This window comes from Channa argus, chromosome 20 (genome assembly GCF_033026475.1).
Source record: "Channa argus isolate prfri chromosome 20, Channa argus male v1.0, whole genome shotgun sequence".
In the NCBI taxonomy this organism is placed as follows: Eukaryota; Metazoa; Chordata; class Actinopteri; order Anabantiformes; family Channidae; genus Channa; species Channa argus.
Window position 1 is genome coordinate 599,950 of NC_090216.1, and position 102,696 is coordinate 702,645.

Consider the following 102,696-nt stretch of genomic DNA (forward strand, 5'->3'; position numbering starts at 1 on the left):
AAGGAAAATCTGAACCCAGACTTTTAGTCTCTAACCAACAAAGGACAAGTCTGAAAAGTTCCATTGTTGAATGCAGTAAATGTTGAGACTAATGATTATTAGTGACGTCAGACTCTTCTGTGAATCACACAGACATCAAACAGGAGCATTAATTCATCAGCCCTGCATGTCCACGTAAAGTACATTACTGTCATACATGCACAGGGATTAATGTTAATAGCAGCAGTAAACACGCACGCATTGCCCTGCGTTTTTCCTGACAGGCACAGAGTGTGAGGGGTGTATGGCAGAGGGAAAACTTAGTTCCCAAATCACAGGAGCAGATTAGTGTTATGGTGAAGGGTTGGTTCAGATTAATGTAAAAGGAAACAAATTGTAACGCTGACTAGACAGGCAGCCTGGCAGGGAGCCTGCAGACCTCACTCAGGGCTTAAAAAGAGTGTGCCTGCAGTCAGAGCTTCATCATGTCTCTTGTGTTGTTGTTTATGAGTCACATTAAAGGCAGAACATAAGCAGCAGAAGAGGACAGATCCTGGCTTTAGGACAGGCTGAGAAATGAGGCAGGCAGTGGAACAGACAGGTCAGAAAGAGGCAAAAACACAACACCAGGGGTACAGACCTAAAACATAGTCCAAAAACGGGACCAGAGGGCCAGAACCAGGCAGGTAGAACAAGTCCAGGTTCAAAGGGATCAGCGAAAAGAGACTGTAGCAAACACAGAGGAGCTGATGAGGGAAACCGAAGAAGGTGTTGAGACCGTAGGAGTCGGGGCCTAAGACTTGTGGCTCCTAAAAACACTGAGCAGAGACAGAGTTGATCAGATAATTTCATGGAGCTTTAAATGCAGCTCTTCAGGTTTTTTTTTTGATGAGTCACTTTTATTTAATACCAGAAGCTGATAGAGGAACAGCTGCCTCGTTTTCCTGAGTGTGTGCTGGCAGGTGACGAGACCTCTGCAGAGCTCCCTCATACAGATAGTGGCTGACGGTCAAAGGCCTTCTGACACACACATGCAAATACACAGTGACCCAGCAGCTCTGTGTGTGTGTGTGTGTGTGTCCACAGATAGCAGCAGGTTAAACATTAACATCCGCTGGCTCGTAAAGCTAACACCAAGACAGTGAACCTTTGGAGTTTGATATGATGTGATCACACACACACACACACACATACACACACACACACACACACACACACGCTTTCTGTGTTCAGAATGACACAGCTCTGATCGGAGGGAGGTGATCTCTGAAATTGCTCAGGTGAGTTTGTCTGTTTTTCATTCATAGAAACAAAGTTTTAGGGAGATTATTATTCTAAAGACACAAAGAGACAAAGACAGAGAGAAAGTATGTAAAGTAGGTGTCATTTGACGGCTCTTCTTCGCTGGAGTGTGATGAACAGTTAGAAAAGGTTCAACGTGGCTCAATGAACAAACAGGCCGGGCAGGATTCATGTAGACAGAATGAGAGAATGTAAAGTAAGTGTCACTCGACAAAAAATGTCCATAAAACTGATGCTGATGTTTAAATTCTGTTTTACTTTAAAGACAACAATAACAGTTGTTTCAGAAATATTCAGTACTTAAGGAAAATACCTGTAATCCTGCATTTGTAGTGTTACTGTAGTAAAAGATTCACTATCTAAAAGGGTTTTCAGCCCAGTTTAAGGGATTTTACTGTTTCAAATTAATTAATCAAACACTGGAAAGTAGTTTTTAATTTGTTTACCTTAAAATTATGGTTTTAAAATATATCTGTGATGAACCACTTTCATTTTTTCTCTACTTAGAAACTCATTAGGTGTTTTAAGTGTAACTGAGATGGGTACGTGGATTTAAGTAACATTGTAAAAAAAACTCCATTAAATATAAAAGTATTGCATTGCTAATGTTACTTTATTTTAGTTTTATGTCAAATATGTAAATGTGGTGACATCTTTGACGTCACCTGCTAAATTTGTATTTAAACAACCATTTACTAACATGTAACTTTGTCTAATGAAACAAGTCAAAAAAAGTACAGGACACTGTAAAATTTACCTACTACGAATAACAAAACTGCAGTAATGTTACCTAAGCAAATAATGCAGAAATGTACCCACACACACATGGTTCAGTACTGGCATAGTGAAAGCAGAGTGGCCCTCTCAGTGTGATGATGTTTACATTACTGATTCATGTACACAGACTATTGGAGTATTTTTAACTTACATGTTTTGGGCTGTTTATTTGGTCAGAAATTATGAGATGTTTTGTCTGTAAAATCAGTCAAGTAACTTGAGATTTTTCCACTCAAACAGGAAATAGAGTGTTTATGGAGCATAAAGAGGCCAGAGACACGAAAAGCAGTGTGTCTCTCTGAATACTTTTGTTCATTGTGTCTGTATACAGTTTAGCAATTGGTGCTGTCAGACAGTGACAGTAAAGAGTGAAAGCAGAACATCATGTGTGACTTCATTCATTGGAGTACGTGTATCTAGTTGGTGAACTCTGACCTCTGACTCCTGGTTCTGCTGCCGTCACTGAAGTCAGAGCCTTGTGGTCCAACACCTCCAACCCAATTCATAGATGCAAACGAGCTTGTTGGAACCTGTGAGGTGAAAAGCTGCAGTGTTTTTAGAAGGATGGCAGTCTGCTGTTGTGTGTTACTGATGAATGCTTACGATCATGACGACGACTGAGATTAATGGGAGAGCTGAAAAGGCTGATAAGGCAGATTTGCTGAAAGGCTTACTGGGAGTCATAAGAGACTGTACTGTCAGAGTGAATGCAGGTCACTGATTGGACGAAAGATCTAAATATATGTGATGAGTGCAACATCGATGAACTGACAGCACTGACAGTTCGGTTAAACCTTTTGATCTGCTGTCAGACGCACTTTTCTCTTCATTGTGGAATTGCTCTGTTCTCTCAGTCTGTGGCCAACTGCACCTTAAACCTGAACACAAGTTCCTATTCTTGTTTATTATATAATCTTTTTTTTTAATTATTCTTTAATATTATGATTGACTTTGGACCCAGATCAGGACTGATTTAAAGCCCTTCGTCAAAATGATGAGACTGAATAGACAAGATGTAAATGTTGTTGTTTGACTGTGAAAGTCACGGTTTTATGCTGTTTTTCTTTAGATTAAAAAAAGTACTACAAGGTCCCAGTGAAAACATTTCTCTCTTGTTCTTTGTATTTCTGGGGCAGTTTTGTGTCTCTGTGATTGTTGTCACATTATTGATTTTAAATCTATTTCAGCTTTGCATTTCTTTTTTGTGGTTTTGTGTCTCCTGGGACCTCTGGGTCCCATTCATTAATTCATTCAAGTTTTTTGAATAAGCAGACAAAAACTGAAAAAAAGGGATTTTTCTGGTTTCTTGGAAGGAAACCTGTTGATTGATTTAACTGATTGATCACCAAAGAACGACTGAGCGTTAAACTAGTAGTTTACCAAATCTACGTCTGACTTGTTTGAAGGCTTGTAACTACTTTTCAGGGGCAACATAGGTACAAAAGAAAGAGAGGCAGAAATGAAGAAAGGAGCAAATTTAGCAGAAAATAAGATTTAACACAATTGGATTGTGTGTTTTTAGCTGTTAGTATTATCATCATCATCATCATCTCGTGAGCTTCTTTTGTCTCTCGCTGGTCTCTGATGTGAAGAGCTTCTCTCTTATTTCCAACGTTTGGGTTTCTCTTTGAAATGAAACAGGAAGAAAAGTGTGTGTGCGTGTGTGTGTGTGTGTGTGTGATCAGCATACTAATGGATGCAGTGAAGATGCAGCAGCAGTCTGTTTAGCATTAAGAGGATTACATCAACCTTTCTTTAAGGTTCAAAGGGTTCACTTTAAGTGGCCACTTCACTGTGTGTGTGTGTGTGTGTGTGTGTGTGTGTGTGTGTGTTAGAAAAGCAATTGTATGTTGAAAACACTAGAATGAAGTTATTGGGTGACACACAGGTTGACGATCATGTTTGTACCACAGTATTATGTATTACAGACAAAAGTATTATGTATTCCTACAGGGAGATACACAGTACTCCGTCATGGGCATCTAAATAATGGCTGCACATAAAGTTAACGTGGGAGTGAATTTAAAGCATGAGCTGGTTTTACTGTCAGCAGACATCACGTTTTGTCTGCAACAATGCAACTAATGCAAATAACAAAAACAAGTCTATATGTTTCCTGATTAAAAACACATTTCCCCTAACTGGCCTGAAGTTCTTGATAACTTCATTACAAAGAAAAATCCACTTTCAGCTTCACAAACAGCTGTAAACAGCTCAAAAATATATAGTTTCCTTTGGAGAATGAAAAAATCCCTAAAACAGCCAGTCAAATGTAAAAGTGCACTTTTTGTGGACTATTTTCAGCAGGGGATTAATCCATGGTCGGTCTGCGGTGAGTATTTATGGCAGTAGGACAGCGAATATATGACTGGGTCAACTGCAGTGTGTAAAGACGCAGCAGAAACCAGTGTGAACATGATCAGGATCAGTTCACTGATGTTTTCTGCATGTTTGCTTTACAAAGCGGTACATGAATTTTTGATAAGATAAAGTCAATTTAAATATTACACAACAAGCACAATCTTACCAAATGTTGATTCTATGAGAATATATGGACATTTTGTCTCATCCACATTTCCTCAAAGAGTTTAGTTAGGCTTATAGGCCTGTCACTGTGGGTCCAGAGCTCTCAGTGTTTCCATTCGGCCAGTGAGATGAACAGCAGGTCCAGAGTCTCTGTCAATGATTAGTGAACAGACCTTGACCTCCCTGCTGCTCAGATACAACTCATATCTGTTGTTGAGAGCCAGAAAACAGGCCGGAGGATCAGCAGAGTTCAGCTCTAAAAGGACACAAAGTTTCAGTGTGGAAACAAAAACTGTACTTTACATTCTAATCTCAGCAGGTCTGAACAGCTTTTCATGCACAATCACTGGGATCTAATGGAACGTGAAAAGTGATGAGGAACATTTTACCGACATTTTTTGAAAAGTTAGGATGGATCAAGTCCTCAAAACAGGCCTTTTTAAAAAATCATGAAAGTGATGGACATTTGAGGCTAGTTAGGATGTTTTCAGTTGTCAAGAGCACAAGACTGGACCAGAGGGCTGAAGAGGCCTGAAGAGGCCTGAAGAGGCCTGCTGGAATGAGTTCCATCTGCATCGCTCTCATGTTTCAAGACATTTTCTAAAGTTGCATCACAGTTACAGCAGAAGAGGAAATCTCAGCTTCATACAGATCAGCCTGTGGTGTGTGTGTCATTGTGACACATTTTCTTAATTACTGCATCAAAATGCAAAAATAATCCCTGTGTTGTTCTTCGTCTGTTTTCCAGTGAGCACCCCTAATTTCCCTGATTTACATTTTGCTGTCAATCACACCCAATGGAATCCAATCAGAAAACAAGCGGGGATGGACTGACGGGGACCCAGAAGGAAGCGGCGCTTCGCACGCTAATGCAACGCACAGGATACCAGCTGCGGCAGGTAGAGTTGGACACCTGGATCTCTGAAACTCACATCCATCTGAGGACAGACTCTCTGAAACATAAAGCGCTTTTTAACAAACGTCACTGCACCTTTATGGACTGTGCATGTTGCTAGACAGGCAGAGAAGACGTTTCATTAGCATTATGGACCATTTTCTGCCTTTTGCCCACTGGTTTGTTTTAGGAGAACGGTCAGCGGCGGTACGGAGGCCCACCACCAGGCTGGGACGGCCCCCAACCAGAGAGAGGCAGCGAGATCTTTGTGGGGAAGCTACCCCGAGATCTGTTTGAAGATGAACTAGTGCCACTGTGTGAGAAGGTGAGAGACAGAGGGTTGGAAATCCTGACTGGTCCCACCGTGTTCCTGCACAGGGTTCTTTAATTTCCATGTTACTTTCTCCAGTTTGGGAAGATCTATGAGGTGAGGATGATGATGGACTTTAACGGGAACAACCGAGGTTACGCCTTTGTCACCTTTGGCAACAAGCAGGAGGCCAGAACAGCCATGAAGCAGCTCAACAACTATGAGATCAGGTAAGCTTTGCTTCTCTGTTATCTTTAATTAAAGTTGTAAAGGAAAATATTGTCCTGTTACTGTTCACTTTAGATTGTAAAAAAAAAAAACATATCCAAACAGCCAATGATGATTTTTATAGATTTATCACCAGTTTATTTATTTATTTGTTTTTATTTCTACTAACTAATTGGTCCATTATGGAATAGAAGAAATGCATTGTGATGCGTTTTCACAGTAACAAGTCAGAAATCAGGATTTTGAAGTAGTTTTCTCCCCTTTTACATGTATACAAATTAAAAATAATAAGACCTGAATATTTCTGATTTCTCCAGAAACTTTACTTAAGAGACACGTGGAACAAATCTAGACCAGACTTGTGCATTCATGTTACCAACAGCCTTGAGTTTAATAGTCATTAAATATTGTTTCGCTATTAACTCAGAGAAACCACTTTTTTTAACTGCTGTTTTGCCACTTTAAGACTTTAATGTGCATTTTACACCAAGCACTTAAACACGAGGAAAAAAGGAGTGGTACTTCTACTTGTAATGAAGTTTTTTTAAGACAAGTACTTTTTTACAGGAGTACTGAAATTGTTTACATGTACCACTTCAGACAAGGACCTAAATAAAACCAGCTTCATGACCTAATCTCATTGTTCCACATTTCATTGTAAACTACCTTTTTTGATTCGACGGTAACTTCATTTTTGTTCTCCCCACAGGAATGGTCGTCTCCTCGGTGTTTGTGCCAGTGTCGACAACTGCCGTCTGTTTGTGGGGGGGATTCCCAAAACCAAGAAGCGTGAGGAGATCCTGGCCGAGATGAGAAAGGTCACAGATGGCGTCGTAGATGTCATCGTCTATCCCAGCGCCGCAGACAAGACCAAAAACAGAGGTTTCGCCTTCGTCGAGTATGAGAGCCACCGATCAGCTGCCATGGCTCGCCGCAAATTGCTGCCAGGTAGAGAAAATCGAAGAATATTGACTTAAAGTAAATTTTCTTTGACTAACAATGCGGATGAGATTAGGAGCTGTCTGGAAAGACCTCCCTGTTGGTGGAGGTCTGAGGGCATTTGCCTTGACTAATTGAATTGTACAGGATCAAATGCAAATGCAAGCCAGGTTGCAGGCAAGGTCAGAGACCTAGACATGGTGGTCCCGGGCTTCATAAGCTAGTCCTAGGGATGTGAAATGTCACCTCCCGGGTGGTAAGAGATAAACTCTGGAAGCAAACACCTAGAGAGGGGTTAAACTCTTTTCTTTTTGAAGTTACCCATAGTAAGAGGTGTTGATGTGGGGGGGCTTGCAAGTCCCTAGCTGAGCACCACCGTGTTGTAGTTCTCCAGAGGGAATGTGGGCCTCCTCTATGCAACCTAACATCACTGAGAGAAAGTCTCTAGCTGTTGTTTGCCCTTTTGAAAATGTTTGGTAAACCCAAATACTGTATGTAGTGAGTATGTGCTGGGAAAGCCTGGATGAGGCCCCAGTCCATGAGATCTTTAACTCCCACCTCTGGGAATTTATTATGCATTCTGAGGGAGGCTGGGTACATGGAATCAGAGTGGACCATGTTTAAACTCTCCATTAGGTGCAGCAGCTATGGTGGTTTAGAATGAAAAAACTCAATTGTGGGAGGAGTTCAGAAAGGCTATGGAGAAGGACTTTCAGGTGGCCTAAAGGAAGTTCTGGGAAACCTCAGAAAGGGAAAGCGGGGCTTGGCCTAGGCTGTATTCAGCCAGAGGTGCTGTAGGATGGTGAACACTTTGTAAAACTCCTGAACCAGAACAACCTGGGTTGGCTCAAGCAACTCTCATATCTTTAATATCAGGGTTCTTAAACCTGCCAGCAGGTTTTCCCAGTGGATCCAAAGTTTCTACACAACACAACAACCCTTTACTAAGACAAAGTTGAACACTGAGTGTGATAACATGTCCATCTAATTTAAAAGTCACTGCAACTATATTATCATGTTGTGAATCATCCAGTCACACAGCATAGCATTTTTTTAGCAGCCTATATTTAGAAAGTGGCCAAACTACCATCATTAGGCTTAATGGGTTAACGGCTCGTAAAAGTAAACACCACACCATAAAAAATGTCAAAGTCTCCTTTATCCTGACTCTTAAGACTACCTCACCAGCCAATCCCAGCCTGAGTCTCTGCATCAGTGTCCAATAGAGGAAGAGCTCTGATGAGTGTGATGATAAATGACACATCAGGATCACAGCCCTCAGAAATAACCATAAAGCTCCTGTTGCTGTCAGTGGTATTAACCTCAGGCTCTTTCAACAAGTGGATTAGAAAACACTTTAGACAAATGAGTCTGAAAAGTGTGTCTCTGAGCAGAGCAGCTTCACCTTGGGGCTGCAGCTCAAAGCCTCAGTGATAAGACAGAGATACAGGTTTATTGCTTCTGCACAGGAAGATCATTTGTTTAACACTGTTTGTGCAGCACTGAACACAGAACAAACTGTGGTTCTGTTGAGTACAGTGTCCTATTCTTACACAATAAATACTACAGGACAAGTAATGGTAAATGTGCAGGTGACCTGTCCCCTCACCTGTCCCCTCTCTCAGGTCATATTGAGTTGTCCTCAGCACTTCTCTCTCCATCATGGTATTTACCTGTCCCCACCTGTCCTCTCCATCAGGTCGTATTCAGTTGTGGGGGCATGCCATTGCAGTGGACTGGGCAGAGCCTGAGGTGGAAGTGGACGAGGATACTATGGCAACTGTCAAGATCTTGTACGTCAGGAACCTGATGCTGCAGACCACAGAGGAGACCATTGAGAAGGAGTTCAACAGCCTCAAACCAGGTACCAGAACACAACAGACAGCTGTCAAAAATCCAATTGTCTTTGAATGCACCACCAGAGATGATAATGTAAAATAGACAAATAAGCACTTATATATATGCAAATATGCAAGGGATGCACGTAGTTAATGAGAGCCAAATAAAGACTGATAGACTGGTCCTTTTAACTAACCACTTACACTGAACCTTTTGTATCTGGGGGGAAACAAATTTCTAAACGTTTTATTTTTTTAAATCAAAAGGTGCAGTGGAGCGAGTGAAGAAGATCAGAGATTACGCCTTTGTCCATTTCAGCCAGAGAGAAGACGCTATCAGTGCTATGAACACTCTCAATGGAAAGGTCAGGACATGGCATCTGCAGATCAACTTTACAAGACAGAGCAATAGATTTGGATTTTGTCTTTCTTCACTTGTACTGTAGTTCGATTAGGGAGGAATTGTCAGCGTAGGGTTGTTTTTCCCTCCTCCCCTGCAGGTTGTAGATGGGTCTCCAATCGAGGTGACTCTGGCTAAGCCAGTTGACAAGGACAGTTACGTGCGTTACACCAGAGGGACTGGAGGACGGGGAGGATCTCTGCTGCAGCCTGACTACACTGCCTACACTTTGGGACAGGTACGACCACCGGGGGCTGGGGGGGTACTGGATTCTTTCCCAGCCGTCATTGGGTGAGAGGCAGGGTACTCAGTGGACAGGCTGTCAGTCTATTTAAATGATAGAGAAATCCAGAGACGGACATCTATTCATGCAAGTCACAAGTTAACCTGTGTGGCCTTTGGACTGTTATTGAAAATGGTTTAATGGAGATAAAGACGTATTGGATTCTTTTAGTCTCATAGATGTTTTGCAGATCAACCATCAGTTTTTAAGGATGGCCTGTGTTCTTTGTGAAACCTACTAAACAGATGCAGCAGGAAGCTTATCCTCCACATAAACACAGAGTGAGCTAGGGAATTTGTAATGTCTTGTCATTTGTAATTTGGAATGTCACTGTGGTAAACAGCTCCATCTAGTGGATGCTTTCAATCATTACAATGTAAAATGCACAAGAGCATGAAATACCACTAAAATGACATGTTAATATGATTGTTAATTATTACTACTGTTTTCTCCACCACTGTCCTCAGGTGTACGACCCCTCAGCTGCGTATCTCGGTGCACCTGTGTTTTATGCCCCCCAGGCCTACGCTGCCATACCAGGTCAGTTCCGCTTCCCAGCAGCCAAAGTTCACGTTGGGGGCCGAGGTCTGATCAGGACGCCGTCTGTTCGAGGTGAGGACAGATACACGTTGCCTATGTTATAATCTTTAACCAATGGCTGGATGCTGCCAGGTGAGCTCACATTCACACACAGAAAAAAAATCTAATTTACAAGTTTTAGAAAAACACCAGGTCTGAAAACTGAATTGAAAACAGTGTCGGGCTAATGTGATCATTTTTATTTCTGCAGAATGCACATATACAGACTGAAGTTATCTGATATTATCTGCACTTTATAAAGAGGAAATTCACATTTTTTACTTGTTCTACTGTATGAAAATTTAAACCGGACCTGAACCTTTTTTTCTGGACACTTTGCTGTCCTCTTGCACTTAGTAAAGTCAAACTGTTAAGTTAAAATAAATACTGTGTGTGATATGAGCTCCCTTTGCAGTTGTTTTTTACTTTGTTACTTTTACGTTCTGTACTGTTGAAACCCCAAATGTCCAATTCCTCCAGTTTGACATGGGGTTTTCCCAGCAGAGCAGTGACGCTCTTGCATGATCACATTTCTGATGGTGAATTGATTGTCTGCTAAACTCCTCTCCAAACATCAACTGTTTAATATTGAGCCCAGAATGTATGGAGCATCTCCTCTTCATTGAAACCAAAAAAACTAGAAGCTCGGATCAACTCCAACCTATCGGAATGATTTCTACTACTGTGAAACAGCATATGTACAAATAAGATTAGGTAGATTTTCATTATTATTATTATTATTTCACCCAACAGCCCATCCCCATCCACAGCTGTGCAGTGCCGGTCCCAAGCCTGTTAGAAAATGGGGAGGGTTGTGTCAGGAAGGGCACTGAGCCAAATCAACACGCAGACAAAAAAATCCGCTGTGGTGACCCTGAACTCACGGGATAAGCCAAAAGGAAAAAAAATATTATTTCACAGCTCTGAAAAACTGCATATGTAGCAACAGTAACAAAGAGGCCTGGAGTTTATGGATGGTCAGTTCACCAATAATGGTTTTCACAGTTTGCTTACAGTCTTTTAAAAGTCAAATCAAAAAGATCTTGATTTGATACTGTACTGTATCAAATCAGGATCATCCACATATGAAGTTAACCAGGAATCAAACATGATCCACTGAATCAAAAGTGAATTAAGCATAAATTGTAAGAATGGTGTAAAGAAGAGGAATCAGCAGGGAGATGATGTATCGTTACCATGACTACCGCTGTGCCTGTTCACTCTGCTCAGATAATTGTCTGACTGTGTGATCCTTCCTCCCGGTTGATTTCCGGTGATTTGATTGATTTCACTGCCTTCTTGGTTTCCTGTAGAAATTTACATGACTGTACCTGTAGGGGCAGCGGGGGTTCGGGGGCTGGGAGGGCGGGGATACCTGGCCTACGCTGCCGGGGGTGGAGTCGTTGGTCGAGGTGGGAGTGGAGGCGCCTCCTATTGCCTGAAGGAGGACAAGCAGGCAGAGGAGAAGCTGTACGACCTGTTACCGGGGATGGAGCTGACGCCCATGAGCCCTGCTGCCATGAGCCTGAAGGCTGCCGCCATCAAACCTGCAACACAGGTAACCACACACACAGTTTTATTACAACGTAGTCTTGCCCACCATGTAACAGTTTGCTCCTAAAAACTGGCTGAGATCTTGGGACCCCTTTCTTAAAGGGCCATAGTTTCTCTAAATCGTCCAGTGACCGTCTCTTTCAGGGAATCTGGACTCTGGGGGACTGGGTAGATTCTCTTACTTCACAAAGAACCACTAGCAGCAGTGCAAAGAAGATTTCTAAAGGTTTTGAAGGAGGGTATCCCTACTGACCAATTAGAGAAAATCGAACCCTGTGTCACATACTGGCAAGAAAATGTACCTGAATGAATTAATGTCACCACAAGCTTTGACACAGCCTCAGTATTCGACACCACAGGTGGACTGATTTAGAGTTTATCCTACAGCAGCTTGTTTCCTAAAAGTTTTACACTGTAGATTTAGGAACAAATGAGCAGTGTATTCAGTCAGGCAAGTTATCCATGGGCACTGGTTTGGTTTGTGATTTTTAAGGAGAGAAAAAATGACTGATAGACGGCAGAAACATGGTGACATGACTAAAACAAAGTCTGACAGACCCCAGAAACTCAAGATGATCAGACAAGTCAGGAGCAAACATCTGTGTCTTCTTTGCATATCCCGCTTGACCTGTTGGACAGAAACAGACCCCTGGATGTCTGAATACCAGATAAATGTGCCGTTTTGTCATGAATGGATCCCAAGTGGTCTGAACTCAGTGTTCATGTCTCCCAGGTTTTGGAGGAGCTGTGTCAGAAGAATAACTGGGGTCAGCCGGTCTATCAGCTCCACTCTGCCATTGGTCCAGACCAGAGACAACTCTTTCTCTACAAAATCACCATTCCAGCTCTGGCTACGCAGTACCCCAACGTGTAACAAACCACTTCTACTACTATTACTGCTACTGTTGCTTTACTTGCCTACACTACTAGTCCCTCTGTTCGTCCTCCTACTAATATTAATAATATTTAATAGGCATGTTCTACTGTCAATTATTGAATACTATATAAAAGTGTAATTTAGAAATAGAAAGGAATAGAAAGACCAGTCACCAGCATTGCAGGGTTTCTTCTGGGAATTCCAGTTGGGCTGTGGGGTACCAGGGGGATGCCCTTGTAGCTACTGAATTAATTTATTATGTACAAAACTGAATAATGACTCCTACAACTTTTCCACAACGGCATTCTGAGGACCAGGTCAGAGCCAGTACCTAATCTCCTGCCAGTTCTTTATGTAACAACAGCCAAAAACCAGCTCTCAGCCAGGAAAACTAGTTTAAGAGTGGCACCAACTCCTGATCCAGAACCATGAACCACTTATCTCAGGAGCTGAGGGGAGGATCATCATACTTAATGTTACCATGATGACACTGTGATGGATCTCTAGAAAAGCAATGTAGTTCTCGGAAGATATGCAAGTTAAAGTGACTTGAATGTCACCATCTCAGAACTAGCATCTAGTTTGTGGAAACTGCATATAAGAAACTTAAAGAATGTTTGTGAAATTTAAGTGAGTGAACTCCATTAAATAATGTTAACCTGACGGCTCAACTGTAAATAACTGTTAAATTCTTACCCTTGTGTGTAGCTTGTATAAAGGTTGTATTAGACTAAAAACAATAAGTTGCATTTGAACAGTGACCATTTCCCTTAAGAAAACATGAACAAACCACACAGCGCAACTTACAAATCTATAATTAAAATAATTTGAATCGTGATTTAGTAAATGCTATTTGCTTGCTGTTTAAACAAAGAAAAAGCAGTATTTGCCATCTTAAACAGTGAGCCAAGTATCTACTCTGCTCCAAATCCACTGCTTGTTGCTCCGGCCTATCGCTCTGCCCTCTGCCCTATAAGTTACCTTCCTGCTAACTCTTAGCAAAATCCAACAGATACAGCAGTCTTTGGATTTCACAAACTTATGTCAGACTTTTAATGTGAACACTAAAAAATGAGTTTTTGTCCAAATTTGAACATTTATTTTAATGTCAATAAATGATTGAACCATACTGTCAGGGCTTGTAAGCCTTATTATGCACCTATGTGAGATTTGGACTCTGTGTATCTGTAGCCACCCCTTCACCCCTGCTAAGCTGTGTGCCTCTGTGGAAGAAGCTAAAATCCATGCAGCTGAACACACACTGCAGACGCTTGGTCTGCAGACCGAAGGCGTCGCGGACACCAGCTGTGCTACTGCTGCCACTGTGGCCTCAGTAGCCTTCCCAGGTATGTGAAGGTCCGTACCCAAAGCCAACTAACTCTTCACTCAACAAGCCACTAACACACCCTCACCTCATACTATTAACACCTGACAACAGGAAGTTACATGACATTTTCATGCTGCTGGTTTTGGATGCTTTCCTCTATTAAAATTACCCTTGCTCTCAGTAATTGAGATTGCTAGTGTTTTTTTGTTTTTTTTATGGAACATCAGTAACTTTCCTGTGCAGCTTTGAGAAATGTTTAGATTAGTGTGTGATAGTGATGCTTCATTTTACTCTTGTATTTCAATTAAACCTAATATACCGCCACCTGTTTCAGAACTCATTCTGATCTTGATTTTCTGTATTTTTCCAAAGTTAAATTTAAAGGGTTCTGACTTTGTTGTTATTCAGGAGCAACACGCCAGCAGCTGTTACTGCAGGCTGATACTGTTAGTTTAGCACTGCAAAAAACACAACTTTTTACTTCATTAATGTGCAGACCAGTCAGCCAATCACAACTGACAGTTTTTGGTAGCCATGGTACAAACGAGGGGTAGCAACTCCAGTCCTGAAGAGAAGTGGGTTTCAAACCTGTTACTCAAGGACCAATGTTCTCCACCAACTTACCCTGTAATACCCATTGCTAAGTACCTGGGTCAGGTGTGTTCAGCCAATGGGAAACTGGAAGATACCATCCTAGATGAGGGTAGAGATTGGTAAGATAAGGTGAAATAGCATCATCAAGCTTCTGATTGACCTGCTCCTGGTAAACAGCAGTAGGTAGGTCAGAGTTCATTGGAAAACAAGCAGAGCAGGGATCCTTGATGACCAGGAGTGAGAACCATTGCTCAATATCCCCAGTCCTCGAAGACCAAGGTTGACTATCCCTGGTATAGTTCAGACTGTGTTGGGACCAGCTTGTTGGGGAGTTGTTGCCCCCAAGTGGCCAAAAACAAAGCACACACAATTATCGATGACCAGCAGAAATGTATAACCACAAGCCCAGCAAAACACTGACGTCTTCCTGTTTTGTCTCTCTCCAGGTTACACTCTGGCGAGCCCAGCATCATCAGCGGTCACCTCTCAGCTGAAGCAGGCCGTATCTCTGGGTCAGGACCTGACCACCTACACCACATATGAGGGCTACCCTGCCTTTGCTGTGGCAACACGCCACACTGATGGATACGGTGTTTTCTAGAGCAGCAGTTTCCAAAGTGGAAAATAACTACAATAACATTCATGCTATACAGTTTTTTTCGGGACCTTTACTAAATTACAAAACTGAGGGTTTGAGGTGAAGGAAATCCAAGAATAAAAGGGGATCAACCTTTTTCCACGTTTTGGGACACTTATGGCTGTGTTTTGCTTTTCATCTTTTGGGTTTGTCAGGACACAGAGTAAGGCAGGATTATTAATACTGTTGTGAGTGGGAATGCTGTTCCTTCTTCATGCTGGGCGCATGATGGCTGCTGTCCACCCACCTGCAGCTTTTACTAAGTTAAAACTGGTTCAAAACCTGCAGAACACTGGGTTCTGCTTGGAAAACTGCTGCTGGAAAATGTTTGGGACTCGTCAGTCACCCTGAAACAATTTCTTCACTTTTTTCCCTTCATATCATCTCTGCTCTTTTTCCTTTACAAGATCTGAATTATGTGTAGGTGCATATCTTTAATTAGTTTATGATTGATGATGCTTTTGGGACATGCCTGCGATTTGCTGAAGGTTTTAATTATCTTTTTTAAAGATCTTTTTATTGTTTAATTTGTTTCCAATATGTTTAATTTGTTTCCAGTATGTTTCCCATATTTAAAAAAGACAAAGTATGAATTACCAACTTATTCCTCTTTCTAACCCTGACTAATTAGATCTACATTAACTCTAGTTCTTTTAAATATTTGTAGCATCTGCAGAATGTACTTTTGTGTTGTGCTGTACCTTTGACCATTTCAGTGGTTTTCCTGACACTGTTATCATAGGTAGGGTTAGCTGAATCGAATTGAATCTAATTGAATAGATAATAATCGGAAAATACGTTAGAAACTGGCTGAGTCACTGAGGCATTCTGGACATTTGAGTTCTACAAACTGTGACTCTAAACCGTGCATCTGACAGGAACTTTGTGTCATTAACAGATGAGGCCAGTGCTTTATTAGTTATTTGTTCAGTTTTTCCACAGATTCTATCTTTATGTGCTCTGCTTTACTTTAACTCATTTTTCCAGTTGAAAAGCTTTATTTTTACTGCATGTATGTGTCATTTAATGATAGAGGAGTCTGCGATACTGTTGTACTGCCAGATCAATGTACTTATTTGCTGAATGCAAACCTCATAAGTTAAATAGAATCCAGACCTCACTATTGTGTAGGAAGTTTTCCCCTTAACAGATTTTTCTTCTAATTTCAGTATTTTCATGTTCACGTTTTGTGTTGTTTCCTGAACCTTCACTCCCTTAATGTACAAAGGAGAACACTAAGCTGCAATCTGGATCAGCTGTGTTCAGTAAAGATCATTTTCCATCTTCTGATTGACTGAACACACCTGATCCAGGGAATCAGTGTTTGGGTGAGGTCAGTGGGTAGAACATCACAATGCGATGTGGAAGTGTTCAGACTCAAATCCCAGCCCATGCACCAGGTGTGTCCTTAAGCGAGACACTGAGCGCTAGATTGAGCTTAAATTCAGGGGATGATTATATTGTAACATGTATATGTACTCAATAATAAACAACTTCTATAGTTGGAGCGCTCAAGGCAAACCTTGAAGCTTGGGTTTCATACGTAACATCAGTACAAAGAGCACAGTAAGCATCGGTGAGAGCCCCTGGTCCAGACTAATGGCTTTTCTACGCTTAACCATCTTCTGCTGAAATTAACCACTTCCAGCTAATATTTGCCACTTCCTGCTGGGGTTGGTAGTCCACCATCTGTCTGCAAACAAGTACTCCTGATATGTGATGTAGTACTTGACTTTTTTAACAGAAAAATCTCCTACATTGTGTTGTGTATGAACAGGACAATGTATTAAAAGCTGATAGTACCTGGTCAGAAGCACAGAAGACTCAGTCTGACCTGATGTTTGCTTCTTGTATTTGAATCCTTACATGTTTCTGGCACATGGTTATATCTGAGCTGTGAACATGCCCAAACAGAGACAGTATTAAAGTGTGTGAAGCACTTAGAACTTATTTTTATACCAGGAAAAAGAAGAAATATCCAGACACTATTTGTGTAAAGAGTTATTTAGCATATTTTTTAATCCATAATTGACCTGAAATCAGAAACTGAATCAGTACTAATCTGTGAACAGACAGAATTGTGAGAATTGTAGGGATTCTGAGGGGTTTGAAACCCCTCAGAATCTTTGCTTTGTAGATTGATTGTAACATTAATGATCAATAATGTTCCCAAAATAAAGCAACTAACATGAATCTGTAGAAACAGAGGCTCTGCTGTGTGTGTGTTCTTTCAAAATGACTGTTTATATGAAGACATGATGTTGAACATTTAAAATGGATAGAAGCTCCATATGTTCAAGCTGTGTTGGTAAAAGACAAATGCTACTGCACTTTTATCCTTGTTACATGGACATTTTGTCATTTTATTTTGTTATGTTTTCTTGCTCATCAATTAAAATCTGAATTTGTGCTTTCCTTTGTCTACACTACAGAAACTGTTCAGGTTCAAAGTTTATGATACAATGAATTATTGCACATATGGTACTATAGCACACTGTAAAATCCTTATGGAGCACCATATGGAAAGCCTGAATATTGATTACAAGATTTACTCTGAGATATTTACACATAAATGTTTCACTCTACTTCTTGTTCAGAGTGAATTACTTCATCCTGAGACATAGCTTTGCTTAAAGCCAGGAGTCATAAATATTCAGATAATTTCACTGGGTGTATCTGTCAATTAATCAGATAACAAGTTATAAGTAACAGCTGTGTTGAAATTAAAGTGTTTGTTTTAGACTAAACTCACACTGGAAGTGTCAGTGTGTGTTAAAAAAAATGTGCTTTATTATCTGTGTGACCTGCTGTGACGTCTCAGTGTCTCCTGCAGATATAAGTAGTGAAACTGTGAGAGTTGGACAGACTGAAGGAGAAGCAGCAGTTTGGTGAAGACACAAAGTCCTCTGTTCCAGCTGCAGGTGAGTTCACACACGTAAGAGTCCAACCTGGAGACATCACACATGGCTGAGAGATCGACTTTATCCTCAGCTGCTCTTTTCTGCAATTTTCCAAACTTACACTCAGATGTTGAGTCAAACATTGGCTCATGTTTGAGTGAAGCTATACTGCATGTTTATTTTTTGTTGTCATTGATTGTTTTCATGTTTTCAGCTTCATGTCTATTTACACAGGCCGTAGTTTGTGCTTTTGTTGAAATGTGTTTCCACTAAGACTGTTTTCCTAAATTACTGAAAACCCCAGTAAATTTTAAATAATCCTATTTTATTTAATGCAGTTTTGTGGATAGTTTCACTCGCTCCACAATCTGCTGAGCTTAAAGTGTTTTTAAAGAGAGTGACAAGGCCGTTCCATTAACAGTTTAAACTCTACTTATTTTCTATTCACATATTTAATTTTTATTTTTCAGATCATCAGACTGTCAGCAAAAACCTGACAATGAAGGTGAGTTATAAACTAAATTTACAAACCTGAATACACAGACTGACTGGGTAGAGGGAGGTTTTTAAGTATTCTTTGTCCACATTACCAAAACTAAACAGAGCCACTCTACAGTTAGGTTTCACAGACCATAATGTGCCAATGAGTTTGAGGTTCGGCAGCTTAAAGGCTAAATCCATAACACTCACATCTCCAATGTTCCAGCCAGTATCAGTCCTCCTCCTCCTCCTGGGTCCACTGGTGGCTCACTGTGTTCCCCTCGTCCTCCCAGTGGACTGCAGTGACATCTATCACCATGACAAGAGCCGCCCCAGTGGAGTCTACACGATCTTTCCCATTGGAGCCACGTCTGCAGTCCAGGTACCCGTCACCTGTCTAAGACACAGGTTGATGTTACAACCTAATACTACAACACAGGCAGCTAGAGTAGGACTGAATAATGTGTCAGGGATTTCCCGGGTTATCCACAGCTCGATAAGACCCCCATTGTGGGGCCAAACTCTGGTGTCTAGAGTAGAAAACTGGGAACTAAACTATGAGTCATCCATTATTGAGTACTGGAGGCTGCAAATGCAGACTACAAAGCAGAGTGGCTTTAACTGATTTCCTTCAATCAAAATCAGGGTGAGAAATGTAAAGAGTTCAGCGCTGCATCAAATGTTCTCAGGAAATCCACCATGTACTACAGGATCAGGGAAACAGTTAGAAATACCAATACAAGTCTTCACAAGCCAAATCAAAATAGGATGAAGAGCTTAGAGTTACAGAGACTGATTAGCAAATACGTATGCAAGTCCACAATGAAACACAGGCAAAGCAACTCTACAGATACAAGTTGGACACAGGTGAGAAACAGCAGCTAAATCAAGGCACAGATTACCACTCATCCGGTGGTGAGGAAGTATCCATGCACAAGACCAAGTCCTGAAGTCCTGACAGTGTGTTGTACTGGTTATGTTTTTCTGTAGGTGTACTGTGACATGAATACAGAAGGAGGACGATGGACGGTGAGTATTTGAATCTCTTTTCTTGGAGGTTGGAGGTTAATTAAGAAATCTATAACCCTCATGTTGAGTTAACATAACCTATTCAGATTCCTCGTCCCTGCATGTGAACAGTGGGTTAGACCAGATGTTCTCATGTTTGGGTTTACCAAGTCTGTCCAGTGATTTCCCTCATCTAACATTCACAACTCACCACCAGGCGGTGATTATTTGTGTTTGTGTTTTCAGGTCTCGAGAACCTCTTCCACCTGACTCTGAGGAAAAAGTATGAGCTGCTGATCGACATGGAGGACTTCAGTGGAAACAAGGAGTTTGCACGTTACACTTCATTTTCCATCGACCCAGAGACCTACGGATACAGACTGCATGTTTCCGGATTCATTAATGGAGGAGCAGGTCAGTTAGTTCCTCTTGTTTGCTTTTACTTCTCATTTCCACCAGCAGTTGTAGTAACAGTAGAAACACTGATAGGAGAGTAGCCATAGCAGTATCACTAGTAGTCAGTGTCAACCGTTTTAAAATATTACATGATGCGGTATTTTTCTACACATCTTTTCTGTAGGAGACTCCTTGAATCATCACAATGGACAGAAATTCACCACCTTTGATAGAGACCAAGACCTCTGGCCTGGCAACTGTGCCAGAACCTTCATGGGGGCGTTCTGGTACAATGCCTGTCACAATGCAAATCCCAACGGTGCTTATCGTTGGGGGGCCGATGGCAGTATCTTTGCTGTGGGAGTGGCCTGGTACCATTGGAAGGGTCATGACTACTCCATGAAGAGCTTCAGTATGAAGATCCGTCCTGTGCAGTAAATCTCCAGCACAAACATACAACAGAATATCAGATGATTTTTTCCTCTCTTTCATAATCATATAATCTCATATTGAGACCAATTTTCCTGAAACACGCCACAAACGCAAAAAAGCAGCAAGTTCTGTTGCAGCAGCTCGATGCAGTGGCAGTGTGGTGGAATGTTGATAAGAAGCTAAATGTATTAATAGCAGGAGGAATCAGCGGGTGGTGTCAGGGGAAACTCAGCCAACTTGTATATGAGAAAACATTTCAAATTAAAAGAATATCACTGCAAATGTTAACATATTCTAAACAAACAAGAAGGATTTGATCCAACACTGAGTACTATAAGGACACTGCTCAGCTGATCTGTGTAAACAGCTGCAGCTGCATCTTTGTGTGGAGCTGGGAAACTGCCTAAAAGATGTGGTCATAAAAAACAGATCACCACCAGTGGAACACTGTGTTCAGTGGAGTTCAGTTGTGCTTCGTTTGTCCCTGCAGGGAATTAGTGCTTAAAATCTTTCCATTGAATGAAATACAGAATGTGATCATGTGTAAAATTTTTCATTAGGTGAAATTAAAATAAGTACTAATAAAATGTAATCACATATTTCTAAAATAACAAAGTTTGAGCCTGTGTTTTCTTTCAGTTTAACAAAAGTGCTTTTGATGCTGAGCTCTAACATCACAAGAGACTCAGAATGTGACAGATTGAAAGTACTTTGTAAACCACTACAACGTTTGAGCCAAGTCCTGCAGGATGGGCAAGAACCTCATACTTTCACAATAAAATATAATGTTGAAAATAAATGCTCCTTGTATATGTGTTTGGGACAAGCAACTGTCACAGACAGCAGCAAAAAAAGTTAGTGTCCTAAAATATGATCACATCTTCGAGGCACACCATCAAGTTTAACCCAATAGTTCTTGTCCACATTAAACACATTCCCAGTGCAGGTTGGAACAGCAAGTGAACCCCTCAGATGCTGGCAACAATCGCCAGCAGGAGTCAGGAGTCAAACCTGGAGCCCAGTTAATAAAACCAGAGATTCACTAAATCTGCTAAAGTCAATGGTGAAACAAGAGAAAGAGCTCCCAGAACTATTGTTGATTTGCATAACACTCAAAATTGTCTTTTCCTTCAATTCAATAAAATTTTTTGGATAGAAATTTAGTTAACATGTTGGTGAAGGCAACAAAGGTGATGCAAAGGTGATGGGGAGGTTTGGTCTTCAAGGACAGGAACACAGAATGATGGAAATGGCTGTAGTAAATACTTTCTTCCAGAAGAGGCAGGAACATGGGGTGACATAAGAGCAGAGGTAGAAGAACTCAGGAATACTACATCTTGTGTCGATGTCGTAATCTGAAAGAGATCAGTGACTGGGAGCAGAAGGTCATTTGTGATATTGATGACAGTAGTTTTAGTCCTTTGTAGATGTCAGTTTACAAAAGTTATTAAATGTCAGGAGGCTTTTAAGCTGGGTTGCAACAACGTGGTCCAGAAGTTTAGACTGCTTAAGATGCTGTACGCTTAATAGACATATATCTATTATTCCATTCCATTACATATTAGATTTGACCAATCTGTTTTTATTAACAGGTTACATATCAAAGGCCTGTAAGATGTCTGTACTCAAACCCCTACTGAAATAAACTTTCACTTGACCAAGGAGTTTTAGCCAATTACAGGCCAATCTCATCTGTATTTTGAAAATCCTTGAAAAAGTAGTAGCAAAACAATAGTGTAACTACCTATACAGGAAGACCTTTTTTGAACATTTTCAGTCAGGATTTGGTAGCACAACAACAGAGCTGGTGAAAGTCATCAGCGATGTTCTCTTTCGATAATAGACTTGTCTTTATACTTCTTTTGTTAGAACTTAGTGCTGCATTTAACACCATAGACGACAATATTTTATCACTGAGACTGAAACATGTCATTGGGATTAAAGGAATTGCATTAAGTTGATTTAAATTTTATCAGATAGATTCCATTGATGAATTTCCTACATATACACACAATTTACTTATAGAGTTCCACAGGGCTCTATACTCTATGCTAGGACTGATATTTTTCAATTTACACACACACACACACACACACACACACACACACACACACACACATATATATATATATATATATATATATATATATATGTTGCCTTTAGGCGGTAGTATTACAAAGCACACATTTCCATTGCTAAGCAGCTACCTGAAACCTGTTCGAGGCAACTGTGGCTCAAGAGGTAGAGCAGTCCACCAATACCAGGGTTGTAGGTTCAATTCCTGTCTCCTGTCACATTTTAAAGTGTCATTGAGCAAGGCATCAAACCTCAATTTGGTTTCTCCTGATAAGTTCGGGCCAGCTCTATAGCAGCTACCCCAGCGGTGTGTGATTGTGAGAGTGAAGGGTTTCAATGATTGGGAAGAGAGCACAGACTGGTCGTGTCCATGTAGATTTTGTTGTGATGTTGCAATGAGAAGATGATGGAATATATTCTGGAACGTCTTTGGGTGAGACACGGCCTGCAAAGTCTCCCGAATGTACATACAGTCAAGTTGTGAGCTGTTTAAGTTTTAGCAGCAGAGTAACAAAATGCTATGTCAGGCAAGTGAAGCATGAGCATCAAATTATTCTAGCTTGGAAGTCAGAGCCTTAGGACAGCCCACAATGAACAGAGGCTGGATGGTAGTTGACAGACTATAGATTTTATCCAAAAATTTCAGATCAGCTTCCTAAGGCCAGAGATACATGTCCAAATGGAAATGAGTATCCTCAGTTTGTCTACAACTACTGCATCTACATACCTACTATTTACCTCACTCTTCATTTTCCACGTATTTGAGTGTTGACACAGCTTTTGTTTCTTTGTACAAATGTGGAAGTTCATGAAGAAGAAAAGCTTCAGTTACTGTCTGAGTTAGATCATTATAATCATCATCATTATAACCTGATTCATATTGGAATATTGTGGCTGATATGGCCATGATAATTTAGAATATTTATTAAAACATGTAACAATATATCAACTGACATGAAGCAAAACAATCTTCATATGTATGCATTTGTTTATCACTGTTTTTGTGACTATGTTACTGTATGTACTGAGCAGGACATTTAACATAGGCTTATAGTATTAGTAATACTCACTTCTCAAGTAATAAATATTATACAATATAGTATCATTAGCAGTAGCATTCTACATTCTTTATATTTCTTCAGGAGACGGCCTGACTTATTTCAATGAACAAAAGTTCTCCTCTCACGACCACTACCTTCATCATGCATTTGTATCCTTGTTACATCCACATTTTTTCCATTTTATTTTGTCCTATTTTCTTGCTCGTAAATTAAAATATGATTATGAGCTTAATTATGTTTAAGCTAAAGACTGTTCAGGTTCACACCCTCAGTTACAGCAGATTAATAAACATATATTACTACAGCATGCTGTAAAATCATTATGAGACACCATATGGAAAGCCTGAATATTGATTGCAAGATTTACTCTGACATATTTACAGAACACATCTCAGTGTTTAACTCTCACTTCTAAAGTACTTCAGTGAATTACTTCATCCTGTAACATTAAACTTAGTGATCCTGTTCAATAAGATGTGATGATTTTCACTTTAACTAAAAGTTAAAAGCACAAGATTTTTCTGCCCTTCAATTTACCTTTTTTTTAATACTGTTTGCATGTTAGATAAACAGGTTGATAACTGAAGGATAAGTAAATGATCACTGTGCTGCAGATTACACAGTGGAATGATGAGTTCAGTGAGTCAGTTCTAAATTCTGTTGAAAAGAGCTAAAAACTAATAGAGCTGTTGCAGTTTGTCTCCTGCTGCAGATGGTAAACGGTTGTAGCCCATATCACTGCAGCCCAGTCTTAACAGAGAGCATGATGATTGTTGACGTGTGTTCACAGGCAAAGAAGGAAGAAGTGCTGCATGTAGCACCACCAGCCATGTTGCAAGGAGGTGGCTGAGATGAATGTTAGCATCGTATTGTTCATATAAAGTCAGATGTTTTAGAATCAAAACTTTTATAGATGTATCAACATATTTGGAACATGACAATTATTTAAAAATTGCTCCTCAATGTATTTAAAAAAAAAAGTCATCCATTTGCTGTCATGTTCCCTACAAAACGTATTTGTGCTTGGCATTTAGTTGTGTATAAATTTACAGGATATAGAGGGTTTGACTCAACACAGTGACTGTAACAAGTGACTGGGCTGCTCTTGCAGCAGGAGAAAAATACTGTAGCTTAAAGCCAGGAGTCATAAACATTCGGATAATTTCACTGGGTATATCTGTCAATTAATCAGATAACAAGTTATAAGTAACAGCTGTGTTGAAATTAAAGTGTTTGTTTTAGACTGAACACACACTGGAAGTGTCAGTGTGTGTTAAAAAAAATGTGGTTTATTATCTGTGTGACCTGCTGTGACGTCTCAGTGTCTCCTGCAGATATAAGTAGTGAAACTGTGAGAGTTGGACAGACTGAAGGAGAAGCAGCAGTTTGGTGAAGACACAGTCTTTTCTGTTCCAGCTGCAGGTGAGTTCACACAGGTGAGAGTCCAACCTGGAGACATCACACATGGCTGAGAGATCGAATTTATCCTGAGCTGCTCCAGATTCTTTAACTGGGAGTTTATGATTGTTTTTTTCAAAAATGTCTGAGATGTTTGAAACAAAAAATATACTGCAATTTTCCAAACTTACACTGAGATGTTGAGTCAAACATTGGGTCATGTTTGAGTGAAGCTATACTGCATTTGTATTTTTTGTTCATGTCATTTGATTGTTTTCATATTTCATCAGCTTCATGTCTATTTACACAGGCTGTAGTTTGTGGTTTTGTTAAAACGTGTTTCCACTAAGACTGTTTTCCTAAATGACTGAAAACCCCAGTAAATTTTATATAATCCTATTTTATATAATGCAGTTTTATGGATAGTTTCACTCGCTCCAAGATCTCTGCTGAGCTTAAAGTGTTTTTAAAGAGAGTGACAAGGCCGTTCCATTAACAGTTTAAACTCTACTTAGTTTCTATTCACATATTTAATCTTTATTTTTCAGATCATCAGACTGTCAGCAAAAACCTGACAATGAAGGTGAGTTATAAACTAAATTTACAAACCTGAATACACAGACTGACTGGGTAGAGGGAGGTTTTTAAGTATTCTTTGTCCACATTACCAAAACTAAACAGAGCCACTCTACAGTTAGGTTTCACAGACCATAATGTGCCAATGAGTTTGAGGTTCGGCAGCTTAAAGGCTAAATCCATAACACTCACATCTCCAATGTTCCAGCCAGTATCAGTCCTCCTCCTCCTCCTGGGTCCACTGGTGGCTCACTGTGTTCCCCTCGTCCTCCCAGTGGACTCCCAGTGACATCTATCACCATGACAAGAGCCGCCCCAGTGGAGTCTACACGATCTTTCCCATTGGAGCCACGTCTGCAGTCCAGGTACCCGTCACCTGTCTAAGACACAGGTTGATGTTACAACCTAATACTACAACACAGGCAGCTAGAGTAGGACTGAATAATGTGTCAGGGATTTCCCGGGTTATCCACAGCTCGATAAGACCCCCATTGTGGGGCCAAACTCTGGTGTCTAGAGTAGAAAACTGGGAACTAAACTATGAGTCATCCATTATTGAGTACTGGAGGCTGCAAATGCAGACTACAAAGCAGAGTGGCTTTAACTGATTTCCTTCAATCAAAATCAGGGTGAGAAATGTAAAGAGTTCAGCGCTGCATCAAATGTTCTCAGGAAATCCACCATGTACTACAGGATCAGGGAAACAGTTAGAAATACCAATACAAGTCTTCACAAGCCAAATCAAAATAGGATGAAGAGCTTAGAGTTACAGAGACTGATTAGCAAATACGTATGCAAGTCCACAATGAAACACAGGCAAAGCAACTCTACAGATACAAGTTGGACACAGGTGAGAAACAGCAGCTAAATCAAGGCACAGATTACCACTCATCCGGTGGTGAGGAAGTATCCATGCACAAGACCAAGTCCTGAAGTCCTGACAGTGTGTTGTACTGGTTATGTTTTTCTGTAGGTGTACTGTGACATGAATACAGAAGGAGGACGATGGACGGTGAGTATTTGAATCTCTTTTCTTGGAAACACGAGCTTTCAGACACCATGTGTATTCAGCTCATTAACCCCCCTTCATCCTGACTCCCCCAGGTGTTCCAGAGAAGGGTGGACGGCTCAGTGAACTTCTATAGACCTTGGGATCAGTACAAGTTGGGCTTTGGTAACGCTGCTACAGAGTACTGGCTCGGTGAGGAACTTATCTACAACTTAAGATTTGGTGCAGAGGTGCAAACAGTTAGCTGGATCAGGAACATGATGGTTTACAAACAACATTAGATTGTTAGATCAGAACATGGATTTTAATTGAGAAATCTCTAACCCTCATGTTGAGTTAACATAACCTATTCAGATTCCACATCCCTGCATGTGAACAGTGGGTTAGACCAGATGTTCTCATGTTTGGGTTTACCAAGTCTGTCCAGTGATTTCCCTCATCTAACTTTCACAACTCACCACCAGGCGGTGATTATTTGACAGACATGTGGAGCCACTCTTTGTGTTTGTGTTTTCAGGTCTCGAGAATATCTTCCACCTGACTCTGAGGAAAAAGTACGAGCTGCTGGTGGACATGGAGGACTTCAGTGGAAACAAAGCATTTGCTCGTTACACCTCGTTCTCCATCGACCCAGAGACCTACGGATACAAACTGCACGTGTCCGGATTCATTAATGGAGGAGCAGGTGAGTTAGTTCCTCCTTAGTTTTTATAAACACCTATAAAATATTGTTTATAAGGCCCATCAGGTTTAAAGCTTCAGTTATTGTCTGCATTAGATCAGTATAATCATTGTCATTAAAACCTACTCATCATTTTGGGAATTTTCTTAAAAACTGTGAAAATATATCCACTGACATTAATCAAAACAATCAATTTTCATATGGATGTTGTTGTTCAGCTGTGTTGTTGTGACAATGTTACAGTATCTGTTAAGCAGGACATTTAACAAAGTTTTCATGTGGACAAATGGAGCAGAAGCTGTAGTAACAGTTGTACCACTTGTAACTGTAGAAGTAGTAGCAGGCGCAGCATTTATATTTGTAATACTCAATCTTTAGTAATAAAATATTACACAGTAGAGTATCATTAGCTGTAGTGCTTACTTTCTTTATGTCTCTGTAGGAGATGCCCTGACTTATCACAACGGACAGAAGTTCTCCACCTTTGACTCATCAGGCAACTGTGCCAAAAGACACATGGGGGGGTTCTGGTTCAACAGCTGTCATCATGCAAACCCCAATGGGGTTTATCGCTGGGGGGCTGACGGTACTATTTCTTATGTTGGAGTGGAGTGGTACCAGTGGAAGGGCTACAACTACTCCCTGAAGAAAATCAGCATGAAGATCCGTCCGGTGCAGTAAATATCCAGGACAAATATACAACAGAATATCAGATGGTGTTTTTTTTTCTCTTTTCCTTCTCTCTTTCCTGTAATCTCATGAAATCTTTAAAATGGATAATAATAATTTCTATTGTAGATAAAGTCCGATATAGACTGTGTGTGTGTGTGTGTGTTTGTGTGTGTGTGTGTGTGAAGTCTGGTGTTAAACAGCTGCAGTTGGTGTAAAGGAATGATGGGACTGATAGGAACTTAGTGGAGGATCCAGAGGAACAAATCCAAATTAGTTCCCATCAGAATCATCCAATTCAATGAGGGAAGTGACATTTGGTGGTGACCAGATGTCTCTGCTGTCTGGATAAAGATGGTCCCTTCAGTCTGCTGCTGCAGCTAAAAACACACAGCTTTAAACTCAGATTTACTGGTTTTGGTGGAGCTTTGAATCTTCATCTGTCTTATACTGACAATAAATTCCAAACTGAGCATAAACTCTCTCTTTATGTTTGGAGTCACTTGATAGACGATGGGCTTTTATGTCAAACAGAAACATTTGTTAGTTTGAGGTTGGAGAAACAGTAACACTTCAAAACATTAAAACTAGGTTTTGAAAGGTTGGAAGCAAGCATTGAAATTGTGAACAGATTTTAAAACTAAAAAAATGCTTTAATGTAAAAACATTAACCAATCTTTAAAGCAACTTTCAAATGAAGTAAAAAGCAGCATTAAAGCAAAGTTCTATGAGAAGACCACAAGGAAAAAATGCAGTTATATGTTCAAATTGAAACTAATGCGAAAAGATGTTTGATAGAGGCACCAGACTGCAGACAACGATCAAATACCTGACGATGGTTGAATTTTAGCCTCAGAGATGTTCAACCTTTTCCAGAAATGTGTCTTTTTAGACTAGATTAGACCAGGGCCTTTCAACCCTGGTCCTCAAGGCCCACTGCCCCGTTTGTATTCCAGCTTACATTGCTCAAGGACACTTCAACATGTGACCGAAGGAGTCTGGATCAAACCAGCAACCAGGATTGGTGGACAGCTGCTCAACCTCCTGCGCCAAAGTTGCCCCATTATGTCAAACAGATATATTGGAAACCACTAAGCTAGTCAAAGCTACTTGACAGTGTTAGCTAGTTACAGTAGCAAAATAATTCAACAGCAGCTACACATGGTAGCTTAACCAGGCGTAACTTAGTTCAGTACCTTACAAACCAAATTAAAGGAGGGTGAAAACACAGCTGGTCATTTAACACAAGCAGCTCTGTGTTGGTCACTGACACAATACAGCTGAACCTTAGCTTATGTGAGCTGCTTCCTGAGACAATTCCTGCTTTTTTTAGCAGCCTTAGTTAGTGTTGTCAAATTGGTGAAATTGTTTGTGTCTATGTGCATTTGTTTTCTCAAATTGCAGTGCTTTGAGATCTCGGGGCCACCGTAGTTTTGACTTTTTCATGCTGCAGTGTAGGAATGTCACAGAGGGTCTGTGGCCCCACAGGGTCTGTAGCCCCACAGGGCATGCAGTACCTCCTGGGTGGTCCCTCCTGTTCCTTCAAAGACACTGAACTCCAAGTTGCTCCCGGTGGTTCAGGTGAGCACTTTCCTTGGCGGCCATGGCCGTCGGTATGTGGGCATGGGTGTGAACGAGTGAGTGTGAAGCCCTTTGGTTAAAAGCGCTATATAAGCGGCCATTTACCATGTTTATCCATTTAATTTGTTGATTAGGAGTGTCAGGATACTTGTTGAGCATGTCTGAATGATCTGAACAGTGGTTGGACATGAGTGGCCTTGTTGGCTGATCAAAAATTAGATGCACTGCTGCATTTTGGATCATTTGGAGGGGTTTGATTATACAGCCAGTGGTCCCATCAGCAGGGCATCGCTAACACGTTCTCATCCTACAGAGTCAGATATTGACATTTTCTAAGGCATCAAATTTGACCCATTTGTATGTCCTTTGTCGTATCATAGTGGCAACACAGGTACCCTTTGGTGTAACTATTGTATGCTACTATTTCATGCCCTGAGAACAACTGCGTCCAGTATTGATGCAGCAGGTGAACTTTGCCGTCTGTATTGGACGCTCCAGTAGCTTCAACTTTCAACGTTACAGGAAGGACTTTATATGCACAACAACACTACATTATTGTTAGGGAATAAAACTTCAGGGTAATGTCACATTAAGACATAACAGTGGTTAGGGTGAGCCACAAAAAACTTCTGGGTAAGGTTCAGTTAGAAAACAATTACATAAAAACAAGACAGGATGTCATCAGCAAAGCAATTATAGGAAAAGCCATGTGTGTGAATGATAGAACCCAGGCATGTGGAAAAAAGAAGATGACCAAGGAGTGAGCCCTGCAGCACACTGGTAGAGTTGCTATGAGAGTTAGCGACATGCCCCTGCCAGAATATCTTACAGGTTCATCAATATAAGTAGAACTGAAGCTAGGCCAGAGCTGTTCCAGAGATCCCCAAGTCAGAGAACGTGGACAGGAGGATCTGATGGCTTAGTGTCAAAGGCTGCAGATAGATCAAGAAGGATTAAGACAGAAGACTGAGCCCAGCTTTTGCAGCCTGCGGGGATTCCACAACCATTTTTTTCTGTGGCGAGACCACTCTTGACGCCAGACTGGTTGATATTGAGGAGGTTGCTCTGGGAGAGAAAGTCTGAGAGTTGACTGAAGGGATCCAAGAATCCAGAGAAGTGACTGAGATGTTGTCCATGGTTCAGTTCCAGGTGAGTTTGGGGGAATATTTGATCAATTTCAGGTCCAATATTTGCAAGGATGTCAACCACCTGTGGTTTGTCTAGGTGGATATTCAGTTCTTCCAAGATAAGAGGTTTGCCATCTTCAGGGAAGTGGGACAGCAGAATGTTAAGCTCATCACAGAAGTTACCCACCTGGGCCCTTGGTCGATAAAGTAAAAGTACTGCACTACGAAAACAATGTATTGTAAATAATACTGAATATGGTTCTGAGAGTGATTGGCCACTTATGGAGCGATTTTACCTAAAACACTTTACAATGTTGTTTCTCGTTCACCCATTCACATACACGGTGGCGGCTGCCATCCAAGGTGCTCACTTGACACACAGGGAGTAACTTGGGGTTGGGTGTCTTGCCCACTTAGCCAGGAGGGACTGGGAATCGAACCACTGTGTTTCGTGGACAACTGCCTTAGCAACTGAGCTACAGCTGCCCTGTGTGAGTTTCATTAGTAAAAGAACAAATTGACTATTATTAGAACAGAAATGCAATAGTTATATCTTCAAGGGTGGTATTTTGTTTCAGGCCAGTTGAGAGTGTGGCAGAGATTCATTGAGGTGTATCATCAGGTGTGTCCTCCTTGGTGGATGTGTCAAGGTCTTAATTTTATCCAAAGTGCAGAAATTTAACGAACACATCGGTAGCTTGTGTACTAGAGTCCTTGAATTACTAATTATTCAATTCATTTTCTTATGTAATAAATACTGCTGACTATCAAAACCTCACTGACCTCACTAACAAAGTAATACCACTGTGAATAGTTGTACACAATGTCCGTGTGTGTCACTGGTACCTGGAAATGTGCAGCAGCTAGACTGGACCAATGCACATTAAAGAGGAACAGGAGGAACTCTGGACCAGTCAGGAGGAGGGAGAGCAGTTTAAACAGCTGGAGAGGGTTGATATCACCAGGTTCACATTCACTGCTGGAGACCAAGCCACCTTGCCAGGTAAATGCAGGATGCATCTAGGTGATGTGGGACATAACACTGCAAAAAAAAACTTTAGGTGTTTCAAGTGGAATTGTTTCGATACAGTGCCTTCAGAAACATGTGATGTTGTTCTGGTAAAAGATGTTCCAGCAGATTGGTTAACAACAAATGTCTTAGACAGAAGTGAATAGATTAACTAATGAGGGTCTAGACTCGGAGAGAAACCGTTTGACTTTTTTTGACATTTTAAATAATCTTCGCCATTCAGTTGCTGAGATAAAAAAGTAAAAATACAAATTTAAAAACTAAAGGTAAAAAATGAATAACATGAACTCACCTCTTTTGACTTGCTCCAGAAAAAAAAAGTTCTAAAAATTGAAAATGTACCGTTTCTGTCAACATAAATGCTATAAAGAATTAAATAGATTTTACCACAGCTCCAGTTTATCAGCCAAGAGAGATGCTTCATGTTTTATTCAGACTGTTGGCTCGAATTCCCTGACAAAGGGAGGAAGCGAAGCCGTGGACGGACGGTGTAGGAGAACGGAACGTTATTGCGTGGTTGGAGCGATGGGGGTCGGGAAATTAGTGCTGCACAAGATGGAAGTAAGCAGTATTCATGGCAGCAGACGGAGAAGGAGCCCCGCACAACGAGCAGCGCAAAGGTAAGACCTGTGTTTTGGATGAAGTGATGACAGACATCGTGGCCTCAGAGAAAAGACATAGCTATGAGGATTTACGAGCGAGAAGACAACCAGCGCTATTTTCCCGTCGCGTCCCTGATAGTTCTCGTGTGTAGCGTCCGGAATCACGTCCCACACCAACGTAGAGTCCGGTCTGGAAGCGTGAAAGGTTCCGGTAGAAGAAACTTCTGAGTTTCTGATTAATTCAGTAAGAGAATGGTGGTTAATAAAATAAAATAATAAATAATAAACAGCACATGAACACAGGTTACCCTCTACTCTATTGACTAGTCCAGTAGAACATTATATCTGCATAAACCAAGTAAGCAGGCTATTTCAATAAAAACAGGATTTAACTAAAGAAGCAGAGCAGAAATTAAAAAAAGTACAAGAACAACTGTATAATTGTTTAACCAGCCAATATAAAAAGCAAAACTAATAGTCACTTTTTTTAAAAAGTAATTTTATTCTTGACTTGAGCTGAGAAAACAATTGAATGGACACTTAAGGATCAGTTCTACTGAGAACTTTAAAACAAGTCTTTAATGGTTGATTCTGTCCCATATGGTAGGAGGAGGATATTAAAACCAGTCAGGAATGAAAAGCTACAAACCACAAGAAATGAGAGACACAAAACCAGAAACAGTAAATACAACCGCAAACATTACAGTTACTGATGAAAAGGAAGAGAGAATCATACAATCTGGAAAATAAACTTGGGGTGGGGGGTTGGAAACATGAGTTGGACACAGTTAAAAAGAACTGCAGATGTTAACAGAAGGGGAAAAAATACAACTTGCATGAAAAACAACTGCTAGAAACCTTAAGAACAGTTGTACATATTGTGCATGTGTGTGTCTGTGGTCTCTGCAGATGTCCCACAGCTGTTGGAAAATAAAGATGAGGTTCCCTCTGATGGGAGCTCCAGACTCGACCAGGATATGGGAGCAGTGCACATAAAAGAGGAACAGGAGGAACTCTGGACCAATCAGGAAGGAGAGCCATTTAATGGGCTGGAGGAGGCCAGATTCACATTAACTGTTGTTCCTGTGAAGAATGAAGGTGATGAAGAGAAACCTCAGGCCTCACAGCTTCATCCAAACCAAACTGAATGCAGCAGAAAGTCAGAGTCTCCAACCAGCAGCTCCGCCAAGCACATTCAAAGAGAAATTGATGGACAGAACTGTGGAGGATCAGAGGCAGCCAGGTACCTGGATCCAGATAATCATTTACCACAGAACACTGACAAGGCTTCAGACTCTTCTGAGACTGAAGTCAGTGATGACAATGATGACTGGAAGAAACCAATGTCAGATTCCGGAACTGATACTGAAGACAGTGACAGTGTAAGTGATGTAGGATGTAACACTGCCACAAGTAGCTTGAGCTGCTTCGAGTGTGATAAACTGTGTCTTCAGAAACATGTGACATGTCATTCAGGAAAAAGATCTTCCAGCGAATTTGTTAATGATAAATGTTCTAGAGTAAAGCAAATGGTAGATTCAGAGATGAAAGTCCACATAGGGGAGAAATCATTTGATTGTAACGTATGTAGTACAAGATTTAGGAAAAAGTCTAATCTTAAGAGACATATGAGAGTCCACACAGGAGAGAAACCATTTTTTTGTGATGTTTGTAGTAAACGTTTTACACAAAAAGGGCATTTGAAGGAACACATGAGAATCCATGCAGGACAGAAACCATTTGGTTGTGATTTTTGTAGTAAAACTTTTACCAAAAAAGGGGATTTGAAGACACACACAAGAGTCCACACAGGAAAGAAATCATTTGGCTGTGATTTTTGTGGCAAAATATTCAACCACAAGTCTCATTTTAAGGCACACACAAGAGTCCACACAGGAGAGAAACCATTTGGTTGTGATGTTTGTGGAATAAGATTTGCAGAAAAGGGGAGTTTGAAGAAACACATGAGCATTCACGCAGGGGAGAAACCATTTGATTGTAATGTATGCAGTACAAGATTTAACAAAAAGTCTAATCTTGAGAGACACATGAGAGTCCACACGGGAGAGAAACCACATAACTGTAATGATTGCACTAAGAGATTTACAAACAGAGGGGATTTGAAAAGACACATGAGAGTCCACACGGGAGAGAAACCATTTAGTTGTGATGTTTGTGGTACGAGATTTAAACAAAAGTCTCAAATTAAGAGACACATGAGAGTCCACAAAGGAGAGAAACCATTCGGTTGTAATGTATGTAATAAAACATTTAACCAAAGGTCTCATCTTAAGAGACATATGAAAGTCCATGGGGGAGAGAAACAATTTGACTTTTTATAATTTATTGATTTCTTTTGTAAATATAAATGATTTAGAATGTTAGGTTATGTACAAATACAAATTCAAACCCTTTTCTAGTTTTGGAAATCAGTTCCCATGATGGTCAGAAAATCCATTTATACAGTCTAAATGGAATATGTACTGAGTCTGTCAAGATATAATCTGCAAAGAATAAAATAAGTTTACCAGATCACTTCTTCTGCCTGCTCCTGTTTGATTATTAGCTGACAGTAATTCACTGTCTACACAAACTACACATTATATTATTGTCTGCATTTTTAGCTTTGGAACCAAGTACATTTCCTCAAGTACTAAACTTAACTACAGTTTTTGATGTAGTTATAGCTGTAGCTGATGTAGCTGTTTCCATTTTATAATACTTAAAATATAATACTTAAAATAATTTGGTGTATTTAAAATTATTATATATTATCAGTATATATTGTAATTTAAATGAGATCCACCTTTTACAGCCACAACAGTGACGTTTACACATGAATGCATCAATTATTATAATACAGTCTCATTCTGAAATGGACTGTTCTAAAAATAATTAAAGTTGGGTACGTTAAGAATAATTTGATGCCAATACTATTTTTCTACACTGTGGTAACTTAATGATACTTTTACTTAGAAGACCTACTTACTTCTCCTAGTACTTCTACCTAGTACTTCTCCATCCACTGGTGTTGTGGTTTAAATCTGTGGTTTTTGAATAATGTAGTCGTACGTCTTACTATACATTTTCGGATCCGTATCTTATATTCTTTACACTCCTAGTTTGCGGCTTTAACCAATTGGGCATGTGCATTACAAACTACTGAAAAACTAAGAAGTGGCTGTTCTGTGTGTGGTATTCTGTTATTATCAAGTAAATCTTAAGTTGGCTGCAAAATTCAAGGCAGTTGTGTCTGTCATGGCAGCAATCTGAGAACCTGACACAGCAGTAAAGAGAGTTAATCTAGCATTAAAGGCCAGATGATCTCCTGATGCAGCAGAATCTAATCTTAGAGGAACTCAGGTGTAGTTGAAATTCATCTTGAGATGCTGAAGGCTCTAAACAACATTTGTCTCTGCTGCGAAGCCTCTTTATGGCCACATGGAGGAAAGTGAAAATGGCAATAGGCTGGCAGACTGGTGTGGTGGTTCTGGAGAGAGAGCTGTAGTACCCCAGGTGCCCAAGGTAGTCTGCTGCTCCTCCTACTTTAGACTCAGGACAACATTCTACGTGGATAAACCTATGTCAGCTGTCACAAATTGGCTCAACAGTATGCGACAAAGAGACCACACAAGATTCTCAAGTAACTTAAAATATTTTAATTGAGTACATAAAGATTTGAGTCATGTTTGTGTTAAAGAAGTGCACAAATCAAAAGAGAACTCAGCAAGCAGGCCCAGGGGAAGAGACTGAGCCGATATTTAAGGTCTCCTTTATAGGAACCTCAACCCAATTGACACAGGTGTACAGCATGCCTAAATCTCAGCTCCACCCACTGGCTTCCTGGAAAACAAGGAAGAACACAGCCAACCACACATGGACAAAGCCAGAACACAGGTCTGGCTTAGGCCATCACACAGCTGATGGTCAAGACTCAAAGTGAGGGGGGAAACAGCTGGAGCTGCTACACATAGTCATAGTGAGACAAGAGGTGAAGTTGAAGCTGTTCATATGCATAATAAGACCAACTCATTGCAGCCCCCTCACAAGAGCATGACAGTGGTAGTATATAGAAAGCTGTCCACCAAAACTGATGCTTACCTGCTGAAAAATCCAACCCATTAGCTATGGGTTTGCCTCTTGGTGTGGTTGGCAACAATGCAAAGTTCCTGATTTGCTTTCACAAGAGGGCTGTACATATACAAAAAACAATTATAATAAATAGTCGCTTATATAGCGCTTTTATCCAAGCGCTTTACAATGTTGATTCCCATTCACCCATTCATACACACACACTCACAAACACCGATGGCGGTGGCTGCCATGTAAGGTGCTCACCTGACCCACAGGGAGCAACTTGGGGTTCAGTGTCCTACCCAAGGACACTTTGACATGTAGTTGGGAGCGGGAATTGAACCCTGTGGTACATGGTCAACTGCCTCACCAACTGTGTTACAGCCACCCCATACAAGCATACAAGTGGCGTGCTTTTAAATGGTGGTGCCTATATGTCTGATGGTTGAGCTCCAAAGCTTGTGTCCTCCAACCTTGTGATCGCAGCAGCAGAGGAAATTGACCTCACTGTGTCCTTTGCATGCTTACATGGATTGGACCAAGTCCATTTTTCTGTTAAAGAGCAGAGCGCTGTGTAAACAGCATCCCTCCCACTGGATTGTGGAGACGATCTCCTTGGTTTATGACAGTAAGGGTGTGACTGTAACTAACTGTATAAAAAGGAACATTCAACCAGGACTATGAAACCATCAAGGGTGTTCTTATTTTAAGGGCACAGTTATCCCAGATGATCAATTACAGCTTTTTAAAAATCCTGTTTTCAGGTAATGCACAATAACCATTTAGTGATTTGCAGGAATAAAACATACAGCAACGCTCATTTGAACTTAGACCTGGTTAGTGAAACAAAGAATGAGATAAAAAACACAGCAAAGACAAACTGAGAGAACTGTGACACTTGACGTATAGGTGTAAAATATAGGAGTCTGTATCCTGAGCTTATGTAAGAGCTCATTTAATTCACTAGTCAGTCCGGCCTGTGATCCTCCTCCTGACTTTAACCCACAAATGATGTCACTCTGATGTGAATATCATGTTATTGTTTTATGGCAGAAAATTCTGAAACTGGAACTAAAAACACCACAGCCCCCACCCAGGATGCACAATCCTCAAATAATAATCTTAATTATATCCTTAGATAAAAGCAATGAGAAAAAGAACTGTATACAGTTATATAAAGTGACTACTTTGGTCTGCACTGAAAATATTGGATATATTGTAAAAGTTGGTTCCGAATTAATCCTGACAACTTTAATGATGTTTGATTTTTTCCTAAAGCGCAACTAACATGTCAAAATATCCACATGTAAATATTAAAGTTATGACCGGATGCTTCGGAGCAGAGTCAGGTGGTAAAAATGGAGGAAAAAGTGGTTCGAAAGAGGGGCAGATACGCATAACCATGTTCTTGTGTCCTATATGTAAAGAAAAAAGATTGGAAGCTGGATACCAATTCATTTTGTACGGTGCAAACATTGTGTGTAAATAGAGTTTAATGATTGGCTAGTGGACTGGTCTAATGTTCTCTAAAACCTCAGCTACAGAGTAAATTCACGAAGCAGCAACAACAATCCATAACTGTACTACTGCTTCAGACTGGCTTGGGAAGACAACGTTACTCCAAGTGTGTTTTCCAGGTACAGAGTCTACAGACGTGGATGACCTGGCAGTTCCTCAGCACATCTGAATCAGCAGAGGCCAAGAGAGAGTCACACACTACTTAATTAACCTCAACCAGAAGGAGAAGAAGGAGAACTAGTTCCAACAGAAGGTTCGTCTGACTAAATATCTATGCAGCTTCTGGTCTGGTATTTTTAGCCACATTCAACGAATGAAGATTACTGGATTCTGTCCAGTAGTAAAGCCTTGCACTAACTTTAGCTGTGGTCAACTTTGAGGTCTGTTTACTGACAGTCAAAAATTAATCAGACAGTAACTGAAAACCCATCCCTTCTTCCATCCTCACATCATGTGTCTTTCAAGACTTGCCAACTAAGCTGGTTGCGAAGGCGGTTCCCCTGCTGATAATGGTGAGAGGTCATTGCTTCCTGAGTCCTCGGACAGGCTACACTGTTGTTGTCCAGACAGCAGTTTAACAGCCGGATGAGGCGCTACACATAGTCATAGTGAGACAAGAGGTGAAGTTGAAGCTGTTCATATGCATAATCAGACCAACTCTGTTAAATAAAATAAAAGTTCTGTACAGCGACTTCATTTGACCAGGCTCCTACATGGAGCAATCATCTAACATCTGCTCAGCAAGACCCCTGGCCGACTGAGGAAAGCAGCGACATCACTGACTGCTCAAAGGTCACTTAGAGAAAATAAAATAATAAAATAAAATGCTTACTCAAAAATTATATATATAATGCACAAAGACAAACACATACTAAAATAAAACATCAATCAAAAGAAATTGGTGGATTTCTGGTAGAAATAAAAATCTGTTGCATTGATACACATGCTACACAAGATCATCAAGTTCTGCACCTCAGGTTTGACAGAAACTCAGGCCATGATCCTATCTCTTCATTTCCGTGTCTTACTACACACTTAACCCTGCCTCACCTTTCTGTAAATGACAGCTGCAAGTTTATGTTTCCTTTAATACAGTCCAAACAAACCTTTAGCAACTTTTCCTTGATTGGATGTTTATTAAAAGAAAATTCTATCCACCAATTTTCTGTTTTCTGGGTCATGGAGGATGGAGCATGTCCTCTATTTTTGAAAAGCAGAAAAGCAAGAAAAACACAGCAGATAATTAAAAGGAAAAGCACATTGCACATGAATTAGTTTCTGGGCCCCAGTAGAGTTTGTTACCTGTTCGCTCAGTTTCAGGAAGGAGCGGGCCAAGGACAGACCCCATAAATCAGAAAGGGGAATCTAAGAACGAGAGCGGGCGAAGCTATTGAAGCTAATGTGAGAGACTGGCTTGTTAATGGAGACACCTAAGGTGCTTCCCACTTTAGGTATCAAAATTTGGTGCACAATGACAAGGTATATGTGATCTGGTATCAATTGTATCTAAGCAATGTGGTTCGTACTATAAATGTTCTGAAGGTTCCTACCCAGAACTGAACCCAATGATAAATCTGTCACCTAATGGCAGTTAGTGTCAGTCAAAGTGAAAAACACCTAACACAGTTCTGACGTGTCTCCCGATTGTTCCAGCATCCACCTGAACCAGCTGCTGTACAAAGCACAGGCGAAACAAAACTCTTTTTTTAAACAACAGCACTTTGTTTCCTAAATGTACTATTAGTTCATAGAACACAGATTCTCTTTCTAACATGACGTGTACAGATGTTTATTCACAATGATGATATATCTAAGAAGTCATGTCTAAAGATGTCTTTATCCTGTGTCCTCTAAGGACGACTGTGATTTTATACACAAATTGCATCTTCAGCCAATTTAAGTATCTTAATTTCCTTCCTGTTCATTATTATACTCAAATGTGTAAATTTAGCATTTGGAATGAATAAATTCACAAAATCCTGTTAACAGGACGAGGCAACGTGGGTTACATGGTTAAATTCAGTTTTCGTTTTTGCTGTTATTGTCATTTAACATAACACAAATAAATTTTCCCATTGTGTAATGGTACTGAGTTGTTTCCAGCTCATTTCAGTTTTTTCCTAACACATTTAACTAACACATAATGAGAATAAGGCAGACAGGACCCTACAATTAGGTTTTAAAACACAAACACTCAAAGCACAACAATAAATATCTGAAGAACTGGTAAAACAGTTTGGACCATTGTGGGTTTAACTTGGTAGTTTGACTGTCCATGGACGAGTCAAGAGGCTGCATTTTTGTTCCTCCCCCATGCCTTCTTTAATATCTGTCTTCATCTAGTTTTATATCTTCATTGCGTGTATGTGCTGTTGTGCGCTCAGTGTGTGTAAAAACAGCTTCACGTGTCAGTCTGACAACACTTAGTGCTGTTTGTAACGCTGAGCTTGTCGAATAAAACTACATTAAAACAGGCGTCAAACAGTGGACAAAAGGAAATAAATAATGAGCTCTATGTCCTCTTTCAATACTACGACATGTTCATGGGAAGAAAATGGGGGCCAACTGTCCCTACCAATCTGGGAGTTACATAAATGTCTACTCTGTGCTGCCCCCAAACGCAGTGGACTTCTCCACTGACTCTATAAGGCCTCTAACTGGAACTAGCAGCTGTTGCTGTTTAGTTGTGTTTTTAAAAAAATTCTAACGTAAAAAGTTGAAATCAGACATGATTATGACATTATGACATATAATTTTGACATAGAAACTAATACACACACCCATCCAGCAAATCAGCATTAACAGATTAAAGGACGTAACTAGTTTACACCTACACAAACTAGTTGTTTGCTGCTAAATCCTGCTTTTTTCAATAGAAACCATTAGATATGAATCATCCTTGTGGACCTATTCGAAGCTGCATGAGTGACATGACTTTCAACCATTTTTGACCCTTGATTTTGAAACTCTTTTACATGCAGGAACCAGCAGGATGGTGGTGGTGGTGTGGCATGATGTGACCTTGACAAGCCTCGACAGATGTTTGTGTCCCATCTCAGAGTGATGTAGTTAAGATAAAGAAGTTCCTTTTTGTGTGTAAACACAATTGTAACCATGATGATTATCAGTCAGGCTCCAAACCCGAAACTCATATGTTTGGCCCTGATTGGATCTAAACCAGTATATAAATGTTCACCACTAACACACTTCCACAGAAACTCACTCACGTCTCCCTCTGTTTTATCAGATCTCATGTTTCCTTTCCTTTAAATCTGCTCATCAGTTTATCGTGTTCTCTCTCTGAACAGCTTCACAATGTGACTGACAGCTAATGTGGTCTGTCCGTCAAACTGACTCTGATCGGGTGGACAAACATCCTGAAGAAACAGCAGGATGTGAAATCGGAACTGATCAGGTCTGAGTTTATTTCAGTGTGGGAGAAAATTAAGCTGTGGTTGTATGTGAATGGACAGACATCGCCTGTTACCATGGAAACTATAGAGTAGGTACTGTGACGGCCTGTATACCAGAGACTGACCAGAGATTCTAAAGAGATAATGATGCTTGAGACACTTGTTGCTTGTTTTCTTACACATAAACTTAAACTTCTCTAAACATTCTGTGTCCAATGATCACTTTAGTCCAAACTAATGTTTCCAAATGATTTTTCACAGACGTTCCTTATACTCAGGAGATACATCCTGCAGATGTTTCTCTCTTTTGCAACACGACCCTAACATCAGCAGGGGGCTGTGTTTGGACTCTACATCTTAGCCAAAGGACTGGAGGAGGTGGAACCTGCTACACCACAGGTCTCACAGATTTGCAAGAGATCCATAACATCACAAACCTAAAAACTTCAACATGCATGAATAAGAATGAAATGAATAAAACGAAGAATGAAATAAACAGTGCAATTACGATGGCATACGTAAAAACAAGATTTGAATGTATAGCACATAATTTTATGCATATTACTTTAATCTACTGTGTTTATATATATTTCTGTGGATCAGGAAAAACACAAACAAGTGGTTAAGAATCTGATCCACTTTTGGTGACCTCAGTTCTGAGAAGCTGCTTATCAGTTCACTGGTGAGGAGCTGAAGAAAGAGGAAGCTCAATACTTAACAAGCAGAGCAGAGCTGCTGAGTCCAACAGAGAGAGAAGAGACAGACTCGAAGGCAGACGTCTATCTGGACATGGATCACCTGCTGATGGTGCTGGTGCTGCTGTGGAGCTCAGGTACGACTGATCTTTAAAGATGGACATGTGAAAGGTTCAGGAGAGGATGTGGTTAAATACAGGGCCACAAGAAAACAACAACCTCCTATATTTTATAACACCTGCAGTTTCCAAGTAGAAGTATGTGACTTTACATCAAATTGGTAAGAGAGAAATATGCAGAGTACATGTCTGCATATCATCAGTGAGAGAACAAGAAAGTCCACGACTTATTTCCACTGTAATTCCTGGTGTAAGAATATTTAGCTTTATGTGGCGTATGATTACTTTAGTTATATACGAGCTGAGCTCACATCTGCTGGCTGAGAGTGTTTGGGTTCACAGCTCAGCTCTTTCCTAATCTTTCTTTTCTGATTTTCTTCTCAGTCCTCCAGGCTGAAGGAGACCACATCTCAGCAGGTAAACTGAGGTGTATGCATGAGTCAATACAGCGTCCGACCTTTAAAGTGCATTTACTTACGATATTTGCAATAAATACACATCTGATGTAGTTTTTACTGGAGTATTTCTGTTTTGTGTGAATGTGTAGTGGAGTTAAAGTAAACACAATTATGGGGGAAACACACCTTTTTATGACAGTAACTTTAGAAGCTAATGAACTAACACTGATGCAGTATTCTGGATGAAGTATCTGTCAGTAAATAAAGACAGTGATCTTTGTTCTCACATTTCATTCAGCACTATAAATGTCAATTTATGTAACAGCAGCATCAAATTCTATTTAGTTTGAAATACTCATTTTACTTGTTTTATTAGTGGAATATTGAACAATGGTGAGGGAGCTGTCAGGAAGGACAGACTGTACTTGGTTTGGTAGCTACTTTTTATATGGAATTAGAATCTCCATTGGTCATTTTTATCACTATTATGTTCCAATGAAATTCATCCTGTGCATTTGACCCACCCCCTCAGTGGGAGCAGTGGGCAGGCACGAGCACCTGGGGAGGTAGCTCAGAGTGTCTCGCTCAGGGACACACCAGGTGCATGGCCTGGGATTTGATCCTGCAGACTTCTGCCTCCCAGCCTGATGCTCTATGATGCAGAATTCTGTCACAAAAGTTTAGCCACAGTGGATTGTTACACCCCTAGAACATACAGTACTAACAAAGTAACTATTAATGTAGTACAATGCTTCACATTTTGTTAATCTCTTATATGGTTTGTACACAAAATTGTGATTGTTTTGTAAAGCAAATAAACTAAAGCTGTCTAATAAATGCAGCTGTCTGCATTGTTCCGTCTAAAAGATGTAGCCAGCTACAGGTCATCAGGTGGGTACTGACTCAAATGTGTACTACATACACTGTAACCGTGAATGTATTTAGAATGTACACTGTGCCAGTTTCTTCCAGGTAAAAAACTAAGCCTGTTCTTTAGGCTGAATCAGTTTAGAATTGTACCAGACACCCTGACCCCCACTGAGGTCAACGGGTACCAAAACATTATACTGAACCATCTAATAATCCATCACCATTGTCGGGGTTGGGGGGACAAGGTACAGCCTGGATGGGCAGGTCTTTAGTGTACCTCAGGACCACAAATAAAGACAGATTATCAACACTCACACAGCAATTTAGAATCACCAATGAACCTAACATGCGTGTCTTTGGACTGCGGGAGGAAACCGGAGGAAACCCACACAAACACAGAGAGAACATGCAAACTCCACATGGAAGCCTGCAGCCACCCAGGGGGAGTTAAAACAGGGATCCTCTGTCTTTAAGGGGGTCTCTCCAACCACTCCATCCCAGTGCTCCTCTACTAAAAACATAACAATTGAAATTACCGTCTTTATTAATGAACATCAGAAGGACTTGAGTAAGTAGTTTAGCATGTTTATGTTTGTATCCCACAACCCTCTGGTTCTCTGCAGGACATCAGTGTGAAACCACAGACAAGATTGACATTGTGCTGTTGGTGGACAGCTCTGGCAGCATCAGCCCCGAAGACTTTCATGACATCAAGTCTTTTGTCGCTGACTTGGTCAACACCTTTGACATCGGGCCAGACAGAGTCCAGATTGGTAATATTTTTACTATCGTAATACTTTCTTGCTGCTTTACACCTAGTGCTTTTTTAAAAAGTAAAGATTGTAGTAATACTTACTAGTTTTTTACATCAGCCACAGAATCTGTGGACTATGAGAACATAAAGGGCCACTAAAAGTTCTCATTGGCCCTCAGACTGTTTCTCGCTGCATGTCCAACAAGTCCTCCAACCACAGAGGTTGTGCTTTAGGGTTGGTGTAGGCAGTAAATAGTAAAAAGTGGTCATTTTCCTTAAGAATCCCTGCTTAACTGAGTGTCCTATGACATGTTACAACAGCTATAGCACTAATTTAATATGACAGTGTCATGTTCACTACAGCCAACAGATGTCTTCAAACACGACCACACTTTTGCAGGTCCTAGAACAGCTGGTCTGGATTCTCTGGGTACAACAGCAGTTGTAAGATGAATTCCTTCACACATTGAACAGTGGCCCTGATAACATAGCTCCTCTCAGGGGCTACAGTGGCCCCCTTGATAGTTACCTTAAAGCTTTTCATGGTTTTTTTTTTATCTAGTGTAGACTCAGTTGTCTCTTCACAAAGTAAAAGCTGCATCCATGGTCACTTTGTGCTACACAAAACTAAACGTGTACATTTATTTTCATGCTACACACATTATTTGAACCAACTCACAAAAGCTGAAGCTTTAAACACTGTTCCAACTTTCACATCTTTTAAATCCTATTTTTAAATCCAATTTAAATATTTTCATAAAAATCTGTGCCAAATCAACATGCGGACAAAATGATCCGCTGTGGCGACCCTGAACTCACGGGATAAGCCGAAAGGACAAAAAGAAAAAGTGGTTTAAAATAATCTTATAAGCTAACATGAAGCACTATGTACATGAGATGTAAATCATCACATTTTTAAAATACATTTATGTGTTTTCCTCAGGCCTGACACAGTTCAGTACCCGCCCAAGAACTGAGTGGAATCTGAACACCCACACCACCAAAGAGTCCCTGCTGGAGGCCATAGACAGGGTGCAGCAAATAGGTGGAGACACAAAGACAGGTGACTGAATGCTACATGAAAAAAATGTACCTTCTGTGTTCATCATCTTTGGAAGGACTGAAACTGTTAGTGATAAGCATTTTGTTCAAAATATGATTTTTATGTTTTTATTGTATGAGTTATTACAAAAATGTGTGAATAAAATGTAGCCCCTCACTATTTAAACATGATTACAGTATCTTCAGAAAAAAGGTGTGAATGGTCATTTATTGTGGAAATCTACTGACTGTAGCAATTACAGGATTTTGACAAAAACAATATGTTCAAAAATTACAAAGTAGGCTTCTAAAAAATAATGAATAATATTTACAATGGTGTAATAACAATGTTGAGAAACTAAGACTAAGACAGATATTGGAGTTGTAAAGGCACAGAATGACTTTACAACAATCAGCATAAAATGACTAAAATAACACTTTAGATGCTACAATACTACAAACATTTGCTTCTCAGGCCGCCAGTGGCTCTCACATCCACATCGACCGCTACATCTCCTCTGTATTGAATTACATCAGCTCCACCATAAACAATGTCACAACTCAGAAGCAGATCACCACATACCCAAATCAGAAGCCGGGGATGAACAATGAGATGCGCCTCCTGTTGAAGCCACACAACACTGCCTTCAGATCAGGGGATGCACAGGCCTACAGCACATCCAGAGCAAACCTAAAGAGGGGCATCAAAAAGGCCAAGCACTGCTACAAGCTAAAGATAGAGGAGCACTTTTCCAACTCCGACCCTCAACGCATGTGGCAGAGCTTCCAGGCCATCAGTGACTACAAAACCACCCACTTAACCCCCGCAGCCACTGATGTCCTCTTCTTAAACAAGCTTAATGACTTTGAGAGAGACAACACAGTAACTGCTATCAAGCTCAAACCCTCACCTGACCACCCACCAATCAAACTCTCCACCACAGACGTCTGCAGCACACTGAGCCGGATTGGTGCGCACAAAGCCGCTGGACCAGACAACATCCCAGGTCGCGTACTCAAGGCATGTGCTGAGCAGCTCGCTGTGGTTTTTACAGACATTTTCAACCTGTCTCTTGCTCAAGCAGCTGTGCCGACATGCTTCAAAAGCACCTCCATCATGCCTGTGCCAAAACACTCCACCCCAAAGTGTCTGAATGACTACCGCCCTGTAGCTCTGACACCTATTGTCATGAAGTGCTTTGAGCGGCTGGTCCTGGCGAACCTGAAGGACTCTCTGCCATCCACACTGGACTCTCACCAGTTTGCCTACCGCAACAATAGGAGCACAGATGCCGTTTCCATGGCACTGCACTCTGTGCTAACACATCTGGACAATAAGAACACTTACGCACGTATGCTGTTTGTTGATTTCAGCTCAGCTTTCAACACGGTCATCCCATCCCATGCAACTGGATAATGGACTTTTTGACCAATAGACCGCAGCAAGTCCGATCCGGCTCCATCTGCACCAACACCACCACAATCAACACTGGTGTACCACAGGGCTGTGTACTGAGCCCCTTCCTCTACTCCCTATTCACCTCTGACTGCAAGCCTGTGAACGGATCTAACACCATCATCAAGTTCGCGGATGACACTACAGTGATTGGTCTCATCAGCAACAATGATGAGACTACCTACAGAGAGGAGATTCAGCACCTGGCCACATGGTGCAATGACAATAACCTGCTCCTTAACACCTCCAACACAAAGGAGCTCATTGTGGACTTCAGGAAAGAGTCAAGAAATACACATGACACCATCCACATTAATGGAACGGCTGTTGAGCGTGTATCCAGTTACAAGTTCCTAGGGATCCACATATCTGAGGACCTGTCCTGGACTATAAACACCTCCAGTCTAGTTAAGAAGGCCCACCAGCGCCTCTTCTTCTTGAGGACACTAAAGAAGAATCGGCTGTCCTCGGATATTCTGGTGAACTTCTATCGCTGTGCAATAGAAAGTATCCTGACCAACTGTGTCACAGTCTGGTATGGGAGCTGCACTGTTGCAGAGCGCAATGCACTGCAGCGGGTGGTGAAAACCGCCCAGCGCATCACAGGGACTACTCTTCCAGCCATGGAGGACGTCCAGAGGAAACGCTGCCTGCGTCGAGCTCACAACATCTATAAGGACTCCTCTCATCCCGCCCATAGACTGATCACTCTCTTGCCCTCCGGCAGGCGCTTCAGGTGCCTCAAAACCAGGACTAGCAGACTGAAGAACAGCTTTTTCCCTCTGCCCCTCATGTACTGCCCCCCCTTATAACCCCCCCCCCCCCCCCCCCCCCCCCCCCCCCCCCTTCCCAATGTCATTTGCACTATTGGACTATTTACACATAACGTTTATGTTATGTTACCACAAACTGCTCATTTGCACTGCAAACTGTTCATTTACAGTCACTGTAAAAAAAAAGAAAGAAAAAAAAACACTTACACTGCACTACTATCACTTTATAGCGTCTGTTCATGATTTACTTATATACTTACTTTACTATATACATTGCACTACTGCCCACCATAGCCTTATTTATTATTATTGTTATATTCTTACTTCTGTTTATTGCTCACCACAGTATATATCCATTTTCCTTAAATTTCTACTTATGTACATATCCGCTTACAATACTAACTTATTTATTTATACAATAACTGGATATCCTGCTTTTGCTGCTATTGCACTCTTGGTTAGACCTAAACTGCATTTCATTACTTTGTACTTGTACATGTGTAATGACAATAAAGTTGAATCTAATCTAATCTAATACTAAAGTTTCTTTTAGTGTAAACACTATATTTTGCCAAGGTGTTGCCTTTGTTTCCTTCTGTTTTTCTTCACTATAGCCACCTTAGGTGTTTAACTCTTACTCTGCACATATACTAAATAATTAATACTAATAATAATTCATTTTATTTATAAAGCACTTTACATTTGTTAACAAATGTCAAAGTGCTACACAAGCAGATTAAAACCAAGAATAAAACATAATAAACATGTTAAGCATAGAAACATATAATTTTACCCAGTTAACCAACTGTGAAAATGTACGTTGCTCACAACAGAATTTGAAGCTCTGGTTAAATTAATGATTTGTATGGAACTGCATCTTGGGAATTGTAGTGAACATGTTTTGGTTTTTTTACCTTAAACTTTTCTTCAGAGAACCATATTTTTTCCTAACCCTGTAGAAACTCCCAGATATTCCATCAATGCTTTGTTTTGTTTGTTTTCATTTACAGGGCGTGCTCTGGAATACATCCTCCGTAAAAACTTTAATCCCAGAGTGGGAATGCGAGCAGACTCTCACAAAATTGCTGTGCTGATCACTGATGGATCGTCCATGGACAAAGTCAGCAGACCATCGCAGAGCCTGAAAGATGCTGGCATTGAGATCTACACTATTGGTGAATGACTTCAGAAATGTCATATTTAAGTTACATTACTATGAACTGAACATGCTACTTCGTGTTTGTCCCAGTGACAAGCTATAGATGACACAGTCAGTCAAGCACGTTTTAAGTTGATTTCATAGTGGACCATGCTGAAACCAATAACTGACTAGCAGGAACATGGTACGTCAAACCTTTTAGAGACATGGTCTTGCATGGCAGACTTTGTAGGGACAATGCTCAGTTTTATGGACACTTCCTAGTGTCTATAGAGTTCTACACCCCTAGGTCTGAGCCCAACTCCACCCACTGTATCATTTTCAAAAATTGCAATAAAGTGGGCTTGGAATTGACATAGGGAGGGTCTCAGATGGGTTCAGGGTTTGGAGGTGTGAGGAAGAAGTTGGTGTGACAACCACAGAAAAAATGTGGAGGATAACTTACAGTATCAGTTGAGATCTTTTGTGGACCACAATCCCCTGAAGGTTGGAGTGACAAGCACGCTGTAACCCACATTAAATGGGAGGAGGTCACACATGTTGACTGCCCAGATAGAAGGCTAATGTTGGCCACTGTTCGAAGTTGTAAATCTATGCAACGAAACTAATCTAATCTAATCTACAAAGCTTTAACTCCTGACTGTTCAGTCTGCATCGGTGGGAGACACTGATTCTATAGGATGGGGTGAGGAAGTTATGGAAAGATTGCACAAATATGTCAACATCCAACTGCCAATTCATCTGCAGTTTTAACCAGCAGAGATCAGTCCATATCATATTTATAAGACAACTGAGAACACTTTGCTCCAAAATGTAAAAATTTGCACCTCAATTACCAAGACTTATAAATACCCCTGTAAATTGTTTTTCAGCTGATAAACGTGGTTTGGGGGTTAAGTTACTTTAACAGTAGTATTTTGTCCTGACAGTGTGAGAGAAGGCAGACACAAGCTTTCAGTCAGACCAGATCAGGTCTTAAACTTGTCCCACAGCACTGAGCATGGTGCACTGTTCACAGATCAGTTCAGCGTGCCAAAAATAAGGGGGTGAGGGACAGGCAGGTCTGGAAGATGAGGAAAAGACTGTCCAGACAGGTGGAGCAGGTGCTGCGGAGGCTGCAGTAGTTTTGTCATTGTCAAGCTTGGAGAGGACACACGATGAGGTAGATCTGCGGAGACCAAAGAGGGAAGCTGATCAGGATTGAGCATTTTAGTACATAACCCAGCTCAACAATTAAGGTAGCAGTGAAAAGTAACAACCGAGGCTGCTCCAGGTTTCAGGTAACTACCAGTGTCTAAACAGCTGCTCCAGCTTGTTGACTGCAGATTAACAGGTCCACAGGCCAAGCAACAATGAAGAGGATTCCTATTACTAGTAACTATTAACTATTAACAGAAAAGCAAACTTTACCAGCTTGGTGTAGCTACCTACACTATAAAAACAGGAATGTCAAACTTGGACAGATATAAAATGTGACAAAGTGAAGGGAGAGAAACAATATTATCACCATGTTATCATGAGACCATGTAATTTTTTTCTTCATTTTAAATCTTTTTACAGAGTCAGTATTAACACATGTTTTACTTTTAGGTGTGGGACGTGCTGATGAAAGCCAGCTGATGGTAATTGCCTCTGATCCTATAGAAGTTCACATGCTCTTCGTCAGGGACTTTACGTTGCTCCAGACATTTCTCAGTAACTTCAACATCAAACCTTTTAAAGACAAAATAGGTAGGAGCTTCTCTTCACCGTACAGTAACACACCCTGTCACTGGTTCTTCTTTTACTTCCCAACAGCTGTTACATGTGTGTTTCAACATATGTTCATAAGCTTCCTGATGCTCTTGTACCCTCAGCCTTCTATAGGTTAAATTACACAAATTAGAGAGATAAAAAAAAACTCTTAGGGGCGGCTATAGCTCAGTTGGTAAAGGCAGTTGCTTACGGACCACAGGGTGAGTGGTTCGATCCCCGGCCCTGGCTATATGTCAAAGTGTCCCTGGGCAAGACCCTGAACCCCTAACAGCTCATTCCCCCTCCCCAGCGATGCAGTGCCGGTCCAAGCCCGGTAGAAGTTGGGGAGGGTTGCGTCAGGAAGGGCATCTGGCGTAAAAACTGTGCCAAATCAACATGCAGACAAATGTTCCACTGTGGGAACCCTGAACTCACAGGATAAGCCAAAAGTGACAATAAGGTCAGAGGTCACCGGTTCAACAATCTGACTGCTTGTGGTAGGAAGCTGTTGAGAAAGTCTGCTTGTCCTGCTTTTAATACTATGATACCTTTTCGCTGATGGCATCAGTTCAAAATGTTTGTTGAGAGGATGTGAGAAGTCTTTGATAATGTTCAGTGCCCTGTCCCTGCACCGGTTCTGGAAGAGTTCCTGTACAGAGGGCAGGGAGACAACTATTACCTTCACTGCTTCCTGCACCACCCTCTGCTGGGCCCTCTTCACCATCGCAGTGGTGTTTTTCACCCCGGTGGGGTCATCAAACATCTGTACTCCAAGGAGCTTGATATTGTCCACCCTCCCCACTGGATATGAAGTATATGAATGTTCACCACTGAAACACTTCTTCAGAATGTCAGTCACGTCTCCCTCTGTTTTGTCAGATCTCATGTTTCCTTTCCTTTTTATCTGCTCATCGGTTTCTCGTGTTCTCTGTCTGAGCGGCTTCACAATGTGACTGACAGCTAATGTGGTCTGTCCGTCAAACTGTCTCTGATCAGGTGGACAAACATCCTGAAGAAACAGTAGAATGTGACCAGAAAATTGGAACTGATCAGGTCTGAGTTTATTTCATTGTGGAAAAAAATTAAGCTGTGGTTGTATGTGAAAGGACAGACATCGTCTGTTACCATGGAAACTATAGAGTAGGTACTGTGACGGCCTGTATACCAGAGACTGACCAGAGATTCTGAAAAGATAATGATGTTTGAGACAGTTGTTGCTTATTTTTCTTACACATAAACTTAAACTTCTCTAAACATTCTGTGTCCACTGATCAATTCAGTCCAAACTAACGTCTCCAAATGATTTATCATAGACGATTTAATATAGATACATCCTGCCGATGTTTCTCCCTTTTGCAACATGATGCTAACTTTTGTTTAAGCATCAGCAGTGTTTGGACCGTACATCCTCTGCCAAAGGACTGGAGGAGGTGAAAAGAAGACTGGAGGCTCCGGGAAAAACTTCAATATTCATGAATATGAATGAAATGTTAAAAAGGAAATGAATAAAACGAAGTGTCGTGTATGTATCTCACAATCCTCTGGTTCTCTGCAGGACGTCAGTGTGAAACCACAGACAAGATTGACATTGTGCTGTTGCTGGATGACTCCGGCAGCATCAGCCCCGAAGACTTTCACTACATCAAGTCTTTTGTCGCTAACTTGGTCAAGACCTTTGACATCGGGCCAGACAGAGTCCAGATTGGTAATGTTTTTTCTATTGTAATACTTTCTTGCTGCTTTACACCTAGTGCTTTTTTAAAAAGTAAAGATTGTAGTAATACTTTCTAGTTTTTTACTTCAGCCACAGAATCTGTGGACTAATCTGCCACTAAAAGTTCTCATTGGCCCTGAGACTGTGTCTCGCTGCATGTCCAACAAGTCCTCCAACCACAGAGGTTGTGCTTTAGGGTTCGGTGTAGGCAGTAAATAGTAAAAAGTGGTCATTTTCCTTAAGAATCCCTGCTTAACTGAGTGTCCTATGACATGTTACAACAGCTATAGCACTAATTTAATATGACAGTGTCATGTTCACTACAGCCAACAGATGTCTTCAAACACGACCACACTTTTGCAGGTCCTAGAACAGCTGGTCTGGATTCTCTGGGTACAACAGCAGTTGTAAGATGAATTCCTTCACACATTGAACAGTGGCCCTGATAACATAGCTCCTCTCAGGGGCTACAGTGGGCCCCTTGATAGTTACCTTAAAGCTTTTCATGGTTTATTTTTATCTACTGTAGACTCAGTTGTCTCTTCACAAAGTTAAACCTGCAGCCATGGTCACTTTGTCCTACACAAAACTAAACGTGTTGATTTATTTACATGCTACACACATTATTTGAACCAACTCACAAAAACTGAAGTTTTAAACACTGTTCAAACTTTCACATCTTTAAATCCAATTTAAATATTTTCATCACATAGTGGTTTAAAATAGTCTTATAATCCAACGTGAAGCACCATGTACATGAGATGAGACTCGTCACATTTTTAAAATAATCTTGTGTCACCTGTGTGTTTTCCTCAGCCCTGACACAGTTCAGTACCCGCCCAAGAACTGAGTGGAATCTGAACACCCACACCACCAAAGAGTCCCTGCTGGAGGCCATAGACAGGGTGCAGCAAATAGGTGGAGACACAAAGACAGGTGACTGAATGCTACATGACAAAAATGTACCTTCTGTGTTCGTCTTCATCATCTTTGGAAGGACTGAAGCTGTTAAATCGCCATATTGTTCAAAATATGATTTTTAGGTATTTATTGTATAAGTTATTACAAAAATGTGTGAATAAAATGTAGCCCCTTAATATTTAAACATGATTACAAAGTATCTTGAGAAAAAAAGGTGTGAATGGTCAGTTATTGTGGAAATCTACTGACTGTAGCAATTACAGGATTATGACAAAGACAAAATTTTACAAAAATGACAAACTAGGCTTCTAATAAATAATGACTGCAATATTTACAATGGTGCAACATTGTGCAACAACGTTTAGAAATGTTTAGAATACTTTGAATACTACTAAAGTATACAGAGGAGGGAATAAAAGGGAAAAAGGGAACAAGAAATGAAGTTACTACATTGTATATAGAAGGAACCAATGGGCTAAAATCTCACAGTGAATGTGACATAATATTTGATCATTTTAAAAAATGTGATATTGGAGTTGTAAAGGCACAGCATGATTTTTTTAATGATTTAAAATTTAAAAAGCTAAAAGTATTACAATTTTAATTAAAAAGCGCTGACACCTTTAACAGTTTTTCTTAAATATTATGTTTATACCATATTTTTTCCTTTGTTCTTGTTCCCTTCCCCTAAAATACAGGCACCAATAAGAATTGTTTTGTTTCTTTGCATACGTAGTCAATTATGTTCTCTGTTTTTACCCAATGTTAACTTTAATGGTGCAGGCAGGTCACAATGGGATTAGAAGCTTTGATGTTTTTTACTGAAATACATCTTTGTTGCATCAACTCCCTAAACTTCACTTCACTAATACTTTTTGGTTTTTTTAAAGCACGTGCTCTGAAACACGTCCTCCATAAGAATTTTAAACCCAACGTTGGAATGCGTGCACACTCTCAAAAAATTGCTGTGCTGATCACTGACGGAGAGTCCACTGATGCTGCTGTCCTCGCCCCACAGGACCTAAAAGACACTGGCATTGAAGTCTACACTATTGGTGATTCATTTTTTCGGTTTGAAAAGTGAGAAAACAAAAGTGTAGCCAGGAAAGTTATAGCAGTACCAGTAGATCTGTGTGATCTAGGCTTTAAGTAATGAGTCTTTTGTTGAAGCATTTGTGTCTAAAACCTACTGCTTTAAGAAAGACTCGTTAGGCCATCACAATTGAGTTATTTTAAATTAAACAAACCTGCTGCTGAGTGGGAGGAAGGAAGTGCTGACTACCATGAAAGGGCTGCACTCAAACCCACAGCAGTGAACAGTATTTACCACAACATTTTACAACAACAGAAATAAAGTGATATTAATATCAACTGAACATGCTACTGTTTATCCCACTGAAAATGTTAGCCAGTAGGTATCAAAAGTATCATTTATCTTACTTTATGTCATATAAATGAATTAAAAAATGTTTTTCAGGTCTTTTGGAAAGTTAGTTTTCATAGTAGACTGAATTGAACAACAACCAACTGGTGCCCAGCAAGAAGAAAGTAAAACTAAAATCATCAGTATGGCCTATCAATTATTGTTTAGTTCAGTTATCAAGTAAATATTATTAGGGAACCAAAGTGTTATCTTTGCTTTGGGATTTTTAAAAAGAGTAATAAGGCAGTTTTTTTCTTTCAGGTGTGGGTGACGCTAACAAAGATGAACTGGAGCTCATTGCCTCTGATCCCAAAGAAATTCACGTGTACTATGTTACGGATTTCCGCCTGCCCCTAAGGCTCATACAAAGTTTCATCAGCAACCTCTGTAGGAGCACTAATAGCTTAGGTAGGTACCGTTCATCAGCATACATGTCAGAAACCTACTGATCCACCACTTTCAGAACCAGTCTCAGGAGGTCAGGTTTTTAAATGTTGTCTACATTTTAATTCCTATGGACAGACCTTCCATGTTGACACTTTTTCTTGATGGGTACTTTAGTTTCTGGCTTGAGCAAGGGGAAAATACAATGTCCAGTTATTCAATACTATGATAAGACATTAAGATAAGACATTACTGCAAAAATTACTGGAAATAATTTGCTGAGGATCCAGGAAAAACCCCCTTTAACAGAAGAAACCTTCAACAGAACAAGGGTCAGGGTGGGCGGCCATCTGGCTTGACCGGTTGGGGTGAGTGGAAATTGGACCTTGTACTTTGTTCATAGTCACCTTTCTGATCTCACCATTTTACCTAGATTGTTACAGATTGTTATGAACAAACTGAAAAAGACCCTAATTTTATGTTTACTTTTAGTTTACCATATAAGATTTTTTGTTTTTTTTATTATTTTTCAAAATGTTTTGGGATGATGACAAAAGAGCTCATATTTTGGAGAAGAAAACAAAGGTGATTTGGGGTGGAATTGCCTTTATTCAGAACGGCACTACCTCACCTTTATTGCCTTTATTGCTCTTATTTATTTTTATTTTTTGCTCTTATTTTTTATTGTATTTTTTTCTATTTTTATTTTACTTTACTGTATGACATTTATTGCGGACAGCAAAGTAAGAATTTCTGTCTGTGCATATGACAATAAACACCTTGAATCTTGATTCTAAAGTCATGGCGGGGAACTTGCAATGCCATCACTTAACTGTACTCTAACCCTTTGGTGTTTTGAAGTTATTTAAAACATTGAATTTCACACTTCAAAAGTTGGAAGTTGGTTTCTTAAATATCATGTAAATAGTAACGCTGGATTCTGAAAATGGGATGGGAGATTAGGAAACCTGATTTTCTCAGTTAGACTTCTCCAGGAGAATACAGATTTCGCTGCCATGAATACGCATAACCAGGTTTCTAACAGTTTTTGTATCTTAAGTTACATGATGTTATTGATCAGCTGCAGACTTAAACAGAAATTCATTCACGGTTCAGCCTTTGTGGTCTACATGCTGTAGGGCAGCAAAATGCCTACAAAGACTGCACAGATCTTGTCCTTTGAAGAATGCAGCACCAGAATTAAGTACATGACATGATAGGCAGCCTGATGCTCATGGGCATAATCAACTGAAGCCCACACACTTTGAGGTTCACAGCAAACAAAATCTTAGAAAAATTTAATTGATTACATTTTATTTTATTAGCAAATGACAACATATATTTTATCAGCAGTTTAATTTTAAACATTTTTAATATAACATGAGCTGAATTAAATATTGAAATTAATTTTAACGTAACACTTTTATACTGGTTTTAAATTAATCTTATTCACTTATTCATTGCCATCTATGACTGAAATCTGGATTTATCCACCTGTAAGCCTCAGGAAATCATATTGATTGTTGGTGACTGCAAATAAAAAGTTTATGTCTCTCCAGATTCTGTCAGGCTGGTGAATGGTACTAGTCTGTGTTCAGGCAGACTGGAGGTGAAGTCTAACCAGTCATGGTCCTTAGTGTGTGAAGCTGACTTTGATCAGCCGGATGCAGAGGTGGTGTGTAGGGAGCTCGGCTGTGAGGCTCCTTCAATCCACCAGGGGGAGCTCTATAGAGAAGTGGACACTCCAATGTGGACCAGAGAGTTCGACTGCAGAGGCAATGAGTCTGCTCTGCTGGAATGTAGAAGTCCAGACTCAGCTAGAACCTGCTCAGCTGGGAAAGCTGTTGGACTCACCTGCTCAGGTAGAAGAGGAGCTGCAGCTTTAGTTGATTTCTATTGTAATGTGCCTCACTGTAGTCTTTTACTGATGACTCTGCTTCCTGTTCAGAACCTGTCATATTGGTGGGAGACACCAGCCGCTGTGCAGGGAGACTGGAGGTGAAACACATGGGAAAGTGGAGACCAGTGGATGGATCTGACTGGACCCTGAAGGAAGCAGCTGTGGCCTGTAGAGAACTGGACTGTGGCTCTGCTGTTTCAACTAGAAGCAGAAATGAGTCCTCAGTCAGATCTGTATGGGTGATCAGTTCAGACTGTGTTCACGCTGGATATGTCCTGAGGGAGTGTGCTTCATCTGGTTCCTCTTCCTCTACCTTGGAAATCACCTGTTCAGGTAATCACTGATATCTATAATATTAATGGTTCATGTTTCTTCTTTCTTCTGTCACAATGAAGGTTGTGGTTTACAGTGACATGTTCTATGTTAACAAGCTTATTTAGTTAAATGTGTTGAGACACAGCCTTCTGCTAATGTTCAAGCTTCTTCTGTATGTGACTTTCTCAAACCTAATGACACTGAAAGTTTGAGTACTATTTTATCATTTAGTGCACCAAAGAATACAGTTGTAAACACAATGTTAAACTGGGTCAGTTCTTTAGAACGAAGAGTAGAAGAGGTGACTGGTGTGGAGCAGGAAGTAGCAAAGATTAGTAAGAGTGAAGTGAGGAGGACGTTGAAGAGGATGAAGAGCGGAAAGGCAGTTGGTCCTGATGACAAACCTGTGGAGGTATGGAAGTGTCTAGGAGAGGTGGCAGTAGAGTTTCTGACTAGTTTGTTTAACAAGATCTTGGAGAGTGAGAGGATGCTGAGGACTGGAGGAGAAGTGTACTGGTGCCCATTTTTAAGAACAAGGGAGATGAGCAGAGCTGTGGCAACTACAGAGGAATAAAGCTGATGAGCCAAACAATGAAGTTGTGGGAAACAGTAGTGGAAGCTCAGCTAAGAGCAGAGGTGAACATTTGTGAGCAGCAATATGGTTTCATGCCTAGAAAGACAACAACAGATGCAGTATTAAGTCCACACATTTTTTGTTACAGTTAGCTTTTACATGTTTTATTTTAGTGAAAGACTCTAAATTTATACACACTGAGGTATTACCTTCTGAACATGTTGGTAAACTCTGCATCCACCATAGTAATGGACATATTTACTTTCTAGAAACTTCTATGACTTAAAAATTGCTTGTTCTCTTGTTGGTCTGAATCTCCAGTCTCCTTTACATCCCGCCCCTTCACTTTTCTAATGCTGAAGATCTGTCTCCTGACACCACAGAGTCATTGTACAGACTAATGGCTGATGGCTGAAATGACCTCTTCTACAGTTGTTTGTCACAGCGGATTTGAAGAAGCCTCTTGCTAAAGCTGCTCCGCTGTTTGACTAGCAGTTCGTGTAGAGGATGTGAGCTGCTCTCCATGATGTTTAACAGTTTGTGCAGCATCCTTCTCTCCACTACCAACATTTTACAGAGGTCTCCAGGACAGAGCAAACTTTCCAGTCAGTTTGTTAGTGTCACTGGCTTTGATGCTGCTGCCCCAGCAGATACCAGCAAAAAGACTTCACTGGCCACAAAAGCTTCCTCAGGACGTAGTCTGCTCTGAGCCTTTCTGTAGACAGCTGCAATGCTGCACGTCCAGTCCAGTCTGTTGTTGAGGTCAACTCCAAGATATTTGTATCCCTCCACCACCTCACCCAGAATGGAGACGGCGTTGGCTCTGTTCCAAGTCCTCCTAAAGCCCATGAGCATCTCTTTGGTTTTAGCCACCTTCAAGATGTACTCTGCCTCCTCACCACCACTGATCCACCCCACCACTGCAGTCATCAGAGAAATTCTGCAGGTGACAGGAGTCAGAGTTGTACAGGAAATCAGAAGTGTACAGGGTGAAGAGGAAGGGTCAGAAGACTGTCCCCTGAGGTGCCTACGTTACTAACCACCTGGTCTGACACACATCACTGCAGGCACATCAAATTGTGGTCTGTTGGTCAAGTAGTTAGCAACCCTTGAGGTAATGGAGCGGTCGACCTGCATCTTCAGCAGCTTTTCTCTCCGCAGACAGGCTGGATTGTACTAAAGACACTGGAGAAATCATGTGTCAAGAATATGATCCTCAGGTGTCCAGGTGAGAGAGAGCCCGCTGCAGCAGGTAGATAATAGCTTCATCCACTCCAACCTGGGGGTAATAAGATAGCTGCAATGGGTCCAAAGAATGTCTCGGCTGAGGCCTCAAATGTGACAGTACCAGTCCCTAGAACTTTCATGATGTGTGATGTGAGAGCTACTGGACTGCAATCACTGAGGGCAGATGCAGAAGATTTCTGTGGTAATGGAATCAGGCAAAATGTCTTCCACAGAATTGGCACCTTCTCCTGACTCAGTCTCAGGTTAAAGTGGTGTTGTAGATGGTGTTGTCATGGTGGAGTACTATTGTCAACCTTAGTGTCCATCTGTAGTGAGAGAAGCTGTGGAGACTGTGGGGGAACGATGAAGGTGGTGTCTTTGGGTGCTGTTTTATGTGGGAGACTATGAAATACAGAGAGGCACATTTGGATGCTTTAAATCCTCTTGGATGCAGTGATGTGCTGCGCTGACCAACATCCAACAAATCTTTAAAAAACATTTTACCACCTCAAAACAATACAATAAATGTTTTATTTTATTTTCCATTTCCATTTAATCGTTTACCAGACCCTTTTATCCAAATTGACTTACAAGTGAGGTACAAGGAAGAAAAAAAATCGAAGTCCAGAAGAAAACATCCAAGAAAAGTTTTATCAGAAAAGTGTTCACATTTCAAGTTTTTTTTTTTGTTTGTTTAGATAAAATAGATTTAAGTGCATAGGAAGATGTGGAAGAGTTATGTTTTCAGCATTTTTTTGAATATTGGGAGTGAGTTTGCGGGGCATGCAGAGTTTGGTAGCACCATCGTGGGATCATTGCACTGAAGAGTTTTGCTTGGTGTCTTGGCGTCGTTCATTGGCAGACCCCAGCAGACGAGAAGGATTGTAGACCTGAATGGGGGAGTTGAGGTTAACAGGAGCTGTTGAGGTTATCACCCTGTGAGCGAGAGACAGAGCTTTAAACCTGATGCGAGCAGCTACATGAAGCCAGTGTAGAGATCTGAAGAGTGGTGTGACATGAATCCTTTTTGGCTGATTAAAAATGTATCATCATCTTTAGAATGTAATGCACATCTGCACATATGTAATCAACCATCATAGTGTTTACGTGGTTGATGTCTTGATGAATTGCTGCAAAACTTGAGCTAGATTCAACTTTGTTGCCACACAACCCTCAATCATTCTGCAGACCCCACCCACCCACTCCTTCCAATATTCAAATGAATGACAATGGCTGCAATTCTTCCTACAGAGTAAATGTCAGTCTTATCATTTCTCAGCCTTTTCTCTCTCTGTTTACAGACCTGCTTTTTCAGCCAGGTATCTCCGTGTCCTCCATGGACGGGCTGCAGCAGCAGAGATATGCAAGTGTGCTCAGGGGCTTCTACTTCACCATTAGCTGCACCACCCAGCCACAATACCCAGGAGGCTCCTTCCAGCTCACCTACACCTCCTCCAACACAACACACAAGTACTTCCTGCCAGCTGTCAATCACTCTGCTGACTTCCTGTTTCCTGCTGCAGAGCCCGCCCACCAAGGAAACTACACCTGCGTTTATAACGTCTACGTTTTTTCTCATAACTTCTCCTCAGAGAGCCGCCTGCTGTCTCTCACTGTCTCAGGTAAACTGAGGTAGTAAGTCAAACTGAAATGTCACTGACTTTGTTTACTTGCTTTTAAGTCACTTTGGATAAAGTCAACTGCTAAATCACAGTTTGTAATTATTTATGCACAGGTTTGAAAAACATGATTAAAAAGGCAACAGGTCCAACTCCAGGACTGTTTGGACCGTACGAGAACTAGATCAAAATGCCACATGTTAAACTTTTAGGGGATTTACAGTAACATCATTACATTTTCTGCTGCTTATTGAGGTCGTGTGATTTATGACCCCTGCCAATGTTTCATCAGATCCAACGGTTTTTATCATCAGAGTGGTGATGTTGCTCCTGAGTCTGCTGTCCTTCATTACTGCCATCTGTTACACACATCAGGTATTATACACATCTTTGTTGCCTGTATGACCCTATGGGTGTAGAAAAGTAGCACAATTATTTGTATGCGTACAGGGATTTGTGTGTGCGTACTCAGTCTTGTGTCTGTGCACAAATCTGTGACTGTAAATAATATTTGTGTGTATGTATGTAAAATAATGTGCAAATGTATTCACTCAAAAAACTAACTGTAAATGTCTAATAATCTGAGAAAGATTATGAAAATGCTGGAAAGCCTCACAGTGTTCTTTTTTTTTACGGGTGGAATTTTGCTACTATTCTGAAATGAAGGAATCTGTGTGTCTATTAAACTGAAGAGTGGAGTGACATCATAACCATGTGCTTCCATGTCTCTCCAGACTATCAGAGGGCAGAAGCCAGACTCAAAGCAGAACGCTCAGGTTGCACTCTAAAACCCGTCCAGCATGGTGTGGTTTCCATCAGTACAGCCAAATAGACCCTCCACTGCTGGGATTCAAGAAAAGGACGAGATTGGAAATGAGGAAATATGTCTTTAGAGACAGGATCATCTGCAGCAACGTCTGTTTCTGATGACACAAGCTCAGCTGAATTGGATGTCAGTCGGACTTCAGAGTTGTTGTGGTCAATTTTCAATTAATCAATCAGTAATGTTTTTATATAGCAGCTTTTGTACAGATGAATGCAATGTGTTTATTCAATAAACATTCAATATAATAATTCAATAAACATATTTGCATGTACATTTATTGGCTTTCAGTTCATAAATAAACAGAGGGGTGTGTCACTCCAGTAAAAGACTGTGAGAGGTGCTCCTTTGTATCCTTAATTAAAAAAATTTCAAACATCACTCCTCAATTCTCAGAGCTAAACTGAGACCTTGGGACGTACTTAAATCCACATCTGGAATAAGTGAGCGTTGAGGATGGAGGACTGATCGATTAAGGGAATTTGGATCAATTGTATAACCTGTGTTATACTGTTTGTAGAGCTAAAGAATCTGGAGGGGAAGAAGTCGAGGCTTTGTGCCTCACTTGCGAGTCGCTTTGGATAAAAGTATCTGCCAAATAACTGGAAATGTAGTGGATCTGTTTATCTGGATCCTCCATTAGGTTCCCACCTGTCTCATCATTCCTCGACACCAGCAGGTGTTTGACAGCACACCACCTTTTCCCACAGCTGGAAATATTCAGATGAATGTGTGAATGTTTATTTGCTAGTCTTGAACTGAACAAAGATTTAATAATTTCAATGTTTCCTTTTTTTAAATTTAAATATTATATTTAAACAAGAAATGTATATTTGAGTTTAATTATGACTACTATTAATATATTTAATATTATTTCTTAACAAAATGTTTAACTTGTGACACAAACTGGTTTGTTGTTGATTTAGGAAAGAAAGGTCCATTGGGAGATGATACGATTAATGAATGAGAAAGAAATCACCATCTGATATTCTCCGGCATGTTTGTCCTGGAGATTTACTGCACAGGACAGATCTTCATGCTGATGCTCTTCAGAGAGTAATCGTGGCCCTTCCACGGGTTCCAAGACACTCCAACAGCAAAGATAGTGCCATCAGCCCCCCATCGATAAACCGCATTGGGGTTTGCCTGGTGACAGTCACTGTACCAGAAGGCCCCCAGGTAGCTTTTGGCACAGTTGGCTGATGAGGAGTCCTGGTCTTTGTCAAAGGTGGAGAACTTTTGTCCATTATGAGCCGTCAGGGAGTCTCCTACAGAAACAAGGCTGTAAATTCACTGCTGCTAGTGACAGTACAGTATTTAACTATTAATGAGCAGTAGCACCATGGTTACTCTGCTACAGTTCCTCTGTAACAAACGCTGCAGCTGCTGCCACTAACTGACCTGCTTCTCCGTTAATGAATCCAGAAACATGCAGTCTGTATCCGTAGGTCTCTGGGTCGATGGAGAACGAGGTGTAACGAGCAAACGCCTTGTTTCCACTGAAGTCCTCCATGTCCACTAGCAGCTCGTACCTTTTCCTCAGAGTCAGGTGGAAGAGGTTCTCAAGACCTGAACACGAACATACACATCAGAGTTGCTGGTTCATAAAGACTGTTTCAAACAAAAGGGGTTTTAATTTACCAACTCTACATTATATTTGTGAAGATTGTCAAAGAGATAAAATTTGACTAGTTGTAATAAGTTGAACACCATATATAAAAGTTTTTTATATCAGAAATGTAAAGTGTGCAGAGGGAGATACAGTACCCCATTCATTTTAAATATGGTGGCCAAAACTTTAGAACCACCTTTTCTTTTAACATGCTCCAGTAGGACTCCACCAGGACTCCACCATCCACTATAACCTCAACAATAAACACATTGTGGAATTATCAGCTTCTTGACATTTTCAACTTAAAAAAATGAGAAATTATGACCTTGTAAAAGTAGAATTCAAAGCAGAGCCTCTGTATTGGATTAAGGTGGTCATTATGTTGTGCCTGATCAATACAGCGTGAGCTATTAAAGTTCACACTAGAATAATCCTGTTTATTCTCATCTTTGACCATTTAAGACATCAAATCTTGATTAAATTAAGCCCTTGTCAAACTTCTCACTTACTTAGGCTTGCTCATCAAATTCAGGGACAAAATGTTCACCTGGTGCCTGATATATCCCACCTACTTCCTGGTGCCATTGGAACAAGATAATCAATTCTACATTATATTTGTGAAGGATGTCACAGAGATAGAATTTGACTGTTCGTTAATAGGTAGTTATAGTGGTTTCCACATATGAAAGGATTGTCATAGTCCTGTCCCCGTGTTTATGTTATCTAGCTTTATTTCCTGTTTTGGCTTTTATTTTATTGATCCTCCTGTGTCTCTTCTTGTGAGTCTGTTTGCTGTCTTTACCTTCCTCGTTTTGTCCTGATTTGTTTCACCTGTTGCCCAGTCCTTTTATACTCTGCTCTCCCCAGTGTTCTCTGCCGGTTTGTATCATGTGTTAGTGTGTGTCTGCGTTCTTGATTTTTAGTTGTGTTAACCCTCCTGTTTCTTTATAAATAAATACCCGTTTCTTTATTCTTGCCGTCTCCTTACTTGGGTCCTTCCTAAAACACTAATACTCACCGTAACAAGGATTCTTTATTCCAAAAGTTTTAACTGAGACGGGCAAAGAGGGAGATACTGTGAGCTAAAGTTCAGGCTAAAATAATCCTGTTTATTATCATATTTGCTGATTGATGTTTCAATCTTTAAAGTTATCCAGAATAACAGTGTGCTATTGAATGAGTGAAGAGTTGAAACCATTAGAGACACAATTGACAGGTTGAGTAACGCAGCAATAAATTATTTATCTGCTCTCAAAGCCTGTAACAGGCTTAATCAGGGTTTGTAAAGAGTATTTTCAGATCCTTGAAAGTATATATGTCTCCTTTAGGCAACATTATTAGAAAGCACTACATAAATTTCCATTGCTATGCTGATGATACCCAGCTATATTTATCTATGGAACAAGATGAAAATAATCAGTTAATAAAGCTTCAAGCCTACAAGACATAAATATGGTCTTAATTGGCTACAGCCGAAACCGCCCCCTCGTTGAAACCAACCTACCTCTTGTGCCTTTGTTAGGTCAAAGGTGTGAACGCTTGGTGATTACTAAGCTGAAACTACCACCAACAACAGACCAAATATCCACTTCACCAGAAGAGCAAAACTTTCTACCTACAATTCTTAAATATTACAAACAAACAGACTAAATCAGCAGACTCAAGAAAAATGACAGAAACTCAGCTACCTCTGAAACCAACAAACAAATTTCAAACAGTACTTACTAGTTGAGTATATCTCCTGTCCTAGCTTGGTGCTTGTTTGCCAACTTTGTTGTGATGTTGCAATGAGAACATGATGGAATATATTCTGGAACGTCTTTGGGTGAGACACGGACCACAATGAACAGAGGCTGGATGGTAGTTGACAGACTATTGATTTTAGCCAAAAATGTCAGATCAGCTTCCTAAGGCCACAGATACATGTCCAAATGGAAATGAGTATCCTCAGTTTGTGTACAACTACTGCATCTACATACCTACTATTTACCTCACTCTTCATTTTCCACGTCTTTGAGTGTTGACACAGCTTTTGTTTCTTTGTGCAAATGTGGAAGTTCATGAAGAAGAAAAGCTTCAGTTACTGTCTGAGTTAGATCATTCTAATCATCATCATTATAACCTGATTCATATTGGAATATTGTGGCTGATAGGTCCATGATAATTTAGAATATTTATTAAAACATGTAACAATATATCAACTGACATGAAGCAAAACAATCTTCATATGTATGCATTTGTTTATCACTGTTTTTGTGACTATGTTACTGTATGTACTGAGCAGGACATTTAACATAGGCTTATAGTATTAGTAATACTCACTTCTCAAGTAATAAATATTATACAATATAGTATCATTAGCAGTAGCATTCTACATTCTTTATATTCCTTCAGGAGACGGCCTGACTTATTTCAATGAACAAAAGTTCTCCTCTCTTGACAACTACCTTCATCCTAGTGTTTCCCCTGCTGCCTTTTCAGTAGCACGTATGCAGCATGTGATCCTTGTCAGTTACCATGCAGATCGAGAATTACATATGGTATGATCAGCTTATGCCATAAAGCTGATACCTGATGTTCAGTATGTATAAGTTTTATGTATCCCATCCAAGCAACTAGTACAGGATTAGGTCATTTCTCCCCACATACTGTTCATTAACTGAAAGATAAAGTTTGCTTTAATATGACAGTCATTCATGATCAGTAATAAATAAAAAATTAACTAACATGAATCTGTAGAGGCTCTGCGTGTATTCTGTCACAATAACTGTATTTATATGAAGACATGATGTTGAAGCTGGGTATGGGGTAGAAGCACCACATCTTCAAGCTGTGTTGGTAAAAGACAGATTTTAAGATGTTACTGCATTTGTATCCTTGTTACATCCACTTTTTTCCATTTTATTTTGTCCTATTTTCTTGCTCGTCAATTAAAATATGATTATGAGCTTAATTATGTTTAAGCTAAAGACTGTTCAGGTTCACACCCTCAGTTAAAGCAGAATAATACACATATATTACTATAGCACGCTGTAAAATCATTGTGAGACACCATGTGTCACCACATATTTACAGATCACGTCTCAGTGTTTAACTCTCACTTCTGAAGTACTTCATGTTCGGAGTGAATTACTTCATCCTGTAACATTAAACTCAGTGATCCTGTTCAATAAGATGTGATGATGTTCACTTTAACTAAAAGTTAAAAGCACAAGATTTTTCTGCCCTTCAATTTACCTTTTTTTTAATACTGTTTGCATGTTAGATAAACAGGTTGATAATTGAAGGATAAATAAATGATCACTGTGCTGCAGATTATGTGAGGATGAGCGTAAGCACACCAAATAAATTGTGGGACCCAATTAGAAAACCAGGACTCCGAAATAAGTTAAAATATTTATTTATTAAGGGAAGTGGTGCAGGAAGTGTGGATGGGCTTCAGACGTCGTTAACGCTCAGCAGGGTTCTCTGGGAAGACAGGAGAAGAAAGTTAGTGGCAGACAGGCGCAGTGGGTATATGGATACTAGAGTAAGGTCTTACTGTGAGGTAGGAGAAAACTGCAGAACCCGCTGGTGCAAAGTAACGGAAGTCTACCAAGAAGGGGTGTCCGGTGCCAGGGTGGGTGAAGTGAAGACAAGTCCAGTGATCCTAAAGCCTATCCGAGGTCCAAGCCAAGTCCAAATCCAGAGAATCCGAAAGCGGTTTCCAAAAGGGGGGAGGCAGAGGCAGGTCCGGTGGGCAGAATAGGAGTCGATAGGTCCAGGAGTCAAATCAGGTTCAGTATAAGTAAAGCGAGTGCGAGCTGGAGAGTCGATGCAAAGCAGTCAGACAATCTGGCAAGGTAGCAGGAAGACAGGGCTGCTTAAATAGGAGAGGGAACATACAGGTGAAAGCAATGATGTTAATTATTGAGGTAAAACTAAAAATATTGAGAGCGGTGAACACGGGAAGTCCTGACGTCAAAATAAAAGCCGGAGCAGAGAGTAGTGCTAAAACCATAACAGATTACACAGTGGAATGATGAGTTCAGTGACTCAGTTCTAAATTCTGTTGAAAAGAGCTAAAAACTAATAGAGCTGTTGCAGTTTGTCTCCTGCTGCAAATGGTAAATGGTTGTAGCCCATATCACTGCAGCCCAGTCTTAACAGAGAGCATGATGATTGTTGACATGTGTTCAGAGGCAACAGACTCAAAGAAGGAAGAAGTGCTGCATGTAGCACCACCAGCCATGTTGCAAGGAGGTGGCAGATATAAGTAGTGAAGCTGTGAGAGTTGGACAGACTGAAGGAGAAGCAGCAGTTTGGTGAAGACACAAAGTCTTTTCTGTTCCAGCTGCAGGTGAGTTCACACAGGTGAGAGTCCAACCTGAAGACATCACACATGGTTGAGAGATCGACTTTATCCTCAGCTGCTCCAGATTCTTTAACTGGGAGTTTATGATTGTTTTTTCAAAAATGTCTGAGATGTTTGAAACAAAAAATATACTGCAATTTTCCAAACTTACACTGAGATGTTGAGTCAAACATTGGGTCATGTTTGAGTGAAGCTATACTGCATTTGTATTTTTTGTTCATGTCATTTGATTGTTTTCATATTTCATCAGCTTCATGTCTATTTACACAGGCTGTAGTTTGTGGTTTTGTTAAAATGTGTTTCCAATAAGACTGTTTTCCTAAATGACTGAAAACCCCAGTAAATTTTATATAATCCTATTTTATATAATGCAGTTTTATGGATAGTTTCACTCACTCCACAATCTCTGCTGAGCTTAAAGTGTTTTTAAAGAGAGTGACAAGGCCGTTCCATTAACAGTTTAAACTCTACTTATTTTCTATTCACATATTTAATCTTTATTTTTCAGATCATCAGACTGTCAGCAAAAACCTGACAATGAAGGTGAGTTATAAACTAAATTTACAAACCTGAATACACAGACTGACTGGGTAGAGGGAGGTTTTTAAGTATTCTTTGTCCACATTACCAAAACTAAACAGAGCCACTCTACAGTTAGGTTTCACAGACCATAATGTGCCAATGAGTTTGAGGTTCGGCAGCTTAAAGGCTAAATCCATAACACTCACATGTCCAATGTTCCAGCCAGTATCAGTCCTCCTCCTCCTCCTGGGTCCACTGGTGGCTCACTGTGTTCCCCTCGTCCTCCCAGTGGACTGCAGTGACATCGATCACCAAGACAAGAGCCGCCCCAGTGGAGTCTACACGATCTTTCCCATTGGAGCCACGTCTGCAGTCCAGGTACCCGTCACCTGTCTAAGACACAGGTTGATGTTACAACCTAATACTACAACACAGGCAGCTAGAGTAGGACTGAATAATGTGTCAGGGATTTCCCGGGTTATCCACAGCTCGATAAGACCCCCATTGTGGGGCCAAACTCTGGTGTCTAGATTAGAAAACTGGGAACTAAACTATGAGTCTTCTTCTACAGACTTCTACAGACCCTGGGATCAGTACAAGTTGGGCTTTGGTAACGCTGCTACAGAGTACTGGCTCGGTGAGGAACTTATCTACAACTTCAGATTTGGTGCAGATGTGCAAACAGTTAGCTGGATCAGGAACATGATGGTTTACAAACAACATTAGATTGTTAGATCAGAACATGGATTTTAATTGAGAAATCTCTAACCCTCATGTTGAGTTAACATAACCTATTCAGATTCCACATCCCTGCATGTGAACAGTGGGTTAGACCAGATGTTCTCATGTTTGGGTTTACCAAGTCTGTCCAGTGATTTCCCTCATCTAACTTTCACAACTCACCACCAGGCGGTGATTATTTGACAGACATGTGGAGCCACTCTTTGTGTTTGTGTTTTCAGGTCTCGAGAATATCTTCCACCTGACTCTGAGGAAAAAGTACGAGCTGCTGGTGGACATGGAGGACTTCAGTGGAAACAAAGCATTTGCTCGTTACACCTCGTTCTCCATCGACCCAGAGACCTACGGATACAAACTGCACGTGTCCGGATTCATTAATGGAGGAGCAGGTGAGTTAGTTCCTCCTTAGTTTTTATAAACACCTATAAAATATTGTTTATAAGGCCCATCAGGTTTAAAGCTTCAGTTATTGTCTGCATTAGATCAGTATAATCATTGTCATTAAAACCTACTCATCATTTTGGGAATTTTCTTAAAAACTGTGAAAATATATCCACTGACATTAATCAAAACAATCAATTTTCATATGGATGTTGTTGTTCAGCTGTGTTGTTGTGACAATGTTACAGTATCTGTTAAGCAGGACATTTAACAAAGTTTTCATGTGGACAAATGGAGCAGAAGCTGTAGTAACAGTTGTACCACTTGTAACTGTAGAAGTAGTAGCAGGCGCAGCATTTGTATTTGTAATACTCAATCTTTAGTAATAAAATATTACACAGTAGAGTATCATTAGCTGTAGTGCTTACTTTCTTTATGTCTCTGTAGGAGATGCCCTGACTTATCACAACGGACAGAAGTTCTCCACCTTTGACTCATCAGGCAACTGTGCCAAAAGACACATGGGGGGGTTCTGGTTCAACAGCTGTCATCATGCAAACCCCAATGGGGTTTATCGCTGGGGGGCTGACGGTACTATTTCTTATGTTGGAGTGGAGTGGTACCAGTGGAAGGGCTACAACTACTCCCTGAAGAAAATCAGCATGAAGATCCGTCCGGTGCAGTAAATATCCAGGACAAATATACAACAGAATATCAGATGGTGTTTTTTTTTCTCTTTTCCTTCTCCCTTTTCTCTAATCTCATGAAATCTTTAAAATGGAAAAAGCAACGTTAAAAAATATCCTAAATGCTGCATCATCTTTAAGAAACTAAAATTGTTAGTACAAGTAATAATTTCTATTGTAGATAAAGTCCGATATAGACTGTGTGTGTGTGTGTGTGTGTGTGTGTGTGTGTGTGAAGTCTGGTGTTAAACAGCTGCAGTTGGTGTAAAGGAATGATGGGACAGATAGGAACTTAGTGGAGGATCCAGAGGAACAAATCCAAATTAGTTCCCATCAGAATCATCCAATTCAATCAGTGAAGTGACATTTGGTGGTGACCAGATGTCTCTGCTGTCTGGATAAAGATGGTCCCTTCAGTCTGCTGCTGCAGCTAAAAACACACAGCTTTAAACTCAGATTTACTGGTTTTGGCAGAGCTTTGAATCTTCATCTGTCTTACACTGACAATAAATTCCAAACTTAGCTCAAACTCTCTCTTTTTGTTTGGAGTCATGTAATTTTAAATGGTGGTGCCTGTACTTCTGATGTTTGAGCTCCAAAGCTTGTGTCCTCCAACCTTGTGATCGCAGCAGCAGAGGAAATTGACTTCACTGTGTCCTTTGCATGCTTACATGGATTGGACCAAGTCCATTTTTCTGTTAAAGAGCAGAGCGCTGGGCAAACAGCATCCCACTGGATTGTGGGACTGGATCTCCTTGGTTTATGACAGTAAGGGTGTTGCTAACTGTATAAAAAGGAACATTCAACCAGGACTATGAAATCATCAAGGGTGTTCTTATTTTAAGGGCACAATTATCCTGTTCGCTCAGTTTCAGGAAGGAGCGGGCCAAGGACAGACCCCATAAATCAGAAAGGGGAATCTAAGAACGAGAGCAGGCGAAGCTAAATGTGAGAGACTGGCTTGTTAATGGAGAAACCTAAGGTGCTTCCCACTTTAGGTATCAAAATTTGGTGCCCAATGACAAGGTATTTGTGATCTGGTATCAATGGTATCTAAGCAATGTGGTTCGTACTATAAATGTTCTGAAGGTTCCTACCCAGAACTGAACCCAATAATTAATCTGTCACCTCATGGCAGTTAGTGTCAGTCAAAGTGAAAAACACCTAACACAGTTCTGACGTGTCTCCAGATTGTTCCAGCATCCACCTGAACCAGCTGCTGTACAAAGCACAGGCGATCGCCGGCAGGATGCTGCTCTTCACGATTTACAAGGGGGCGGTTTCAGCTGTAGCCAATTAAGGCCATATAAGGCACCTGTTGGGCTGGAGAGTCAGTGGAGGCATCACCTTCTGTGAGGGTATGTCGTCAACTGATTCTGGTGTTAGACTTTTACAGTCTCAAGTAGAGGTTGTCAGCCCTAATCCTCAGGGTCCACTATCATGCATGTTTTCCATCACCACACTACCCACTGCTGAGTCCCTGGACCAGGTGACTTCAGTCAATCAGAAGCTGGTAAATACCATTTCACAAAAAAACTTTTTTAAATAACAGCACTTTGTTTCCCCAATTTACTATTAGTTCATAGAACACAGATTCTCTTTCTAACATGACGTGTACAGATGTTTATTCACAATGATGATATATCTAAGAAGTCATGTCTAAAGATGTCTTTATCCTGTGTCCTCTAAGGACGACTGTGATTTTATACACAAATTGCATCTTCAGCCAATTTAAGTATCTTAATTTCCTTCCTGTTCATTATTATACTCAAATGTGTAAATTTAGCATTTGGAATGAATAAATTCACAAAATCCTGTTAACAGGACGAGGCAACGTGGGTTACATGGTTAAATTCAGTTTTCGTTTTTGCTGTTATTGTCATTTAACATAACACAAATAAATTTTCCCATTGTGTAATGGTACTGAGTTGTTTCCAGCTCATTTCAGTTTTTTCCTAACACATTTAACTAACACATAATGAGAATAAGGCAGACAGGACCCTACAATTAGGTTTTAAAACACAAACACTCAAAGCACAACAATAAATATCTGAAGAACTGGTAAAACAGTTTGGACCATTGTGGGTTTAACTTGGTAGTTTGACTGTCCATGGACGAGTCAAGAGGCTGCATTTTTGTTCCTCCCCCATGCCTTCTTTAATATCTGTCTTCATCTAGTTTTATATCTTCATTGCGTGTATGTGCTGTTGTGCGCTCAGTGTGTGTAAAAACAGCTTCACGTGTCAGTCTGACAACACTTAGTGCTGTTTGTAACGCTGAGCTTGTCGAATAAAACTACATTAAAACAGGCGTCAAACAGTGGACAAAAGGAAATAAATAATGAGCTCTATGTCCTCTTTCAATACTACGACATGTTCATGGGAAGAAAATGGGGGCCAACTGTCCCTACCAATCTGGGAGTTACATAAATGTCTACTCTGTGCTGCCCCCAAACGCAGTGGACTTCTCCACTGACTCTATAAGGCCTCTAACTGGAACTAGCAGCTGTTGCTGTTTAGTTGTGTTTTTAAAAAAATTCTAACGTAAAAAGTTGAAATCAGACATGATTATGACATTATGACATATAATTTTGACATAGAAACTAATACACACACCCATCCAGCAAATCAGCATTAACAGATTAAAGGACGTAACTAGTTTACACCTACACAAACTAGTTGTTTGCTGCTAAATCCTGCTTTTTTCAATAGAAACCATTAGATATGAATCATCCTTGTGGACCTATTCGAAGCTGCATGAGTGACATGACTTTCAACCATTTTTGACCCTTGATTTTGAAACTCTTTTACATGCAGGACCCAGCAGGATGGTGGTGGTGGTGTGGCATGATGTGACCTTGACAAGCCTCGACAGATGTTTGTGTCCCATCTCAGAGTGATGTAAAGCAGTAAATCTAAGTTAAGTTAAATAGGTTTTTGTGTGTAAACACAATTGTAACCATGATGATTATCAGTCAGGCTCCAAACCTGAAACTCATATGTTTGGCCCTGATTGGATCTAAACCAGTATATAAATGTTCACCACTAAAGCACCTTCACAGAAACTCACTCACGTCTCCCTCTGTTTTATCAGATCTCATGTTTCCTTTCCTTTAAATCTGCTCATCAGTTTATCGTGTTCTCTCTCTGAACAGCTTCACAATGTGACTGACAGCTAATGTGGTCTGTCCGTCAAACTGACTCTGATCGGGTGGACAAACATCCTGAAGAAACAGCAGGATGTGAAATCGGAACTGATCAGGTCTGAGTTTATTTCAGTGTGGGAGAAAATTAAGCTGTGGTTGTATGTGAAAGGACAGACCTCGCCTGTTACGATGGAAACTATAGAGTAGGTAGTGTGACGGCCTGTATACCAGAGACTGACCAGAGATTCTAAAGAGATAATGATGCTTGAGACACTTGTTGCTTGTTATCTTACACGTAAACTTAAACTTCTCTAAACATTCTGTGTCCAATGATCACTTTAGTCCAAACTAATGTTTCCAAATGATTTTTCACAGACGTTCCTTATACTCAGGAGATACATCCTGCAGATGTTTCTCTCTTTTGCAACACGACCCTAACATCAGCAGGGGGCTGTGTTTGGACTCTACATCTTAGCCAAAGGACTGGAGGAGGTGGAACCTGCTACACCACAGGTCTCACAGATTTGCAAGAGATCCATAACATCACAAACCTAAAAACTTCAACATGCATGAATAAGAATGAAATGAATAAAACGAAGAATGAAATAAACAGTGCAATTACGATGGCATACGTAAAAACAAGATTTGAATGTATAGCACATAATTTTATGCATATTACTTTAATCTACTGTGTTTATATATATTTCTGTGGATCAGGAAAAACACAAACAAGTGGTTAAGAATCTGATCCACTGTTTTTTGGTGACCTCAGTTCTGAGAAGCTGCTTATCAGTTCACTGGTGAGGAGCTGAAGAAAGAGGAAGCTCAATACTTAACAAGCAGAGCAGAGCTGCTCAGTCCAACAGAGAGAGAAGAGACAGACTCGAAAGGCAGACGTCTATCTGGACATGGATCACCTGCTGATGGTGCTGGTGCTGCTGTGGAGCTCAGGTACGACTGATCTTTAAAGATGGACATGTGAAAGGTTCAGGAGAGGATGTGGTTAAATACAGGGCCACAAGAAAACAACAACCTCCTATATTTTATAACACCTGCAGTTTCCAAGTAGAAGTATGTGAGTTTACATCAACTTGGTAAGAGAGAAATATGCAGAGTACATGTCTGCATATCATCAGTGAGAGAACAACAAAGTCCACGACTTATTTCCACTGTAGTTCCTGGTGTAAGAATATTTGGCTTTATGTTGCGTATGATTACTTTAGTTATATACAAGCTGAGCTCGCATCTGCTGGCTGAGAGTGTTTGGGTTCACAGCTCAGCTCTTTCCTAATCTTTCTTTTCTGATTTTCTTCTCAGTCCTCCAGGCTGAAGGAGACCACATCTCAACAGGTAAACTGAGAACGTTCAGGTGTATGGATGAGTCTATACAGCGTCTGACCTTTAAAGTGCATTTACTTACGGTATTTGCAGTAAATACACATCTGATGTAGTTTTACTTTGCCAGAGTATTTCCGTTGTGTGTGAATGTGTAGTGGAATTAAACATGAATGAACTAACACTGATGCAGTATTCTGGATGAAGTATCTGTCAGTAAATAAAGACAGTGATCTTTGTTCTTATGTTTCATTCAACACTGCAAATGTCCATTTATGTAACAGCAGCATCAAATTCTATTTAGTTTAAAATACTCATTTTACTTTTACTTTACTTTTAGCTACTTTTTATATGGAATTAGAATCTCCATTGGTCATTTTTATCACTATTATGTTCCAATGAAATTCATCCTGTGCATTTGACCCACCCCCTCAGTGGGAGCAGTGGGCAGGCACGAGCACCTGGGGAGGTAGCTCAGAGTGTCTCGCTCAGGGACACACCAGGTGCATGGCCTGGGATTTGATCCTGCAGACTTCTGCCTCCCAGCCTGATGCTCTATGATGCAGAAGTCTGTCACAAAAGTTTAGCCACAGTGGATTGTTACACCCCTAGAACATACATTACTAACAAAGTAACTCTTAATGTAGTACAATGCTTCACATTTTGTGAATCTCTTATATGGTTTGTACCCAAAATTGTGATTGTTTTGTAAAGCAAATAAACTAAAGCTGTCTAATAAATGCAGCTGTCTGCATTGTTCCGTCTAAAAGATGTAGCCAGCTACAGGTCATCAGGTGGGTACTGACTCAAATGTGTACTACATACACTGTAACCGTGAATGTATTTAGAATGTACACTGTGCCAGTTTCTTCCAGGTAAAAAACTAAGCCTGTTCTTTAGGCTGAATCAGTTTAGAATTGTACCAGACACCCTGACCCCCACTGAGGTCAACGGGTACCAAAACATTATACTGAACCATCTAATAATCCATCACCATTGTGGGGGTTGGGGGGACAAGGTACAGCCTGGATGGGCAGGTCTTTAGTGTACCTCAGGACCACAAATAAAGACAGATTATCAACACTCACACAGCAATTTAGAATCACCAATGAACCTAACATGCGTGTCTTTGGACTGCGGGAGGAAACCGGAGGAAACCCACACAAACACAGAGAGAACATGCAAACTCCACATGGAAGCCTGCAGCGCCCCAGGGGGAGTTAAAACAGGGATCCTCTGTCTGTAAGGGGGTCTCTCCAACCACTCCATCCCAGTGCTCCTCTACTAAAAACATAACAATTTAAATTACCGTCTTTATTAATGAACATCAGAAGGACTTGAGTAAGTAGTTTAGCATGTTTATGTTTGTATCCCACAACCCTCTGGTTCTCTGCAGGACGTCAGTGTGAAACCACAGACAAGATTGACATTGTGCTGTTGGTGGACAGCTCCGGCAGCATCAGCTCCAAAGATTTTCACAACATCAAGTCTTTTGTTGCTAACTTGGTCAACACCTTTGACATCGGGCGAGACAGAGTCCAGATTGGTAATGTTTTTTCTATTGTAATACTTTCTTGCTGCTTTACACCTAGTGCTTTTTTAAAAAGTAAAGATTGTAGTAATACTTACTAGTTTTTGTACTTCAGCCACAGTATCTGTGGACTAATCTGCCACTAAAAGTTCTCAATGGCCCTCAAACTGTCTCTCGCTGCATGTCCAACAAGTCCTCCAACCACAGAAGTTTTGCTTTAGGGTTGGTGTAGGCAGTAAATAGTAAAAAGTGGTCATTTTCCTTAAGAATCCCTGCTTAACTGAGTGTCCTATGACATGTTACAACAGCTATAGCACTAATTTAATATGACAGTGTCATGTTCACTGTAGCCAACAGATGTCTTCAAACACGACCACACTTTTGCAGGTCCTAGAACAGCTGGTCTGGATTCTCTGGGTACTACAGCAGTTGTAAGATGAATTCCTTCACACATTGAACAGTGGCCCTGATAACATAGCTCCTCTCAGGGGCTACAGTGGGCCCCTTGATAGTTACCTTAAAGCTTTTCATGTTTTTTTTTTTATCTAGTGTAGACTCAGTTGTCTTTTCACAAAGTTAAAGCTGCATCCATGGTCACTTTGTGCTACACAAAATTAAACGTGTGGATTTATTTACATGCTACACACATTATTTGAACCAACTCACAAAAACTGAAGTTTTAAACACTGTTCAAACTTTTATATCTTTTAAATCAGATTCTTAAATCAATTTAAATATTTTCATCACATAGCAGTTTAAAATAATCTTATAAGCTAACATGAAGCACTTTGTACATGAGATGAGTCTCATCACATTTTTTAAAATAAACTTGTGTCACCTGTGTGTTTTCCTGAGGCCTGACACAGTTCAGTGACCGGCCAAGAACTGAGTGGAATCTGAACACCCACACCACCAAAGAGTCCCTGCTGGAGGCCATAGACAGGGTGGAGCAAATAGGTGCAGGCACAAAGACAGGTGACTGAATGCTACATGAAAAAAATGTACCTGTCCTTTTCGTCTTCATCATCTTTGGAAGGACTGAAGCTGGTAGTGTTGGCATTTTTATAATAATTTTATTTATAAAGCATTTTACATTTGTTAACAAATCTCATGTCAAAGTGCTACACGAGCGGATTAAGACCAAGAATAAAACATAATAAACATATAAAACATAAAATAACACAGCATTAAAGAAAAACGTAATGATCACTTTACAATGTTAAAATGTTTGTTTTAGTCTTTAACTGTTTTTTGAAACAGTCCACAGTCTGTGGTGCCCTCAGGTTCTCAGGCAGAGCGTTCCAGAGCCATGGAGCAGCTGCTGAGAAAGCTTGGTCCCCGATTGTGTGGAGTTTGGATCTGGGGGGGTGGAGGCGATAGGTGTCTGTGGAAAGGAGGTGTCTTGTTGTAGATTGCAATGTGAGGAGTTCCTTAAGATACTGTGGGGCATTTCAATGGATGCACTGGTGGGTAAGTAGACAGACTTTGTAATCAATGCGAAGGTGGATGGGGAGCCAGTGAAGTGTCTGGTAAACCAGAGTGATGTGTTTATGTTTCCACACCCTCATGAGGATCCTGGCAGCACTGTTTTGAAGGCTCCTGCCAGAGATCCCAATGAGAAGTGCTTTGCAGTAGTCCAGCCTGGAGGAGACAAAGGCGTGGACCAGCCTTTCAGCATCACGAAGGGAGAGGGAGGAGCGGAGTTTGGCTATGTTTCTGAGATGAAAAAATGCAATTTTGCAGAGGTGTTGGACATGTGTTTCAAATGACAGGTGGGGGTCAAACTTGACACCCAGGTTGTTAACAGAGTTCGAGAGGGTAATAGTGTGACCAGAAAAGGAGATACAATTTATGGGTGAGGAATGAAGCTCATGGGTGGTACCAGCTAGAAGGGCTTCGGTTTTGGTGCTGTTCAGCTGAAGGAAGTTTTCTGTCATCCACGCCTTAATGTCCTCCAGGCAACAGGTGAGAGTTGACAGAAGTGTCGGTGGGGTCGGGCTCAGACTCCCGTAGAGCTGAGTATCATCAGCACAGCAGTGGAAATAGACTCCATGCTCGCCAATGACGTGGCCCAGTGGGAGCACATAGATGTTGAAAAGAGTTGGCCCAAGAACCGAGTGTGACATCTTAAGCTCTGCTATCTCCAGCTCTGCCTCCTGTCTTTTCTTAAGTGCCACTGTCTCTAAGCCGAACAACATCGCTGGTCTCACCCCCGTCTTGAACACCTTTCCTTTCATTCTCGCTGATACTCTTTTATCACACAACACACCTGACATTTTTCTCCACCCGTTCCAACCTGCCTGCACTCGTCTCTTCACCTCTTTTCCACACTCTCCGTTGCTCTGAACCATTGACCCTAAGTACTTAAAGTCCTGCACCTTCTTCACCTGTAACCTCACTGTTCCACTTGGGTCCCTCTCATTGACACACATGTATTCTGTCTTGCTGCAGCTAAGCTTCGTTCCTCTGTTTTCCAGAGCAGACCTCCACCTCTCTAGATTTTCCTCCACCTGCTCCTTTTTTTTATTCCTCTGTAGTTGCCACAGCTCTGCACATCTCCCTTGTTCTTAAGAATGGGAACCACTACACTTCTCCTCCAGTCCTCAGCATCCTCTCACTCTCCAAGATCTTGTTAAATCTTCACCTTCCGCTGCCCTGTACTCTTTCTCTGTATACACTCCTGAACTTCCTCGTTCCACCATCAATTCTCCTTGTCAACTTTCCTCTTTCCAGATGACACACCGAGTACCCCTCTACTTGTCTCCCTGATCACATTAGCTGTAGTGGTCCAGTCAGTCTCAGCTCCTCCCTGAAAACTACACGACATTCTTCCTTTTTCAACTTCTACCACTTCGTCCTCTGCTCTGCCTTTGTCCACATCATCTTCCTCACGACCAGAGTCATTTTACACACCACCATCCTGTGTTGTCTAGCTACACTCTCCCCTACCAATACTTTACAGTCACTGATCTCTTTCAGATTACAATGTCTACACAAGATGTCGTCCACCTGAGTGCTTCTACCTCCGCTCTTAAATGTGACCCTATGTTCCTGCCTCTTCTGGAAGAAAGTGTTAACTACAGCCATTTCCATCCTCTTTGTAAAGTCTACCACCATCTGTCCTTCTGCGTTCCTGTCCTGAAGACCAAACCTGCCCATCACATTCTCATCACCTATGTTCCCTTCACCTACATGTCCATTGAAATCTGCACCAATCACCACTCTCTCACCTCTGGGGATGCTCTGCATCACTTCATCTAACTCACTCCAGAATTTCTCCTTCTCTTCTAACTCACATCCTTCCTGTGGTTCATAACCACTAACAACATTGAACATCACCCCTTCAATTTCCAGCTTTAGTCATCAACCTGTCTGATACTCTTTTCACCTCTAGAACATTCCTCACAAACTCCTCTTTCAGTATAACTCCTACTCCATTTCTCTTCCTATCTGACACATGGTAGAACAACTTGAACCCTGCTCCTAAGCTTCTAGTCTTGCTACCTTTCCACCTGGTCTCCTGGACACACAGTATATCCACCTTCCATCTCTGCATCATGTCAATCAACTCTCTAGCCTTCCCTGTCATAGTCCCAACATTCAAAGTCACTACTGTCAGTCCTACATTCTTAGCTTTCCTCTTCTCTCTCTGCCTACGAACACACCTTCCTCCTCTCTTTCTTCATCTTCGACCAACAGTAGTCCAATTTCCACCGGTACCCTGTAGGTCAACAGCACCGGTGGCGATCGTTGTTAACCCGGGCCCTGACCAATCTGGTATGGAAGTCATTGTCACGATTCGCATTTTTAATTTGGCATGTGTTTTACATTGGATACCCTTCCTGACACAACCCTCTGCATTTATCCAGACGTGGGACTGGTACAGCAAGACACTGGCTTGTGCCCCCTTGCGGTTGCATTTGTATATAGAAGGAAACAATAACCTAATATCTCACAGTGAATGTGACATAGTATTTTATCATTTTAAAAAATGTGATATTGGAGTTGTAAAGGCACAGCATGATTTTACAGCAATTATCATAAAATAGCTAAAATAACACTCTAGACGCTACAATACTAAAGTTTCTTTTAGTGTAAACACTGTGACTCTATTTTGCTAAGGTGTTGCCTTTCTTTCCTTCTGTTTTTCTTCACTATAGCCACCTTTAGTGTTTAACTCTTACTCTGCACATGGACTAAATAATTATAAATAAAATTAATTATTATTATTATTAAAGCAATTTATATTTGTTAACAAATGTCAAAGTGCTACACACCAGATTAAAACCAAGAATAAAACATAATAAACATGTAAAGCATAGAAACATATAATTATCACGCTGTGTTGTTACCCAGTTAACCAACTGTGAAAATGTAAGTTGCTCACAACAGAATTTGAAGCTTTGGTTAAATTAATGATTTGTATGGAACTGCATCTTGGGAATTGTAATATTCCATCAATGCTTTGTTTTGTTTGTTTTCATTTACAGGGCGTGCTCTGGAATACATCCTCCGTAAAAACTTTAATCCCAGAGTGGGAATGCGAGCAGACTCTCACAAAATTGCTGTGCTGATCACTGATGGATCGTCCATGGACAACGTCAGCAGACCATCGCAGAGCCTGAAAGATGCTGGCATTGAGATCTACACTATTGGTGAATGACTTCAGAAATGTCATATTTAAGTTACATTACTATGAACTGAACATGCTACTTCGTGTTTGTCCCAGTAACAAGCTATAGATGACACAGTCATTCAAGCACGTTTTAAGTTGATTTTCATAGTGGACCATGCTGAAACCAATAACTGACTAGCAGGAACATGGTACGCTAAACCTTTTATAGACATGCTCTTGTATGGCAGACTTTGTAGGGACAATGCTCAGTTTTATGGACACTTCCTAGTGTCTGTAGATTTCTACACCCCTAGGTTTGAGCCCAACTCCACCCACTGTATCATTTTCAAAAATTCCAATAAAGGGTCGCAGATGGGTTCAGGGTTTGGAGGTGTGAGGAAGAAGTTGGTGTGACATCCCCTTACCACAGAAAAAATGCGGAGGATAACCTACAGTATCAGTTGAGATCTTTCGTGGACCACAATCCCCTGAAGGTTGGAGTGACCAGCACGCTGTAACCCACATTAAATGGGAGGAGGTCACACATGTTGACTGCCCAGATAGAAGGCTAATGTTGGCCACTGTTCGAAGTTGTACATCTATGCTACGAAATGAATCTATACTCAATCTAGAAAGTTTTAAATTAACAGGTCCACAGGCCAAGCAACAATGAAGAGGATTCCTATTACTAGTAACTATTAACTATTAACAGAAAAGCAAACTTTACCAGCTTGGTGTAGCTACCTACACTATAAAAACAGGAATGTCAAACTTGGACAGATATAAAATGTGTCAAAGTGAAGGGAGAGAAACAATATTATCACCATGTTATCATGAGACCATGTAATTTTTTTCTTCATTTTAAATCTTTTTACAGAGTCAGTATTAACACATGTTTTACTTTTAGGTGTGGGACGTGCTGATAAAAGCCAGCTGATGGTAATTGCCTCTGATCCTATAGAAGTTCACATGCTCTTCGTCAGGGACTTTACATTGCTCCAGACATTTCTCAGTAACTTCAACATCAAACCTTTGAAAGACAAAATAGGTAGGAGCTTCTCTTCACCGTACAGTAACACACCCTGTCACTGGTTCTTCTTTTACTTCCCAACAGCTGTTACATGTGTGTTTCAACATATGTTCATAAGCTTCCTGATGCTCTTGTACCCTCAGCCTTCTATAGGTTGAATTACACTAATTACAGACCACATTGTCAGACAATGTGGAGATAACAAAACTTGATCCTTTATCAAAATTTAAATGTCTCAGCTCCTTTCGACATAGGGTCGGAGGTTCGTGCCCCTCTCTTCACAACCACATGTCAAAGTGTCCCTGAGCAAGACACTGAACCTGCAACAGCCCAATCCCATCCCCAGCTGTGCAGTGCCGGTCTCAAGCAGGGTAGAAATTGGGGAGGGTTGCGTCAGGAAGGGTGTCCGATGTAAAAACTGTGCCAAATCAACATGCGGACACGGATCCACTGCGGCGACCCTGAACTCACAGGATAAGCCGAAAAGAGGGAAAAAAGTCTCAGCTCATTTCTAGAACCTTTCATTTCAACATTTGTGTGTTAAAAATGTGATTTGTTTTTTTCATGTGATTGTGTTAATGTTTTATTATAGTGTTTGAGTTATTAGACTGCTGAGATAAAGAGCACTCCTCCCAAAACCCCTCCCACATCTTTGTGGCACTAAAGAGCCGCAGGTGCCAGGTCCAACTTTAAGAGTATTTTTCAAGTCAGTCAATCAACTTTTTTGTCATTTAGTGCAGACAGATTAATGGTACAATTCTCTCTTACTAAAAAAAAGACACCGTAAAAATAATAATTAAAAAATACAAATTTAAAAAATTTAAAATTTAAAAGTAAAAATAAATAAATAATAGATAAAAATAACAACCGGTGGAGTAAAGTGACACTAAGCTCAGTGGTCACCGGTTCAACAATCTGTTTGTGGTAGGAAGCTGTTGAGCAGTCTGCTGGTCCTGCTTTTAATACTATGATACCTTTTCGCTGATGGCAACAGTTCAAACAGTTTGTTCAGAGGAAACAGCAGAATGTGACGGGAAAATCGGAACTGAGCAGGTCTGTTTAATCCAGTGTGGAAAAAATGAAGCTGGGGTTTTATGTGAAAGGACAGACATCGTCTGTTACCATGGAAACTATAGGTACTGTAGGTACTGTGACGGCCTGTATACCAGAGACTGACCAGAGATTCTAAAGAGATAATGATGTTTTAGACACTTGTTGCTCGTTTTCTTATACGTAAACTTAAACTTAAAAATGATTTATCACAGACGTTCCTTATTATCAGGAGATACATCCCGCAAATGTTTCTTCCTTTTGCAACATGACTCTAACTTGTTTAAGCGTCAGCAGTGGGCTGTGTTTTGACCGTACATCCTAGCAAAAGTACTGCAGGAGGCGGAAAGTAGACTGGAGGCTCTGGGAAAAACTTCAACATTCATGAATATGAATGAAATATTAAAAAGGAAATGAATAAAACGAAGTGTTGTGTATGTATCTCACAATCCTCTGGTTCTCTGCAGGACGTCAGTGTGAAACCACAGACAAGATTGACATTGTGCTGTTGGTGGACGGCTCCAGCAGCATCACCTTCAAAGATTTTAACGACATCAAGTCTTTTGTCGCTAACTTGGTCAACACCTTTGACATCGGGCCAGACAGAGTCCAGATTGGTAATATTTTTACTATGGTAATACTTTCTTGCTGCTTTACACCTAGTGCTTTTTTAAAAAGTAAAGATTGTAGTAATACTTACTAGTTTTTTACTTCAGCCACAGAATCTGTGGACTAATCTGCCACTAAAAGTTCTCATTGGCCCTCAGACTGTGTCTCGCTGCATGTCCAACAAGTCCTCCAACCACAGAGGTTGTGCTTTAGGGTTCGGTGTAGGCAGTAAATAGTAAAAAGTGGTCATTTTCCTTAAGAATCCCTGCTTAACTGAGTGTCCTATGACATGTTACAACAGCTATAGCATTAATTTAATATGACAGTGTCATGTTCACTCCAGCCAACAGATGTCTTCAAACACAACCACACTTTTGCAGGTCCTAGAACAGCTGGTCTGGATTCTCTGGGTACTACACCAGTTGCAAGATGAATTCCTTCACACATTGAACAGTTGCCCTGATAACATTTTATCTATTGTAGACTCAGTTGTCTCTTTACAAAGTTAAAGCTGCATCCATGGTCACTTTGTGCTACACAAAATTAAACGTGTGGATTTATTTACATGCTACACACACATTATTTGAACCAACCCACAAAAACTGAAGCTTTAAACACTGTTCAAACTTTTACATCTTTTAAATCAGATTTTTAATAATGATTTAATAATCATTTTAATAATCTTATAAGCTAATGTGAAGCACTTTGTACATGAGATGAGTCTCGTCACATTTTTAAAATAATCTTGTGTCACCTGTGTGTTTTCCTCAGCCCTGACACAGTTCAGTACCCGCCCAAGAACTGAGTGGAATCTGAACACCCACACCACCAAAGAGTCCCTGCTGGAGGCCATAGACAAGGTGGAGCAAATAGGTGCAGGCACAAAGACAGGTGACTGAATGCTACATGACAAAAATGTACCTTTTGTGTTCGTCTTCTTCATCTTTGGAAGGACTGAAGCTGTTAGTGATTGGCATTTTGTTCAAAATATGATTTTTAGGTATCTATTGTATGAGTTATTACAAAAATGTGTGAATAAAATGTAGCCACTAACTATTTAAACATGATTACAAAGTATCTTCAGAAAAAAGGTGTGAATGGTCAGTTATTGTGGAAATCTACTGACTGTAGCAATTACAGGATTATGACAAAAACAAAATGTTCAAAAATGACAAATTAAGCTTCTAAAAAATAATGGCTGTAATATTTACAATGACATTATTTATGTCATTGTATTATTTATGTCATAATAGAATTTCAGAATACTACTAAAGTATACAGAGGAGGAAATAAAAGGGAAAAAGGGAACAAGAAATGAAGTTACTACATTGTATATAGAAGGAACCAATAGGCTAAAATCTCACAGTGAATGTGACATAATATTTGATCATTTTAAAAAATGTGATATTGAAGTTGTAAAGGCACAGCATGATTTTTTTAATGATTTAAAATTAAAAAAGCTAAAAGTATTACAATTTTAATTAAAAAGCGCTGACACCTTTAACAGTTTTTCTTAAATATTATGTTTATACCATATTTTTTCCTTTGTTCTTGTTCCCTTCCCCTAAAATACAGGCACCAATAAGAATTGTTTTGTTTCTTTGCATACGTAGTCAATTATGTTCTCTGTTTTTACCCAATGTTAACTTTAATGGTGCAGGCAGGTCACAATGGGATTAGAAGCTTTGATGTTTTTTACTGAAATACATCTTTGTTGCATCAACTCCCTAAACTTCACTTCACTAATACTTTTTGGTTTTTTTAAAGCACGTGCTCTGAAACACGTCCTCCATAAGAATTTTAAACCCAACGTTGGAATGCGTGCACACTCTCAAAAAATTGCTGTGCTGATCACTGACGGAGAGTCCACTGATGCTGCTGTCCTCGCCCCACAGGACCTAAAAGACACTGGCATTGAAGTCTACACTATTGGTGATTCATTTTTTCGGTTTGAAAAGTGAGAAAACAAAAGTGTAGCCAGGAAAGTTATGGTATGCTAGAGCTACAACGTTGATGTGTTGGAAGTAACTGAATTTCAGCTGGTAGAGGAGCTGTCCATGAACCACTGGGTCAGTGGTTTGATTCCCACCTCAGTGAACCCCATGTTACCCCAATTCAACATGCTGAATAAGCTAAAAAGGGATCCAAATAATAATTTAGATAATGTATAAACAGGTGTTTATACAATCTTGTCAGTGCTCAATATGAATAATATTTGTACCATGGCAGCAGCAAGTAATTTATGGTTTGGCAGCAGTACCAGTACATCTGTGTGATCTAGGCTTTAAGTAATGAGTCTTTTGTTGAAGCATTTGTGTCTGAAACCTACTGCTTTAAGAAAGACTCGTTAGGCCATCACAATTGAGTTAATTTAAATTAAACAAACCTGCTGCTGAGTGGGAGGAAGGAAGTGCTGACTTCCATGAAAGGGCTGCACTCAAACCCACAGCAGAGAACAGTATTTACCACAACATTTTACAACAACAGAAATAAAGTGATATTAATATCAACTGAACATGCTACTGTTTATCCCACTGAAAATGTTAGCCAGTAGGTATCGAAAGTATCATTTATCTTACTTTATGTCATGAAAATGAAGTCAAAAATCTTTTTGAGGTCTTGTGGAAAGTTAGTTTTCATAGTAGGCTGAATTGAACAACAACCAACTGGTGCCCAGCAAGAAGAAAGTAAAACTAAAATCATCAGTATGGCCTATCAATTATTGTTTAGTTCAGTTATCAAGTAAATATTATTAGGGAACCAAAGTGTTATCTTTGCTTTGGGATTTTTAAAAAGAGTAATAAGACAGTTTTTTTCTTTCAGGTGTGGGTGACGCTAACAAAGATGAACTGGAGCTCATTGCCTCTGATCCCAAAGAAATTCACGTGTACTATGTTACGGATTTCCGCCTGCCCCTAAGGCTCATACAAAGTCTCATCAGCAACCTCTGTAGGAGCACTAATAGCTTAGGTAGGTACCGTTCATCAGCATACATGTCAGAAACCTACTGATCCACCACTTTCAGATTTTTAAATGTTGACTTCATTTTAATTCTTATAGATAGACCTTCCTGTCTTAGAAGGAGCTTTTAAGCCCTATCAAGGGATAGTCAACCATAACTACCACAGCTTTGAACATCATTCTCATACTGCTCATACCCTAAGTGGAGCATTACATTATTTTAATTTTCAATTCAATTCAAATCAGCTTTATTTATATAGCGCCAATGCACAACAAAGTCATCTCAGGGCACTTTACAGAATAAAGACTTTAAAGATATATATAGAAAACCCAACAATTCCCCCTTGAACAAGCCCTAGGAAACAGCGGAGAGGAAAAATTCCCTTTAACAGAAGAAACCTTCAACAGAACAAGGCTCAGGGTGGGCGGCCATCTGGCTTGACCGGTTGGGGTGAGTGGAAAGTGGACCTTGTACTTTGTTCATAGTCACCTTGCTGATCTCACCATTTTACCTAGATTTTTACAGATTGTTATGAACAAACTGAAAAAGACCCTAATTTTATGTTTACTTTTAGTTTGGGATTTGGGTGATTTGTTGTTTTTTTATTATTTTTGGTGGTGTGGGTGTTAAGTGTTTTGGGATGAAGATTAAAGAGCTCATATTTTGGAGAAGAAAACAAAGGTGATTTGGGGTGGAATGAAGTCATTGCGGGGAAGCTGCTATGCCATCACTTAACTGTACTCTAACCCTGTGGTGTTTTGAAATTATTTAAAACATTGAATTTCACACTTCAAAAGTTGGAAGTTGGTTTCTTAAATATCATGTAAATAGTAACGCTGGATTCTGAAAATGGGATGGGAGATTAGGAAACCTGATTTTCTCAGTTAGACTTCTCCAGGAGAATACAGATTTCGCTGCCATGAATACGCATAACCAGGTTTCTAACAGTTTTTGTATCTTAAGTTACATGATGTTATTGATCAGCTGCAGACTTAAACAGAAATTCATTCACGGTTCAGCCTTTGTGGTCTACATGCTGTAGGGCAGCAAAATGCCTACAAAGACTGCACAGATCTTGTCCTTTGAAGAATGCAGCACCAGAATTAAGTACATGACATGATAGGCAGCCTGATGCTCATGGGCATAATCAACTGAAGCCCACACACTTTGAGGTTCACAGCAAACAAAATCTTAGAAAAATTTAAATTGATTAAATTTTAATTTATTAGCAAGTGACAACATATATTTTATCAGCAGTTTGATTTAAACATTTTTTAAGGTGACATGAGCTAAATTAAATATAGAAATAAATTTTTACGTAACACTTTTATACTGGTTTTAAATTAATCTTATTCACTTATTCATTGCCATCTATGACTGAAATCTGGATTTATCCACCTGTAAACCTCAGGAAATCATATTGATTGTTGGTGACTGCAAATAAAAAGTTTATGTCTCTCCAGATTCTGTCAGGCTGGTGAATGGGATCAGTCTGTGTTCAGGCAGACTGGAGGTGAAGTCTAACCAGTCATGGTCCTCAGTGTGTGAAGCTGACTTTGATCAGCCGGATGCAGAGGTGGTGTGTAGGGAGCTCGGCTGTGGGCCTCCTTCAATCCACCAGAGGGAGCTCTATAGAGAAGTGGACGCTCCAATGTGGACCAGAGAGTTCGACTGCAGAGGCAATGAGTCTGCTCTGCTGGAATGTAGAAGTCCAGACTCAGCTAGAACCTGCTCAGCTGGGAAAGTTGTTGGACTCACCTGCTCAGGTAGAAGAGGAGCTGCAGCTTTAGTTGATTTCTATTGTAATGTGCCTCACTGTAGTCTTTTACTGATGACTCTGCTTCCTGTTCAGAACCTGTCAGGTTGGTGGGAGAAACCAGCCGCTGTGCAGGGAGACTGAAGGTGAAACACATGGGAAAGTGGAGACCAGTGGATGGATCTGACTGGACCCTGAAGGAAGCAGCTGTGGCCTGTAGAGAACTGGACTGTGGCTCTGCTGTTTCAACAAGAAGCAGAAATGAGTCCTCAGTCAGATCTGTATGGGTGATCAGTTCAGACTGTGTTCACTCTGGATATGTCCTGAGGGAGTGTGCTTCATCTGGTTCCTCTTCCTTTATCTTGGAAATCACCTGTTCAGGTAATCAGTAGTACCATCTATAATATTAATGGTTCATGTTTCTTCTTTCTTCTGTCACAATGAAGGTTGTGGTTTACAGTGACATGTTCTATGTTAACAATTTGACAATTTTATTGAGTTAAATGTGTTGAGACACAGCCTTCTGCTAATGTTCAAGCTTCTTCTGTATGTGACTTTCTCAAACCTAATGACACTGAAAGTTTGAGTACTATTTTATCATTTAGTGCACCAAAGAATACAGTTGTAAACACAATGTTAAACTGGGTCAGTTCTTTAGAACGAAGAGTAGAAGAGGTGACTGGTGTGGAGCAGGAAGTAGCAAAGATTAGTAAGAGTGAAGTGAGGAGGACGTTGAAGAGGATGAAGAGTAGAAAGGCAGTTGGCCCTGATGACAAACCTGTGGAGGTATGGAAGTGTCTAGGAGAGGTGGCAGTAGAGTTTCTGACTAGTTTGTTTAACAAGATCTTGGAGAGTGAGAGGATGCTGAGGACTGGAGGAGAAGTGTACTGGTGCCCATTTTTAAGAACAAGGGAGATGAGCAGAGCTGTGGCAACTACAGAGGAATAAAGCTGATGAGCCAAACAATGAAGTTGTGGGAAACAGTAGTGGAAGCTCAGCTAAGAGCAGAGGTGAACATTTGTGAGCAGCAATATGTTTTCATGTAATAGACATATTTACTTTCTAGAAACTTCTATGACTTAAAAGTTGCTTGTTCTCTTGTTGGTCTGAAGCTCCAGTCTCCTTTACATCCCGCCCCTTCACTTTTCTAATGCTGAAGATCTGTCTCCTGACACCACAGAGTCATTGTACAGACTAATGGCTGATGGCTGAAATGACCTCTTCTACAGTTGTTTGTCACAGCGGATTTGAAGAAGCTTCTTGCTAAAGCTGCTCCGCTGTTTGACCAGCAGCTTGTGGAGAGGATGTGAGCTGCTCTGATGCTTTGTTAGTGTTAGTTGCTTTGATGCTGCTGCCCCAGCAGATACCAGCAAAAAAGACTTCACTGTTCGAAACAGATTGGTATAAAACATCTGCAACAAAAATCTAAGTCCAGGAGAAAACATCAAAGCAAAGTCCTATCAGAAAAGTCTTTACATTTCATGAGATGCAAGCGTAAGGAAGAACAGAAAGAAAGTTTGTTTGTTTTTTAGATATAATAGATTTAAGTGCCTAGGAAGATGTGGAAGAGTTCTGTTTTCAGCAGTTTTTTGAGCTTTAAACCTCATGTGAGCAGCTACATGAAGCCAGTGTAGAGATCTGAAGAGTGGTGTGACATGAATCCTTTTTGGCTGATTAAAAATGTATCATCATCTTTAGAATGTAATGCACATCTGCACATATGTAATCAACCATCATAGTGTTTACGTGGTTGATGTCTTGATGAATTGCTGCAAAACTTGAGCTAGATTCAACTTTGTTGCCACACAACCCTCAATCATTCTGCAGACCCCACCCACCCACTCCTTCCAATATTCAAATGAATGACAATGGCTGCAATTCTTCCTACAGAGTAAATGTCAGTCTTATCATTTCTCAGCCTTTTCTCTCTCTGTTTACAGACCTGCTTTTTCAGCCAGGTATCTCCGTGTCCTCCATGGACGGGCTGCAGCAGCAGAGATATGCAAGTGTGCTCAGGGGCTTCTACTTCACCATTAGCTGCACCACCCAGCCACAATACCCAGGAGGCTCCTTCCAGCTCACCTACACCTCCTCCAACACAACACACAAGTACTTCCTGCCAGCTGTCAATCACTCTGCTGACTTCCTGTTTCCTGCTGCAGAGCCCGCCCACCAAGGAAACTACACTTGCGTCTACGTTTTTTCTCATAACTTCTCCTCAGAGAGCCGCCTGCTGTCTCTCACTGTCTCAGGTAAACTGAAGTAGTAAGTCAAACTGAAATGTCACTGACTTTGTTTACTTTCTTTTAAGTTACTTTGGATAAAGGCATCTGCTAAATCATGGTTTGTAATTGTTTACGCACAGTAAAGGTTTGGAAAACATGATTAAAAATGCAACAGGTCCAACTCCAGGACTGTTTGGACCGTACGAGAACTAGATCAAAATGCCACATGTTAAACTTTTAGGGGATTTACAGTAACATCATTACATTTTCTGCTGCTTATTGAGGTCGTGTGATTTATGACCCCTGCCAATGTTTCATCAGATCCAACGGTTTTTATCATCAGAGTGGTGATGTTGCTCCTGAGTCTGCTGTCCTTCATTACTGCCATCTGTTACACACATCAGGTATTATACACATCTTTGTTGCCTGTATGACCCTATGGGTGTAGAAAAGTAGCACAATTATTTGTATGCGTACAGGGATTTGTGTGTGCGTACTCAGTCTTGTGTCTGTGCACAAATCTGTGACTGTAAATAATATTTGTGTGTATGTAAAATAATGTGCAAATGTATTCACTCAAAAAACTAACTGTAAATGTCTAATAATCTGAGAAAGATTATGAAAATGCTGGAAAGCCTCACAGTGTTCTTTTTTTTTACGGGTGGAATTTTGCTACTATTCTGAAATGAAGGAATCTGTGTGTCTATTAAACTGAAGAGTGGAGTGACATCATAACCATGTGCTTCCATGTCTCTCCAGACTATCAGAGGGCAGAAGCCAGACTCAAAGCAGAACGCTCAGGTTGCACTCTAAAACCCGTCCAGCATGGTGTGGTTTCCATCAGTACAGCCAAATAGACCCTCCACTGCTGGGATTCAAGAAAAGGACGAGATTGGAAATGAGGAAATATGTCGTTAGAGACAGGATCATCTGCAGCAACGTCTGTTTCTGATGACACCAGCTCAGCTGAATTGGATGTCAGTCGGACTTCAGAGTTGTTGAGGTCAATTTTCAATCAATCAATCAGTAATGTTTTTATATAGCAGCTTTTGTACAGATGAATGCAATGGGTTATTCAATAAACATTCAATATAATAATTCAATAAACATATTTGCATGTACATTTATTGGCTTTCAGTTCATAAATAAACAGAGGGGTGTGTCACTCCAGTAAAAGACTGTGAGAGGTGCTCCTTTGTATCCTTAATTAAAAAAATTTCAAACATCACTCCTCAATTCTCAGAGCTAAACTGAGACCTTGGGACGTCCTTAAATCCACATCTGGAATAAGTGAGCGTTGAGGATGGAGGAATGATCGATTAAGGGAATTTGGATCAATTGTATAACCTGTGTTATACTGTTTGTAGAGCTAAAGAATCTGGAGGGGAAGAAGTCGAGGCTTTGTGCCTCACTTGCAAGTCGCTTTGGATAAAAGTATCTGCCAAATAACTGGAAATGTAGTGGATCTGTTTATCTGGATCCTCCATTAGGTTCCCACCTGTCTCATCATTCCTCGACACCAGCAGGTGTTTGACAGCACACCACCTTTTCCCATAGCTGGAAATATTCAGATGAATGTGTGAATGTTTATTTGCTAGTCTTGAACTGAACAAAGATTTAATAGATTTAATAATTTCAATGTTTCCTTTTTTAAAATTTAAATATTATATTTTAACAAGAAATGTATATTTGAGTTTAATTATGACTACTATTAATATATTTAATATTATTTCTTAACAAAATGTTTAACTTGTGACACAAACTGGTTTGTTGTTGATTTAGGAAAGAAAGGTCCATTGGGAGATGATACGATTAATGAATGAGAAAGAAATCACCATCTGATATTCTCCGGCATGTTTGTCCTGGAGATTTACTGCACAGGACGGATCTTCATGCTGATGCTCTTCAGAGAGTAATCGTGGCCCTTCCACGGGTTCCAAGACACTCCAACAGCAAAGATAGTGCCATCAGCCCCCCATCGATAAACCGCATTGGGGTTTGCCTGGTGACAGTCACTGTACCAGAAGGCCCCCAGGTAGCTTTTGGCACAGTTGGCTGATGAGGAGTCCTGGTCTTTGTCAAAGGTGGAGAACTTTTGTCCATTATGAGCCGTCAGGGAGTCTCCTACAGAAACAAGGCTGTAAATTCACTGCTGCTAGTGACAGTACAGTATTTAACTATTAATGAGCAGTAGCACCATGGTTACTCTGCTACAGTTCCTCTGTAACAAACGCTGCAGCTGCTGCCACTAACTGACCTGCTTCTCCGTTAATGAATCCAGAAACATGCAGTCTGTATCCGTAGGTCTCTGGGTCGATGGAGAACGAGGTGTAACGAGCAAACACCTTGTTTCCACTGAAGTCCTCCATGTCCACTAGCAGCTCGTACCTTTTCCTCAGAGTCAGGTGGAAGAGGTTCTCAAGACCTGAACACGAACATACACATCAGAGTTGCTGGTTCATAAAGACTGTTTCAAACAAAAGGGGTTTTAATTTACCAACTCTACATTATATTTGTGAAGATTGTCAAAGAGATAAAATTTGACTAGTTGTAATAAGTTGAACACCATATATAAAAGTTTTTTATATCAGAAATGTAAAGTGTGCAGAGGGAGATACAGTACCCCATTCATTTTAAATATGGTGGCCAAAACTTTAGAACCACCTTTTCTTTTAACATGCTCCAGTAGGACTCCACCATCCACTATGACCTCAACAATAAACACATTGTGGAATTATCAGCTTCGTGACATTTTCAACTTAAAAAAATTAGAAATTATGACCTTGTAAAAGTAGAATTCAAAGCAGAGCCTCTGTATTGGATTAAAGTGGTCATTATGTTGTGCCTGATCAATACAGCGTGAGCTATTAAAGTTCACACTAGAATAATCCTGTTTATTCTCATCTTTGACCATTTAAGACATCAAATCTTGATTAAATTAAGCCCTTGTCAAACTTCTCACTTACTTAGGCTTGCTCATCAAATTCAGGGACAAAATGTTCACCTGGTGCCTGATATATCCCACTTACTTCCTGGTGCCATTGGAACAAGATAATCAGTGTAATTCATTAAGTTACTGGGGATCAGTCTAAATGTTTGACACTTCTCTCAGACTTCATGTGAACTTTCTGACAAATACAAAGCAATAAAAAGCAATAAAAAGATGAATTCAAATTCATTAAGACAAATGGAATTGTATCCCTCACCGAGCCAGTACTCTCCATCAGCATTACCAAAGCCCATCTTGTACTGATTCCAGGGTCTATAAAAGTTCACTGAGCCGTCCAATCTCCTCTGAAACACCTGGGAGGTGGTGTCATGAAGGGGGGTTAAGAAGCTGTATAGTTTTAGACAAGGGGTTTAGAAGTGAGAAATGAAGAGTCAAAATACTCACAGTCCATCGTCCTCCTAATATATTCATGTCACAGTACACCTACACACAAACACATTCATTCAGTACTAATACTACTGCTGTATCAAAAACATCAGGTAGAACAGCTTGTGGTTCTGTCAGATCTCACTGTGGTCAAATGGTTTAAACCAACATCAACCTGTGTCTCAGATAGGTGAATTGTACCTGGATAGCAGATGTTCCTCCTATGGGATAGATGGTGTACACCCCACTGGGTCGACTGTTGTCCTGATTATAGATGTCACTGCAGTCCAGTGGGAGGACGAGGGGAACACAGTGGGTCATCAGTGGACCCAGGAGGAAGAGGAGGACCAAGACCTGGAACAGTGGAGATGTGAGTATCACATGTCTAAGTCACAAATCTTACACAAAAGTTAAAAGACAAAACAAAACCTACCACACAGACACACATTGACCACAGAAGAGACCACTGGGTCTCTGGGTACCCAGGGCTCCGTTTTACCATATGTTATAGCTTTAGTTGTATCTACATATGCTAAATTGAATCTTCAAATTTATTCATGTTTCAATTCCAGTGGACCTTTAATTATCCAAATATTAAACATTTTTTTATGATCAGTCCCAGGCTGCATAATTCATTGGTCCAAAGATCAACAGTAATAAGGCTTTCAACCAGCACTGCCGTGTTGTTTCTCATCTGTGGAATTCAATTATTCTAATGGCAGAAAAACACAAACTCAAAAGTTACAAAAGTACTCCACTATATGTAACACTACCACCACTTCAAATGAATTAATTCAGTTGAACTACTCCACTGCAGTAGATGCAGTAAAATTTACTTTTAGGTCCTAATGTAGCAGTACTTCAGTAAAGAAGTGATTCCTCAGTTTCTAATAAAAAGTATTTAAACACTGTTGAACCAGTTTTGTCAAAATCAAAATCTCAACATTTCTTTAGAAATCTGAACTGTTCAGGTTTGTTCAGTTAATTCATGTACAGATTCAAGGAGAAAACTACTTCAAAACCTGATGTCTGACTAGTTACTGTGAAAAATCATAACAATTACTTGTATTTATTAATTGAAACTTTAGTTAAAAGCAATAAAAAGCAAACAACAGTGAACTGATACAGAATGTGGTATTATTGGATTAAAATTGATGCATTAGTGTCTAAACATCAGTAAAGGTGGAGCTGATTTTAACCACTTTATGTTCTGACAGCTGCTTCATCCACAATAACGCAACACTGTTTGTTGGCTCATTAGATTTTGCTTCTGCAAAGTTACAGTGGCTTCAGATACATGGAAATTACTAAATTACGATTTAATAAAGTTCTTGAGCAAGTGCAATTCATTTGCTTTTCACCACTGACACTGAAAGTACATTTAATGTCAAAAGGTACAATATGTAAAACTTATAGAAGTACAAAAACAAAAGGTAAAATACACAAAGTCACTTAACCCAGAAAACACTAATTAAGCTTCAAACTTACCTTCATTGTCTGAGTTCTGATGTGATAAGAGGATGAAGTTGGTCTGTCTGTTCACTGCAAAGTCTGTTTTTGTTCTGATGTCTGGGCTCAAGGTTCACTTTGTTTTTATTATTTTATTGTATTTGTGCATTTATTTTCTAAATCCTTAAAAAACCCTTTATATATTTTACACACACTTGTACTTCAATAACACATAACATAACACAATCCCTAGCTCCTAATCCAAACTTAAACCCAACTTTAAACCCAAAAATAAGTTTTGCTGTGAAATAACCCTTTGAGGAAGTGAGGACCAGCCAAAATGTAACACACAAATATACAATGGTTTTAAAGATTATTCATATTTATTGTGGTCTATGAGTGATTCTTTAGACTGGGCTACGTGCATTACTGCTGATGGTGTACTGATCCACCTGCAAACACTCAAGACACTCAAACATAAACCCTGACACACGCCTGCAAACCACCCCAGGATTTGCTTAAAGCTCCAGTATGTTGTATATTTTAAAATGTCCAAAATGGTAGTAGATGGTTCATAAATCTGAACTGTTCAGGTTTGTTCAGTTAATTCATGTACAGATTCAAGGAGAAAACTACTTCAAAACCTGATGTCTGACTAGTTACTGTGAAAAATCATAACAATTACTTGTATTTATTAATTGAAACTTTAGTTAAAAGCAATAAAAAGCAAACAACAGTGAACTGATACAGAATGTGGTATTATTGGATTAAAATTGATGCATTAGTGTCTAAACATCAGTAAAGGTGGAGCTGATTTTAACCACTTTATGTTCTGACAGCTGCTTCATCCACAATAACGCAACACTGTTTGTTGGCTCATTAGATTTTGCTTCTGCAAAGTTACAGTGGCTTCAGATACATGGAAATTACTAAATTACGATTTAATAAAGTTCTTGAGCAAGTGCAATTCATTTGCTTTTCACCACTGACACTGAAAGTACATTTAATGTCAAAAGGTACAATATGTAAAACTTATAGAAGTACAAAAACAAAAGGTAAAATACACAAAGTCACTTAACCCAGAAAACACTAATTAAGCTTCAAACTTACCTTCATTGTCTGAGTTCTGATGTGATAAGAGGATGAAGTTGGTCTGTCTGTTCACTGCAAAGTCTGTTTTTGTTCTGATGTCTGGGCTCAAGGTTCACTTTGTTTTTATTATTTTATTGTATTTGTGCATTTATTTTCTAAATCCTTAAAAAACCCTTTATATATTTTACACACACTTGTACTTCAATAACACATAACATAACACAATCCCTAGCTCCTAATCCAAACTTAAACCCAACTTTAAACCCAAAAATAAGTTTTGCTGTGAAATAACCCTTTGAGGAAGTGAGGACCAGCCAAAATGTAACACACAAATATACAATGGTTTTAAAGATTATTCATATTTATTGTGGTCTATGAGTGATTCTTTAGACTGGGCTACGTGCATTACTGCTGATGGTGTACTGATCCACCTGCAAACACTCAAGACACTCAAACATAAACCCTGACACACGCCTGCAAACCACCCCAGGATTTGCTTAAAGCTCCAGTATGTTGTATATTTTAAAATGTCCAAAATGGTAGTTGAGTGTAAATGTAAAATTGTCTGTAAATGTAAAATTGGGGTGTGTGTGGGGGGTGGGGGTGGTGGTGTGGGGGGTCAGTGAGTTCCAGTGTGGAGGCCATGAGTCTGCTCTCCTGGACTGTAGAAGCTGACTCAGCTAGAACCTGCTCACCTGGGATAGCTGTTCAACTCACCTGCTCAGGTAGAAGAGGAGCTGACAGCTTTAGCTAATTTATGTTCTGATATACTTTATTATGTGCCAGGCTATTTTGGATTTAAGGTTTAGTTTGCACCCCCTTTTAAGCCTTTTCAATGTAAGGGGGTGGTTGTGGCTCAGGAAGTAGAGCCGTCATCCACCAGTTGCAGGGTCAGCATATCAATACCCAGTTTTGTGATCATTTATTCCTAATAAAGAAATCCTTCAAATCTGTATTACGTCCAAAATGTGTTCAAGAGTAGTGCCAGTGAAAACTAAATGCTGTATCAGCAGCAAACTGAATAAAATCCATCACCCTGGAAAGATTACACATTTTACTTGTAATAATATCTTTTCTGTAAACTCAAATATAGCCAATGAAGTAGACCTGTTTTGTTTAAATCTACCTGCTAATAGTTTTACTGAATTGTGAAGAATTGAGGTAACACGGTAACAAGTCTATAGTTGGAAAATATGTATTTAGTAGAGAAAAAAAAAAACTTTTGCAAAGATAAGTTACAAATAAATGTGAAAGGTGTTTTAATGCATTTAATAACATTCTTATTCAAGTTCCTATCAAATCCATTACAATTAAGCCCTTAGTTCTCAGCACCAAACAGAGGAACATTCTTAGACTGAAGTGTGACCTGTGCTCGCCTTCTGCTCCTTTTCTCAAAACAGTCGAATGAGTCAGGAGTCAGTCTAATAATAGAACCAGCTTCTTCGTGAACATGTAGACAATCTGGATTGTGCTTGTTTTAACACTGCATGAACATTTTCTGACTAATTTAATTTCACATCTATATGAGCCTCTCTGAGACCTCCCTCTAAGTCCATTGATTGTTGTGAGGATTGGTGAAGGGCTGCCTTTCCTTTTCTGAAAATCTGAAATTCCTTTGTCCTGTCAACATTGAACATTTTGGGAGATAACATGACACCTGCTGTGTCTGCAATCTGCTGTATACAGTGTGGCATAATTGTTCCCTGTGGAGCTCCTGTATTAGTACGAATTGTGTCCGAAACATTATGAAGTCTAACATCTTGTGCTCTTGATTTGTCCAAAATCCATGCTATTGTGGCACTGTGAGGGCGGGGTGATAAGGTTGGGCAACATTAACAACACATGAAAAGTTAGAAAATATAACACAGGGGACATTGGACTCCTTCCAGTTTGCTGATGATGCCATATAGGAACTTTGCTTCACTTGGTCAAGAACCAGCTAGATGGTATAAACTGTTTTCTTCGTCCTGACAGGCCTCCTCTGTATAACCTGAGTAGATGTTGTGGACAAGTAAACTACACTGTGATCCAACTGCCTCTAAAGTGGTAGAAGCAGGGACACATAACTGATGGAGACAGGTTGATGAGACGAATTTCCTTTAACATGAAAATACCCTTCGAAACCTTTTGATGGGGAACAGAATTCAACACGAGACTGGTGTCATGCCAGAAAGTGATTTTGTGATAGAGGTGGTTAGTGTGAGGGCACGGCATCATTTAAGCACAGGAAATCAGTTTGTAGCACAAAACCAGCTGTCAGGGATGCGTTTGTATATGTTTTGATTTAAAGATTCTTCTTAAGAAAAGTGATTGTTTGAAGTTGAAGAATAATTACAAATAATCTCGATTTCTTTAAAACTTTTAAAGTGTTATGAAAAAACTGTTTGCTTTGTTATGTTAGTGGCTATATTCTGGAAAATACGTTTCATTGTGAGATTAGATGATTAATGAAAGAGAAAGAAGCATCACCATCTGATATGTCTGTACATTTAGTGCACAGGACGGATCTTCATGCTGATGCTCTTCAGGGAGTAGTTGTTACCCGTTAAAGAACTCCACTCCACTCCTACAGCATAGATAGTGCCATCAGCCCCCCAGCGATAAACTCCATTGGGGTTTGCATGATGACAGTTGCTGTACCAGAAGGCCCCCAGGAAGAGTTTGGCACAGTTGCCTGATGAGGAGTCCTGGTCTTTGTCAAAGGTGGAAAACTTTTGTCCATTATGAGCCATCAGGGAGTCTCCTACAAAACAAAGGCTGTAGAATCACTGCTGCTAGTGACAGTACATTATTTAACTATTAATGAGCAGTAGCACCATGGTTACTCTGCTACAGTTCCTCTGTAACATACGCTTCAACTGCTGCTACTAACCGACCTGCTTCTCCATTAATGAATCCAGAAACATGCAGTCTGTATCCGTAGGTCTCTGGGTCGATGGAGAACGAGGTGTAACGAGCAAACACCTTGTTTCCACTGAAGTCCTCCATCTCCACCAGCAGCTCATACCTTTTCCTCAGAGTCAGGTGGAAGAGGTTCTCAAGACCTGAACACGAACATACAAACTGTTTCAGACTGTGAGAGGGGCAAAGAGGGAGATACGGTACTTAAAGCAAAATAATTGTGAGCTAAAGTTCAGGCTACAATAATCCTGTTTATTCTCATCTTTGCTGATTGATGTTATTATGAACTTATCCAGAATGACAGTGTGCTGTTGAATGAGTGAATAGTTGAAACCATTAGTGACACAATTGAACGGTTGAGTACCGCAGCAATAAATTGTTTATCTGCTCTCAAAGCCTGTAACAGGCTTAATCAGGGTTTGTAAAGAGTATTTTCAGATCCTTGAAAGTCCTAGAAGTAAGTTGTGATTTGGAGCCTCCATGGACTGGACTGCATGCACAGATGCTCGATTGGACAGAGATCTGAATAATTTGGAGGCCAAGTCAACACCTTAAACTTAAACCATTGTTGCAGTGTAGCAGGGTGCATTATCCTACTGGCACAGACCCCTGACATCAGGGAATCCCTCTTCATAAAAAAGTGTACTTGGTCAGCAGCAGTAGGTGGTAAATGTCAAGGTAACATTAACATGAATGGCAGGGCCTAAGGTTTCCCAGTTGAACATTGTCCAAAGCATCACACTGTCTCTACTGGTTTGGTTTCCTCCCATTTTGCATGCACAGCCCTTTACACTACAAACTGTTGTTCTGACACCTTCCTATCAGAAGCACTAACTACTTTTGGCAGGGGGAGCATATTTGAATATTGGGGGGGATGTGTCCCCCAAATATAAATTATAGTTACAGCTTAGTTTAAGAAGCTGCTGCTATGACAACAGGAAACACACCAAGTTATTTTTGTGAAGACAAATTAAATTTTGTTCCTCACCGAGCCAGTACTCCGTAGCAGCTTTACCAAAGCCCATCTTGTACTGATCCCAGGGTCTGTAAAAGTTCACTGAGCCATCCATTCTCCTCTGAAACACCTGGGGAGGTGGTGTCATGAAGGGGGGTTAAGCAGCTATATAGACAAGACGTCTGACAGTTTATGTTTCAGACAAGGGGTTTAGAAGTGAGAAATGAAGAGTCAAAATACTCACAGTCCATCGTCCTCCTACTGTATTCATGTCACAGTACACCTACACACAAACACATTCATTCAGTACTAATACTACTGTTGTATCAGCCGCTTGTGCTTCTGTCAGATCTCACTGTGGTCAAATGGTTTAAACCAACATCAACCTGTGTCTCAGATAGGTGAATTGTACCTGGACGGCAGATTTTCCACCAATGGGATAGATAGTGTACACTCCACTGGGTCGACTGTAGTCTTGATTAGATATGTCACTGCAGTCCAGTGGGAGGATGAGGGGAACACAGTGGGTCATCAGTGGACCCAGGAGGAAGAGGAGGATCAAGACCTGGAACTGTGGAGATGTGAGTATCACATGTCTAAGTTAAAAGATAAAACAACACAATTTTTTTTTTTTGTCCCTTTGCCTTATCCTGCGAGTTCCCTTCCTGACACAACCCTCCCCAATGTCTAGCGGGATTTCTACTGGATCAACACTGCACAGCTGGGTATGGGGATGGGCTGTTAGATCCAATGTCTTACCCAGAGATAACTGCCACACCAACTGAGCTACAGCCACCCCACACATACTGACCACAAAAGAAAAACAAGCACTGTAGCTGGGGGTCCGTTTTCTCATAATCAAGAGAAAACCAGAAGAAACTCACATTCCTTTTGCTAAAGTGGAGCCACAATAACTCCGTGGACTAGGGTTAGTCCACATGATAATTTACACTTAGTGTTCAGGGTTTCAGTATCCATGTGCATTTACATGAGCCTTTCTTCATCTAGAGAAAGTTTTTCTCTTTCCAGTTTTCTTTCAAGTTGAAATAACTCAGCCTAAACCGACCGACACAACCATCCCTGCAGTCTTGCTGCTCCACATTTATTCATGGAGTTTCAATTCATGTACAACTATAACAGAACCTTGTGGAACTCCTTTAATTATCCAAAGGGAGAAGGTTTTGATTGTCTCAGTACTGCCTGCCTGTGTTTTGTTGGACAGATATGCATCAGTCCCAGGCTGTATAAATCAGTAACAGATTCCAAAGATCAGCAGGAACAATAAGGTTTTTAACCAACACTGCAGGTTTGATTAAAATTAAGTCCAAGGTTAGTGGCTCATTCCTTGTACCATTTCCTGATATTAACTCTGGTAGAACAGTCAGTGTAGTAACTGTAAATGCACTGTAACCTTTCCCGAAACAAACCTATGGTTTAATATTTTAACCATGACAATAACCTTCTGAGCCATCAGGCAGGTTGGGCAGGATCAAAGCTTCTATCTGCGGAGCTGATAACAGCACAAAACAACCACTGAATGGTGAGATTAAATCTGGTTCACAGTTCAGATCTTAACAATCGCCGTCATCTCATAGGTTCAGGTTTTATTAAGTTTAATTCATGTACAGATTCAAGGAGAAATCCACTTAAAAAATTTTTTTGTCATATTTACTGTAAAAAAAACATCACTTCACTACTTGATCATTTAGTTAGTAGGAATGAAAAAGCAAATGTTGGAGTGTGATATTATTGCATTGTAATAATTGATGCATTGCAGTGTAAACATCAGCACCTCTGAGAAGACAAATGGTATGAGGGGAGAACGTGAAGCCATTTGTGTTCACATGGAGGAGGAGCCATCAACCTGTCTCCCATTTTTCATCCATCTCCAGGAAAATCAAGACAACTTCACACATGCACACAGAGAGCCCCACCTTATGACCCCCATCTTAGGGATTTTGATAGTTAGGGTCGTAATCATTACACCTTGATGACTCCACCATGTTCCCACCTCCCACCTTAACGAGCCTATTCAGGCCAGTGTGGAACAAAGGCTACTCTGGCTGATATAACTGGGATCCCAGCCACTTCATTCAGACTGAAGAAGCTGCTTGGATAAGTAGCAAAACGTTTCTAACCAAGGAAAAGTCATCCAGTTGACATGATTTAACTGTCGGATAACCAAACCTCGATGACTGAGAATCTTCACGACCACTGACAATAATAAAAAAAACTATTTGATATAAAAAGGTCCAATATGTGAAACCTATATAAACGAATAACATACAACCAAAAACAAAGCGAGAAAATTACAGTTAGAGAATGTCAGAGCCTCATTTAACCCAGAAAACACTAATAAAGTTGCTCACCTTCATTGTCAGATTTGTGATGATGTGAAAAAGTCAGTCTGCTCACTTTTTTGCTCGCTCGTTTTGATGTGAGGGCTCAAGGTGACCGAGACACCAGCTCATGGGGCGGTGCCAAAGTTTCCCACCTGTCCAATCATTTGTCTACACCAACAGCTGTTTGGCAGCACACCAGGTTTTACTATAGCTGGAAATTTTCAGCTAAATGATGATTAACTGTTGGTAGTGAACAGTAAAACAAAGGTTTTTAGTTTTAGTTGTTTTTAAAGTTACAGATTAAACTCAATGTGTCCCATTCAAAACTTATTATTTTGAAGAATTTTAATTGTAGTAACCCTTTACCATGCAAGAAAAAGTCACCCTCACATCTCTCAAACTGTTTCATAATGTATCGTGAAGCAGGACTGGAATTGAATTGACTGACAGGTGATCAGAGTCATTTGAAAGCAGGTTTCTAACATGATTACGTTACTGTCTTACTAAGGTTTGTGTTTACAAGTAGGATTTTTGGAAAGTGCACTTGTTTACAATGTTCACACAAGGTTTGAAATTATTAACAGAGTTATTGCACTTGTTTTTGCACTTTATCGTGTCAATGATATTTTGACACAAGTGTCATTACTAAGTGTTCACAGTTTAAACCAAAATCAATCTGCGTCTCAGACAGGTGAATTGTACCTTGATCAGAGGATGTGAGATAATATCTGAACTGTGTGCCAGAAATGAACACAAAAACACAATGTATTTCCTCTGTTTACCAATTCATAATTCAGGGGCATTAAAAAGTGATACAGTATATGATGTTACTGGATTAGAATTGATGCATTAGCGTGTAAACATCAGTACTGTCAGCAAGTAGAGGTGGAGCCGATTTTAATCACTTTGTTCTCACAGCTGCTTCATCCACAATAAAGCAACAGTATTTGTTGGTTCATTAGATTCTCTAGTAAACCTAACAAGAAGTTTCAAACAAATTTCTCAAAGTATGGATAAGAAACCGTCTGCCTCCACAGCTTGTTCTCATTCC

The 102,696-nt window shown here is 40.3% G+C and overlaps 10 protein-coding genes, 1 long non-coding RNA gene and 1 pseudogene across 20 annotated transcripts; 9 read left to right on the forward strand and 3 right to left on the reverse strand.

Annotated features, from left to right (window-relative positions):
- The first annotated feature begins 1,115 nt into the window (after positions 1-1,115).
- a1cf (apobec1 complementation factor) lies at positions 1,116-17,460 on the forward strand. 7 transcript variants are annotated; one of them, XM_067487667.1, is made up of 14 exons: positions 1,116-1,259; positions 5,333-5,483; positions 5,670-5,804; positions 5,889-6,019; positions 6,727-6,965; positions 8,656-8,820; positions 9,062-9,159; positions 9,295-9,432; positions 9,723-9,758; positions 9,945-10,089; positions 11,370-11,614; positions 12,344-12,480; positions 13,679-13,843; positions 14,855-14,994. In XM_067487667.1, the coding sequence occupies exons 2-13, from the start codon at positions 5,382-5,384 to the stop codon at positions 13,839-13,841; spliced, it is 1,734 nt and encodes a 577-aa protein (XP_067343768.1). In that variant the 5' UTR covers positions 1,116-1,259; positions 5,333-5,381; the 3' UTR covers positions 13,842-13,843; positions 14,855-14,994. The 7 variants fall into 7 exon arrangements, with proteins under 7 accessions (XP_067343768.1, XP_067343763.1, XP_067343765.1 ...); XM_067487662.1 differs by having other exon boundaries at positions 1,117-1,259; positions 13,679-13,833; positions 14,855-17,460; XM_067487664.1 differs by having other exon boundaries at positions 1,117-1,259; positions 11,394-11,614; positions 13,679-13,833; positions 14,855-17,460.
- Positions 17,461-17,597: 137 nt separating this feature from the next.
- Positions 17,598-22,348, forward strand: LOC137105472 (microfibril-associated glycoprotein 4-like). 3 transcript variants are annotated; one of them, XM_067487707.1, is made up of 6 exons: positions 17,598-17,966; positions 18,416-18,450; positions 18,652-18,807; positions 19,416-19,454; positions 19,651-19,847; positions 20,014-22,348. In XM_067487707.1, the coding sequence occupies exons 5-6, from the start codon at positions 19,736-19,738 to the stop codon at positions 20,265-20,267; spliced, it is 366 nt and encodes a 121-aa protein (XP_067343808.1). In that variant the 5' UTR covers positions 17,598-17,966; positions 18,416-18,450; positions 18,652-18,807; positions 19,416-19,454; positions 19,651-19,735; the 3' UTR covers positions 20,268-22,348. The 3 variants fall into 3 exon arrangements, with proteins under 3 accessions (XP_067343808.1, XP_067343806.1, XP_067343807.1); XM_067487705.1 differs by having other exon boundaries at positions 19,680-19,847; XM_067487706.1 differs by lacking the exon at positions 18,652-18,807 and having other exon boundaries at positions 19,680-19,847.
- A 3,208-nt stretch (positions 22,349-25,556) lies between these two features.
- Positions 25,557-28,211, forward strand: LOC137105464 (microfibril-associated glycoprotein 4-like; annotated as a pseudogene).
- Positions 28,212-28,352: 141 nt separating this feature from the next.
- LOC137105456 (zinc finger protein OZF-like) lies at positions 28,353-34,596 on the forward strand. The gene is made up of 3 exons (XM_067487681.1): positions 28,353-31,443; positions 31,906-32,090; positions 32,982-34,596. Exons 2-3 carry the CDS (start codon positions 32,045-32,047, stop codon positions 34,412-34,414), a joined length of 1,479 nt encoding a protein of 492 aa, XP_067343782.1. The 5' UTR covers positions 28,353-31,443; positions 31,906-32,044; the 3' UTR covers positions 34,415-34,596.
- A 7,199-nt stretch (positions 34,597-41,795) lies between these two features.
- LOC137106007 (cartilage matrix protein-like) lies at positions 41,796-61,727 on the forward strand. The gene is made up of 15 exons (XM_067488980.1): positions 41,796-41,909; positions 42,276-42,308; positions 43,783-43,932; positions 44,857-44,976; positions 48,194-48,358; positions 49,933-50,073; positions 51,632-51,781; positions 52,607-52,726; positions 53,602-53,766; positions 54,396-54,542; positions 56,078-56,380; positions 56,467-56,751; positions 59,836-60,156; positions 60,446-60,528; positions 60,888-61,727. Exons 1-15 carry the CDS (start codon positions 41,867-41,869, stop codon positions 60,939-60,941), a joined length of 2,280 nt encoding a protein of 759 aa, XP_067345081.1. The 5' UTR covers positions 41,796-41,866; the 3' UTR covers positions 60,942-61,727.
- Positions 61,728-61,830: 103 nt separating this feature from the next.
- On the reverse strand, positions 61,831-65,705 carry LOC137106067 (microfibril-associated glycoprotein 4-like). Its single transcript, XM_067489075.1, has 3 exons — positions 65,690-65,705; positions 62,378-62,545; positions 61,831-62,244 (listed from the first exon to the last, which is right to left on the reverse strand). Exons 1-3 carry the CDS (start codon positions 65,703-65,705, stop codon positions 61,991-61,993), a joined length of 438 nt encoding a protein of 145 aa, XP_067345176.1. The 3' UTR covers positions 61,831-61,990.
- Positions 65,706-66,853: 1,148 nt separating this feature from the next.
- Positions 66,854-67,910, forward strand: LOC137106012 (uncharacterized). Of its 2 annotated transcripts, none has more exons than XR_010911886.1 (3): positions 66,854-66,927; positions 67,451-67,485; positions 67,687-67,910. It is a non-coding gene; the product is annotated as an uncharacterized lncRNA (long non-coding RNA). The 2 variants fall into 2 exon arrangements; XR_010911885.1 differs by having other exon boundaries at positions 66,857-66,941.
- Positions 67,911-67,921: 11 nt separating this feature from the next.
- On the forward strand, positions 67,922-69,764 carry LOC137106068 (microfibril-associated glycoprotein 4-like). The gene is made up of 5 exons (XM_067489076.1): positions 67,922-67,941; positions 67,995-68,101; positions 68,427-68,594; positions 69,034-69,307; positions 69,511-69,764. Exons 1-4 carry the CDS (start codon positions 67,922-67,924, stop codon positions 69,270-69,272), a joined length of 534 nt encoding a protein of 177 aa, XP_067345177.1. The 3' UTR covers positions 69,273-69,307; positions 69,511-69,764.
- A 10,059-nt stretch (positions 69,765-79,823) lies between these two features.
- On the forward strand, positions 79,824-83,486 carry LOC137106069 (cartilage matrix protein-like). The gene is made up of 4 exons (XM_067489077.1): positions 79,824-79,938; positions 80,806-80,946; positions 82,446-82,595; positions 83,359-83,486. The coding sequence occupies exons 1-4, from the start codon at positions 79,824-79,826 to the stop codon at positions 83,484-83,486; spliced, it is 534 nt and encodes a 177-aa protein (XP_067345178.1).
- A 3,369-nt stretch (positions 83,487-86,855) lies between these two features.
- On the forward strand, positions 86,856-90,492 carry LOC137106008 (antigen WC1.1-like). Its single transcript, XM_067488981.1, has 5 exons — positions 86,856-87,315; positions 87,402-87,686; positions 89,246-89,557; positions 89,852-89,934; positions 90,290-90,492. The coding sequence occupies exons 1-5, from the start codon at positions 87,201-87,203 to the stop codon at positions 90,341-90,343; spliced, it is 849 nt and encodes a 282-aa protein (XP_067345082.1). The 5' UTR covers positions 86,856-87,200; the 3' UTR covers positions 90,344-90,492.
- Positions 90,493-91,254: 762 nt separating this feature from the next.
- On the reverse strand, positions 91,255-94,892 carry LOC137106011 (microfibril-associated glycoprotein 4-like). The gene is made up of 6 exons (XM_067488983.1): positions 94,395-94,892; positions 93,108-93,260; positions 92,925-92,963; positions 92,737-92,833; positions 91,788-91,955; positions 91,255-91,654 (listed from the first exon to the last, which is right to left on the reverse strand). Exons 1-6 carry the CDS (start codon positions 94,398-94,400, stop codon positions 91,401-91,403), a joined length of 717 nt encoding a protein of 238 aa, XP_067345084.1. The 5' UTR covers positions 94,401-94,892; the 3' UTR covers positions 91,255-91,400.
- A 2,037-nt stretch (positions 94,893-96,929) lies between these two features.
- On the reverse strand, positions 96,930-101,769 carry LOC137106010 (microfibril-associated glycoprotein 4-like). The gene is made up of 6 exons (XM_067488982.1): positions 101,673-101,769; positions 99,716-99,874; positions 99,548-99,586; positions 99,337-99,433; positions 98,324-98,491; positions 96,930-98,190 (listed from the first exon to the last, which is right to left on the reverse strand). Exons 1-6 carry the CDS (start codon positions 101,676-101,678, stop codon positions 97,937-97,939), a joined length of 723 nt encoding a protein of 240 aa, XP_067345083.1. The 5' UTR covers positions 101,679-101,769; the 3' UTR covers positions 96,930-97,936.
- Between the last annotated feature and the right edge of the window lie 927 nt (positions 101,770-102,696).

Coding starts and splice junctions, on each gene's coding strand:
- a1cf (XM_067487662.1), top strand. CDS start 5,382: ATGGAATCCAATCAGAAAACAAGCGGGGATGGACTGACGGGGACCCAG. Junction 8,821..9,061: donor GTTCAACAGCCTCAAACCAG/GTACCAGAACAC, acceptor TTAAATCAAAAG/GTGCAGTGGAGCGAGTGAAG. Junction 10,090..11,369: donor CAGGACGCCGTCTGTTCGAG/GTGAGGACAGAT, acceptor GGTTTCCTGTAG/AAATTTACATGACTGTACCT.
- LOC137105472 (XM_067487705.1), top strand. Junction 19,848..20,013: donor ATTCATTAATGGAGGAGCAG/GTCAGTTAGTTC, acceptor TCTTTTCTGTAG/GAGACTCCTTGAATCATCAC.
- LOC137105456 (XM_067487681.1), top strand. CDS start 32,045: ATGGCAGCAGACGGAGAAGGAGCCCCGCACAACGAGCAGCGCAAAG. Junction 32,091..32,981: donor GCACAACGAGCAGCGCAAAG/GTAAGACCTGTG, acceptor TGGTCTCTGCAG/ATGTCCCACAGCTGTTGGAA.
- LOC137106007 (XM_067488980.1), top strand. CDS start 41,867: ATGGATCACCTGCTGATGGTGCTGGTGCTGCTGTGGAGCTCAG. Junction 48,359..49,932: donor CATTGAGATCTACACTATTG/GTGAATGACTTC, acceptor TTTTACTTTTAG/GTGTGGGACGTGCTGATGAA. Junction 60,157..60,445: donor GCTGTCTCTCACTGTCTCAG/GTAAACTGAGGT, acceptor ATGTTTCATCAG/ATCCAACGGTTTTTATCATC.
- LOC137106067 (XM_067489075.1), bottom strand. Junction 62,245..62,377: donor ATTCATTAACGGAGAAGCAG/GTCAGTTAGTGG, acceptor TTGTTTCTGTAG/GAGACTCCCTGACGGCTCAT.
- LOC137106068 (XM_067489076.1), top strand. CDS start 67,922: ATGTGTCAGGGATTTCCCGG. Junction 68,102..68,426: donor TGCTACAGAGTACTGGCTCG/GTGAGGAACTTA, acceptor TTGTGTTTTCAG/GTCTCGAGAATATCTTCCAC. Junction 68,595..69,033: donor ATTCATTAATGGAGGAGCAG/GTGAGTTAGTTC, acceptor ATGTCTCTGTAG/GAGATGCCCTGACTTATCAC.
- LOC137106069 (XM_067489077.1), top strand. CDS start 79,824: ATGCGAGCAGACTCTCACAAAATTGCTGTGCTGATCACTGATGGATCG. Junction 79,939..80,805: donor CATTGAGATCTACACTATTG/GTGAATGACTTC, acceptor TTTTACTTTTAG/GTGTGGGACGTGCTGATAAA. Junction 80,947..82,445: donor ACCTTTGAAAGACAAAATAG/GTAGGAGCTTCT, acceptor GGTTCTCTGCAG/GACGTCAGTGTGAAACCACA.
- LOC137106008 (XM_067488981.1), top strand. CDS start 87,201: ATGTGGACCAGAGAGTTCGACTGCAGAGGCAATGAGTCTGCTCTGCTG. Junction 87,316..87,401: donor TGTTGGACTCACCTGCTCAG/GTAGAAGAGGAG, acceptor CTTCCTGTTCAG/AACCTGTCAGGTTGGTGGGA. Junction 89,935..90,289: donor CCATCTGTTACACACATCAG/GTATTATACACA, acceptor ATGTCTCTCCAG/ACTATCAGAGGGCAGAAGCC.
- LOC137106011 (XM_067488983.1), bottom strand. Junction 92,834..92,924: donor TATTAGGAGGACGATGGACT/GTGAGTATTTTG, acceptor ACCACCTCCCAG/GTGTTTCAGAGGAGATTGGA. Junction 91,655..91,787: donor ATTCATTAACGGAGAAGCAG/GTCAGTTAGTGG, acceptor TTGTTTCTGTAG/GAGACTCCCTGACGGCTCAT.
- LOC137106010 (XM_067488982.1), bottom strand. Junction 98,492..99,336: donor TGCTACGGAGTACTGGCTCG/GTGAGGAACAAA, acceptor GTTCGTGTTCAG/GTCTTGAGAACCTCTTCCAC. Junction 98,191..98,323: donor ATTCATTAATGGAGAAGCAG/GTCGGTTAGTAG, acceptor TTTGTTTTGTAG/GAGACTCCCTGATGGCTCAT.